Raw genomic sequence first — 144,179 nt, 5'->3', positions numbered from 1 at the left:
AGGCAGGCTTTAGCATATGCAGTTAGGCCCTGTAGGATGATTTTAGCTAAAAAGTGCCCCAAACACTCAAACGGGCTTGTATCTGGGAAGGGAAAATATGGGAAACATGAATTAGACACCAAATGATACGCTGTATGCCATGTTTCCAAATTTTTATGCACAGTGGTTACAGCATGAAGCGAATGCATGTGAATATACAAAGGTGCATTGCATTAAACAAGTCCACTGAGCGTCCCAAAATGGCCGGCCTGCCTGCTTTCATCCATCAATTGTTCTAAATTTTTCATTACCCAATGAGCTGAGGTGGAGTCTTAGCCAGTGGTATCCTCAGGGAGGTGTGTAAAGCACTTTAGGCTAGACAGCCAATCAGCTGCCAGCTTCCATCTGTCAATCAAATACAGCAGCCAATCAGAAAGCTGCCCATTGATCAGCAGGCCCTTTATGACATCACAGACAGACCCTCAGAACTATCTGTGCATGTCTAATGGCTGGCTGTCAGTTGGGCGGGTGGGTGGCAGAGGGAGGGGATGTCTGTCTCGTTTCTCCTGAAAATTGCGGTTTTTCTGCGTTTACGGGAAAAGTTGAGATCCGACGCGCAAAAGTGGGGTATCGTAGAAATCACCTTTTAAAGACGCACATTTCTGGCTCCCCAAAAATGGGCATTTCAAATGAGAAATTAGTCCAATGAACAAAATAGGGTGAATAAGTATGTATTTCAGGGGTGAGTTAGCAGGTTATTGGGGAAGTAAGTCCTGATATTTTTGGAGGTTGCAGTGGCCACTACACCATTCAAAATAGGCAGGCTTTAGCATATGCAGTTAGGCCCTGTAGGATGATTTTAGCTAAAAAGTGTCCCAAACACTCAAACGGGCTTGTATCTGGGAAGGGAAAATATGGGAAACATGACTTAGACACCAAATGATACACTGTATGCCATGTTTCCAAATTTGTATGCACAGTGGTTACAGCATGAAGCGAATGCATGTGAAAATACAAAGGTGCATTAAACAAGTCCAATGAGCGTCCCAAAATGGCCGGCCTGCCTGCTTTCATCCATCAATTGTTCTAAATTTTTCATTACCCAATGAGCTGAGGTGGAGTCTTAGCCAGTGGTACCATCAGGGAGGTGTGTAAAGCACTTTAGGCTAGACAGCCAATCAGCTGCCAGCTTCCATCTGTCAATCAAATACAGCAGCCAATCAGAAAGCTGCCCATTGATCAGCAGGCCCTTTATGACATCACAGACAGACCCTCAGAACTATCTGTGCATGTCTAATGGCTGGCTGTCAGTTGGGCGGGTGGGTGGCAGAGGGAGGGGATGTCTGTCTCGTTTCTCCTGAAAATTGCGGTTTTTTTGCGTTTACGGGAAAAGTTGAGGTCTGACGCGCAAAAGTGGGGTATCGTAGAAAACACCTTTTAAAGACGCACATTTCTGGCTCCCCAAAAATGGGCATTTCAAATGAGAAATTAGTCCAATGAACAAAATAGGGTGAATAAGTATGTATTTCAGGGGTGAGTTAGCAGGTTATTGGGGAAGTAAGTCCTGATATTTTTGGAGGTTGCAGGGGCCACTACACCATTCAAAATAGGCAGGCTTTAGCATATGCAGTTAGGCCCTGTAGGATGATTTTAGCTAAAAAGTGCCCCAAACACTCAAACGGGCTTGTATCTGGGAAGGGAAAATATGGGAAACATGAATTAGACACCAAATGATACGCTGTATGCCATGTTTCCAAATTTTTATGCACAGTGGTTACAGCATGAAGCGAATGCATGTGAATATACAAAGGTGCATTGCATTAAACAAGTCCACTGAGCATCCCAAAATGGCCGGCCTGCCTGCTTTCATCCATCAATTGTTCTAAATTTTTCATTACCCAATGAGCTGAGGTGGAGTCTTAGCCAGTGGTATCCTCAGGGAGGTGTGTAAAGCACTTTAGGCTAGACAGCCAATCAGCTGCCAGCTTCCATCTGTCAATCAAATACAACAGCCAATCAGAAAGCTGCCCATTGATCAGCAGGCCCTTTATGACATCACAGACAGACCCTCAGAACTATCTGTGCATGTCTAATGGCTGGCTGTCAGTTGGGCGGGTGGGTGGCAGAGGGAGGGGATGTCTGTCTCGTTTCTCCTGAAAATTGCGGTTTTTCTGCGTTTACGGGAAAAGTTGAGATCCGACGCGCAAAAGTGGGGTATCGTAGAAATCACCTTTTAAAGACGCACATTTCTGGCTCCCCAAAAATGGGCATTTCAAATGAGAAATTAGTCCAATGAACAAAATAGGGTGAATAAGTATGTATTTCAGGGGTGAGTTAGCAGGTTATTGGGGAAGTAAGTCCTGATATTTTTGGAGGTTGCAGTGGCCACTACACCATTCAAAATAGGCAGGCTTTAGCATATGCAGTTAGGCCCTGTAGGATGATTTTAGCTAAAAAGTGTCCCAAACACTCAAACGGGCTTGTATCTGGGAAGGGAAAATATGGGAAACATGACTTAGACACCAAATGATACACTGTATGCCATGTTTCCAAATTTTTATGCACAGTGGTTACAGCATGAAGCGAATGCATGTGAAAATACAAAGGTGCATTAAACAAGTCCAATGAGCGTCCCAAAATGGCCGGCCTGCCTGCTTTCATCCATCAATTGTTCTAAATTTTTCATTACCCAATGAGCTGAGGTGGAGTCTTAGCCAGTGGTACCATCAGGGAGGTGTGTAAAGCACTTTAGGCTAGACAGCCAATCAGCTGCCAGCTTCCATCTGTCAATCAAATACAGCAGCCAATCAGAAAGCTGCCCATTGATCAGCAGGCCCTTTATGACATCACAGACAGACCCTCAGAACTATCTGTGCATGTCTAATGGCTGGCTGTCAGTTGGGCGGGTGGGTGGCAGAGGGAGGGGATGTCTGTCTCGTTTCTCCTGAAAATTGCGGTTTTTTTGCGTTTACGGGAAAAGTTGAGGTCTGACGCGCAAAAGTGGGGTATCGTAGAAAACACCTTTTAAAGACGCACATTTCTGGCCCCCCAAAAATGGGCATTTCAAATGAGAAATTAGTCCAATGAACAAAATAGGGTGAATAAGTATGTATTTCAGGGGTGAGTTAGCAGGTTATTGGGGAAGTAAGTCCTGATATTTTTGGAGGTTGCAGTGGCCACTACACCATTCAAAATAGGCAGGCTTTAGCATATGCAGTTAGGCCCTGTAGGATGATTTTAGCTAAAAAGTGTCCCAAACACTCAAACGGGCTTGTATCTGGGAAGGGAAAATATGGGAAACATGACTTAGACACCAAATGATACACTGTATGCCATGTTTCCAAATTTTTATGCACAGTGGTTACAGCATGAAGCGAATGCATGTGAAAATACAAAGGTGCATTAAACAAGTCCAATGAGCGTCCCAAAATGGCCGGCCTGCCTGCTTTCATCCATCAATTGTTCTAAATTTTTCATTACCCAATGAGCTGAGGTGGAGTCTTAGCCAGTGGTACCATCAGGGAGGTGTGTAAAGCACTTTAGGCTAGACAGCCAATCAGCTGCCAGCTTCCATCTGTCAATCAAATACAGCAGCCAATCAGAAAGCTGCCCATTGATCAGCAGGCCCTTTATGACATCACAGACAGACCCTCAGAACTATCTGTGCATGTCTAATGGCTGGCTGTCAGTTGGGCGGGTGGGTGGCAGAGGGAGGGGATGTCTGTCTCGTTTCTCCTGAAAATTGCGGTTTTTTTGCGTTTACGGGAAAAGTTGAGGTCTGACGCGCAAAAGTGGGGTATCGTAGAAAACACCTTTTAAAGACGCACATTTCTGGCCCCCCAAAAATGGGCATTTCAAATGAGAAATGAGTCCAATGAACAGATAGGGTGAATAAGTATGTATTTCAGGGGTGAGTTAGCAGGTTATTGGGGAAGTAAGTCCTGATATTTTTGGAGGTTGCAGGGGCCACTACACCATTCAAAATAGGCAGGCTTTAGCATATGCAGTTAGGCCCTGTAGGATGATTTTAGCTAAAAAGTGTCCCAAACACTCAAACGGGCTTGTATCTGGGAAGGGAAAATATGGGAAACATGACTTAGACACCAAATGATACACTGTATGCCATGTTTCCAAATTTTTATGCACAGTGGTTACAGCATGAAGCGAATGCATGTGAATATACAAAGGTGCATTGCATTAAACAAGTCCACTGAGCGTCCCAAAATGGCCGGCCTGCCTGCTTTCATCCATCAATTGTTCTAAATTTTTCATTACCCAATGAGCTGAGGTGGAGTCTTAGCCAGTGGTACCATCAGGGAGGTGTGTAAAGCACTTTAGGCTAGACAGCCAATCAGCTGCCAGCTTCCATCTGTCAATCAAATACAGCAGCCAATCAGAAAGCTGCCCATTGATCAGAGGGCCCTTTATGACATCACAGACAGACCCTCAGAACTATCTGTGCATGTCTAATGGCTGGCTGTCAGTTGGGCGGGTGGGTGGCAGAGGGAGGGGATGTCTGTCTAGTTTCTCCTGAAAATTGCGTTTTTTCTGCGTTTACGGGAAAAGTTGAGGTCCGACGCGCAAAAGTGGGGTATCGTAGAAATCACCTTTTAAAGACGCACATTTCTGGCCCCCCAAAAATGGGCATTTCAAATGAGAAATGAGTCCAATGAACAAAATAGGGTGATTAAGTATGTATTTTAGGGGTGAGTTAGCAGGTTATTGGGGAAATAAGTCCTGATATTTTTGGAGGTTGCAGGGGCAACTAAACCATTCAAAAAAAGGAAGGCTTTAGCATATGCAGTTAGGCCCCGTAGGATGATTTTAGCTAAAAAGAGCCCCTAACACTCAAACGGGCTTGTATCTGGGAAGGGAAAATATGGGAAACATGACTTAGACACCAAATGATACACTGTATGCCATGTTTCCAAATTTGTATGCACAGTGGTTACAGCATGAAGCGAATGCATGTGAATATACAAAGGTGCATTGCATTAAACAAGTCCACTGAGCGTCCCAAAATGGCCGGCCTGCCTGCTTTCATCCATCAATTGTTCTAAATTTTTCATTACCCAATGAGCTGAGGTGGAGTCTTAGCCAGTGGTACCATCAGGGAGGTGTGTAAAGCAGTTTAGGCTAGACAGCCAATCAGCTGCCAGCTTCCATCTGTCAATCAAATACAGCAGCCAATCAGAAACCTGCCCATTGATCAGAGGGCCCTTTATGACATCACAGACAGACCCTCAGAACTATCTGTGCATGTCTAATGGCTGGCTATCAGTTGGGCGGGTGGGTGGCAGAGGGAGGGGATGTCTGTCTCGTTTCTCATGAAAATTGCGGTTTTTCTGCGTTTACGGGAAAAGTTGAGGTCCGACGCGCAAAAGTTGGGTATCGTAGAAATCACCTTTTAAAGACGCACATTTATGGCCCCCCAAAAATGGGCATTTCAAATGAGAAATAAGTCCAATGAACAAAATAGCGTGAATAAGTATGTATTTTAGGGGTGAGTTAGCAGGTTATTGGGGAAGTAAGTCCTGATATTTTTGGAGGTTGCAGGGGCAACTACACCATTCAAAAAAAGGAAGGCTTTAGCATATGCAGTTAGGCCCCGTAGGATGATTTTAGCTAAAAAGTGCCCCAAACACTCAAACGGGCTTGTATCTGGGAAGGGAAAATATGGGAAACATGACTTAGACACCAAATGATACACTGTATGCCATGTTTCCAAATTTTTATGCACAGTGGTTACAGCATGAAGCGAATGCATGTGAAAATACAAAGGTGCATTGCATTAAACAAGTCCAATGAGCGTCCCAAAATGGCCGGCCTGCCTGCTTTCATCCATCAATTGTTCTATATTTTTCATTACCCAATGAGCTGAGGTGGAATCTTAGCCAGTGGTACCATCAGGGAGGTGTGTAAAGCACTTTAGGCTAGACAGCCAATCAGCTGCCAGCTTCCATCTGTCAATCAAATATACAGCAGCCAATCAGAAAGCTGCCCATTGATCAGCAGGCCCTTTATGACATCACAGACAGACCCTCAGAACTATCTGTGCATGTCTAATGGCTGGCTTTCAGTTGGGCGGGTGGGTGGCAGAGGGAGGGGATGTCTGTCTCGTTTCTCCTGAAAATTGCGGTTTTTCTGCGTTTACGGGAAAAGTTGAGGTCCGACGCGCAAAAGTTGGGTATCGTAGAAATCACCTTTTAAAGACGCACATTTATGGCCCCCCAAAAATGGGCATTTCAAATGAGAAATAAGTCCAATGAACAAAATAGCGTGAATAAGTATGTATTTTAGGGGTGAGTTAGCAGGTTATTGGGGAAGTAAGTCCTGATATTTTTGGAGGTTGCAGGGGCAACTACACCATTCAAAAAAAGGAAGGCTTTAGCATATGCAGTTAGGCCCCGTAGGATGATTTTAGCTAAAAAGTGCCCCAAACACTCAAACGGGCTTGTATCTGGGAATGGAAAATATGGGAAACATGACTTAGACACCAAATGATACACTGTATGCCATGTTTCCAAATTTTTATGCACAGTGGTTACAGCATGAAGCGAATGCATGTGAAAATACAAAGGTGCATTGCATTAAACAAGTCCAATGAGCGTCCCAAAATGGCCGGCCTGCCTGCTTTCATCCATCAATTGTTCTATATTTTTCATTACCCAATGAGCTGAGGTGGAATCTTAGCCAGTGGTACCATCAGGGAGGTGTGTAAAGCACTTTAGGCTAGACAGCCAATCAGCTGCCAGCTTCCATCTGTCAATCAAATATACAGCAGCCAATCAGAAAGCTGCCCATTGATCAGCAGGCCCTTTATGACATCACAGACAGACCCTCAGAACTATCTGTGCATGTCTAATGGCTGGCTTTCCGTTGGGCGGGTGGGTGGCAGAGGGAGGGGATGTCTGTCTCGTTTCTCCTGAAAATTGCGGTTTTTCTGCGTTTACGGGAAAAGTTGAGGTCCGACGCGCAAAAGTGGGGTATCGTAGAAATCACCTTTTAAAGACGCACATTTCTGGCCCCCAAAAAATGGGCAATTCAAATGAGAAATGAGTCCAATTAACAAAATAGGGTGAATAAGTATGTATTTCAGGGGTGAGTTAGCAGGTTATTGGGGAAGTAAGTCCTGATATTTTTGGAGGTTGCAGGGGCCACTAGACCATTCAAAATAGGCAGGCTTTAGCATATGCAGTTAGGCCCCGTAGGATGATTTTAGCTAAAAAGTGCCCCAAACACTGAAACGGGCTAGTATCTGGGAAGGAAAAACATGGGAAACTTGACTTAGACACCAAATGATACACTGTATGCCATGTTTCCAAATTTTTATGCACAGTGGTTACAGCATGAAGCGAATGCATGTGAAAATACAAAGGTGCATTGCTTTAAACAAGTCCAATGAGCGTCCCAAAATGGCCGGCCTGCCTGCTTTCATCCATCAATTGTTCTAAATTTTTCATTACCTAATGAGCTGAGGTGGAGTCTTAGCCAGTGGTACCATCAGGGAGGTGTGTAAAGCAGTTTAGGCTAGACAGCCAATCAGCTGCCAGCTTCCATCTGTCAATCAAATACAGCAGCCAATCAGAAAGCTGCCCATTGATCAGCAGGCCCTTTATGACATCACAGACAGACCCTCAGAACTATCTGTGCATGTCTAATGGCTGGCTGTCAGTTGAGTATGTATTTCAGGGGTGAGTTAGCAGGTTATTGGGGAAGTAAGTCCTGATATTTTTGGAGGTTGCAGTGGCCACTACACCATTCAAAATAGGCAGGCTTTAGCATATGCAGTTAGGCCCCGTAGGATGATTTTAGCTAAAAAGTGCCCCAAACACTCAAACGGGCTTGTATCTGGGAAGGGAAAATATGGGAAACATGACTTAGACACCAAATGATTCACTGTATGCCATGTTTCCAAATTTTTATGCACAGTGGTTACAGCATGAAGCGAATGCATGTGAAAATACAAAGGTGCATTGCATTAAACAAGTCCAATGAGCGTCCCAAAATGGCCGGCCTGCCTGCTTTCATCCATCAATTGTTCTATATTTTTCATTACCCAATGAGCTGAGGTGGAATCTTAGCCAGTGGTACCATCAGGGAGGTGTGTAAAGCACTTTAGGCTAGACAGCCAATCAGCTGCCAGCTTCCATCTGTCAATCACATACAGCAGCCAATCAGAAAGCTGCCCATTGATCAGCAGGCCCTTTATGACATCACAGACAGACCCTCAGAACTATCTGTGCATGTCTAATGGCTGGCTTTCAGTTGTGCGGGTGGGTGGCAGCGGGAGGGGATGTCTGTCTCGTTTCTCCTGAAAATTGAGGTTTTTCTGCGTTTACGGGAAAAGTTGAGGTCCGACGCGCAAAAGTGGGGTATCGTAGAAATCACCTTTTAAAGACGCACATTTATGGCCCCCCAAAAATGGGCATTTCAAATGAGAAATAAGTCCAATGAACAAAATAGCGTGAATAAGTATGTATTTTAGGGGTGAGTTAGCAGGTTATTGGGGAAGTAAGTCCTGATATTTTTGGAGGTTGCAGGGGCAACTACACCATTCAAAAAAAGGAAGGCTTTAGCATATGCAGTTAGGCCCCGTAGGATGATTTTAGCTAAAAAGTGCCCCAAACACTCAAACGGGCTTGTATCTGGGAAGGGAAAATATGGGAAATATGACTTAGACACCAAATAATACACTGTATGCCATGTTTCCAAATTTTTATGCACAGTGGTTACAGCATGAAGCGAATGCATGTGAAAATACAAAGGTGCATTGCATTAAACAAGTCCAATGAGCGTCCCAAAATGGCCGGCCTGCCTGCTTTCATCCATCAATTGTTCTAAATTTTTCATTACCCAATGAGCTGAGGTGGAGTCTTAGCCAGTGGTACCATCAGGGAGGTGTGTAAAGCAGTTTAGGCTAGACAGCCAATCAGCTGCCAGCTTCCATCTGTCAATCAAATACAGCAGCCAATCAGAAAGCTGCCCATTGATCAGAGGGCCCTTTATGACATCACAGACAGACCCTCAGAACTATCTGTGCATGTCTAATGGCTGGCTATCAGTTGGGCGGGTGGGTGGCAGAGGGAGGGGATGTCTGTCTCGTTTCTCCTGAAAATTGCGGTTTTTCTGCGTTTACGGGAAAAGTTGAGGTCCGACGCGCAAAAGTGGGGTATCGTAGAAATCACCTTTTAAAGACACACATTTATGGCCCCCCAAAAATGGGCATTTCAAATGAGAAATAAGTCCAATGAACAAAATAGCGTGAATAAGTATGTATTTTAGGGGTGAGTTAGCAGGTTATTGGGGAAGTAAGTCCTGATATTTTTGGAGGTTGCAGAGGCCACTACACCATTCAAAAAAAGGAAGGCTTTAGCATATGCAGTTAGGCCCCGTAGGATGATTTTAGCTAAAAAGTGCCCCAAACACTCAAACGGGCTTGTATCTGGGAAGGGAAAATATGGGAAACATGACTTAGACACCAAATGATTCACTGTATGCCATGTTTCCAAATTTTTATGCACAGTGGTTACAGCATGAAGCGAATGCATGTGAAAATACAAAGGTGCATTGCATTAAACAAGTCCAATGAGCGTCCCAAAATGGCCGGCCTGCCTGCTTTCATCCATCAATTGTTCTATATTTTTCATTACCCAATGAGCTGAGGTGGAATCTTAGCCAGTGGTACCATCAGGGAGGTGTGTAAAGCACTTTAGGCTAGACAGCCAATCAGCTGCCAGCTTCCATCTGTCAATCAAATACAGCAGCCAATCAGAAAGCTGCCCATTGATCAGCAGGCCCTTTATGACATCACAGACAGACCCTCAGAACTATCTGTGCATGTCTAACGGCTGGCTGTCAGTTGGGCGGGTGGGTGGCAGAGGGAGGGGATGTCTGTCTCGTTTCTCCTGAAAATTGCGGTTTTTCTGCGTTTACGGGAAAAGTTGAGGTCCGACGCGCAAAAGTGGGGTATCGTAGAAATCACCTTTTAAAGACGCACATTTCTGGCCCCCCAAAAATGGGCATTTCAAATGAGAAATGAGTCCAATGAACAAAATAGGGTGAATAAGTATGTATTTCAGGGGTGAGTTAGCAGGTTATTGGGGAAGTAAGTCCTGATATTTTTGGAGGTTGCAGGGGCCACTACACCATTCAAAATAGGCAGGCTTTAGCATATGCAGTTAGGCCCCGTAGGATGATTTTAGCTAAAAAGTGCCCCAAACACTCAAACGGGCTTGTATCTGGGAAGGGAAAATATGGGAAACATGACTTAGACACCAAATGATACACTGTATGCCATGTTTCCAAATTTTTATGCACAGTGGTTACAGCATGAAGCGAATGCATGTGAATATACAAAGGTGCATTGCATTAAACAAGTCCACTGAGCGTCCCAAAATGGCCGGCCTGCCTGCTTTCATCCATCAATTGTTCTAAATTTTTCATTACCCAATGAGCTGAGGTGGAGTCTTAGCCAGTGGTACCATCAGGGAGGTGTGTAAAGCACTTTAGGCTAGACAGCCAATCAGCTGCCAGCTTCCATCTGTCAATCAAATACAGCAGCCAATCAGAAAGCTGCCCATTGATCAGCAGGCCCTTTATGACATCACAGACAGACCCTCAGAACTATCTGTGCATGTCTAATGGCTGGCTGTCAGTTGGGCGGGTGGGTAGCAGAGGGAGGGGATGTCTGTCTCGTTTCTCCTGAAAATTGCGGTTTTTCTGCGTTTACTGGAAAAGTTGAGGTCCGACGCGCAAAAGTGGGGTATCGTAGAAATCACCTTTTAAAGACGCACATTTCTGGCCCCCAAAAAATGGGCAATTCAAATGAGAAATGAGTCCAATTAACAAAATAGTGTGAATAAGTATGTATTTCAGGGGTGAGTTAGCAGGTTATTGGGGAAGTAAATACTGATATTTTTGGAGGTTGCAGGGGCAACTACACCATTCAAAATAGGCAGGCTTTAGCATATGCAGTTAGGCCCTGTAGGATGATTTTAGCTAAAAAGTGCCCCAAACTCTCAAACGGGCTTGTATCTGGGAAGGGAAAATATGGGAAATATGACTTAGACACCAAATAATACACTGTATGCCATGTTTCTAAATTTTTATGCACAGTGGTTACAGCATGAAGCGAATGCATGTGAAAATACAAAGGTGCATTGCATTAAACAAGTCCAATGAGCGTCCCAAAATGGCCGGCCTGCCTGCTTTCATCCATCAATTGTTCTAAATTTTTCATTACCCAATGAGCTGAGGTGGAGTCTTAGCCAATGGTACCATCAGGGAGGTGTGTAAAGCACTTTAGGCTAAACAGCCAATCAGCTGCCAGCTTCCATCTGTCAATCAAATACAGCAGCCAATCAGAAAGCTGCCCATTGATCAGCAGGCCCTTTATGACATCACAGACAGACCCTCAGAACTATCTGTGGATGTCTAATGGCTGGCTTTCAGTTGGGCGGGTGGGTGGCAGAGGGAGGGGATGTCTGTCTCGTTTCTCCTGAAAATTGCGGTTTTTCTGCGTTTACGGGAAAAGTTGAGGTCCGACGCGCAAAAGTGGGGTATCGTAGAAATCACCTTTTATAGACGCACATTTCTGGCCCCCAAAAAATGGGCAATTCAAATGAGAAATGAGTCCAATTAACAAAATAGGGTGAATAAGTATGTATTTCAGGGGTGAGTTAGCAGGTTATTGGGGAAGTAAGTCCTGATATTTTTGGAGGTTGCAGGGGCCACTAGACCATTCAAAATAGGCAGGCTTTAGCATATGCAGTTAGGCCCCGTAGGATGATTTTAGCTAAAAAGTGCCCCAAACACTGAAACGGGCTAGTATCTGGGAAGGAAAAACATGGGAAACATGACTTAGACACCAAATGATACACTGTATGCCATGTTTCCAAATTTTTATGCACAGTGGTTACAGCATGAAGCGAATGCATGTGAAAATACAAAGGTGCATTGCTTTAAACAAGTCCAATGAGCGTCCCAAAATGGCCGGCCTGCCTGCTTACATCCATCAATTGTTCTAAATTTTTCATTACCTAATGAGCTGAGGTGGAGTCTTAGCCAGTGGTACCATCAGGGAGGTGTGTAAAGCAGTTTAGGCTAGACAGCCAATCAGCTGCCAGCTTCCATCTGTCAATCAAATACAGCAGCCAATCAGAAAGCTGCCCATTGATCAGCAGGCCCTTTATGACATCACAGACAGACCCTCAGAACTATCTGTGCATGTCTAATGGCTGGCTTTCAGTTGGGCGGGTGGGTGGCAGAGGGAGGGGATGTCTGTCTCGTTTCTCCTGAAAATTGCGGTTTTTCTGCGTTTACGGGAAAAGTTGAGGTCCGACGCGCAAAAGTGGGGTATCGTAGAAATCACCTTTTAAAGACGCACATTTATTGCCCCCCAAAAATGGGCATTTCAAATGAGAAATAAGTCCAATGAACAAAATAGAGTGAATAAGTATGTATTTTAGGGGTAAGTTAGCAGGTTATTGGGGAAGTAAGTCCTGATATTTTTGGAGGTTGCAGGGGCAACTACACCATTCAAAAAAAGGAAGGCTTTAGCATATGCAGTTAGGCCCCGTAGGATGATTTTAGCTAAAAAGTGCCCCAAACACTCAAACGGGCTTGTATCTGGGAAGGGAAAATATGGGAAACATGACTTAGACACCAAATGATTCACTGTATGCCATGTTTCCAAATTTTTATGCACAGTGGTTACAGCATGAAGCGAATGCATGTGAAAATACAAAGGTGCATTGCATTAAACAAGTCCAATGAGCGTCCCAAAATGGCCGGCCTGCCTGCTTTCATCCATCAATTGTTCTATATTTTTCATTACCCAATGAGCTGAGGTGGAATCTTAGCCAGTGGTACCATCAGGGAGGTGTGTAAAGCACTTTAGGCTAGACAGCCAATCAGCTGCCAGCTTCCATCTGTCAATCAAATACAGCAGCCAATCAGAAAGCTGCCCATTGATCAGCAGGCCCTTTATGACATCACAGACAGACCCTCAGAACTATCTGTGCATGTCTAACGGCTGGCTGTCAGTTGGGCGGGTGGGTGGCAGAGGGAGGGGATGTCTGTCTCGTTTCTCCTGAAAATTGCGGTTTTTCTGCGTTTACGGGAAAAGTTGAGGTCCGACGCGCAAAAGTGGGGCATCGTAGAAATCACCTTTTAAAGACGCACATTTCTGGCCCCCCAAAAATGGGCATTTCAAATGAGAAATGAGTCCAATGAACAAAATAGGGTGAATAAGTATGTATTTCAGGGGTGAGTTAGCAGGTTATTGGGGAAGTAAGTCCTGATATTTTTGGAGGTTGCAGGGGCCACTACACCATTCAAAATAGGCAGGCTTTAGCATATGCAGTTAGGCCCCGTAGGATGATTTTAGCTAAAAAGTGCCCCAAACACTCAAACGGGCTTGTATCTGGGAAGGGAAAATATGGGAAACATGACTTAGACACCAAATGATACACTGTATGCCATGTTTCCAAATTTTTATGCACAGTGGTTACAGCATGAAGCGAATGCATGTGAATATACAAAGGTGCATTGCATTAAACAAGTCCACTGAGCGTCCCAAAATGGCCGGCCTGCCTGCTTTCATCCATCAATTGTTCTAAATTTTTCATTACCCAATGAGCTGAGGTGGAGTCTTAGCCAGTGGTACCATCAGGGAGGTGTGTAAAGCACTTTAGGCTAGACAGCCAATCAGCTGCCAGCTTCCATCTGTCAATCAAATACAGCAGCCAATCAGAAAGCTGCCCATTGATCAGCAGGCCCTTTATGACATCACAGACAGACCCTCAGAACTATCTGTGCATGTCTAATGGCTGGCTGTCAGTTGGGCGGGTGGGTAGCAGAGGGAGGGGATGTCTGTCTCGTTTCTCCTGAAAATTGCGTTTTTTCTGCGTTTACTGGAAAAGTTGAGGTCCGACGCGCAAAAGTGGGGTATCGTAGAAATCACCTTTTAAAGACGCACATTTCTGGCCCCCAAAAAATGGGCAATTCAAATGAGAAATGAGTCCAATTAACAAAATAGTGTGAATAAGTATGTATTTCAGGGGTGAGTTAGCAGGTTATTGGGGAAGTAAATACTGATATTTTTGGAGGTTGCAGGGGCAACTACACCATTCAAAATAGGCAGGCTTTAGCATATGCAGTTAGGCCCTGTAGGATGATTTTAGCTAAAAAGTGCCCCAAACACTCAAACGGGCTTGTATCTGGGAAGGGAAAATATGGGAAATATGACTTAGACACCAAATAATACACTGTATGCCATGTTTCTAAATTTTTATGCACAGTGGTTACAGCATGAAGCGAATGCATGTGAAAATACAAAGGTGCATTGCATTAAACAAGTCCAATGAGCGTCCCAAAATGGCCGGCCTGCCTGCTTTCATCCATCAATTGTTCTAAATTTTTCATTACCCAATGAGCTGAGGTGGAGTCTTAGCCAATGGTACCATCAGGGAGGTGTGTAAAGCACTTTAGGCTAAACAGCCAATCAGCTGCCAGCTTCCATCTGTCAATCAAATACAGCAGCCAATCAGAAAGCTGCCCATTGATCAGCAGGCCCTTTATGACATCACAGACAGACCCTCAGAACTATCTGTGGATGTCTAATGGCTGGCTTTCAGTTGGGCGGGTGGGTGGCAGAGGGAGGGGATGTCTGTCTCGTTTCTCCTGAAAATTGCGGTTTTTCTGCGTTTACGGGAAAAGTTGAGGTCCGACGCGCAAAAGTGGGGTATCGTAGAAATCACCTTTTATAGACGCACATTTCTGGCCCCCAAAAAATGGGCAATTCAAATGAGAAATGAGTCCAATTAACAAAATAGGGTGAATAAGTATGTATTTCAGGGGTGAGTTAGCAGGTTATTGGGGAAGTAAGTCCTGATATTTTTGGAGGTTGCAGGGGCCACTAGACCATTCAAAATAGGCAGGCTTTAGCATATGCAGTTAGGCCCCGTAGGATGATTTTAGCTAAAAAGTGCCCCAAACACTGAAACGGGCTAGTATCTGGGAAGGAAAAACATGGGAAACATGACTTAGACACCAAATGATACACTGTATGCCATGTTTCCAAATTTTTATGCACAGTGGTTACAGCATGAAGCGAATGCATGTGAAAATACAAAGGTGCATTGCTTTAAACAAGTCCAATGAGCGTCCCAAAATGGCCGGCCTGCCTGCTTACATCCATCAATTGTTCTAAATTTTTCATTACCTAATGAGCTGAGGTGGAGTCTTAGCCAGTGGTACCATCAGGGAGGTGTGTAAAGCAGTTTAGGCTAGACAGCCAATCAGCTGCCAGCTTCCATCTGTCAATCAAATACAGCAGCCAATCAGAAAGCTGCCCATTGATCAGCAGGCCCTTTATGACATCACAGACAGACCCTCAGAACTATCTGTGCATGTCTAATGGCTGGCTGTCAGTTGGGCGGGTGGGTGGCAGAGGGAGGGGATGTCTGTCTCGTTTCTCCTGAAAATTGCGGTTTTTCTGCGTTTACGGGAAAAGTTGAGGTCCGACGCGCAAAAGTGGGGTATCGTAGAAATCACCTTTTAAAGACGCACATTTCTGGCTCCCCAAAAATGGGCATTTCAAATGAGAAATGAGTCCAATGAACAAAATAGGGTGAATACGTGTGTATTTCAGGGGTGAGTTAGCAGGTTATTGGGGAAGTAAGTCCTGATATTTTTGGAGGTTGCAGGGGCCACTACACCATTCAAAATAGGCAGGCTTTAGCATATGCAGTTAGGCCCTGTAGGATGATTTTAGCTAAAAAGTGTCCCAAACACTCAAACGGGCTTGTATCTGGGAAGGGAAAATATGGGAAACATGACTTAGACACCAAATGATACAGTGTATGCCATGTTTCCAAATTTTTATGCACAGTGGTTACAGCATGAAGCGAATGCATGTGAATATACAAAGGTGCATTGCATTAAACAAGTCCAATGAGCGTCCCAAAATGGCCGGCCTGCCTGCTTTCATCCATCAATTGTTCTAAATTTTTCATTACCCAATGAGCTGAGGTGGAGTCTTAGCCAGTGGTACCATCAGGGAGGTGTGTAAAGCACTTTAGGCTAGACAGCCAATCAGCTGCCAGCTTCCATCTGTCAAGCAAATACAGCAGCCAATCAGAAAGCTGCCCATTGATCAGCAGGCCCTTTATGACATCACAGACAGACCCTCAGAACTATCTGTGCATGTCTAATGGCTGGCAGTCAGTTGGGCGGGTGGGTGGCAGAGGGAGGGGATGTCTGTCTCGTTTCTCCTGAAAATTCAGGTTTTTCTGCGTTTACGGGAAAAGTTGAGATCCGACGCGCAAAAGTGGGGTATCGTAGAAATCACCTTTTAAAGACGCACATTTCTGGCTCCCCAAAAATGGGCATTGCAAATGAGAAATTAGTCCAATGAACAAAATAGGGTGAATAAGTATGTATTTCAGGGGTGAGTTAGCAGGTTATTGGGGAAGTAAGTCCTGATATTTTTGGAGGTTGCAGTGGCCACTACACCATTCAAAATAGGCAGGCTTTAGCATATGCAGTTAGGCCCTGTAGGATGATTTTAGCTAAAAAGTGTCCCAAACACTCAAACGGGCTTGTATCTGGGAAGGGAAAATATGGGAAACATGACTTAGACACCAAATGATACAGTGTATGCCATGTTTCCAAATTTTTATGCACAGTGGTTACAGCATGAAGCGAATGCATGTGAATATACAAAGGTGCATTGCATTAAACAAGTCCAATGAGCGTCCCAAAATGGCCGGCCTGCCTGCTTTCATCCATCAATTGTTCTAAATTTTTCATTACCCAATGAGCTGAGGTGGAGTCTTAGCCAGTGGTACCATCAGGGAGGTGTGTAAAGCACTTTAGGCTAGACAGCCAATCAGCTGCCAGCTTCCATCTGTCAAGCAAATACAGCAGCCAATCAGAAAGCTGCCCATTGATCAGCAGGCCCTTTATGACATCACAGACAGACCCTCAGAACTATCTGTGCATGTCTAATGGCTGGCAGTCAGTTGGGCGGGTGGGTGGCAGAGGGAGGGGATGTCTGTCTCGTTTCTCCTGAAAATTGCGGTTTTTCTGCGTTTACGGGAAAAGTTGAGATCCGACGCGCAAAAGTGGGGTATCGTAGAAATCACCTTTTAAAGACGCACATTTCTGGCTCCCCAAAAATGGGCATTGCAAATGAGAAATTAGTCCAATGAACAAAATAGGGTGAATAAGTATGTATTTCAGGGGTGAGTTAGCAGGTTATTGGGGAAGTAAGTCCTGATATTTTTGGAGGTTGCAGTGGCCACTACACCATTCAAAATAGGCAGGCTTTAGCATATGCAGTTAGGCCCTGTAGGATGATTTTAGCTAAAAAGTGTCCCAAACACTCAAACGGGCTTGTATCTGGGAAGGGAAAATATGGGAAACATGACTTAGACACCAAATGATACAGTGTATGCCATGTTTCCAAATTTTTATGCACAGTGGTTACAGCATGAAGCGAATGCATGTGAATATACAAAGGTGCATTGCATTAAACAAGTCCAATGAGCGTCCCAAAATGGCCGGCCTGCCTGCTTTCATCCATCAATTGTTCTAAATTTTTCATTACCCAATGAGCTGAGGTGGAGTCTTAGCCAGTGGTACCATCAGGGAGGTGTGTAAAGCACTTTAGGCTAGACAGCCAATCAGCTGCCAGCTTCCATCTGTCAAGCAAATACAGCAGCCAATCAGAAAGCTGCCCATTGATCAGCAGGCCCTTTATGACATCACAGACAGACCCTCAGAACTATCTGTGCATGTCTAATGGCTGGCTGTCAGTTGGGCGGGTGGGTGGCAGAGGGAGGGGATGTCTGTCTCGTTTCTCCTGAAAATTCTGGTTTTTCTGCGTTTACGGGAAAAGTTGAGATCCGACGCGCAAAAGTGGGGTATCGTAGAAATCACCTTTTAAAGACGCACATTTCTGGCTCCCCAAAAATGGGCATTGCAAATGAGAAATTAGTCCAATGAACAAAATAGGGTGAATAAGTATGTATTTCAGGGGTGAGTTAGCAGGTTATTGGGGAAGTAAGTCCTGATATTTTTGGAGGTTGCAGTGGCCACTACACCATTCAAAATAGGCAGGCTTTAGCATATGCAGTTAGGCCCTGTAGGATGATTTTAGCTAAAAAGTGTCCCAAACACTCAAACGGGCTTGTATCTGGGAAGGGAAAATATGGGAAACATGACTTAGACACCAAATGATACAGTGTATGCCATGTTTCCAAATTTTTATGCACAGTGGTTACAGCATGAAGCGAATGCATGTGAATATACAAAGGTGCATTGCATTAAACAAGTCCAATGAGCGTCCCAAAATGGCCGGCCTGCCTGCTTTCATCCATCAATTGTTCTAAATTTTTCATTACCCAATGAGCTGAGGTGGAGTCTTAGCCAGTGGTACCATCAGGGAGGTGTGTAAAGCACTTTAGGCTAGACAGCCAATCAGCTGCCAGCTTCCATCTGTCAAGCAAATACAGCAGCCAATCAGAAAGCTGCCCATTGATCAGCAGGCCCTTTATGACATCACAGACAGACCCTCAGAACTATCTGTGCATGTCTAATGGCTGGCTGTCAGTTGGGCGGGTGGGTGGCAGAGGGAGGGGATGTCTGTCTCGTTTCTCCTGAAAATTGCGGTTTTTCTGCGTTTACGGGAAAAGTTGAGGTCCGACGCGCAAAAGTGGGGTATCGTAGAAATCACCTTTTAAAGACGCACATTTCTGGCTCCCCAAAAATGGGCATTTCAAATGAGAAATGAGTCCAATGAACAAAATAGGGTGAATACGTATGTATTTCAGGGGTGAGTTATCAGGTTATTGGGGAAGTAAGTCCTGATATTTTTGGAGGTTGCAGGGGCCACTACACCATTCAAAATAGGCAGGCTTTAGCATATGCAGTTAGGCCCTGTAGGATGATTTTAGCTAAAAAGTGCCCCAAACACTCAAACGGGCTTGTATCTGGGAAGGGAAAATATGGGAAACATGACTTAGACACCAAATGATACACTGTATGCCATGTTTCCAAATTTTTATGCACAGTGGTTACAGCATGAAGCGAATGCATGTGAATATACAAAGGTGCATTGCATTAAACAAGTCCAATGAGTGTCCCAAAATGGCCGGCCTGCCTGCTTTCATCCATCAATTGTTCTAAATTTTTCATTACCCAATGAGCTGAGGTGGAGTCTTAGCCAGTGGTACCATCAGGGAGGTGTGTAAAGCACTTTAGGCTAGACAGCCAATCAGCTGCCAGCTTCCATCTGTCAATCAAATACAGCAGCCAATCAGAAAGCTGCCCATTGATCAGCAGGCCCTTTATAACATCACAGACAGACCCTCAGAACTATCTGTGCATGTCTAATGGCTGGCTGTCAGTTGGGCGGGTGGGTGGCAGAGGGAGGGGATGTCTGTCTCGTTTCTCCTGAAAATTCAGGTTTTTCTGCGTTTACGGGAAAAGTTGAGATCCGACGCGCAAAAGTGGGGTATCGTAGAAATCACCTTTTAAAGACGCACATTTCTGGCTCCCCAAAAATGGGCATTGCAAATGAGAAATTAGTCCAATGAACAAAATAGGGTGAATAAGTATGTATTTCAGGGGTGAGTTAGCAGGTTATTGGGGAAGTAAGTCCTGATATTTTTGGAGGTTGCAGTGGCCACTACACCATTCAAAATAGGCAGGCTTTAGCATATGCAGTTAGGCCCTGTAGGATGATTTTAGCTAAAAAGTGTCCCAAACACTCAAACGGGCTTGTATCTGGGAAGGGAAAATATGGGAAACATGACTTAGACACCAAATGATACACTGTATGCCATGTTTCCAAATTTTTATGCACAGTGGTTCCAGCATGAAGCGAATGCATGTGAAAATACAAAGGTGCATTGCATTAAACAAGTCCAATGAGCGTCCCAAAATGTCCGGCCTGCCTGCTTTCATCCATCAATTGTTCTAAATTTTTCATTACCCAATGAGCTGAGGTGGAGTCTTAGCCAGTGGTACCATCAGGGAGGTGTGTAAAGCACTTTAGGCTAGACAGCCAATCAGCTGCCAGCTTCCATCTGTCAATCAAATACAGCAGCCAATCAGAAAGCTGCCCATTGATCAGCAGGCCCTTTATGACATCACAGAGAGACCCTCAGAACTATCTGTGCATGTCTAATGGCTGACTGTCAGTTGGGCGGGTGGGTGGCAGAGGGAGGGGATGTCTGTCTAGTTTCTCCTGAAAATTGCGTTTTTTTTGCGTTTACGGGAAAAGTTGAGGTCTGACGTGCAAAAGTGGGGTATCGTAGAAATCACCTTTTAAAGACGCACATTTCTGGCCCCCCAAAAATGGGCATTTCAAATGAGAAATGAGTCCAATGAACAAAATAGGGTGAATACGTATGTATTTCAGGGGTGAGTTAGCAGGTTATTGGGGAAGTAAGTCCTGATATTTTTGGAGGTTGCAGGGGCCACTACACCATTCAAAATAGGCAGGCTTTAGCATATGCAGTTAGGCCCTGTAGGATGATTTTAGCTAAAAAGTGCCCCAAACACTCAAATGGCTAGTATCTGGGAAGGGAAAATATGGGAAACATGACTTAGACACCAAATGATACACTGTATGCCATGTTTCCAAATTTTTATGCACAGTGGTTACAGCATGAAGCGAATGCATGTGAATATACAAAGGTGCATTGCATTAAACAAGTCCAATGAGTGTCCCAAAATGGCCGGCCTGCCTGCTTTCATCCATCAATTGTTCTAAATTTTTCATTACCCAATGAGCTGAGGTGGAGTCTTAGCCAGTGGTACCATCAGGGAGGTGTGTAAAGCACTTTAGGCTAGACAGCCAATCAGCTGCCAGCTTCCATCTGTCAATCAAATACAGCAGCCAATCAGAAAGCTGCCCATTGATCAGCAGGCCCTTTATGACATCACAGACAGACCCTCAGAACTATCTGTGCATGTCTAATGGCTGGCTGTCAGTTGGGCGGGTGGGTGGCAGAGGGAGGGGATGTCTGTCTCGTTTCTCCTGAAAATTGCGGTTTTTCTGCGTTTACGGGAAAAGTTGAGGTCCGTCGCGCAAAAGTGGGGTATCGTAGAAACCACCTTTTAAAGACGCACATTTATGGCCCCCCAAAAATGGGCATTTCAAATGAGAAATGAGTCCAATGAACAAAATAGGGTGAATAAGTATGTATTTGAGGGGTGAGTTAGCAGGTTATTGGGGAAGTAAGTCCTGATATTTTTGGAGGTTGCAGGGGCCACTAGACCATTCAAAATAGGCAGGCTTTAGCATATGCAGTTAGGCCCCGTAGGATGATTTTAGCTAAAAAGTGCCCCAAACACTCAAATGGCTAGTATCTGGGAAGGAAAAACATGGGAAACATGACTTAGACACCAAATGATACACTGTATGCCATGTTTCCAAATTTTTATGCACAGTGGTTACAGCATGAAGCGAATGCATGTGAAAATACAAAGGTGCATTGCATTAAACAAGTCCAATGAGCGTCCCAAAATGTCCGGCCTGCCTGCTTTCATCCATCAATTGTTCTAAATTTTTCATTACCCAATGAGCTGAGGTGGAGTCTTAGCCAGTGGTACCATCAGGGAGGTGTGTAAAGCACTTTAGGCTAGACAGCCAATCAGCTGCCAGCTTCCATCTGTCAATCAAATACAGCAGCCAATCAGAAAGCTGCCCATTGATCAGCAGGCCCTTTATGACATCACAGAGAGACCCTCAGAACTATCTGTGCATGTCTAATGGCTGACTGTCAGTTGGGCGGGTGGGTGGCAGAGGGAGGGGATGTCTGTCTCGTTTCTCCTGAAAATTGCGTTTTTTTTGCGTTTACGGGAAAAGTTGAGGTCTGACGTGCAAAAGTGGGGTATCGTAGAAATCACCTTTTAAAGACGCACATTTCTGGCCCCCCAAAAATGGGCATTTCAAATGAGAAATGAGTCCAATGAACAGATATGGTGAATAAGTATGTATTTCAGGGGTGAGTTAGCAGGTTATTGGGGAAGTAAGTCCTGATATTTTTGGAGGTTGCAGGGGCCACTACACCATTCAAAATAGGCAGGCTTTAGCATATGCAGTTAGGCCCTGTAGGATGATTTTAGCTAAAAAGTGCCCCAAACACTCAAACGGGCTTGTATCTGGGAAGGGAAAATATGGGAAACATGAATTAGACACCAAATGATACGCTGTATGCCATGTTTCCAAATTTTTATGCACAGTGGTTACAGCATGAAGCGAATGCATGTGAATATACAAAGGTGCATTGCATTAAACAAGTCCACTGAGCGTCCCAAAATGGCCGGCCTGCCTGCTTTCATCCATCAATTGTTCTAAATTTTTCATTACCCAATGAGCTGAGGTGGAGTCTTAGCCAGTGGTATCCTCAGGGAGGTGTGTAAAGCACTTTAGGCTAGACAGCCAATCAGCTGCCAGCTTCCATCTGTCAATCAAATACAGCAGCCAATCAGAAAGCTGCCCATTGATCAGCAGGCCCTTTATGACATCACAGACAGACCCTCAGAACTATCTGTGCATGTCTAATGGCTGGCTGTCAGTTGGGCGGGTGGGTGGCAGAGGGAGGGGATGTCTGTCTCGTTTCTCCTGAAAATTGCGGTTTTTCTGCGTTTACGGGAAAAGTTGAGGTCCGACGCGCAAAAGTGGGGTATCGTAGAAATCACCTTTTAAAGACGCACATTTCTGGCCCCCCAAAAATGGGCATTTCAAATGAGAAATGAGTCCAATTAACAAAATAGGGTGAATACGTATGTATTTCAGGGGTGAGTTAGCAGGTTATTGGGGAAGTAAGTCCTGATATTTTTGGAGGTTGCAGTGGCCACTACACCATTCAAAATAGGCAGGCTTTAGCATATGCAGTTAGGCCCCGTAGGATGATTTTAGCTAAAAAGTGCCCCAAACACTCAAACGGGCTTGTATCTGGAAAGGGAAAATATGGGAAACATGACTTAGACACCAAATGATACACTGTATGCCATGTTTCCAAATTTTTATGCACAGTGGTTACAGCATTAAGCGAATGCATGTGAATATACAAAGGTGCATTGCATTAAACAAGTCCAATGAGCGTCCCAAAATGGCCGGCCTGCCTGCTTTCATCCATCAATTGTTCTAAATTTTTCATTACCCAATGAGCTGAGGTGGAGTCTTAGCCAGTGGTACCATCAGGGAGGTGTGTAAAGCACTTTAGGCTAGACAGCCAATCAGCTGCCAGCTTCCATCTGTCAATCAAATACAGCAGCCAATTTGAAAGCTGCCCATTGATCAGCAGGCCCTTTATGACATCACAGACAGACCCTCAGAACTATCTGTGCATGTCTAATGGCTGGCTGTCAGTTGGGCGGGTGGGTGGCAGAGGGAGGGGATGTCTGTCTCGTTTCTCCTGAAAATTTAGGTTTTTCTGTGTTTACGGGAAAAGTTGAGATCCGACGCGCAAAAGTGGGGTATCGTAGAAAGCACCTTTTAAAGACGCACATTTATGGCTCCCCAAAAATGGGCATTGCAAATGAGAAATTAGTCCAATGAACAAAATAGGGTGAATAAGTATGTATTTCAGGGTTGAGTTAGCAGGTTATTGGGGAAGTAAGTCCTGATATTTTTGGAGGTTGCAGTGGCCACTACACCATTCAAAATAGGCAGGCTTTAGCATATGCAGTTAGGCCCTGTAGGATGATTTTAGCTAAAAAGTGTCCCAAACACTCAAACGGGCTTGTATCTGGGAAGGGAAAATATGGGAAACATGACTTAGACACCAAATGATACAGTGTATGCCATGTTTCCAAATTTTTATGCACAGTGGTTACAGCATGAAGCGAATGCATGTGAATATACAAAGGTGCATTGCATTAAACAAGTCCAATGAGCGTCCCAAAATGGCCGGCCTGCCTGCTTTCATCCATCAATTGTTCTAAATTTTTCATTACCCAATGAGCTGAGGTGGAGTCTTAAGCTGGGTACACATATGTACAATCGTCGGGCCGTTCTTCCGATCTGCGGACGAACGGCCGTTCGATTGTATATATGTGTACGCTGTCCCGATCCCTTCGTTGCGATCGATAAACGGCCAAAAACGCTCTTGGCCGTCCACGGTCGGTCGGTCGCAGGTTCTTTGCTGCTTAATATTCTTCCGACAGGACGGCTCCATATCGAAAGAAAAGTGACATGTGTACGCACGTTCGATCGATATGCAGCCCGTTCCTGCGATCATTCCTCCCAAAAGCAGCACGCCCATGTGGGTGTTGACTAGCTGCGTCATCCCTCCATCAGCGCAGCATGTAAACAACAGGAAGTCTTCTCCCCCGTACTTTCCGCGCCATGCTGTTAAAGAATATTCGTTGTGTGTGCATTCCTTTTGAAATAAATAATCGTTGTGTGTGCATTCCTGACAGATATAGTTATAGAAGATAGATAGATAGATAGATAGATAGATAGATAGATAGATAGATAGATAGATAGATAGATATGTGATGTTCATTGTTCTGCATAAACACTTAACATTTATTAAGAAATACTGACAAAAAATACTGTGAACACTTTGTTTATTTGGGTGGTCGGACCTGAACAGAGTATCACATACAGGTGCTTGCGTGAAGGTGTAGCAGGAACGCCCACCCACCCAAAAAACATAAAAACACATTTGAACATGGTGGTGTATGTAGTGGAAAGCGGTCCCACGGCAGCAACGCATCACATGGGAACATCCCGGCCTGCTCACATGTGATGCATTGCTGCCGTGGGACTGCTTGCCATGACATAAGTGCCACGTGTGAAGGTTTAGCAGGAACGCCCACCCACCCAAAAAACATAAAAACACATTTGAACACGGTGGTGTATGTAGTGGAAAGCGGTCCCACGGCAGCAACGCATCACATGGGAACATCCCGGCCTGCTCACATGTGATGCATTGCTGCCGTGGGACCGCTTGCCATGACATAAGTGCCACGTGTGAAGGTTTAGCAGGAACGCCCACCCACCCAAAAAACATAAAAACACATTTGAACATGGTGGTGTATGTAGTGGAAAGCGGTCCCACGGCAGCAACGCATCACATGGGAACATCCCGGCCTGCTCACATGTGATGCATTGCTGCCGTGGGACCGCTTGCCATGACATAAGTGCCACGTGTGAAGGTTTAGCAGGAACGCCCACCCACCCAAAAAACATAAAAACACATTTGAACATGGTGGTGTATGTAGTGGAAAGCGGTCCCACGGCAGCAACGCATCACATGGGAACATCCCGGCCTGCTCACATGTGATGCATTGCTGCCGTGGGACCGCTTGCCATGACATAAGTGCCACGTGTGAAGGTTTAGCAGGAACGCCCACCCACCCAAAAAACATGAAAACACATTTGAACACGGTGGTGTATGTAGTGGAAAGCGGTCCCAAGGCAGCAACGCATCACATGGGAACATCCCGGCCTGCTCACATGTGATGCATTGCTGCCGTGGGACCGCTTGCCATGACATAAGTGCCACGTGTGAAGGTTTAGCAGGAACGCCCACCCACCCAAAAAACATAAAAACACATTTGAACATGGTGGTGTATGTAGTGGAAAGCGGTCCCACGGCAGCAACGCATCACATGGGAACATCCCGGCCTGCTCACATGTGATGCATTGCTGCCGTGGGACTGCTTGCCATGACATGCACCATTTTAAGGTGCATGCTGCTGGCCTCCAAATAAACAAGAAGGAGAAAAAAGTAAAATAAAGTACACAAACTATTTTTTGACTTTATAATGCAAACCGTTATAAATTTTTTCATATAAAGAGTGTACTACTGCTACGCCTTTTTGGATTTTCGTAATTTTTTGGGCTACGGTATGGACTTTACCGCTTAGTTCTTGTAGACATTTATGGACTTGTGTCATGTTTTCTTGCATTGTGCTTTCGTCGCTGGACGTGTCAGGTGATGGTGTGTTCTTCTCCCCCTCTGCACTGACATTTGAAATCTCGATGATATCTATAATAAGTACAGATAAAGAAATGTTTACCTTTCCACAAATGATACGTCACTATCCCATAAAGATGATTTGCAGTATACACTCACCATCTACACTGCTGGTGATCGCAATCACTTGGTGGCCCTCTGTGGTCCCTTCCATCGGCTGCGCAGCCTGGATATCATCTATAGTGACAAGGTAAAGTGACATATTACTACCCCTTGTTGTGTGTATAAAACATGTGTTGTTCTGTTGGTGTGCTGGTACAAAACCTTACCTGTTGTACTCTCCTTCTTTATTTTTAGGTTGGAGGCCCTGTCTCTGCCTTCCTCATGTCTTCTCCTGGATTGGATTTCCTCTGAGTAAAAACAAGCAACATGTCAGCAAAACACACAAAATGTAATGGATCAAGACAGTATATTAATAAAGCCACCTAGGGCATTGGACTCACTTCTTTTAATAATTCCACGAATTTTCTTGAGCTTGGCCTGCTCCTTGTGCTTCAGGTCCGACCACCGTTTTTGGAGCTGGTATTTGGACCTTCTTTTCCCAAACTTCTCCTTTATCTCCTTGCATACACGCTGCATAATAATTTCTTTTCTATAATTTGTCTTGGGGTATGTTTTTCTCGAACAATCGTAGTCCCTTCTATCCAGCATTTTGACCATCAGTTCCACCTCTGCAGATGACATGGCGGATGCGCGCGTCACTTTTTTCTCCTTGTTGTCAGCGATTTCTTTATCTGTTGTTATCAGTGCTGAATTGGAAAACAAAGGTGCTGTATTGTCCCCCCCCATATGCGGTGGCGCTAGACCCTCCGACATGGCTCCTCGATGTCCCGTGTCTGTGTGACGCGAAGCACGTGAGTGGGGCGGAGATTCCTGTGCTCATGCAATCACTGTGTTTCAAGCCACGTTCAGCACGAAAGAATATTCCGTCGTTGCTGTTGGATTGATCGGAGCAGCGCAGCGAATTTTCCGGACTGTATCGACATTTATTTCGGTGAGTATTAAAACAAAATGTGTAGTTTTCTATGACAGGGACTTCAATCTGTGGGCCATGGGTATGCTGGGGCTTGTAGTGACCGTGTATCCTATGTCCCACAGAGTTTCAACTCCTGTACTATAGCTACAGTATATCTAGTGGCCCACAGACTGAACACATGTACATTAAATGGTTTATGGTGTGCTTTGTGTATCAAGAAAATAATATGCCTTTTTATTTTATTTTTTGGAACAGAAATTCAACCATGGCAGAAAAAAATGTCGAGTTCATGAAGGACTTCATTGAGGCCTACAGGGATCAAAATTGTCTCTGGAACACAAAATCCAGAGACCATTCCAATCGGCAGAAGAGGCTATCTGCTCTGGAGGAGCTGGTGAGGGTGAGCCAAACATACTACCCCACAGCAAATGTAGAGTGGGTCCGGACTCGGATTGCCAATATGAGGACCGTCTTTAAAAAAGAACTGAATAAGGTTGAGTCCTCAAAGCGGTCTGGGGCAGGGGCAGACCAAGTCTATGTGCCCAGGCTGTGGTACTACGACCTGCTGGCCTTCACGGTGGACCAGGAGCTGCCCAGGGATTCGGTCAGCAACACTTCAAGGAACCAGCCTGCCCCCTCCACCTCCGCGTGCAACCAAGAGGTTTCTGATGACACCATTTGCGGCACAGTAAGTAGACGGATTTTATTTTAAAAATTTTTTTCAAACCAGATAAATATAACAGCAAGTACAGTATAAAAATTGTGAACATGTAAAATTAAAAGGGGGGGTATCGCCCCCTGCAACTGACCTCTCTGTTGGGCACAACAGAGAGGTCAGTTGCAGGGGGCGATACCCCCCCCTTTTGGTTATACATCGTCAAATTGACCTTCTCTGTGGCCCTAATTCTGGTTCTTCTCAGTGGTGGAGCTATACTCTTATCCGCCTGAGAACACAGTGATCAATATTCAGACATCGCAAGTGCATTTACCACATTTTTTGTATTTGGAACTTTTGGTTGGCATTGGTAATCCCTGGTATCTACACTGTTGTAGTCTTTCTGGCGCGGATTATTGTAATATTTTTTGTTGTCTAAAATGAACGAAATAATATCATTCTGCCAATCCACAGCGCCAACACCAATAAAATACTGCATGTATTCATCCCTGTTAATTTAGCACGCATAGATGCATTTCTGGTGTTTAAATTAGTATTTGGTATGTCTGGTATCTAAATAATTAGTTTCCAGAGATGCCAGTCATAACGCCTCTTCAACTAGCTCACTTTCATCCATGGCAGCAACATGGTGGTGTGTGGGCTGCGTTCTTCTGCGTAGATATAAAAATATATGGAAGTCTTAAAAATCGATAGTGATACATCATCTTGTTTTGTTACAGCCATCGCTATTTGCCGAGGAGGAATCTTCGGCATCGCTGGAGGTGGCATCACAGCTGCCTTCACCGGCCCTCTGCTCCACCCCCACACCAACCGCCACGACCAGCGCTGAACCTCAATCAAGCGCTCAAAGTACAGCAGAAGCACCATCAAGAAGAGGGCGCAAAAGGCCGAGGCAGACTCCAGATGCTGCGGACGTGGCAACCACCAAGATCCTGGAGTCTGCCAACAGATTGATGAGCATGGATGAGGATGATGCGGACCGGGTGGGGAGTGTATTAGCTGACAATTTGCGAAAGTTGGACCCGGCTACAAGGGTGGAGGTAGAGCGCATATTTTATGAGACGCTGTACCGGGCCCGTGTGGGGACTCTGTCCCGGCACACACGTCTCACCGATGAGACCCCTCTGCCTAGGGTTGAATTTCAACCCATCAGCCCAGCTCCTATACCCCAACAAGCGGTATTTCACCCGGTGCAATATCCCCAGTATCAACATTTACAGCCACCAACTGGGCAAAGGCAGCACCAACCGGCAACGTTGGCTAATACGCTCCCACCAGGTCCACCTGGTGGCCCCTTCCAGAGTTTATTGGAAAGTCCATCTCCCTCCCAACCACCGATGGATACAGGGGATTATGGGGTGGGACAAGTTTACCACCATATGTAAATATTTTATATAGTTTATTTAAGTGCATTATTGTTTTAAATATTTTTATGTTTAAGTATTTCTTTATTATTTATTTACTTGTTATTTATGTTATATTTTTTATAAGTTTATAAGTTAATAATTTATATAAAAATTAAAAATTCTGTAATCTAGTTGGTGTCCGTGTGAAAATATTATTTACCATGCAGGGTGACTATAGGGCACAGATATACATATGGGGTACATGCATGTTGTTTCAATATTTACCTTCATGTATTGCTCCTGGAGACTGTACAAAAGTACCAGGAGAAATTGGCATAGAAATAGGTGTGGTGGAGCAACTACTTGCTAGTACATAAACACCAGTACTGGGTACAGTCTGCACTCCAGGTGCCGTGGCATTGTGCCCTCCAGGAATGCCTGGCACCTGAGTACTACCACTCACTTGCCGTGATTCGGCCTCCACCTCCCCCTCCTTGCTGCAAGAAGACGCAGAGGACAACTTGTGCGGAACTGTGAGTATACAAATTTTATTGGCAAAATATTGATTATTACACACCAAAAAACAATATATTTACAATGACAAAAAGGTACATTTTTAAGCAATCATGTCATTCTGCCACTCCACAGCCCCAACACCATTGAAATAATTCAAGTACTCGTCTCTTGACAACTTTGCTTGCGTTGATGCATTTCTGGTGTTTAAATTAGTTGCCAAAGCTGTCAGACCAATAGGCTCGTCAACAACTTGGCTCTCGTCCACTGTAGCCCCCAGTTGTTGTGTGTGCACCGCTTTTCTGCGCATGTAGTTGTGCAGCACACAACAGGCCAGCACCACTTTGTCAATCTTATCTAGGCGCAGATTGATGGGACTGTGAAAAATTCTGAATTTATTACTTAGAATCCCAAACGCATTTTCAACCACTCGCCTGGCACGTGACAGGCGATAGTTAAAAATGCGTCGTTCCCTGTTCAGTGCCCTTTGTGGGTAGGGTTTAAGGACATTAGGGTGCAATGCAAAGGCCTCATCCGCCACAAAAACAAAGTTCAAACCGTGCTCATTTTCAGTCCGCTCTGGCAGATTCAGTTCATTTTTTTTCAGTTGGTCGTGGAAAAAGGTATTCTCCAGTGCTCCTCCATCTGAAACTCTACCATTTTTCCCAATGTCCACAAATACAAACTCGTATCGGGCATTAGCGATGGCCATTAGAACAATGCTAAAGAACCCCTTATAATTATAATAAAAAGATCCACTCTTTGCAGGGGGCATGATCCTGACGTGTTTGCCATCGATAGCTCCACCACAATTAGGGAAATTCCAAAGATCACGGAAATCACGTGCAATATTTTGCCACTCCTCCTTGGTCGATGGAAACTGCAATATAAAAGTATATGCGTATTAATAATCTGTTGGGTTGATTTTAGACCCATCAGCCCTCCCCCATTGCAGCCTCAAAGCTATTACCCGCCTTATCAAAATGACCCCCCACCCACTGGTGTAAAAGATTAAATCAACAGGCATTGTAAAGATATACATATAGGGTACAGGTATGTGCACAGCTATACATATGGGGGACATGTACGTAATTTCCATATTTACCTTCATGTATTTGTCCTGTAGAACTTGGACGATGGCATCACAGGTGTCTGGTATTATCAACCCCAGCGCTTGAGATGATATTGCGGTGGTGAATCTCAGGTCGGCAAGGGTCCTGCCTGTTGCCAGGTAACGCAGCGTTGCCACCAGTCTCTGCTCTGCAGAAATAGGCCTCCTGAAATAGGTGTCCTCTCTCTCTATTAAAGGGGTAACCAGTGTCAGCAGCTCCATGAAGGTAGCGTCATCCATACGGAGATAATTCCTGAAATCATCAGGATTGTTCTCCCGTATCTCCTGTAGCAATGGCATGTGGGAGAAGGTGTCTCTCCTCAGAAGCCAGTCTCTGGTCCAGCAGCTCCGATTCTTGGTCCTTTTTCTTTTTTTAATAGCCCGCAATCTAATGGCCGCAGCAGCCAAAATGCACGCACGAGCCTTCCTTCTCCTCAAGCTCATAATTAAAAAGGCCCAAATGCACCGATAGACGAACGAACGTACGTACGTATATCCAGTACAGCTAGCAATGATCTGAATAGTCACGGCTCTATTCACTGTACTACACGAACGATTCTTTGTTCCGTGATCACGCCTCGTTTTGGTATGCTCTTTTAATCCAGCCCATTATGATAATGTTGTGTACATTTTTATCGTGTGAATAGCCAGAACGGGAGAGTGTGTACGGTGGTACAATCTTTTTCTTGCGATTGTTTGGACGGGAGTACATCGGACGTCGCAAGTAAAATTGTACATATGTGTACGCGCAGATCGGTCGTATGTTTCGGACGGCCGAACTTGAATTCGGTCGATCGAACGGTCGCAAGAAAAATGAAATTGTACATATGTGTACCCAGCTTTAGCCAGTGGTACCATCAGGGAGGTGTGTAAAGCACTTTAGGCTAGACAGCCAATCAGCTGCCAGCTTCCATCTGTCAAGCAAATACAGCAGCCAATCAGAAAGCTGCCCATTGATCAGCAGGCCCTTTATGACATCACAGACAGACCCTCAGAACTATCTGTGCATGTCTAATGGCTGGCTGTCAGTTGGGCGGGTGGGTGGCAGAGGGAGGGGATGTCTGTCTCGTTTCTCCTGAAAATTGCGGTTTTTCTGCGTTTATGGGAAAAGTTGAGGTCCGACGCGCAAAAGTGGGGTATCGTAGAAATCACCTTTTAAAGACGCACATTTCTGGCTCCCCAAAAATGGGCATTTCAAATGAGAAATGAGTCCAATGAACAAAATAGGGTGAATACGTATGTATTTCAGGGGTGAGTTAGCAGGTTATTGGGGAAGTAAGTCCTGATATTTTTGGAGGTTGCAGGGGCCACTACACCATTCAAAATAGGCAGGCTTTAGCATATGCAGTTAGGCCCTGTAGGATGATTTTAGCTAAAAAGTGCCCCAAACACTCAAACGGGCTAGTATCTGGGAAGGAAAAACATGGAAAACATGACTTAGACACCAAATGATACACTGTATGCCATGTTTCCAAATTTTTATGCACAGTGGTTACAGCATTAAGCGAATGCATGTGAATATACAAAGGTGCATTGCATTAAACAAGTCCAATGAGCGTCCCAAAATGGCCGGCCTGCCTGCTTTCATCCATCAATTGTTCTAAATTTTTCATTACCCAATGAGCTGAGGTGGAGTCTTAGCCAGTGGTACCATCAGGGAGGTGTGTAAAGCACTTTAGGCTAGACAGCCAATCAGCTGCCAGCTTCCATCTGTCAATCAAATACAGCAGCCAATCAGAAAGCTGCCCATTGATCAGCAGGCCCTTTATGACATCACAGACAGACCCTCAGAACTATCTGTGCATGTCTAATGGCTGGCTGTCAGTTGGGCGGGTGGGTGGCAGAGGGAGGGGATGTCTGTCTCGTTTCTCCTGAAAATTGCGGTTTTTCTGCGTTTACGGGAAAAGTTGAGGTCCGACGCGCAAAAGTGGGGTATCGTAGAAATCACCTTTTAAAGACGCACATTTCTGGCCCCCCAAAAATGGGCATTTCAAATGAGAAATTAGTCCAATTAACAAAATAGGGTGAATAAGTATGTATTTCAGGGGTGAGTTAGCAGGTTATTGGGGAAGTAAGTCCTGATATTTTTGGAGGTTGCAGGGGCCACTACACCATTCAAAATAGGCAGGCTTTAGCATATGCAGTTAGGCCCCGTAGGATGATTTTAGCTAAAAAGTGCCCCAAACACTCAAACGGGCTTGTATCTGGAAAGGGAAAATATGGGAAACATGACTTAGACACCAAATGATACACTGTATGCCATGTTTCCAAATTTTTATGCACAGTGGTTACAGCATTAAGCGAATGCATGTGAATATACAAAGGTGCATTGCATTAAACAAGTCCAATGAGCGTCCCAAAATGGCCGGCCTGCCTGCTTTCATCCACCAATTGTTCTAAATTTTTCATTACCCAATGAGCTGAGGTGGAGTCTTAGCCAGTGGTACCATCAGGGAGGTGTGTAAAGCACTTTAGGTTAGACAGCCAATCAGCTGCCAGCTTCCATCTGTCAATCAAATACAGCAGCCAATTTGAAAGCTGCCCATTGATCAGCAGGCCCTTTATGACATCACAGACAGACCCTCAGAACTATCTGTGCATGTCTAATGGCTGGCTGTCAGTTGGGCGGGTGGGTGGCAGAGGGAGGGGATGTCTGTCTCGTTTCTCCTGAAAATTTAGGTTTTTCTGCGTTTACGGGAAAAGTTGAGATCCGACGCGCAAAAGTGGGGTATCGTAGAAATCACCTTTTAAAGACGCACATTTCTGGCTCCCCAAAAATGGGCATTGCAAATGAGAAATTAGTCCAATGAACAAAATAGGGTGAATAAGTATGTATTTCAGGGGTGAGTTAGCAGGTTATTGGGGAAGTAAGTCCTGATATTTTTGGAGGTTGCAGTGGCCACTACACCATTCAAAATAGGCAGGCTTTAGCATATGCAGTTAGGCCCTGTAGGATGATTTTAGCTAAAAAGTGTCCCAAACACTCAAACGGGCTTGTATCTGGGAAGGGAAAATATGGGAAACATGACTTAGACACCAAATGATACAGTGTATGCCATGTTTCCAAATTTTTATGCACAGTGGTTACAGCATGAAGCGAATGCATGTGAATATACAAAGGTGCATTGCATTAAACAAGTCCAATGAGCGTCCCAAAATGGCCGGCCTGCCTGCTTTCATCCATCAATTGTTCTAAATTTTTCATTACCCAATGAGCTGAGGTGGAGTCTTAGCCAGTGGTACCATCAGGGAGGTGTGTAAAGCACTTTAGGCTAGACAGCCAATCAGCTGCCAGCTTCCATCTGTCAAGCAAATACAGCAGCCAATCAGAAAGCTGCCCATTGATCAGCAGGCCCTTTATGACATCACAGACAGACCCTCAGAACTATCTGTGCATGTCTAATGGCTGGCTGTCAGTTGGGCGGGTGGGTGGCAGAGGGAGGGGATGTCTGTCTCGTTTCTCCTGAAAATTGCGGTTTTTCTGCGTTTACGGGAAAAGTTAAGGTCCGACGCGCAAAAGTGGGGTATCGTAGAAATCACCTTTTAAAGACGCACATTTCTGGCCCCCCAAAAACTGGCATTTTAAATGAGAAATGAGTCCAATTAACAAAATAGGGTGAATAAGTATGTATTTCAGGGGTGAGTTAGCAGGTTATTGGGGAAGTAAGTCCTGATATTTTTGGAGGTTGCAGGTGCCACTAGACCATTCAAAATAGGCAGGCTTTAGCATATGCAGTTAGGCCCCGTAGGATGATTTTAGCTAAAAAGTGCCCCAAACACTCAAATGGCTAGTATCTGGGAAGGAAAAACATGGGAAACATGACTTAGACACCAAATGATACACTGTATGCCATGTTTCCAAATTTTTATGCACAGTGGTTACAGCATGAAGCGAATGCATGTGAAAATACAAAGGTGCATTGCATTAAACAAGTCCAATGAGCGTCCCAAAATGGCCGGCCTGCCTGCTTTCATCCATCAATTGTTCTAAATTTTTCATTACCCAATGAGCTGAGGTGGAGTCTTAGCCAGTGGTACCATCAGGGAGGTGTGTAAAGCACTTTAGGCTAGACAGCCAATCAGCTGCCAGCTTCCATCTGTCAATCAAATACAGCAGCCAATCAGAAAGCTGCCCATTGATCAGCAGGCCCTTTATGACATCACAGAGAGACCCTCAGAACTATCTGTGCATGTCTAATGGCTGACTGTCAGTTGGGCGGGTGGGTGGCAGAGGGAGGGGATATCTGTCTCGTTTCTCCTGAAAATTGCGGTTTTTTTTGCGTTTACGGGAAAAGTTGAGGTCTGACGCGCAAAAGTGGGGTATCGTAGAAATCACCTTTTAAAGACGCACATTTCTGGCCCCCCAAAAATGGGCATTTCAAATGAGAAATGAGTCCAATGAACAGATATGGTGAATAAGTATGTATTTCAGGGGTGAGTTAGCAGGTTATTGGGGAAGTAAGTCCTGATATTTTTGGAGGTTGCAGGGGCCACTACACCATTCAAAATAGGCAGGCTTTAGCATATGCAGTTAGGCCCTGTAGGATGATTTTAGCTAAAAAGTGCCCCAAACACTCAAACGGGCTTGTATCTGGGAAGAGAAAATATGGGAAACATGAATTAGACACCAAATGATACGCTGTATGCCATGTTTCCAAATTTTTATGCACAGTGGTTACAGCATGAAGCGAATGCATGTGAATATACAAAGGTGCATTGCATTAAACAAGTCCACTGAGCGTCCCAAAATGGCCGGCCTGCCTGCTTTCATCCATCAATTGTTCTAAATTTTTCATTACCCAATGAGCTGAGGTGGAGTCTTAGCCAGTGGTATCCTCAGGGAGGTGTGTAAAGCACTTTAGGCTAGACAGCCAATCAGCTGCCAGCTTCCATCTGTCAATCAAATACAGCAGCCAATCAGAAAGCTGCCCATTGATCAGCAGGCCCTTTATGACATCACAGACAGACCCTCAGAACTATCTGTGCATGTCTAATGGCTGGCTGTCAGTTGGGCGGGTGGGTGGCAGAGGGAGGGGATGTCTGTCTCGTTTCTCCTGAAAATTGCGGTTTTTCTGCGTTTACGGGAAAAGTTGAGATCCGACGCGCAAAAGTGGGGTATCGTAGAAATCACCTTTTAAAGACGCACATTTCTGGCTCCCCAAAAATGGGCATTTCAAATGAGAAATTAGTCCAATGAACAAAATAGGGTGAATAAGTATGTATTTCAGGGGTGAGTTAGCAGGTTATTGGGGAAGTAAGTCCTGATATTTTTGGAGGTTGCAGTGGCCACTACACCATTCAAAATAGGCAGGCTTTAGCATATGCAGTTAGGCCCTGTAGGATGATTTTAGCTAAAAAGTGTCCCAAACACTCAAACGGGCTTGTATCTGGGAAGGGAAAATATGGGAAACATGACTTAGACACCAAATGATACACTGTATGCCATGTTTCCAAATTTGTATGCACAGTGGTTACAGCATGAAGCGAATGCATGTGAAAATACAAAGGTGCATTAAACAAGTCCAATGAGCGTCCCAAAATGGCCGGCCTGCCTGCTTTCATCCATCAATTGTTCTAAATTTTTCATTACCCAATGAGCTGAGGTGGAGTCTTAGCCAGTGGTACCATCAGGGAGGTGTGTAAAGCACTTTAGGCTAGACAGCCAATCAGCTGCCAGCTTCCATCTGTCAATCAAATACAGCAGCCAATCAGAAAGCTGCCCATTGATCAGCAGGCCCTTTATGACATCACAGACAGACCCTCAGAACTATCTGTGCATGTCTAATGGCTGGCTGTCAGTTGGGCGGGTGGGTGGCAGAGGGAGGGGATGTCTGTCTCGTTTCTCCTGAAAATTGCGGTTTTTTTGCGTTTACGGGAAAAGTTGAGGTCTGACGCGCAAAAGTGGGGTATCGTAGAAAACACCTTTTAAAGACGCACATTTCTGGCTCCCCAAAAATGGGCATTTCAAATGAGAAATTAGTCCAATGAACAAAATAGGGTGAATAAGTATGTATTTCAGGGGTGAGTTAGCAGGTTATTGGGGAAGTAAGTCCTGATATTTTTGGAGGTTGCAGGGGCCACTACACCATTCAAAATAGGCAGGCTTTAGCATATGCAGTTAGGCCCTGTAGGATGATTTTAGCTAAAAAGTGTCCCAAACACTCAAACGGGCTTGTATCTGGGAAGGGAAAATATGGGAAACATGACTTAGACACCAAATGATACACTGTATGCCATGTTTCCAAATTTGTATGCACAGTGGTTACAGCATGAAGCGAATGCATGTGAAAATACAAAGGTGCATTAAACAAGTCCAATGAGCGTCCCAAAATGGCCGGCCTGCCTGCTTTCATCCATCAATTGTTCTAAATTTTTCATTACCCAATGAGCTGAGGTGGAGTCTTAGCCAGTGGTACCATCAGGGAGGTGTGTAAAGCACTTTAGGCTAGACAGCCAATCAGCTGCCAGCTTCCATCTGTCAATCAAATACAGCAGCCAATCAGAAAGCTGCCCATTGATCAGCAGGCCCTTTATGACATCACAGACAGACCCTCAGAACTATCTGTGCATGTCTAATGGCTGGCTGTCAGTTGGGCGGGTGGGTGGCAGAGGGAGGGGATGTCTGTCTCGTTTCTCCTGAAAATTGCGGTTTTTTTGCGTTTACGGGAAAAGTTGAGGTCTGACGCGCAAAAGTGGGGTATCGTAGAAAACACCTTTTAAAGACGCACATTTCTGGCTCCCCAAAAATGGGCATTTCAAATGAGAAATTAGTCCAATGAACAAAATAGGGTGAATAAGTATGTATTTCAGGGGTGAGTTAGCAGGTTATTGGGGAAGTAAATCCTGATATTTTTGGAGGTTGCAGGGGCCACTACACCATTCAAAATAGGCAGGCTTTAGCATATGCAGTTAGGCCCTGTAGGATGATTTTAGCTAAAAAGTGCCCCAAACACTCAAACGGGCTTGTATCTGGGAAGGGAAAATATGGGAAACATGAATTAGACACCAAATGATACGCTGTATGCCATGTTTCCAAATTTTTATGCACAGTGGTTACAGCATGAAGCGAATGCATGTGAATATACAAAGGTGCATTGCATTAAACAAGTCCACTGAGCGTCCCAAAATGGCCGGCCTGCCTGCTTTCATCCATCAATTGTTCTAAATTTTTCATTACCCAATGAGCTGAGGTGGAGTCTTAGCCAGTGGTATCCTCAGGGAGGTGTGTAAAGCACTTTAGGCTAGACAGCCAATCAGCTGCCAGCTTCCATCTGTCAATCAAATACAGCAGCCAATCAGAAAGCTGCCCATTGATCAGCAGGCCCTTTATGACATCACAGACAGACCCTCAGAACTATCTGTGCATGTCTAATGGTTGGCTGTCAGTTGGGCGGGTGGGTGGCAGAGGGAGGGGATGTCTGTCTCGTTTCTCCTGAAAATTGCGGTTTTTCTGCGTTTACGGGAAAAGTTGAGATCCGACGCGCAAAAGTGGGGTATCGTAGAAATCACCTTTTAAAGACGCACATTTCTGGCTCCCCAAAAATGGGCATTTCAAATGAGAAATTAGTCCAATGAACAAAATAGGGTGAATAAGTATGTATTTCAGGGGTGAGTTAGCAGGTTATTGGGGAAGTAAGTCCTGATATTTTTGGAGGTTGCAGTGGCCACTACACCATTCAAAATAGGCAGGCTTTAGCATATGCAGTTAGGCCCTGTAGGATGATTTTAGCTAAAAAGTGTCCCAAACACTCAAACGGGCTTGTATCTGGGAAGGGAAAATATGGGAAACATGACTTAGACACCAAATGATACACTGTATGCCATGTTTCCAAATTTGTATGCACAGTGGTTACAGCATGAAGCGAATGCATGTGAAAATACAAAGGTGCATTAAACAAGTCCAATGAGCGTCCCAAAATGGCCGGCCTGCCTGCTTTCATCCATCAATTGTTCTAAATTTTTCATTACCCAATGAGCTGAGGTGGAGTCTTAGCCAGTGGTACCATCAGGGAGGTGTGTAAAGCACTTTAGGCTAGACAGCCAATCAGCTGCCAGCTTCCATCTGTCAATCAAATACAGCAGCCAATCAGAAAGCTGCCCATTGATCAGCAGGCCCTTTATGACATCACAGACAGACCCTCAGAACTATCTGTGCATGTCTAATGGCTGGCTGTCAGTTGGGCGGGTGGGTGGCAGAGGGAGGGGATGTCTGTCTCGTTTCTCCTGAAAATTGCGGTTTTTTTGCGTTTACGGGAAAAGTTGAGGTCTGACGCGCAAAAGTGGGGTATCGTAGAAAACACCTTTTAAAGACGCACATTTCTGGCTCCCCAAAAATGGGCATTTCAAATGAGAAATTAGTCCAATGAACAAAATAGGGTGAATAAGTATGTATTTCAGGGGTGAGTTAGCAGGTTATTGGGGAAGTAAGTCCTGATATTTTTGGAGGTTGCAGGGGCCACTACACCATTCAAAATAGGCAGGCTTTAGCATATGCAGTTAGGCCCTGTAGGATGATTTTAGCTAAAAAGTGCCCCAAACACTCAAACGGGCTTGTATCTGGGAAGGGAAAATATGGGAAACATGAATTAGACACCAAATGATACGCTGTATGCCATGTTTCCAAATTTTTATGCACAGTGGTTACAGCATGAAGCGAATGCATGTGAATATACAAAGGTGCATTGCATTAAACAAGTCCACTGAGCGTCCCAAAATGGCCGGCCTGCCTGCTTTCATCCATCAATTGTTCTAAATTTTTCATTACCCAATGAGCTGAGGTGGAGTCTTAGCCAGTGGTATCCTCAGGGAGGTGTGTAAAGCACTTTAGGCTAGACAGCCAATCAGCTGCCAGCTTCCATCTGTCAATCAAATACAGCAGCCAATCAGAAAGCTGCCCATTGATCAGCAGGCCCTTTATGACATCACAGACAGACCCTCAGAACTATCTGTGCATGTCTAATGGCTGGCTGTCAGTTGGGCGGGTGGGTGGCAGAGGGAGGGGATGTCTGTCTCGTTTCTCCTGAAAATTGCGGTTTTTCTGCGTTTACGGGAAAAGTTGAGATCCGACGCGCAAAAGTGGGGTATCGTAGAAATCACCTTTTAAAGACGCACATTTCTGGCTCCCCAAAAATGGGCATTTCAAATGAGAAATTAGTCCAATGAACAAAATAGGGTGAATAAGTATGTATTTCAGGGGTGAGTTAGCAGGTTATTGGGGAAGTAAGTCCTGATATTTTTGGAGGTTGCAGTGGCCACTACACCATTCAAAATAGGCAGGCTTTAGCATATGCAGTTAGGCCCTGTAGGATGATTTTAGCTAAAAAGTGTCCCAAACACTCAAACGGGCTTGTATCTGGGAAGGGAAAATATGGGAAACATGACTTAGACACCAAATGATACACTGTATGCCATGTTTCCAAATTTTTATGCACAGTGGTTACAGCATGAAGCGAATGCATGTGAAAATACAAAGGTGCATTAAACAAGTCCAATGAGCGTCCCAAAATGGCCGGCCTGCCTGCTTTCATCCATCAATTGTTCTAAATTTTTCATTACCCAATGAGCTGAGGTGGAGTCTTAGCCAGTGGTACCATCAGGGAGGTGTGTAAAGCACTTTAGGCTAGACAGCCAATCAGCTGCCAGCTTCCATCTGTCAATCAAATACAGCAGCCAATCAGAAAGCTGCCCATTGATCAGCAGGCCCTTTATGACATCACAGACAGACCCTCAGAACTATCTGTGCATGTCTAATGGCTGGCTGTCAGTTGGGCGGGTGGGTGGCAGAGGGAGGGGATGTCTGTCTCGTTTCTCCTGAAAATTGCGGTTTTTTTGCGTTTACGGGAAAAGTTGAGGTCTGACGCGCAAAAGTGGGGTATCGTAGAAAACACCTTTTAAAGACGCACATTTCTGGCCCCCCAAAAATGGGCATTTCAAATGAGAAATTAGTCCAATGAACAAAATAGGGTGAATAAGTATGTATTTCAGGGGTGAGTTAGCAGGTTATTGGGGAAGTAAGTCCTGATATTTTTGGAGGTTGCAGTGGCCACTACACCATTCAAAATAGGCAGGCTTTAGCATATGCAGTTAGGCCCTGTAGGATGATTTTAGCTAAAAAGTGTCCCAAACACTCAAACGGGCTTGTATCTGGGAAGGGAAAATATGGGAAACATGACTTAGACACCAAATGATACACTGTATGCCATGTTTCCAAATTTTTATGCACAGTGGTTACAGCATGAAGCGAATGCATGTGAAAATACAAAGGTGCATTAAACAAGTCCAATGAGCGTCCCAAAATGGCCGGCCTGCCTGCTTTCATCCATCAATTGTTCTAAATTTTTCATTACCCAATGAGCTGAGGTGGAGTCTTAGCCAGTGGTACCATCAGGGAGGTGTGTAAAGCACTTTAGGCTAGACAGCCAATCAGCTGCCAGCTTCCATCTGTCAATCAAATACAGCAGCCAATCAGAAAGCTGCCCATTGATCAGCAGGCCCTTTATGACATCACAGACAGACCCTCAGAACTATCTGTGCATGTCTAATGGCTGGCTGTCAGTTGGGCGGGTGGGTGGCAGAGGGAGGGGATGTCTGTCTCGTTTCTCCTGAAAATTGCGGTTTTTTTGCGTTTACGGGAAAAGTTGAGGTCTGACGCGCAAAAGTGGGGTATCGTAGAAAACACCTTTTAAAGACGCACATTTCTGGCCCCCCAAAAATGGGCATTTCAAATGAGAAATGAGTCCAATGAACAGATAGGGTGAATAAGTATGTATTTCAGGGGTGAGTTAGCAGGTTATTGGGGAAGTAAGTCCTGATATTTTTGGAGGTTGCAGGGGCCACTACACCATTCAAAATAGGCAGGCTTTAGCATATGCAGTTAGGCCCTGTAGGATGATTTTAGCTAAAAAGTGTCCCAAACACTCAAACGGGCTTGTATCTGGGAAGGGAAAATATGGGAAACATGACTTAGACACCAAATGATACACTGTATGCCATGTTTCCAAATTTTTATGCACAGTGGTTACAGCATGAAGCGAATGCATGTGAATATACAAAGGTGCATTGCATTAAACAAGTCCACTGAGCGTCCCAAAATGGCCGGCCTGCCTGCTTTCATCCATCAATTGTTCTAAATTTTTCATTACCCAATGAGCTGAGGTGGAGTCTTAGCCAGTGGTACCATCAGGGAGGTGTGTAAAGCACTTTAGGCTAGACAGCCAATCAGCTGCCAGCTTCCATCTGTCAATCAAATACAGCAGCCAATCAGAAAGCTGCCCATTGATCAGAGGGCCCTTTATGACATCACAGACAGACCCTCAGAACTATCTGTGCATGTCTAATGGCTGGCTGTCAGTTGGGCGGGTGGGTGGCAGAGGGAGGGGATGTCTGTCTAGTTTCTCCTGAAAATTGCGTTTTTTCTGCGTTTACGGGAAAAGTTGAGGTCCGACGCGCAAAAGTGGGGTATCGTAGAAATCACCTTTTAAAGACGCACATTTCTGGCCCCCCAAAAATGGGCATTTCAAATGAGAAATGAGTCCAATGAACAAAATAGGGTGATTAAGTATGTATTTTAGGGGTGAGTTAGCAGGTTATTGGGGAAATAAGTCCTGATATTTTTGGAGGTTGCAGGGGCAACTACACCATTCAAAAAAAGGAAGGCTTTAGCATATGCAGTTAGGCCCCGTAGGATGATTTTAGCTAAAAAGAGCCCCTAACACTCAAACGGGCTTGTATCTGGGAAGGGAAAATATGGGAAACATGACTTAGACACCAAATGATACACTGTATGCCATGTTTCCAAATTTGTATGCACAGTGGTTACAGCATGAAGCGAATGCATGTGAATATACAAAGGTGCATTGCATTAAACAAGTCCACTGAGCGTCCCAAAATGGCCGGCCTGCCTGCTTTCATCCATCAATTGTTCTAAATTTTTCATTACCCAATGAGCTGAGGTGGAGTCTTAGCCAGTGGTACCATCAGGGAGGTGTGTAAAGCAGTTTAGGCTAGACAGCCAATCAGCTGCCAGCTTCCATCTGTCAATCAAATACAGCAGCCAATCAGAAACCTGCCCATTGATCAGAGGGCCCTTTATGACATCACAGACAGACCCTCAGAACTATCTGTGCATGTCTAATGGCTGGCTATCAGTTGGGCGGGTGGGTGGCAGAGGGAGGGGATGTCTGTCTCGTTTCTCATGAAAATTGCGGTTTTTCTGCGTTTACGGGAAAAGTTGAGGTCCGACGCGCAAAAGTTGGGTATCGTAGAAATCACCTTTTAAAGACGCACATTTATGGCCCCCCAAAAATGGGCATTTCAAATGAGAAATAAGTCCAATGAACAAAATAGCGTGAATAAGTATGTATTTTAGGGGTGAGTTAGCAGGTTATTGGGGAAGTAAGTCCTGATATTTTTGGAGGTTGCAGGGGCAACTACACCATTCAAAAAAAGGAAGGCTTTAGCATATGCAGTTAGGCCCCGTAGGATGATTTTAGCTAAAAAGTGCCCCAAACACTCAAACGGGCTTGTATCTGGGAAGGGAAAATATGGGAAACATGACTTAGACACCAAATGATACACTGTATGCCATGTTTCCAAATTTTTATGCACAGTGGTTACAGCATGAAGCGAATGCATGTGAAAATACAAAGGTGCATTGCATTAAACAAGTCCAATGAGCGTCCCAAAATGGCCGGCCTGCCTGCTTTCATCCATCAATTGTTCTATATTTTTCATTACCCAATGAGCTGAGGTGGAATCTTAGCCAGTGGTACCATCAGGGAGGTGTGTAAAGCACTTTAGGCTAGACAGCCAATCAGCTGCCAGCTTCCATCTGTCAATCAAATATACAGCAGCCAATCAGAAAGCTGCCCATTGATCAGCAGGCCCTTTATGACATCACAGACAGACCCTCAGAACTATCTGTGCATGTCTAATGGCTGGCTTTCAGTTGGGCGGGTGGGTGGCAGAGGGAGGGGATGTCTGTCTCGTTTCTCCTGAAAATTGCGGTTTTTCTGCGTTTACGGGAAAAGTTGAGGTCCGACGCGCAAAAGTTGGGTATCGTAGAAATCACCTTTTAAAGACGCACATTTATGGCCCCCCAAAAATGGGCATTTCAAATGAGAAATAAGTCCAATGAACAAAATAGCGTGAATAAGTATGTATTTTAGGGGAGAGTTAGCAGGTTATTGGGGAAGTAAGTCCTGATATTTTTGGAGGTTGCAGGGGCAACTACACCATTCAAAAAAAGGAAGGCTTTAGCATATGCAGTTAGGCCCCGTAGGATGATTTTAGCTAAAAAGTGCCCCAAACACTCAAACGGGCTTGTATCTGGGAATGGAAAATATGGGAAACATGACTTAGACACCAAATGATACACTGTATGCCATGTTTCCAAATTTTTATGCACAGTGGTTACAGCATGAAGCGAATGCATGTGAAAATACAAAGGTGCATTGCATTAAACAAGTCCAATGAGCGTCCCAAAATGGCCGGCCTGCCTGCTTTCATCCATCAATTGTTCTATATTTTTCATTACCCAATGAGCTGAGGTGGAATCTTAGCCAGTGGTACCATCAGGGAGGTGTGTAAAGCACTTTAGGCTAGACAGCCAATCAGCTGCCAGCTTCCATCTGTCAATCAAATATACAGCAGCCAATCAGAAAGCTGCCCATTGATCAGCAGGCCCTTTATGACATCACAGACAGACCCTCAGAACTATCTGTGCATGTCTAATGGCTGGCTTTCAGTTGGGCGGGTGGGTGGCAGAGGGAGGGGATGTCTGTCTCGTTTCTCCTGAAAATTGCGGTTTTTCTGCGTTTACGGGAAAAGTTGAGGTCCGACGCGCAAAAGTGGGGTATCGTAGAAATCACCTTTTAAAGACGCACATTTCTGGCCCCCAAAAAATGGGCAATTCAAATGAGAAATGAGTCCAATTAACAAAATAGGGTGAATAAGTATGTATTTCAGGGGTGAGTTAGCAGGTTATTGGGGAAGTAAGTCCTGATATTTTTGGAGGTTGCAGGGGCCACTAGACCATTCAAAATAGGCAGGCTTTAGCATATGCAGTTAGGCCCCGTAGGATGATTTTAGCTAAAAAGTGCCCCAAACACTGAAACGGGCTAGTATCTGGGAAGGAAAAACATGGGAAACTTGACTTAGACACCAAATGATACACTGTATGCCATGTTTCCAAATTTTTATGCACAGTGGTTACAGCATGAAGCGAATGCATGTGAAAATACAAAGGTGCATTGCTTTAAACAAGTCCAATGAGCGTCCCAAAATGGCCGGCCTGCCTGCTTTCATCCATCAATTGTTCTAAATTTTTCATTACCTAATGAGCTGAGGTGGAGTCTTAGCCAGTGGTACCATCAGGGAGGTGTGTAAAGCAGTTTAGGCTAGACAGCCAATCAGCTGCCAGCTTCCATCTGTCAATCAAATACAGCAGCCAATCAGAAAGCTGCCCATTGATCAGCAGGCCCTTTATGACATCACAGACAGACCCTCAGAACTATCTGTGCATGTCTAATGGCTGGCTGTCAGTTGAGTATGTATTTCAGGGGTGAGTTAGCAGGTTATTGGGGAAGTAAGTCCTGATATTTTTGGAGGTTGCAGTGGCCACTACACCATTCAAAATAGGCAGGCTTTAGCATATGCAGTTAGGCCCCGTAGGGTGATTTTAGCTAAAAAGTGCCCCAAACACTCAAACGGGCTTGTATCTGGGAAGGGAAAATATGGGAAACATGACTTAGACACCAAATGATTCACTGTATGCCATGTTTCCAAATTTTTATGCACAGTGGTTACAGCATGAAGCGAATGCATGTGAAAATACAAAGGTGCATTGCATTAAACAAGTCCAATGAGCGTCCCAAAATGGCCGGCCTGCCTGCTTTCATCCATCAATTGTTCTATATTTTTCATTACCCAATGAGCTGAGGTGGAATCTTAGCCAGTGGTACCATCAGGGAGGTGTGTAAAGCACTTTAGGCTAGACAGCCAATCAGCTGCCAGCTTCCATCTGTCAATCACATACAGCAGCCAATCAGAAAGCTGCCCATTGATCAGCAGGCCCTTTATGACATCACAGACAGACCCTCAGAACTATCTGTGCATGTCTAATGGCTGGCTTTCAGTTGGGCGGGTGGGTGGCAGCGGGAGGGGATGTCTGTCTCGTTTCTCCTGAAAATTGAGGTTTTTCTGCGTTTACGGGAAAAGTTGAGGTCCGACGCGCAAAAGTGGGGTATCGTAGAAATCACCTTTTAAAGACGCACATTTATGGCCCCCCAAAAATGGGCATTTCAAATGAGAAATAAGTCCAATGAACAAAATAGCGTGAATAAGTATGTATTTTAGGGGTGAGTTAGCAGGTTATTGGGGAAGTAAGTCCTGATATTTTTGGAGGTTGCAGGGGCAACTACACCATTCAAAAAAAGGAAGGCTTTAGCATATGCAGTTAGGCCCCGTAGGATGATTTTAGCTAAAAAGTGCCCCAAACACTCAAACGGGCTTGTATCTGGGAAGGGAAAATATGGGAAATATGACTTAGACACCAAATAATACACTGTATGCCATGTTTCCAAATTTTTATGCACAGTGGTTACAGCATGAAGCGAATGCATGTGAAAATACAAAGGTGCATTGCATTAAACAAGTCCAATGAGCGTCCCAAAATGGCCGGCCTGCCTGCTTTCATCCATCAATTGTTCTAAATTTTTCATTACCCAATGAGCTGAGGTGGAGTCTTAGCCAGTGGTACCATCAGGGAGGTGTGTAAAGCAGTTTAGGCTAGACAGCCAATCAGCTGCCAGCTTCCATCTGTCAATCAAATACAGCAGCCAATCAGAAAGCTGCCCATTGATCAGAGGGCCCTTTATGACATCACAGACAGACCCTCAGAACTATCTGTGCATGTCTAATGGCTGGCTATCAGTTGGGCGGGTGGGTGGCAGAGGGAGGGGATGTCTGTCTCGTTTCTCCTGAAAATTGCGGTTTTTCTGCGTTTACGGGAAAAGTTGAGGTCCGACGCGCAAAAGTGGGGTATCGTAGAAATCACCTTTTAAAGACACACATTTATGGCCCCCCAAAAATGGGCATTTCAAATGAGAAATAAGTCCAATGAACAAAATAGCGTGAATAAGTATGTATTTTAGGGGTGAGTTAGCAGGTTATTGGGGAAGTAAGTCCTGATATTTTTGGAGGTTGCAGAGGCCACTACACCATTCAAAAAAAGGAAGGCTTTAGCATATGCAGTTAGGCCCCGTAGGATGATTTTAGCTAAAAAGTGCCCCAAACACTCAAACGGGCTTGTATCTGGGAAGGGAAAATATGGGAAACATGACTTAGACACCAAATGATTCACTGTATGCCATGTTTCCAAATTTTTATGCACAGTGGTTACAGCATGAAGCGAATGCATGTGAAAATACAAAGGTGCATTGCATTAAACAAGTCCAATGAGCGTCCCAAAATGGCCGGCCTGCCTGCTTTCATCCATCAATTGTTCTATATTTTTCATTACCCAATGAGCTGAGGTGGAATCTTAGCCAGTGGTACCATCAGGGAGGTGTGTAAAGCACTTTAGGCTAGACAGCCAATCAGCTGCCAGCTTCCATCTGTCAATCAAATACAGCAGCCAATCAGAAAGCTGCCCATTGATCAGCAGGCCCTTTATGACATCACAGACAGACCCTCAGAACTATCTGTGCATGTCTAACGGCTGGCTGTCAGTTGGGCGGGTGGGTGGCAGAGGGAGGGGATGTCTGTCTCGTTTCTCCTGAAAATTGCGGTTTTTCTGCGTTTACGGGAAAAGTTGAGGTCCGACGCGCAAAAGTGGGGTATCGTAGAAATCACCTTTTAAAGACGCACATTTCTGGCCCCCCAAAAATGGGCATTTCAAATGAGAAATGAGTCCAATGAACAAAATAGGGTGAATAAGTATGTATTTCAGGGGTGAGTTAGCAGGTTATTGGGGAAGTAAGTCCTGATATTTTTGGAGGTTGCAGGGGCCACTACACCATTCAAAATAGGCAGGCTTTAGCATATGCAGTTAGGCCCCGTAGGATGATTTTAGCTAAAAAGTGCCCCAAACACTCAAACGGGCTTGTATCTGGGAAGGGAAAATATGGGAAACATGACTTAGACACCAAATGATACACTGTATGCCATGTTTCCAAATTTTTATGCACAGTGGTTACAGCATGAAGCGAATGCATGTGAATATACAAAGGTGCATTGCATTAAACAAGTCCACTGAGCGTCCCAAAATGGCCGGCCTGCCTGCTTTCATCCATCAATTGTTCTAAATTTTTCATTACCCAATGAGCTGAGGTGGAGTCTTAGCCAGTGGTACCATCAGGGAGGTGTGTAAAGCACTTTAGGCTAGACAGCCAATCAGCTGCCAGCTTCCATCTGTCAATCAAATACAGCAGCCAATCAGAAAGCTGCCCATTGATCAGCAGGCCCTTTATGACATCACAGACAGACCCTCAGAACTATCTGTGCATGTCTAATGGCTGGCTGTCAGTTGGGCGGGTGGGTAGCAGAGGGAGGGGATGTCTGTCTCGTTTCTCCTGAAAATTGCGGTTTTTCTGCGTTTACTGGAAAAGTTGAGGTCCGACGCGCAAAAGTGGGGTATCGTAGAAATCACCTTTTAAAGACGCACATTTCTGGCCCCCAAAAAATGGGCAATTCAAATGAGAAATGAGTCCAATTAACAAAATAGTGTGAATAAGTATGTATTTCAGGGGTGAGTTAGCAGGTTATTGGGGAAGTAAATACTGATATTTTTGGAGGTTGCAGGGGCAACTACACCATTCAAAATAGGCAGGCTTTAGCATATGCAGTTAGGCCCTGTAGGATGATTTTAGCTAAAAAGTGCCCCAAACACTCAAACGGGCTTGTATCTGGGAAGGGAAAATATGGGAAATATGACTTAGACACCAAATAATACACTGTATGCCATGTTTCTAAATTTTTATGCACAGTGGTTACAGCATGAAGCGAATGCATGTGAAAATACAAAGGTGCATTGCATTAAACAAGTCCAATGAGCGTCCCAAAATGGCCGGCCTGCCTGCTTTCATCCATCAATTGTTCTAAATTTTTCATTACCCAATGAGCTGAGGTGGAGTCTTAGCCAATGGTACCATCAGGGAGGTGTGTAAAGCACTTTAGGCTAAACAGCCAATCAGCTGCCAGCTTCCATCTGTCAATCAAATACAGCAGCCAATCAGAAAGCTGCCCATTGATCAGCAGGCCCTTTATGACATCACAGACAGACCCTCAGAACTATCTGTGGATGTCTAATGGCTGGCTTTCAGTTGGGCGGGTGGGTGGCAGAGGGAGGGGATGTCTGTCTCGTTTCTCCTGAAAATTGCGGTTTTTCTGCGTTTACGGGAAAAGTTGAGGTCCGACGCGCAAAAGTGGGGTATCGTAGAAATCACCTTTTATAGACGCACATTTCTGGCCCCCAAAAAATGGGCAATTCAAATGAGAAATGAGTCCAATTAACAAAATAGGGTGAATAAGTATGTATTTCAGGGGTGAGTTAGCAGGTTATTGGGGAAGTAAGTCCTGATATTTTTGGAGGTTGCAGGGGCCACTAGACCATTCAAAATAGGCAGGCTTTAGCATATGCAGTTAGGCCCCGTAGGATGATTTTAGCTAAAAAGTGCCCCAAACACTGAAACGGGCTAGTATCTGGGAAGGAAAAACATGGGAAACATGACTTAGACACCAAATGATACACTGTATGCCATGTTTCCAAATTTTTATGCACAGTGGTTACAGCATGAAGCGAATGCATGTGAAAATACAAAGGTGCATTGCTTTAAACAAGTCCAATGAGCGTCCCAAAATGGCCGGCCTGCCTGCTTACATCCATCAATTGTTCTAAATTTTTCATTACCTAATGAGCTGAGGTGGAGTCTTAGCCAGTGGTACCATCAGGGAGGTGTGTAAAGCAGTTTAGGCTAGACAGCCAATCAGCTGCCAGCTTCCATCTGTCAATCAAATACAGCAGCCAATCAGAAAGCTGCCCATTGATCAGCAGGCCCTTTATGACATCACAGACAGACCCTCAGAACTATCTGTGCATGTCTAATGGCTGGCTTTCAGTTGGGCGGGTGGGTGGCAGAGGGAGGGGATGTCTGTCTCGTTTCTCCTGAAAATTGCGGTTTTTCTGCGTTTACGGGAAAAGTTGAGGTCCGACGCGCAAAAGTGGGGTATCGTAGAAATCACCTTTTAAAGACGCACATTTATTGCCCCCCAAAAATGGGCATTTCAAATGAGAAATAAGTCCAATGAACAAAATAGAGTGAATAAGTATGTATTTTAGGGGTAAGTTAGCAGGTTATTGGGGAAGTAAGTCCTGATATTTTTGGAGGTTGCAGGGGCAACTACACCATTCAAAAAAAGGAAGGCTTTAGCATATGCAGTTAGGCCCCGTAGGATGATTTTAGCTAAAAAGTGCCCCAAACACTCAAACGGGCTTGTATCTGGGAAGGGAAAATATGGGAAACATGACTTAGACACCAAATGATTCACTGTATGCCATGTTTCCAAATTTTTATGCACAGTGGTTACAGCATGAAGCGAATGCATGTGAAAATACAAAGGTGCATTGCATTAAACAAGTCCAATGAGCGTCCCAAAATGGCCGGCCTGCCTGCTTTCATCCATCAATTGTTCTATATTTTTCATTACCCAATGAGCTGAGGTGGAATCTTAGCCAGTGGTACCATCAGGGAGGTGTGTAAAGCACTTTAGGCTAGACAGCCAATCAGCTGCCAGCTTCCATCTGTCAATCAAATACAGCAGCCAATCAGAAAGCTGCCCATTGATCAGCAGGCCCTTTATGACATCACAGACAGACCCTCAGAACTATCTGTGCATGTCTAACGGCTGGCTGTCAGTTGGGCGGGTGGGTGGCAGAGGGAGGGGATGTCTGTCTCGTTTCTCCTGAAAATTGCGGTTTTTCTGCGTTTACGGGAAAAGTTGAGGTCCGACGCGCAAAAGTGGGGTATCGTAGAAATCACCTTTTAAAGACGCACATTTCTGGCCCCCCAAAAATGGGCATTTCAAATGAGAAATGAGTCCAATGAACAAAATAGGGTGAATAAGTATGTATTTCAGGGGTGAGTTAGCAGGTTATTGGGGAAGTAAGTCCTGATATTTTTGGAGGTTGCAGGGGCCACTACACCATTCAAAATAGGCAGGCTTTAGCATATGCAGTTAGGCCCCGTAGGATGATTTTAGCTAAAAAGTGCCCCAAACACTCAAACGGGCTTGTATCTGGGAAGGGAAAATATGGGAAACATGACTTAGACACCAAATGATACACTGTATGCCATGTTTCCAAATTTTTATGCACAGTGGTTACAGCATGAAGCGAATGCATGTGAATATACAAAGGTGCATTGCATTAAACAAGTCCACTGAGCGTCCCAAAATGGCCGGCCTGCCTGCTTTCATCCATCAATTGTTCTAAATTTTTCATTACCCAATGAGCTGAGGTGGAGTCTTAGCCAGTGGTACCATCAGGGAGGTGTGTAAAGCACTTTAGGCTAGACAGCCAATCAGCTGCCAGCTTCCATCTGTCAATCAAATACAGCAGCCAATCAGAAAGCTGCCCATTGATCAGCAGGCCCTTTATGACATCACAGACAGACCCTCAGAACTATCTGTGCATGTCTAATGGCTGGCTGTCAGTTGGGCGGGTGGGTAGCAGAGGGAGGGGATGTCTGTCTCGTTTCTCCTGAAAATTGCGGTTTTTCTGCGTTTACTGGAAAAGTTGAGGTCCGACGCGCAAAAGTGGGGTATCGTAGAAATCACCTTTTAAAGACGCACATTTCTGGCCCCCAAAAAATGGGCAATTCAAATGAGAAATGAGTCCAATTAACAAAATAGTGTGAATAAGTATGTATTTCAGGGGTGAGTTAGCAGGTTATTGGGGAAGTAAATACTGATATTTTTGGAGGTTGCAGGGGCAACTACACCATTCAAAATAGGCAGGCTTTAGCATATGCAGTTAGGCCCTGTAGGATGATTTTAGCTAAAAAGTGCCCCAAACACTCAAACGGGCTTGTATCTGGGAAGGGAAAATATGGGAAATATGACTTAGACACCAAATAATACACTGTATGCCATGTTTCTAAATTTTTATGCACAGTGGTTACAGCATGAAGCGAATGCATGTGAAAATACAAAGGTGCATTGCATTAAACAAGTCCAATGAGCGTCCCAAAATGGCCGGCCTGCCTGCTTTCATCCATCAATTGTTCTAAATTTTTCATTACCCAATGAGCTGAGGTGGAGTCTTAGCCAATGGTACCATCAGGGAGGTGTGTAAAGCACTTTAGGCTAAACAGCCAATCAGCTGCCAGCTTCCATCTGTCAATCAAATACAGCAGCCAATCAGAAAGCTGCCCATTGATCAGCAGGCCCTTTATGACATCACAGACAGACCCTCAGAACTATCTGTGGATGTCTAATGGCTGGCTTTCAGTTGGGCGGGTGGGTGGCAGAGGGAGGGGATGTCTGTCTCGTTTCTCCTGAAAATTGCGGTTTTTCTGCGTTTACGGGAAAAGTTGAGGTCCGACGCGCAAAAGTGGGGTATCGTAGAAATCACCTTTTATAGACGCACATTTCTGGCCCCCAAAAAATGGGCAATTCAAATGAGAAATGAGTCCAATTAACAAAATAGGGTGAATAAGTATGTATTTCAGGGGTGAGTTAGCAGGTTATTGGGGAAGTAAGTCCTGATATTTTTGGAGGTTGCAGGGGCCACTAGACCATTCAAAATAGGCAGGCTTTAGCATATGCAGTTAGGCCCCGTAGGATGATTTTAGCTAAAAAGTGCCCCAAACACTGAAACGGGCTAGTATCTGGGAAGGAAAAACATGGGAAACATGACTTAGACACCAAATGATACACTGTATGCCATGTTTCCAAATTTTTATGCACAGTGGTTACAGCATGAAGCGAATGCATGTGAAAATACAAAGGTGCATTGCTTTAAACAAGTCCAATGAGCGTCCCAAAATGGCCGGCCTGCCTGCTTACATCCATCAATTGTTCTAAATTTTTCATTACCTAATGAGCTGAGGTGGAGTCTTAGCCAGTGGTACCATCAGGGAGGTGTGTAAAGCAGTTTAGGCTAGACAGCCAATCAGCTGCCAGCTTCCATCTGTCAATCAAATACAGCAGCCAATCAGAAAGCTGCCCATTGATCAGCAGGCCCTTTATGACATCACAGACAGACCCTCAGAACTATCTGTGCATGTCTAATGGCTGGCTTTCAGTTGGGCGGGTGGGTGGCAGAGGGAGGGGATGTCTGTCTCGTTTCTCCTGAAAATTGCGGTTTTTCTGCGTTTACGGGAAAAGTTGAGGTCCGACGCGCAAAAGTGGGGTATCGTAGAAATCACCTTTTAAAGACGCACATTTATTGCCCCCCAAAAATGGGCATTTCAAATGAGAAATAAGTCCAATGAACAAAATAGAGTGAATAAGTATGTATTTTAGGGGTAAGTTAGCAGGTTATTGGGGAAGTAAGTCCTGATATTTTTGGAGGTTGCAGGGGCAACTACACCATTCAAAAAAAGGAAGGCTTTAGCATATGCAGTTAGGCCCCGTAGGATGATTTTAGCTAAAAAGTGCCCCAAACACTCAAACGGGCTTGTATCTGGGAAGGGAAAATATGGGAAACATGACTTAGACACCAAATGATTCACTGTATGCCATGTTTCCAAATTTTTATGCACAGTGGTTACAGCATGAAGCGAATGCATGTGAAAATACAAAGGTGCATTGCATTAAACAAGTCCAATGAGCGTCCCAAAATGGCCGGCCTGCCTGCTTTCATCCATCAATTGTTCTATATTTTTCATTACCCAATGAGCTGAGGTGGAATCTTAGCCAGTGGTACCATCAGGGAGGTGTGTAAAGCACTTTAGGCTAGACAGCCAATCAGCTGCCAGCTTCCATCTGTCAATCAAATACAGCAGCCAATCAGAAAGCTGCCCATTGATCAGCAGGCCCTTTATGACATCACAGACAGACCCTCAGAACTATCTGTGCATGTCTAACGGCTGGCTGTCAGTTGGGCGGGTGGGTGGCAGAGGGAGGGGATGTCTGTCTCGTTTCTCCTGAAAATTGCGGTTTTTCTGCGTTTACGGGAAAAGTTGAGGTCCGACGCGCAAAAGTGGGGTATCGTAGAAATCACCTTTTAAAGACGCACATTTCTGGCGCCCCAAAAATGGGCATTTCAAATGAGAAATGAGTCCAATGAACAAAATAGGGTGAATAAGTATGTATTTCAGGGGTGAGTTAGCAGGTTATTGGGGAAGTAAGTCCTGATATTTTTGGAGGTTGCAGGGGCCACTACACCATTCAAAATAGGCAGGCTTTAGCATATGCAGTTAGGCCCCGTAGGATGATTTTAGCTAAAAAGTGCCCCAAACACTCAAACGGGCTTGTATCTGGGAAGGGAAAATATGGGAAACATGACTTAGACACCAAATGATACACTGTATGCCATGTTTCCAAATTTTTATGCACAGTGGTTACAGCATGAAGCGAATGCATGTGAATATACAAAGGTGCATTGCATTAAACAAGTCCACTGAGCGTCCCAAAATGGCCGGCCTGCCTGCTTTCATCCATCAATTGTTCTAAATTTTTCATTACCCAATGAGCTGAGGTGGAGTCTTAGCCAGTGGTACCATCAGGGAGGTGTGTAAAGCAGTTTAGGCTAGACAGCCAATCAGCTGCCAGCTTCCATCTGTCAATCAAATACAGCAGCCAATCAGAAAGCTGCCCATTGATCAGCAGGCCCTTTATGACATCACAGACAGACCCTCAGAACTATCTGTGCATGTCTAATGGCTGGCTGTCAGTTGGGCGGGTGGGTGGCAGAGGGAGGGGATGTCTGTCTCGTTTCTCCTGAAAATTGCGGTTTTTCTGCGTTTACGGGAAAAGTTGAGGTCCGACGCGCAAAAGTGGGGTATCGTAGAAATCACCTTTTAAAGACGCACATTTATGGCCCCCCAAAAATGGGCATTTCAAATGAAAAATAAGTCCAATGAACAAAATAGCGTGAATAAGTATGTATTTTAGGGGTGAGTTAGCAGGTTATTGGGGAAGTAAGTCCTGATATTTTTGGAGGTTGCAGGGGCAACTACACCATTCAAAAAAAGGAAGGCTTTAGCATATGCAGTTAGGCCCCTTAGGATGATTTTAGCTAAAAAGTGCCCCAAACACTCAAACGGGCTTGTATCTGGGAAGGGAAAATATGGGAAACATGACTTAGACACCAAATGATACACTGTATGCCATGTTTCCAAATTTTTATGCACAGTGGTTACAGCATGAAGCGAATGCATGTGAAAATACAAAGGTGCATTGCATTAAACAAGTCCAATGAGCGTCCCAAAATGGCCGGCCTGCCTGCTTTCATCCATCAATTGTTCTATATTTTTCATTACCCAATGAGCTGAGGTGGAATCTTAGCCAGTGGTACCATCAGGGAGGTGTGTAAAGCACTTTAGGCTAGACAGCCAATCAGCTGCCAGCTTCCATCTGTCAATCAAATACAGCAGCCAATCAGAAAGCTGCCCATTGATCAGCAGGCCCTTTATGACATCACAGACAGACACTCAGAACTATCTGTGCATGTCTAATGGCTGGCTTTCAGTTGGGCGGGTGGGTGGCAGAGGGATGGGATGTCTGTCTCGTTTCTCCTGAAAATTGCGGTTTTTCTGCGTTTACGGGAAAAGTTGAGGTCCGACGCGCAAAAGTGGGGTATCGTAGAAATCACCTTTTAAAGACGCACATTTCTGGCCCCCAAAAAATGGGCAATTCAAATGAGAAATGAGTCCAATTAACAAAATAGTGTGAATAAGTATGTATTTCAGGGGTGAGTTAGCAGGTTATTGGGGAAGTAAATACTGATATTTTTGGAGGTTGCAGGGGCAACTACACCATTCAAAATAGGCAGGCTTTAGCATATGCAGTTAGGCCCTGTAGGATGATTTTAGCTAAAAAGTGCCCCAAACACTCAAACGGGCTTGTATCTGGGAAGGGAAAATATGGGAAATATGACTTAGACACCAAATAATACACTGTATGCCATGTTTCTAAATTTTTATGCACAGTGGTTACAGCATGAAGCGAATGCATGTGAAAATACAAAGGTGCATTGCATTAAACAAGTCCAATGAGCGTCCCAAAATGGCCGGCCTGCCTGCTTTCATCCATCAATTGTTCTAAATTTTTCATTACCCAATGAGCTGAGGTGGAGTCTTAGCCAATGGTACCATCAGGGAGGTGTGTAAAGCACTTTAGGCTAAACAGCCAATCAGCTGCCAGCTTCCATCTGTCAATCAAATACAGTAGCCAATCAGAAAGCTGCCCATTGATCAGCAGGCCCTTTATGACATCACAGACAGACCCTCAGAACTATCTGTGCATGTCTAATGGCTGGCTTTCAGTTGGGCGGGTGGGTGGCAGAGGGAGGGGATGTCTGTCTCGTTTCTCCTGAAAATTGCGGTTTTTCTGCAATTACGGGAAAAGTTGAGGTCCGACGCGCAAAACTGGGGTATCGTAGAAATCAACTTTTAAAGACGCACATTTCTGGCCCCCCAAAAATGGGCATTTATAATGAGAAATGAGTCCAATGAACAAAATTGGGTGAATAAGTATGTATTTCAGGGGTGAGTTAGCAGGTTATTGGGGAAGTAAGTCCTGATATTTTTGGAGGTTGCAGGGGCCACTACACCATTCAAAATAGTCAGGCTTTAGCGTTTGCAGTTAGGCCCTGTAGGATGATTTTAGCTAAAAAGTGCCCCAAACACTCAAACGGGCTTGTATCTGGGAAGGGAAAATATGGGAAATATGACTTAGACACCAAATAATACACTGTATGCCATGTTTCCAAGTTTTTATGCACAGTGGTTACAGCATGAAGCGAATGCATGTGAAAATGCAAAGGTGCATTGCATTAAACAAGTCCAATGAGCGTCCCAAAATGGCCGGCCTGCCTGCTTTCATCCATCAATTGTTCTAAATTTTTCATTACCCAATGAGCTGAGGTGGAGTCTTAGCCAGTGGTACCATCAGGGAGGTGTGTAACGCACTTTAGGCTAAACAGCCAATCAGCTGCCAGCTTCCATCTGTCAATCAAATACAGTAGCCAATCAGAAAGCTGCCCATTGATCAGCAGGCCCTTTATGACATCACAGACAGACCCTCAGAACTATCTGTGCATGTCTAATGGCTGGCTTTCAGTTGGGCGGGTGGGTGGCAGAGGGAGGGGATGTCTGTCTCGTTTCTCCTGAAAATTGCGGTTTTTCTGCAATTACGGGAAAAGTTGAGGTCCGACGCGCAAAACTGGGGTATCGTAGAAATCAACTTTTAAAGACGCACATTTCTGGCCCCCCAAAAATGGGCAATTCAAATGAGAAATGAGTCCAATTAACAAAATAGGGTGAATAAGTATGTATTTCAGGGGTGAGTTAGCAGGTTATTGGGGAAGTAAATACTGATATTTTTGGAGGTTGCAGGGGCAACTACACCATTCAAAATAGGCAGGCTTTAGCATATGCAGTTAGGCCCTGTAGGATGATTTTAGATAAAAAGTGCCCCAAACACTCAAACGGGCTAGTATCTGGGAAGAGAAAATATGGGAAACATGACTTAGACACCAAATGATACACTGTATGCCATGTTTCCAAATTTTTATGCACAGTGGTTACAGCATGAAGCGAATACATGTGAAAATACAAAGGTGCATTGCATTAAACAAGTCCAATGAGCGTCCCAAAATGGCCGGCCTGCCTGCTTTCATCCATCAATTGTTCTAAATTTTTCATTACCCAATGAGCTGAGGTGGAGTCTTAGCCAGTGGTACCATCAGGGAGGTGTGTAAAGCAGTTTAGGCTAGACAGCCAATCAGCTGCCAGCTTCCATCTGTCAATCAAATACAGCAGCCAATCAGAAAGCTGCCCATTGATCAGCAGGCCCTTTATGACATCACAGACAGACCCTCAGAACTATCTGTGCATGTCTAATGGCTGGCTTTCAGTTGGGCGGGTGGGTGGCAGAGGGAGGGGATGTCTGTCTCGTTTCTCCTGAAAATTGCGGTTTTTCTGCGTTTACGGGAAAAGTTGAGGTCCGACGCGCAAAAGTGGGGTATCGTAGAAATCACCTTTTAAAGACGTACATTTATGGACCCCCAAAAATGGGCATTTCAAATGAGAAATAAGTCCAATGAACAAAATAGAGTGAATAAGTATGTATTTTAGGGGTGAGTTAGCAGGTTATTGGGGAAGTAAGTCCTGATATTTTTGGAGGTTGCAGGGGCAACTACACCATTCAAAAAAAGGAAGGCTTTAGCATATGCAGTTAGGCCCCGTAGGATGATTTTAGCTAAAAAGTGCCCCAAACACTCAAACGGGCTTGTATCTGGGAAGGGAAAATATGGGAAACATGACTTAGACACCAAATGATTCACTGTATGCCATGTTTCCAAATTTTTATGCACAGTGGTTACAGCATGAAGCGAATGCATGTGAAAATACAAAGGTGCATTGCATTAAACAAGTCCAATGAGCGTCCCAAAATGGCCGGCCTGCCTGCTTTCATCCATCAATTGTTCTATATTTTTCATTACCCAATGAGCTGAGGTGGAATCTTAGCCAGTGGTACCATCAGGGAGGTGTGTAAAGCACTTTAGGCTAGACAGCCAATCAGCTGCCAGCTTCCATCTGTCAATCAAATACAGCAGCCAATCAGAAAGCTGCCCATTGATCAGCAGGCCCTTTATGACATCACAGACAGACCCTCAGAACTATCTGTGCATGTCTAACGGCTGGCTGTCAGTTGGGCGGGTGGGTGGCAGAGGGAGGGGATGTCTGTCTCGTTTCTCCTGAAAATTGCGTTTTTTCTGCGTTTACGGGAAAAGTTGAGGTCCGACGCGCAAAAGTGGGGTATCGTAGAAATCACCTTTTAAAGACGCACATTTCTGGCCCCCCAAAAATGGGCATTTCAAATGAGAAATGAGTCCAATGAACAAAATAGGGTGAATAAGTATGTATTTCAGGGGTGAGTTAGCAGGTTATTGGGGAAGTAAGTCCTGATATTTTTGGAGGTTGCAGGGTCCACTACACCATTCAAAATAGGCAGGCTTTAGCATATGCAGTTAGGCCCCGTAGGATGATTTTAGCTAAAAAGTGCCCCAAACACTCAAACGGGCTTGTATCTGGGAAGGGAAAATATGGGAAACATGACTTAGACACCAAATGATACACTGTATGCCATGTTTCCAAATTTTTATGCACAGTGGTTACAGCATGAAGCGAATGCATGTGAATATACAAAGGTGCATTGCATTAAACAAGTCCAATGAGCGTCCCAAAATGGCCGGCCTGCCTGCTTTCATCCATCAATTGTTCTAAATTTTTCATTACCCAATGAGCTGAGGTGGAGTCTTAGCCAGTGGTACCATCAGGGAGGTGTGTAAAGCACTTTAGGCTAGACAGCCAATCAGCTGCCAGCTTCCATCTGTCAATCAAATACAGCAGCCAATCAGAAAGCTGCCCATTGATCAGCAGGCCCTTTATGACATCACAGACAGACCCTCAGAACTATCTGTGCATGTCTAATGGCTGGCTGTCAGTTGGGCGGGTGGGTGGCAGAGGGAGGGGATGTCTGTCTCGTTTCTCCTGAAAATTGCGGTTTTTCTGCGTTTACGGGAAAAGTTGAGGTCCGACGCGCAAAAGTGGGGTATCGTAGAAATCACCTTTTAAAGACGCACATTTATGGCCCCCCAAAAATGGGCATTTCAAATGAGAAATAAGTCCAATGAACAAAATAGCGTGAATAAGTATGTATTTTAGGGGTGAGTTAGCAGGTTATTGGGGAAGTAAGTCCTGATATTTTTGGAGGTTGCAGGGGCAACTACACCATTCAAAAAAAGGAAGGCTTTAGCATATGCAGTTAGGCCCTTTAGGATGATTTTAGCTAAAAAGTGCCCCAAACACTCAAACGGGCTTGTATCTGGGAAGGGAAAATATGGGAAACATGACTTAGACACCAAATGATACACTGTATGCCATGTTTCCAAATTTTTATGCACAGTGGTTACAGCATGAAGCGAATGCATGTGAAAATACAAAGGTGCATTGCATTAAACAAGTCCAATGAGCGTCCCAAAATGGCCGGCCTGCCTGCTTTCATCCATCAATTGTTCTATATTTTTCATTACCCAATGAGCTGAGGTGGAATCTTAGCCAGTGGTACCATCAGGGAGGTGTGTAAAGCACTTTAGGCTAGACAGCCAATCAGCTGCCAGCTTCCATCTGTCAATCAAATACAGCAGCCAATCAGAAAGCTGCCCATTGATCAGCAGGCCCTTTATGACATCACAGACAGACCCTCAGAACTATCTGTGCATGTCTAATGGCTGGCTTTCAGTTGGGCGGGTGGGTGGCAGAGGGAGGGGATGTCTGTCTCGTTTCTCCTGAAAATTGCGGTTTTTCTGCGTTTACGGGAAAAGTTGAGGTCCGACGCGCAAAAGTGGGGTATCGTAGAAATCACCTTTTAAAGACGCACATTTCTGGCCCCCAAAAAATGGGCAATTCAAATGAGAAATGAGTCCAATTAACAAAATAGTGTGAATAAGTATGTATTTCAGGGGTGAGTTAGCAGGTTATTGGGGAAGTAAATACTGATATTTTTGGAGGTTGCAGGGGCAACTACACCATTCAAAATAGGCAGGCTTTAGCATATGCAGTTAGGCCCTGTAGGATGATTTTAGCTAAAAAGTGCCCCAAACACTCAAACGGGCTTGTATCTGTGAAGGGAAAATATGGGAAATATGACTTAGACACCAAATAATACACTGTATGCCATGTTTCTAAATTTTTATGCACAGTGGTTACAGCATGAAGCGAATGCATGTGAAAATACAAAGGTGCATTGCATTAAACAAGTCCAATGAGCGTCCCAAAATGGCCGGCCTGCCTGCTTTCATCCATCAATTGTTCTAAATTTTTCATTACCCAATGAGCTGAGGTGGAGTCTTAGCCAATGGTACCATCAGGGAGGTGTGTAAAGCACTTTAGGCTAAACAGCCAATCAGCTGCCAGCTTCCATCTGTCAATCAAATACAGCAGCCAATCAGAAAGCTGCCCATTGATCAGCAGGCCCTTTATGACATCACAGACAGACCCTCAGAACTATCTGTGCATGTCTAATGGCTGGCTTTCAGTTGGGCGGGTGGGTGGCAGAGGGAGGGGATGTCTGTCTCGTTTCTCCTGAAAATTGCGGTTTTTCTGCGTTTACGGGAAAAGTTGAGGTCCGACGCGCAAAAGTGGGGTATCGTAGAAATCACCTTTTAAAGACGAACATTCCTTTCCCCCCAAAAATGGGCATTTCAAATGAGAAATGAGTCCAATTAACAAAATAGGGTGAATAAGTATGTATTTCAGGGGTGAGTTAGCAGGTTATTGGGGAAGTAAATCCTGATATTTTTGGAGGTTGCAGGGGCAACTACACCATTCAAAATAGGCAGGCTTTAGCATATGCAGTTAGGCCCTGTAGGATGATTTTAGATAAAAAGTGCCCCAAACACTCAAACGGGCTAGTATCTGGGAAGGGAAAATATGGGAAACATGACTTAGACACCAAATGATACACTGTATGCCATGTTTCCAAATTTTTATGCACAGTGGTTACAGCATGAAGCGAATACATGTGAAAATACAAAGGTGCATTGCATTAAACAAGTCCAATGAGCGTCCCAAAATGGCCGGCCTGCCTGCTTTCATCCATCAATTGTTCTAAATTTTTCATTACCCAATGAGCTGAGGTGGAGTCTTAGCCAGTGGTACCATCAGGGAGGTGTGTAAAGCACTTTAGGCTAAACAGCCAATCAGCTGCCAGCTTCCATCTGTCAATCAAACACAGTAGCCAATCAGAAAGCTGCCCATTGATCAGCAGGCCCTTTATGACATCACAGACAGACCCTCAGAACTATCTGTGCATGTCTAATGGCTGGCTTTCAGTTGGGCGGGTGGGTGGCAGAGGGAGGGGATGTCTGTCTCGTTTCTCCTGAAAATTGCGGTTTTTCTGCAATTACGGGAAAAGTTGAGGTCCGACGCGCAAAACTGGGGTATCGTAGAAATCAACTTTTAAAGACGCACATTTCTGGCCCCCCAAAAATGGGCAATTCAAATGAGAAATGAGTCCAATTAACAAAATAGGGTGAATAAGTATGTATTTCCGGGGTGAGTAGGCAGGTTATTGGGGAAGTAAATACTGATATTTTTGGAGGTTGCAGGGGCAACTACACCATTCAAAATAGGCAGGCTTTAGCATATGCAGTTAGGCCCTGTAGGATGATTTTAGATAAAAAGTGCCCCAAACACTCAAACGGGCTAGTATCTGGGAAGGGAAAATATGGGAAACATGACTTAGACACCAAATGATACACTGTATGCCATGTTTCCAAATTTTTATGCACAGTGGTTACAGCATGAAGCGAATACATGTGAAAATACAAAGGTGCATTGCATTAAACAAGTCCAATGAGCGTCCCAAAATGGCCGGCCTGCCTGCTTTCATCCATCAATTGTTCTAAATTTTTCATTACCCAATGAGCTGAGGTGGAGTCTTAGCCAGTGGTACCATCAGGGAGGTGTGTAAAGCACTTTAGGCTAGACAGCCAATCAGCTGCCAGCTTCCATCTGTCAATCAAATACAGCAGCCAATCAGAAAGCTGCCCATTGATCAGCAGGCCCCTTATGACATCACAGACAGACCCTCAGAACTATCTGTGCATGTCTAATGGCTGGCTGTCAGTTGGGCGGGTGGGTGGCAGAGGGAGGGGATGTCTGTCTCGTTTCTCCTGAAAATTGCGGTTTTTCTGCGTTTACGGGAAAAGTTGAGGTCCGACGCGCAAAAGTGGGGTATCGTAGAAATCACCTTTTAAAGACGCACATTTCTTTCCCCCAAAAAATGGGCATTTCAAATGAGAAATGAGTCCAATTAACAAAAGAGGGTGAATAAGTATGTATTTCAGGGGTGAGTTAGCAGGTTATTGGGGAAGTAAATACTGATATTTTTGGAGGTTGCAGGGGCAACTACACCCTTCAAAATAGGCAGGCTTTAGCATATGCAGTTAGGCCCTGTAGGATGATTTTAGCTAAAAAGTGCCCCAAACACTCAAACGGGCTTGTATCTGGGAAGGGAAAATAAGGGAAACATTACTTAGACACCAAATGATACACTGTATGCCATGTTTCCAAATTTTTATGCACAGTGGTTACAGCATGAAGCGAATGCATGTGAATATACAAAGGTGCATTGCATTAAACAAGTCCACTGAGCGTCCCAAAATGGCCAGCCTGCCTGCTTTCATCCATCAATTGTTCAAAATTTTTCATTACCCAATGAGCTGAGGTGGAGTCTTAGCCAGTGGTACCTTCAGGGAGGTGTGTAAAGCACTTTAGGCTAAACAGCCAATCAGCTGCCAGCTTCCATCTGTCAATCAAATACAGTAGCCAATCAGAAAGCTGCCCATTGATCAGCAGGCCCTTTATGACATCACAGACAGACCCTCAGAACTATCTGTGCATGTCTAATGGCTGGCTTTCAGTTGGGCGGGTGGGTGGCAGAGGGAGGGGTTGTCTGTCTCGTTTCTCCTGAAAATTGCGGTTTTTCTGCAATTACGGGAAAAGTTGAGGTCCGACGCGCAAAAGTGGGGTATCGTAGAAATCACCTTTTAAAGACGCACATTTCTGGCCCCCCTAAAATGGGCATTTCAAATGAGAAATCAGTCCAATTAACAAAATAGGGTGAATAAGTATGTATTTCAGGGGTGAGTTAGCAGGTTATTGGGGAAGTAAATCCTGATATTTTTGGAGGTTGCAGGGGCAACTACACCATTCAAAATAGGCAGGCTTTAGCATATGCAGTTAGGCCCTGTAGGATTATTTTAGCTAAAAAGTGCCCCAAACACTCAAACGGGCTTGTATCTGGGAAGGGAAAATATGGGAAATATGACTTAGACACCAAATAATACACTGTATCCCATGTTTCCAAATTTTTATGCACAGTGGTTACAGCATGAAGCGAATGCATGTGAAAATGCAAAGGTGCATTGCATTAAACAAGTCCAATGAGGGTCCCAAAATGGCCGGCCTGCCTGCTTTTATCCATCAATTGTTCTAAATTTTTCATTACCCAATGAGCTGAGATGAAGTCTTAGCCAGTGGTACCATCAGGGAGGTGTGTAACGCACTTTAGGCTAAACAGCCAATCAGCTGCCAGCTTCCATCTGTCAATCAAATACAGTAGCCAATCAGAAAGCTGCCCATTGATCAGCAGGCCCTTTATGACATCACAGACAGACCCTCAGAACTATCTGTGCATGTCTAATGGCTGGCTTTCAGTTGGGCGGGTGGGTGGCAGAGGGAGGGGACGTCTGTCTCGTTTCTCCTGAAAATTGCGGTTTTTCTGCAATTACGGGAAAAGTTGAGGTCCGACGCGCAAAACTGGGGTATCGTAGAAATCAACTTTTAAAGACGCACATTTCTGGCCCCCCAAAAATGGGCAATTCAAATGAGAAATGAGTCCAATTAACAAAATAGGGTGAATAAGTATGTATTTCCGGGGTGAGTTAGCAGGTTATTGGGGAAGTAAATACTGATATTTTTGGAGGTTGCAGGGGCAACTACACCATTCAAAATAGGCAGGCTTTAGCATATGCAGTTAGGCCCTGTAGGATGATTTTAGATAAAAAGTCCCCCAAACACTCAAACGGGCTAGTATCTGGGAAGGGAAAATATGGGAAACATGACTTAGACACCAAATGATACACTGTATGCCATGTTTCCAAATTTTTATGCACAGTGGTTACAGCATGAAGCGAATACATGTGAAAATACAAAGGTGCATTGCATTAAACAAGTCCAATGAGCGTCCCAAAATGGCCGGCCTGCCTGCTTTCATCCATCAATTGTTCTAAATTTTTCATTACCCAATGAGCTGAGGTGGAGTCTTAGCCAGTGGTACCATCAGGGAGGTGTGTAAAGCACTTTAGGCTAAACAGCCAATCAGCTGCCAGCTTCCATCTGTCAATCAAAAACAGTAGCCAATCAGAAAGCTGCCCATTGATCAGCAGGCCCTTTATGACATCACAGACAGACCCTCAGAACTATCTGTGCATGTCTAATGGCTGGCTTTCAGTTGGGCGGGTGGGTGGCAGAGGGAGGGGATGTCTGTCTCGTTTCTCCTGAAAATTGCGGTTTTTCTGCAATTACGGGAAAAGTTGAGGTCCGACGCGCAAAACTGGGGTATCGTAGAAATCAACTTTTAAAGACGCACATTTCTGGCCCCCCAAAAATGGGCAATTCAAATGAGAAATGAGTCCAATTAACAAAAAAGGGTGAATAAGTATGTATTTCCGGGGTGAGTAGGCAGGTTATTGGGGAAGTAAATACTGATATTTTTGGAGGTTGCAGGGGCAACTACACCATTCAAAATAGGCAGGCTTTAGCATATGCAGTTAGGCCCTGTAGGATGATTTTAGATAAAAAGTGCCCCAAACACTCAAACGGGCTAGTATCTGGGAAGGGAAAATATGGGAAACATGACTTAGACACCAAATGATACACTGTATGCCATGTTTCCAAATTTTTATGCACAGTGGTTACAGCATGAAGCGAATACATGTGAAAATACAAAGGTGCATTGCATTAAACAAGTCCAATGAGCGTCCCAAAATGGCCGGCCTGCCTGCTTTCATCCATCAATTGTTCTAAATTTTTCATTACCCAATGAGCTGAGGTGGAGTCTTAGCCAGTGGTACCATCAGGGAGGTGTGTAAAGCACTTTAGGCTAGACAGCCAATCAGCTGCCAGCTTCCATCTGTCAATCAAATACAGCAGCCAATCAGAAAGCTGCCCATTGATCAGCAGGCCCCTTATGACATCACAGACAGACCCTCAGAACTATCTGTGCATGTCTAATGGCTGGCTGTCAGTTGGGCGGGTGGGTGGCAGAGGGAGGGGATGTCTGTCTCGTTTCTCCTGAAAATTGCGGTTTTTCTGCGTTTACGGGAAAAGTTGAGGTCCGACGCGCAAAAGTGGGGTATCGTAGAAATCACCTTTTAAAGACGCACATTTCTTTCCCCCCAAAAATGGGCATTTCAAATGAGAAATGAGTCCAATTAACAAAAGAGGGTGAATAAGTATGTATTTCAGGGGTGAGTTAGCAGGTTATTGGGGAAGTAAATACTGATATTTTTGGAGGTTGCAGGGGCAACTACACCCTTCAAAATAGGCAGGCTTTAGCATATGCAGTTAGGCCCTGTAGGATGATTTTAGCTAAAAAGTGCCCCAAACACTCAAACGGGCTTGTATCTGGGAAGGGAAAATAAGGGAAACATTACTTAGACACCAAATGATACACTGTATGCCATGTTTCCAAATTTTTATGCACAGTGGTTACAGCATGAAGCGAATGCATGTGAATATACAAAGGTGCATTGCATTAAACAAGTCCACTGAGCGTCCCAAAATGGCCAGCCTGCCTGCTTTCATCCATCAATTGTTCAAAATTTTTCATTACCCAATGAGCTGAGGTGGAGTCTTAGCCAGTGGTACCTTCAGGGAGGTGTGTAAAGCACTTTAGGCTAAACAGCCAATCAGCTGCCAGCTTCCATCTGTCAATCAAATACAGTAGCCAATCAGAAAGCTGCCCATTGATCAGCAGGCCCTTTATGACATCACAGACAGACCCTCAGAACTATCTGTGCATGTCTAATGGCTGGCTTTCAGTTGGGCGGGTGGGTGGCAGAGGGAGGGGTTGTCTGTCTCGTTTCTCCTGAAAATTGCGGTTTTTCTGCAATTACGGGAAAAGTTGAGGTCCGACGCGCAAAAGTGGGGTATCGTAGAAATCACCTTTTAAAGACGCACATTTCTGGCCCCCCTAAAATGGGCATTTCAAATGAGAAATCAGTCCAATTAACAAAATAGGGTGAATAAGTATGTATTTCAGGGGTGAGTTAGCAGGTTATTGGGGAAGTAAATCCTGATATTTTTGGAGGTTGCAGGGGCAACTACACCATTCAAAATAGGCAGGCTTTAGCATATGCAGTTAGGCCCTGTAGGATTATTTTAGCTAAAAAGTGCCCCAAACACTCAAACGGGCTTGTATCTGGGAAGGGAAAATATGGGAAATATGACTTAGACACCAAATAATACACTGTATCCCATGTTTCCAAATTTTTATGCACAGTGGTTACAGCATGAAGCGAATGCATGTGAAAATGCAAAGGTGCATTGCATTAAACAAGTCCAATGAGGGTCCCAAAATGGCCGGCCTGCCTGCTTTTATCCATCAATTGTTCTAAATTTTTCATTACCCAATGAGCTGAGATGAAGTCTTAGCCAGTGGTACTATCAGGGAGGTGTGTAACGCACTTTAGGCTAAACAGCCAATCAGCTGCCAGCTTCCATCTGTCAATCAAATACAGTAGCCAATCAGAAAGCTGCCCATTGATCAGCAGGCCCTTTATGACATCACAGACAGACCCTCAGAACTATCTGTGCATGTCTAATGGCTGGCTTTCAGTTGGGCGGGTGGGTGGCAGAGGGAGGGGATGTCTGTCTCGTTTCTCCTGAAAATTGCGGTTTTTCTGCAATTACGGGAAAAGTTGAGGTCCGACGCGCAAAACTGGGGTATCGTAGAAATCAACTTTTAAAGACGCACATTTCTGGCCCCCCAAAAATGGGCAATTCAAATGAGAAATGAGTCCAATTAACAAAATAGGGTGAATAAGTATGTATTTCCGGGGTGAGTTAGCAGGTTATTGGGGAAGTAAATACTGATATTTTTGGAGGTTGCAGGGGCAACTACACCATTCAAAATAGGCAGGCTTTAGCATATGCAGTTAGGCCCTGTAGGATGATTTTAGATAAAAAGTCCCCCAAACACTCAAACGGGCTAGTATCTGGGAAGGGAAAATATGGGAAACATGACTTAGACACCAAATGATACACTGTATGCCATGTTTCCAAATTTTTATGCACAGTGCTTACAGCATGAAGCGAATGCATGTGAATATACAAAGGTGCATTGCATTAAACAAGTCCACTGAGCGTCCCAAAATGGCCAGCCTGCCTGCTTTCATCCATCAATTGTTCAAAATTTTTCATTACCCAATGAGCTGAGGTGGAGTCTTAGCCAGTGGTACCTTCAGGGAGGTGTGTAAAGCACTTTAGGCTAAACAGCCAATCAGCTGCCAGCTTCCATCTGTCAATCAAATACAGTAGCCAATCAGAAAGCTGCCCATTGATCAGCAGGCCCTTTATGACATCACAGACAGACCCTCAGAACTATCTGTGCATGTCTAATGGCTGGCTTTCAGTTGGGCGGGTGGGTGGCAGAGGGAGGGGTTGTCTGTCTCGTTTCTCCTGAAAATTGCGGTTTTTCTGCAATTACGGGAAAAGTTGAGGTCCGACGCGCAAAAGTGGGGTATCGTAGAAATCACCTTTTAAAGACGCACATTTCTGGCCCCCCTAAAATGGGCATTTCAAATGAGAAATCAGTCCAATTAACAAAATAGGGTGAATAAGTATGTATTTCAGGGGTGAGTTAGCAGGTTATTGGGGAAGTAAATCCTGATATTTTTGGAGGTTGCAGGGGCAACTACACCATTCAAAATAGGCAGGCTTTAGCATATGCAGTTAGGCCCTGTAGGATTATTTTAGCTAAAAAGTGCCCCAAACACTCAAACGGGCTTGTATCTGGGAAGGGAAAATATGGGAAATATGACTTAGACACCAAATAATACACTGTATCCCATGTTTCCAAATTTTTATGCACAGTGGTTACAGCATGAAGCGAATGCATGTGAAAATGCAAAGGTGCATTGCATTAAACAAGTCCAATGAGGGTCCCAAAATGGCCGGCCTGCCTGCTTTTATCCATCAATTGTTCTAAATTTTTCATTACCCAATGAGCTGAGATGAAGTCTTAGCCAGTGGTACCATCAGGGAGGTGTGTAACGCACTTTAGGCTAAACAGCCAATCAGCTGCCAGCTTCCATCTGTCAATCAAATACAGTAGCCAATCAGAAAGCTGCCCATTGATCAGCAGGCCCTTTATGACATCACAGACAGACCCTCAGAACTATCTGTGCATGTCTAATGGCTGGCTTTCAGTTGGGCGGGTGGGTGGCAGAGGGAGGGGATGTCTGTCTCGTTTCTCCTGAAAATTGCGGTTTTTCTGCAATTACGGGAAAAGTTGAGGTCCGACGCGCAAAACTGGGGTATCGTAGAAATCAACTTTTAAAGACGCACATTTCTGGCCCCCCAAAAATGGGCAATTCAAATGAGAAATGAGTCCAATTAACAAAATAGGGTGAATAAGTATGTATTTCCGGGGTGAGTTAGCAGGTTATTGGGGAAGTAAATACTGATATTTTTGGAGGTTGCAGGGGCAACTACACCATTCAAAATAGGCAGGCTTTAGCATATGCAGTTAGGCCCTGTAGGATGATTTTAGATAAAAAGTCCCCCAACACTCAAACGGGCTAGTATCTGGGAAGGGAAAATATGGGAAACATGACTTAGACACCAAATGATACACTGTATGCCATGTTTCCAAATTTTTATGCACAGTGGTTACAGCATGAAGCGAATACATGTGAAAATACAAAGGTGCATTGCATTAAACAAGTCCAATGAGCGTCCCAAAATGGCCGGCCTGCCTGCTTTCATCCATCAATTGTTCTAAATTTTTCATTACCCAATGAGCTGAGGTGGAGTCTTAGCCAGTGGTACCATCAGGGAGGTGTGTAAAGCACTTTAGGCTAAACAGCCAATCAGCTGCCAGCTTCCATCTGTCAATCAAACACAGTAGCCAATCAGAAAGCTGCCCATTGATCAGCAGGCCCTTTATGACATCACAGACAGACCCTCAGAACTATCTGTGCATGTCTAATGGCTGGCTTTCAGTTGGGCGGGTGGGTGGCAGAGGGAGGGGATGTCTGTCTCGTTTCTCCTGAAAATTGCGGTTTTTCTGCAATTACGGGAAAAGTTGAGGTCCGACGCGCAAAACTGGGGTATCGTAGAAATCAACTTTTAAAGACGCACATTTCTGGCCCCCCAAAAATGGGCAATTCAAATGAGAAATGAGTCCAATTAACAAAATAGGGTGAATAAGTATGTATTTCCGGGGTGAGTAGGCAGGTTATTGGGGAAGTAAATACTGATATTTTTGGAGGTTGCAGGGGCAACTACACCATTCAAAATAGGCAGGCTTTAGCATATGCAGTTAGGCCCTGTAGGATGATTTTAGATAAAAAGTGCCCCAAACACTCAAACGGGCTAGTATCTGGGAAGGGAAAATATGGGAAACATGACTTAGACACCAAATGATACACTGTATGCCATGTTTCCAAATTTTTATGCACAGTGGTTACAGCATGAAGCGAATACATGTGAAAATACAAAGGTGCATTGCATTAAACAAGTCCAATGAGCGTCCCAAAATGGCCGGCCTGCCTGCTTTCATCCATCAATTGTTCTAAATTTTTCATTACCCAATGAGCTGAGGTGGAGTCTTAGCCAGTGGTACCATCAGGGAGGTGTGTAAAGCACTTTAGGCTAGACAGCCAATCAGCTGCCAGCTTCCATCTGTCAATCAAATACAGCAGCCAATCAGAAAGCTGCCCATTGATCAGCAGGCCCCTTATGACATCACAGACAGACCCTCAGAACTATCTGTGCATGTCTAATGGCTGGCTGTCAGTTGGGTGGGTGGGTGGCAGAGGGAGGGGATGTCTGTCTCGTTTCTCCTGAAAATTGCGGTTTTTCTGCGTTTACGGGAAAAGTTGAGGTCCGACGCGCAAAAGTGGGGTATCGTAGAAATCACCTTTTAAAGACGCACATTTCTTTCCCCCAAAAAATTGGCATTTCAAATGAGAAATGAGTCCAATTAACAAAAGAGGGTGAATAAGTATGTATTTCAGGGGTGAGTTAGCAGGTTATTGGGGAAGTAAATACTGATATTTTTGGAGGTTGCAGGGGCAACTACACCCTTCAAAATAGGCAGGCTTTAGCATATGCAGTTAGGCCCTGTAGGATGATTTTAGCTAAAAAGTGCCCCAAACACTCAAACGGGCTTGTATCTGGGAAGGGAAAATAAGGGAAACATTACTTAGACACCAAATGATACACTGTATGCCATGTTTCCAAATTTTTATGCACAGTGGTTACAGCATGAAGCGAATGCATGTGAATATACAAAGGTGCATTGCATTAAACAAGTCCACTGAGGGTCCCAAAATGGCCGGCCTGCCTGCTTTTATCCATCAATTGTTCTAAATTTTTCATTACCCAATGAGCTGAGATGAAGTCTTAGCCAGTGGTACCATCAGGGAGGTGTGTAACGCACTTTAGGCTAAACAGCCAATCAGCTGCCAGCTTCCATCTGTCAATCAAATACAGTAGCCAATCAGAAAGCTGCCCATTGATCAGCAGGCCCTTTATGACATCACAGACAGACCCTCAGAACTATCTGTGCATGTCTAATGGCTGGCTTTCAGTTGGGCGGGTGGGTGGCAGAGGGAGGGGATGTCTGTCTCGTTTCTCCTGAAAATTGCGGTTTTTCTGCAATTACGGGAAAAGTTGAGGTCCGACGCGCAAAACTGGGGTATCGTAGAAATCAACTTTTAAAGACGCACATTTCTGGCCCCCCAAAAATGGGCAATTCAAATGAGAAATGAGTCCAATTAACAAAATAGGGTGAATAAGTATGTATTTCCGGGGTGAGTTAGCAGGTTATTGGGGAAGTAAATACTGATATTTTTGGAGGTTGCAGGGGCAACTACACCATTCAAAATAGGCAGGCTTTAGCATATGCAGTTAGGCCCTGTAGGATGATTTTAGATAAAAAGTCCCCCAAACACTCAAACGGGCTAGTATCTGGGAAGGGAAAATATGAGAAACATGACTTAGACACCAAATGATACACTGTATGCCATGTTTCCAAATTTTTATGCACAGTGGTTACAGCATGAAGCGAATACATGTGAAAATACAAAGGTGCATTGCATTAAACAAGTCCAATGAGCGTCCCAAAATGGCCGGCCTGCCTGCTTTCATCCATCAATTGTTCTAAATTTTTCATTACCCAATGAGCTGAGGTGGAGTCTTAGCCAGTGGTACCATCAGGGAGGTGTGTAAAGCACTTTAGGCTAAACAGCCAATCAGCTGCCAGCTTCCATCTGTCAATCAAACACAGTAGCCAATCAGAAAGCTGCCCATTGATCAGCAGGCCCTTTATGACATCACAGACAGACCCTCAGAACTATCTGTGCATGTCTAATGGCTGGCTTTCAGTTGGGCGGGTGGGTGGCAGAGGGAGGGGATGTCTGTCTCGTTTCTCCTGAAAATTGCGGTTTTTCTGCAATTACGGGAAAAGTTGAGGTCCGACGCGCAAAACTGGGGTATCGTAGAAATCAACTTTTAAAGACGCACATTTCTGGCCCCCCAAAAATGGGCAATTCAAATGAGAAATGAGTCCAATTAACAAAATAGGGTGAATAAGTATGTATTTCCGGGGTGAGTAGGCAGGTTATTGGGGAAGTAAATACTGATATTTTTGGAGGTTGCAGGGGCAACTACACCATTCAAAATAGGCAGGCTTTAGCATATGCAGTTAGGCCCTGTAGGATGATTTCAGATAAAAAGTGCCCCAAACACTCAAACGGGCTAGTATCTGGGAAGGGAAAATATGGGAAACATGACTTAGACACCAAATGATACACTGTATGCCATGTTTCCAAATTTTTATGCACAGTGGTTACAGCATGAAGCGAATACATGTGAAAATACAAAGGTGCATTGCATTAAACAAGTCCAATGTACGTCCCAAAATGGCCGGCCTGCCTGCTTTCATCCATCAATTGTTCTAAATTTTTCATTACCCAATGAGCTGAGGTGGAGTCTTAGCCAGTGGTACCATCAGGGAGGTGTGTAAAGCACTTTAGGCTAGACAGCCAATCAGCTGCCAGCTTCCATCTGTCAATCAAATACAGCAGCCAATCAGAAAGCTGCCCATTGATCAGCAGGCCCCTTATGACATCACAGACAGACCCTCAGAACTATCTGTGCATGTCTAATGGCTGGCTGTCAGTTGGGCGGGTGGGTGGCAGAGGGAGGGGATGTCTGTCTCGTTTCTCCTGAAAATTGCGGTTTTTCTGCGTTTACGGGAAAAGTTGAGGTCCGACGCGCAAAAGTGGGGTATCGTAGAAATCACCTTTTAAAGACGCACATTTCTTTCCCCCAAAAAATGGGCATTTCAAATGAGAAATGAGTCCAATTAACAAAAGAGGGTGAATAAGTATGTATTTCAGGGGTGAGTTAGCAGGTTATTGGGGAAGTAAATACTGATATTTTTGGAGGTTGCAGGGGCAACTACACCCTTCAAAATAGGCAGGCTTTAGCATATGCAGTTAGGCCCTGTAGGATGATTTTAGCTAAAAAGTGCCCCAAACACTCAAACGGGCTTGTATCTGGGAAGGGAAAATAAGGGAAACATTACTTAGACACCAAATGATACACTGTATGCCATGTTTCCAAATTTTTATGCACAGTGGTTACAGCATGAAGCGAATGCATGTGAATATACAAAGGTGCATTGCATTAAACAAGTCCACTGAGCGTCCCAAAATGGCCAGCCTGCCTGCTTTCATCCATCAATTGTTCAAAATTTTTCATTACCCAATGAGCTGAGGTGGAGTCTTAGCCAGTGGTACCTTCAGGGAGGTGTGTAAAGCACTTTAGGCTAAACAGCCAATCAGCTGCCAGCTTCCATCTGTCAATCAAATACAGTAGCCAATCAGAAAGCTGCCCATTGATCAGCAGGCCCTTTATGACATCACAGACAGACCCTCAGAACTATCTGTGCATGTCTAATGGCTGGCTTTCAGTTGGGCGGGTGGGTGGCAGAGGGAGGGGTTGTCTGTCTCGTTTCTCCTGAAAATTGCGGTTTTTCTGCAATTACGGGAAAAGTTGAGGTCCGACGCGCAAAAGTGGGGTATCGTAGAAATCACCTTTTAAAGACGCACATTTCTGGCCCCCCTAAAATGGGCATTTCAAATGAGAAATCAGTCCAATTAACAAAACAGGGTGAATAAGTATGTATTTCAGGGGTGAGTTAGCAGGTTATTGGGGAAGTAAATCCTGATATTTTTGGAGGTTGCAGGGGCAACTACACCATTCAAAATAGGCAGGCTTTAGCATATGCAGTTAGGCCCTGTAGGATTATTTTAGCTAAAAAGTGCCCCAAACACTCAAACGGGCTTGTATCTGGGAAGGGAAAATATGGGAAATATGACTTAGACACCAAATAATACACTGTATCCCATGTTTCCAAATTTTTATGCACAGTGGTTACAGCATGAAGCGAATGCATGTGAAAATGCAAAGGTGCATTGCATTAAACAAGTCCAATGAGGGTCCCAAAATGGCCGGCCTGCCTGCTTTTATCCATCAATTGTTCTAAATTTTTCATTACCCAATGAGCTGAGATGAAGTCTTAGCCAGTGGTACCATCAGGGAGGTGTGTAACGCACTTTAGGCTAAACAGCCAATCAGCTGCCAGCTTCCATCTGTCAATCAAATACAGTAGCCAATCAGAAAGCTGCCCATTGATCAGCAGGCCCTTTATGACATCACAGACAGACCCTCAGAACTATCTGTGCATGTCTAATGGCTGGCTTTCAGTTGGGCGGGTGGGTGGCAGAGGGAGGGGATGTCTGTCTCGTTTCTCCTGAAAATTGCGGTTTTTCTGCAATTACGGGAAAAGTTGAGGTCCGACGCGCAAAACTGGGGTATCGTAGAAATCAACTTTTAAAGACGCACATTTCTGGCCCCCCAAAAATGGGCAATTCAAATGAGAAATGAGTCCAATTAACAAAATAGGGTGAATAAGTATGTATTTCCGGGGTGAGTAGGCAGGTTATTGGGGAAGGAAATACTGATATTTTTGGAGGTTGCAGGGGCAACTACACCATTCAAAATAGGCAGGCTTTAGCATATGCAGTTAGGCCCTGTAGGATGATTTTAGATAAAAAGTGCCCCAAACACTCAAACGGGCTAGTATCTGGGAAGGGAAAATATGGGAAACATGACTTAGACACCAAATGATACACTGTATGCCATGTTTCCAAATTTTTATGCACAGTGGTTACAGCATGAAGCGAATACATGTGAAAATACAAAGGTGCATTGCATTAAACAAGTCCAATGAGCGTCCCAAAATGGCCGGCCTGCCTGCTTTCATCCATCAATTGTTCTAAATTTTTCATTACCCAATGAGCTGAGGTGGAGTCTTAGCCAGTGGTACCATCAGGGAGGTGTGTAAAGCACTTTAGGCTAGACAGCCAATCAGCTGCCAGCTTCCATCTGTCAATCAAATACAGCAGCCAATCAGAAAGCTGCCCATTGATCAGCAGGCCCCTTATGACATCACAGACAGACCCTCAGAACTATCTGTGCATGTCTAATGGCTGGCTGTCAGTTGGGCGGGTGGGTGGCAGAGGGAGGGGATGTCTGTCTCGTTTCTCCTGAAAATTGCGGTTTTTCTGCGTTTACGGGAAAAGTTGAGGTCCGACACGCAAAAGTGGGGTATCGTAGAAATCACATTTTAAAGACGCACATTTCTGGCCCCCCAAAAATGGGCATTTCAAATGAGAAATGAGTCCAATTAACAAAAGAGGGTGAATAAGTATGTATTTCAGGGGTGAGTTAGCAGGTTATTGGGGAAGTAAATACTGATATTTTTGGAGGTTTCAGGGGCAACTACACCCTTCAAAATAGGCAGGCTTTAGTATATGCAGTTAGGCCCTGTAGGATGATTTTAGCTAAAAAGTGCCCCAAACACTCAAACGGGCTTGTATCTGGGAAGGGAAAATAAGGGAAACATTACTTAGACACCAAATGATACACTGTATGCCATGTTTCCAAATTTTTATGCACAGTGGTTACAGCATGAAGCGAATGCATGTGAATATACAAAGGTGCATTGCATTAAACAAGTCCACTGAGCGTCCCAAAATGGCCAGCCTGCCTGCTTTCATCCATCAATTGTTCAAAATTTTTCATTACCCAATGAGCTGAGGTGGAGTCTTAGCCAGTGGTACCTTCAGGGAGGTGTGTAAAGCACTTTAGGCTAAACAGCCAATCAGCTGCCAGCTTCCATCTGTCAATCAAATACAGTAGCCAATCAGAAAGCTGCCCATTGATCAGCAGGCCCTTTATGACATCACAGACAGACCCTCAGAACTATCTGTGCATGTCTAATGACTGGCTTTCAGTTGGGCGGGTGGGTGGCAGAGGGAGGGGTTGTCTGTCTCGTTTCTCCTGAAAATTGCGGTTTTTCTGCAATTACGGGAAAAGTTGAGGTCCGACGCGCAAAAGTGGGGTATCGTAGAAATCACCTTTTAAAGACGCACATTTCTGGCCCCCCTAAAATGGGCATTTCAAATGAGAAATCAGTCCAATTAACAAAATAGGGTGAATAAGTATGTATTTCAGGGGTGAGTTAGCAGGTTATTGGGGAAGTAAATCCTGATATTTTTGGAGGTTGCAGGGGCAACTACACCATTCAAAATAGGCAGGCTTTAGCATATGCAGTTAGGCCCTGTAGGATTATTTTAGCTAAAAAGTGCCCCAAACACTCAAACGGGCTTGTATCTGGGAAGGGAAAATATGGGAAATATGACTTAGACACCAAATAATACACTGTATCCCATGTTTCCAAATTTTTATGCACAGTGGTTACAGCATGAAGCGAATGCATGTGAAAATGCAAAGGTGCATTGCATTAAACAAGTCCAATGAGGGTCCCAAAATGGCCGGCCTGCCTGCTTTTATCCATCAATTGTTCTAAATTTTTCATTACCCAATGAGCTGAGATGAAGTCTTAGCCAGTGGTACCATCAGGGAGGTGTGTAACGCACTTTAGGCTAAACAGCCAATCAGCTGCCAGCTTCCATCTGTCAATCAAATACAGTAGCCAATCAGAAAGCTGCCCATTGATCAGCAGGCCCTTTATGACATCACAGACAGACCCTCAGAACTATCTGTGCATGTCTAATGGCTGGCTTTCAGTTGGGCGGGTGGGTGGCAGAGGGAGGGGATGTCTGTCTCGTTTCTCCTGAAAATTGCGGTTTTTCTGCAATTACGGGAAAAGTTGAGGTCCGACGCGCAAAACTGGGGTATCGTAGAAATCAACTTTTAAAGACGCACATTTCTGGCCCCCCAAAAATGGGCAATTCAAATGAGAAATGAGTCCAATTAACAAAATAGGGTGAATAAGTATGTATTTCCGGGGTGAGTTAGCAGGTTATTGGGGAAGTAAATACTGATATTTTTGGAGGTTGCAGGGGCAACTACACCATTCAAAATAGGCAGGCTTTAGCATATGCAGTTAGGCCCTGTAGGATGATTTTAGATAAAAAGTCCCCCAAACACTCAAACGGGCTAGTATCTGGGAAGGGAAAATATGGGAAACATGACTTAGACACCAAATGATACACTGTATGCCATGTTTCCAAATTTTTATGCACAGTGGTTACAGCATGAAGCGAATACATGTGAAAATACAAAGGTGCATTGCATTAAACAAGTCCAATGAGCGTCCCAAAATGGCCGGCCTGCCTGCTTTCATCCATCAATTGTTCTAAATTTTTCATTACCCAATGAGCTGAGGTGGAGTCTTAGCCAGTGGTACCATCAGGGAGGTGTGTAAAGCACTTTAGGCTAGACAGCCAATCAGCTGCCAGCTTCCATCTGTCAATCAAATACAGCAGCCAATCAGAAAGCTGCCCATTGATCAGCAGGCCCCTTATGACATCACAGACAGACCCTCAGAACTATCTGTGCATGTCTAATGGCTGGCTGTCAGTTGGGCGGGTGGGTGGCAGAGGGAGGGGATGTCTGTCTCGTTTCTCCTGAAAATTGCGGTTTTTCTGCGTTTACGGGAAAAGTTGAGGTCCGACGCGCAAAAGTGGGGTATCGTAGAAATCACCTTTTAAAGACGCACATTTCTTTCCCCCAAAAAATGGGCATTTCAAATGAGAAATGAGTCCAATTAACAAAAGAGGGTGAATAAGTATGTATTTCAGGGGTGAGTTAGCAGGTTATTGGGGAAGTAAATACTGATATTTTTGGAGGTTGCAGGGGCAACTACACCCTTCAAAATAGGCAGGCTTTAGCATATGCAGTTAGGCCCTGTAGGATGATTTTAGCTAAAAAGTGCCCCAAACACTCAAACGGGCTTGTATCTGGGAAGGGAAAATAAGGGAAATTACTTAGACACCAAATGATACACTGTATGCCATGTTTCCAAATTTTTATGCACAGTGGTTACAGCATGAAGCGAATGCATGTGAATATACAAAGGTGCATTGCATTAAACAAGTCCACTGAGCGTCCCAAAATGGCCAGCCTGCCTGCTTTCATCCATCAATTGTTCAAAATTTTTCATTACCCAATGAGCTGAGATGGAGTCTTAGCCAGTGGTACCTTCAGGGAGGTGTGTAAAGCACTTTAGGCTAAACAGCCAATCAGCTGCCAGCTTCCATCTGTCAATCAAATACAGTAGCCAATCAGAAAGCTGCCCATTGATCAGCAGGCCCTTTATGACATCACAGACAGACCCTCAGAACTATCTGTGCATGTCTAATGGCTGGCTTTCAGTTGGGCGGGTGGGTGGCAGAGGGAGGGGTTGTCTGTCTCGTTTCTCCTGAAAATTGCGGTTTTTCTGCAATTACGGGAAAAGTTGAGGTCCGACGCGCAAAAGTGGGGTATCGTAGAAATCACCTTTTAAAGACGCACATTTCTGGCCCCCCTAAAATGGGCATTTCAAATGAGAAATCAGTCCAATTAACAAAATAGGGTGAATAAGTATGTATTTCAGGGGTGAGTTAGCAGGTTATTGGGGAAGTAAATCCTGATATTTTTGGAGGTTGCAGGGGCAACTACACCATTCAAAATAGGCAGGCTTTAGCATATGCAGTTAGGCCCTGTAGGATTATTTTAGCTAAAAAGTGCCCCAAACACTCAAACGGGCTTGTATCTGGGAAGGGAAAATATGGGAAATATGACTTAGACACCAAATAATACACTGTATCCCATGTTTCCAAATTTTTATGCACAGTGGTTACAGCATGAAGCGAATGCATGTGAAAATGCAAAGGTGCATTGCATTAAACAAGTCCAATGAGGGTCCCAAAATGGCCGGCCTGCCTGCTTTTATCCATCAATTGCTCTAAATTTTTCATTACCCAATGAGCTGAGATGAAGTCTTAGCCAGTGGTACCATCAGGGAGGTGTGTAACGCACTTTAGGCTAAACAGCCAATCAGCTGCCAGCTTCCATCTGTCAATCAAATACAGTAGCCAATCAGAAAGCTGCCCATTGATCAGCAGGCCCTTTATGACATCACAGACAGACCCTCAGAACTATCTGTGCATGTCTAATGGCTGGCTTTCAGTTGGGCGGGTGGGTGGCAGAGGGAGGGGATGTCTGTCTCGTTTCTCCTGAAAATTGCGGTTTTTCTGCAATTACGGGAAAAGTTGAGGTCCGACGCGCAAAACTGGGGTATCGTAGAAATCAACTTTTAAAGACGCACATTTCTGGCCCCCCAAAAATGGGCAATTCAAATGAGAAATGAGTCCAATTAACAAAATAGGGTGAATAAGTATGTATTTCCGGGGTGAGTAGGCAGGTTATTGGGGAAGTAAATACTGATATTTTTGGAGGTTGCAGGGGCAACTACACCATTCAAAATAGGCAGGCTTTAGCATATGCAGTTAGGCCCTGTAGGATGATTTTAGATAAAAAGTGCCCCAAACACTCAAACGGGCTAGTATCTGGGAAGGGAAAATATGGGAAACATGACTTATGTAGGGTACACACCAGGACGACCACCGTCGTTCACGACCGATAGACGACCATGGAACGATTTCCCTTGGACTTCCCGGGAGCTCCCAGGCAGTCCCCAGCAAACGATTAGCAAAAATTGTGGTTTTTTGGCGGAACGATCTAGATCCGATCCCGATGCGCCCGCGATGGTCGTTAAGACGGTCGGATCGCTGGTTTTTGTTTTTTTGCAAGAACACCTGCGACCGTCGTCCGATTGGCCTTTGAAATTTAAATGAAGGGGCTGGACTAGCAGAGGGGATAGGAATAGCAGCAGCCATTTTAAACCAGTGTATTTCTGCTTTGTTACTAGTGAGGCTTGGTTTATACCTGCTGAACGCTGGACATAGCTATTTACACATTACTTTGTTTTGCCTGCCATTACAAAGTGTCTTTTAACCCTGCACTATGGAGAATGCAGTGATGGGTAGTCACCAGCAACAGTACCTGCTCTATTATGCAGTGTTGAAGCTCAGACGTCAGAGAGCCCAGCGCAGGAGAGAAAGATCATGCTGGACAAAGCAGTGGCTACTTCAGCGTCAGACTCGTTCGCACATGCCACTGCTCAGGGACATCAGGGAGAATAACCCAGACGATTTTCGTAACTTCTTGAGGATGGATGATGCCACATTCCAGGAATTGCTGCGTCTGGTGACTCCCCACATCGAGAAGCAGGATACCAAGTATCGCATGGCTATCCCTGCTGAGGAACGGCTGGTGGTGACCCTGAGGTTTCTGGCGACAGGACGGTCTCTTGCTGACCTAAAGTTTGGATCCCTCATCTCCCCGCAAGCTTTGGGCCTCATCATCCCGGAGACCTGCAAAGCCATTGTGAAGGTGCTGCAGTACCATTATTGCAAGGTAAGGATGAAATATACACTGTACACTTTATTGTGCAAACAAAATATTTTTATTTATAATTTAGGCCTAGGACAGAAACAGGTTTTTTAGGCCTTTCATGGTTAAAACATGTAAAATAGTAAATAGATTGTGTCAACACAAATATATTATAATACCATATATAAAAGATATTGTACAAAAACACACACTATATATAAAGATTTAAGTATGTATGACCCAGTTTAAACTTTCCCAATAAGTACGGGCTACTGTGTGGCAGAGGATGTCTGCCGCAGATAAGTAAAGGCTGCGGCCCACATGGCGCATGGCGCAGATGCAATGGTCCCGGCCCCATTGATGTGCGCCATACGCCATGTGAGCAGTGGCCATCACATACCTGCAGCTGAGACCATGTCTGCCGCACAGTACCCCATACTATTGGCAAAGAAAAAAGGGCAATAAATGGAGTTTGCTATCCAGATTGAGGAGAATCCTGTTCTCCCTCTGGTAATGCAGGTACAGGTAGCAGCATATAAATAAACAAAAAAAACACACTCTGGTAACTTCTGGAACATGCCCTTACAACAGTAGGGATAAGGTACTGTGCGGCAGAGGATGTCTGCTGCAGATATGTAAAGGCTGCGGCCCACATGGCGCATGGCGCAGATGCAATGGTCCCGGCCCCATTGATGTGCGCCATACGCCATGTGAGCAGTGGCCATCACATACCTGCAGCTGAGACCATGTCTGCCGCACAGTACCCCATACTATTGGCAAAGAAAAAAGGGCAATAAATGGAGTTTGCTATCCAGATTGAGGAGAATCCTGTTCTCCCTCTGGTAATGCAGGTACAGGTAGCAGCATATAAATAAACAAAAATACACACTGTGGCCCTTGTGTGGCAGAGGATGTCTGCTGCAGATATGTAAAGGCTGCGGCCCACATGGCGCATGGCGCAGATGCAATGGTCCCGGCCCCATTGATGTGCGCCATACGCCATGTGAGCAGTGGCCATCACATACCTGCAGCTGAGACCATGTCGATGGTAAATGATAAAGTAGCCTATTTTTTAAGACAGATCCTCAAAAACAGGACACTCTGGATCTTCTATCAGTAAAGAACTGTAGAATTGACGGTACTGGGGGGGTTGAGAAGGCTGTGTAGGTGTTGACTGGGTATGTGTTGGAATTGTGCTCGACTGGCCTGCTACGGTGGCAGGCGGAGTAGGCACTGGTGATTCTAATGACAGTGGTGTGTCTGGTGCACTACCAATGCCAACTATTTTAGTGCCACTGTTGAGATACCCTAAACTGCCATTATACACCAACTCCATGCATAACTTTTCAAAAGTAAGTTGCTGGTCAGGAGCCATGTTGCGAACACACTCTGCCACATAAGTGAAGTAGTTGTCATGTTTGTCGGGGTTTCTTTGCAGGACTTGATGTGCCCGCATCATAAATTCTTCATGTGCCGCTGCTTCTCCTTTTTTTCCTTTGCCACGCATTTTTTTGGCACGGGGGAGTGGTGGAGTGGGTTCCAGGGTGGGTGGCGGAGTGCGTGCCGGAGTAGGAACTTCGTTCGATGTGCATGCATTCTCAGATAGGACAGATAGGTCTGGGGTTGCAGGTGGGTAGTCACCAAGCTGTAAAAAAATTGAACATGTTTACTAATCAATTCTATTTACTTCTAATTTCAGTTCCCTACCAGCGTGAATGAATGGAAAGTCATCGCAGAGGAGTTTGAACAGCGATGGAACTTCCCAAATTGCGGTGGAGCCATTGATGGCAAACATGTCCGCATAGCCCAGCCTATCAATAGTGGTTCCTACTATTTTAATTACAAGGGCTATTTTAGCATTGTACTAATGGCTGTTGTTAATGCGAACTATGAGTTTATCTTCCTGGATGTAGGAAGGAATGGCCGTGCATCGGATGGTGGCACTTTCAAGGACACAAAGTTCTACGAAAGGCTCATAGCGAACACCCTTCACTTGCCGTCTGTCCAGGAAACTAAACAGGGGCTTAACTTTGTTTTTGTGGCTGACGAGGCTTTTGGCCTGCACGAGCATGTCATGAAGCCATATGCGCAAAGGGGGTTGAACCATGACAAAAGGATCTTTAACTACAGGCTATCCAGGGCACGGCGTGTTGTGGAAAATGCTTTTGGCATCCTGGCAAGCCGGTTTCGCATTTTCCACACTGCCATTAACCTGAGGGTGGACAAAATTGACTGGGTTGTCACGGCGTGCTGTGTCCTGCACAATTTGCTCCGCAGAAAAGCCACACAGCAAAGGGCTACAGGCACAGCACTCCAAGAAGACCAAGAACTGCCAGAGGAGGTAGTGCAGATATCCTCCTTGCAAACCCCAACACAACACTACACAGGGAGTGCACGAGCCAAACAGGTGAGGGAAGAGTACATGGCCTACTTTAATGGGGAGGGCGCTGTGGATTGGCAGGAGGAATCAATTAGATAGCCAAAAAAATAGACTCACCGATGCAGACTGCGAATTCTCCTCCTCCTCCTGCGCCGTGACTTCTTGGTTTTCATGTTCTACCATAAGGACTACTCCTGTCCTCATCGACTCCTGGCTGAGGGTGAATGTCAACCGGTCATAGTACCAGAGCGATGTTTGATACATCTCGTCGACTCCAGCACCAGACTTCTTTGCAGCCTCCATCTTCTTGTGTTCCTTTAAGAACACCGTGCGCATATTCTGGATGCGTTTCCTCACCCATTCAACATTGGCCTCTGGGTGAAATGGAAGACTGTAGCGTGCCAACTCCTCCAAGGCTTGGTTTCTTTTCATTTTGTTTGAATACTCCTTGGATTTAGTTCGCCACAGGCATTCGTGTGCACGATATTTTTCAATAAACCCTTCAAGAAACTCTTGTTCCTTTGCGTTGGACATTGGGACTGTAAAAAGATAAAACCATTTTAGTTGTTATAGTTATACCCATGTTTTGTTTCATATTTAAATTTTTATAGTTATAGTTACCAGTTTACCTAGTTCTTATGTTTTAAGTATTTAAAATGTTAATAAACTTTTATGAAAACCACTATACATTTTATTGTGCAGATTGCTATTCACACACACAGGTGAATGGGGCCTAGCAGAGAGGAGTGCATGGAATACTGCAATGGTGGACAATGGTTTATGTATATATATCTATATATACACAAACACACACACACACAGGTGAATGGGGCCTAGCAGAGAGGAGTGCATGGAATACTGCAATGGTGGACAATGGTTTATGTATATATATCTATATATACACAAACACACGCACACAGGTGAATGGGGCCTAGCAGAGAGGAGTGCATGGAATACTGCAATGGTGGACAATGGTTTATGTATATATATCTATATATACACAAACACACGCACACAGGTGAATGGGGCCTAGCAGAGAGGAGTGCATGGAATACTGCAATGGTGGACAATGGTTTATGTATATATATCTATATATACACAAACACACGCACACAGGTGAATGGGGCCTAGCAGAGAGGAGTGCATGGAATACTGCAATGGTGGACAATGGTTTATGTATGTATATCTATATATACACAAACACACACACACACAGGTGAATGGGGCCTAGCAGAGAGGAGTGCATGGAATACTGCAATGGTGGACAATGGTTTATGTATATATATCTATATATACACAAACACACACACACACACACACACACACACACACACACAGGTGAATGGGGCCTAGCAGAGAGGAGTGCTTGGAATACTGCAATGGTGGACATTGGTTATATGTATACACACACAGATGGGGCCCACCCAAAAAAACAAAAGTGACATGGTCGGGTGCACGGTTGCCAAACCAGTGCTTTATACACACTATATACATTGGTGGCAACAGTGGGCATGCATAGAAGAGCATTGGGAGTGCAAACATACCAGGTTGTTGTTCTGGGAGATGAGACAAGAAGGAGAGTCCAACTGCTGCGCCAGCGCTGTTTGCTATGTGGAAAAACATGGCGCCGGGGGAGTGTTTAGGAAATGCCACTCAAATAGGCTGGATCAAACGACGGACGCACCGACGGACGGACGACGGAGGCGGCAAAAAACACTCACGATCTGCATACGATTGACGGTCGGTCGGCCTGGGATTGACGGATCCTACCTGCAGCACGTAGGACCAAAGATGCGACCAAACGAGCGGCGTGAACGCGCATTGGATCGGAATCGGATCAAATAAATGGCAAAAACACACGATAATACACACAATCTGCATACAACCGGTCGGAATTGGATCTAAATTGACAGAATCGTGCCCTAGTCGTCCTGGTGTGTACCCAGCATTAGACACCAAATGATACACTGTATGCCATGTTTCCAAATTTTTATGCACAGTGGTTACAGCATGAAGCGAATACATGTGAAAATACAAAGGTGCATTGCATTAAACAAGTCCAATGAGCGTCCCAAAATGGCCGGCCTGCCTGCTTTCATCCATCAATTGTTCTAAATTTTTCATTACCCAATGAGCTGAGGTGGAGTCTTAGCCAGTGGTACCATCAGGGAGGTGTGTAAAGCACTTTAGGCTAGACAGCCAATCAGCTGCCAGCTTCCATCTGTCAATCAAATACAGCAGCCAATCAGAAAGCTGCCCATTGATCAGCAGGCCCCTTATGACATCACAGACAGACCCTCAGAACTATCTGTGCATGTCTAATGGCTGGCTGTCAGTTGGGCGGGTGGGTGGCAGAGGGAGGGGATGTCTGTCTCGTTTCTCCTGAAAATTGCGGTTTTTCTGCGTTTACGGGAAAAGTTGAGGTCCGACGCGCAAAAGTGGGGTATCGTAGAAATCACCTTTTAAAGACGCACATTTCTTTCCCCCAAAAAATGGGCATTTCAAATGAGAAATGAGTCCAATTAACAAAAGAGGGTGAATAAGTATGTATTTCAGGGGTGAGTTAGCAGGTTATTGGGGAAGTAAATACTGATATTTTTGGAGGTTGCAGGGGCAACTACACCCTTCAAAATAGGCAGGCTTTAGCATATGCAGTTAGGCCCTGTAGGATGATTTTAGCTAAAAAGTGCCCCAAACACTCAAACGGGCTTGTATCTGGGAAGGGAAAATAAGGGAAACATTACTTAGACACCAAATGATACACTGTATGCCATGTTTCCAAATTTTTATGCACAGTGGTTACAGCATGAAGCGAATGCATGTGAATATACAAAGGTGCATTGCATTAAACAAGTCCACTGAGCGTCCCAAAATGGCCAGCCTGCCTGCTTTCATCCATCAATTGTTCAAAATTTTTCATTACCCAATGAGCTGAGGTGGAGTCTTAGCCAGTGGTACCTTCAGGGAGGTGTGTAAAGCACTTTAGGCTAAACAGCCAATCAGCTGCCAGCTTCCATCTGTCAATCAAATACAGTAGCCAATCAGAAAGCTGCCCATTGATCAGCAGGCCCTTTATGACATCACAGACAGACCCTCAGAACTATCTGTGCATGTCTAATGGCTGGCTTTCAGTTGGGCGGGTGGGTGGCAGAGGGAGGGGTTGTCTGTCTCGTTTCTCCTGAAAATTGCGGTTTTTCTGCAATTACGGGAAAAGTTGAGGTCCGACGCGCAAAAGTGGGGTATCGTAGAAATCACCTTTTAAAGACGCACATTTCTGGCCCCCCTAAAATGGGCATTTCAAATGAGAAATCAGTCCAATTAACAAAATAGGGTGAATAAGTATGTATTTCAGGGGTGAGTTAGCAGGTTATTGGGGAAGTAAATCCTGATATTTTTGGAGGTTGCAGGGGCAACTACACCATTCAAAATAGGCAGGCTTTAGCATATGCAGTTAGGCCCTGTAGGATTATTTTAGCTAAAAAGTGCCCCAAACACTCAAACGGGCTTGTATCTGGGAAGGGAAAATATGGGAAATATGACTTAGACACCAAATAATACACTGTATCCCATGTTTCCAAATTTTTATGCACAGTGGTTACAGCATGAAGCGAATGCATGTGAAAATGCAAAGGTGCATTGCATTAAACAAGTCCAATGAGGGTCCCAAAATGGCCGGCCTGCCTGCTTTTATCCATCAATTGTTCTAAATTTTTCATTACCCAATGAGCTGAGATGAAGTCTTAGCCAGTGGTACCATCAGGGAGGTGTGTAACGCACTTTAGGCTAAACAGCCAATCAGCTGCCAGCTTCCATCTGTCAATCAAATACAGTAGCCAATCAGAAAGCTGCCCATTGATCAGCAGGCCCTTTATGACATCACAGACAGACCCTCAGAACTATCTGTGCATGTCTAATGGCTGGCTTTCAGTTGGGCGGGTGGGTGGCAGAGGGAGGGGATGTCTGTCTCGTTTCTCCTGAAAATTGCGGTTTTTCTGCAATTACGGGAAAAGTTGAGGTCCGACGCGCAAAACTGGGGTATCGTAGAAATCAACTTTTAAAGACGCACATTTCTGGCCCCCCAAAAATGGGCAATTCAAATGAGAAATGAGTCCAATTAACAAAATAGGGTGAATAAGTATGTATTTCCGGGGTGAGTTAGCAGGTTATTGGGGAAGTAAATACTGATATTTTTGGAGGTTGCAGGGGCAACTACACCATTCAAAATAGGCAGGCTTTAGCATATGCAGTTAGGCCCTGTAGGATGATTTTAGATAAAAAGTCCCCCAAACACTCAAACGGGCTAGTATCTGGGAAGGGAAAATATGGGAAACATGACTTAGACACCAAATGATACACTGTATGCCATGTTTCCAAATTTTTATGCACAGTGGTTACAGCATGAAGCGAATACATGTGAAAATACAAAGGTGCATTGCATTAAACAAGTCCAATGAGCGTCCCAAAATGGCCGGCCTGCCTGCTTTCATCCATCAATTGTTCTAAATTTTTCATTACCCAATGAGCTGAGGTGGAGTCTTAGCCAGTGGTACCATCAGGGAGGTGTGTAAAGCACTTTAGGCTAAACAGCCAATCAGCTGCCAGCTTCCATCTGTCAATCAAACACAGTAGCCAATCAGAAAGCTGCCCATTGATCAGCAGGCCCTTTATGACATCACAGACAGACCCTCAGAACTATCTGTGCATGTCTAATGGCTGGCTTTCAGTTGGGCGGGTGGGTGGCAGAGGGAGGGGATGTCTGTCTCGTTTCTCCTGAAAATTGCGGTTTTTCTGCAATTACGGGAAAAGTTGAGGTCCGACGCGCAAAAGTGGGGTATCGTAGAAATCAACTTTTAAAGACGCACATTTCTGGCCCCCCAAAAATGGGCAATTCAAATGAGAAATGAGTCCAATTAACAAAATAGGGTGAATAAGTATGTATTTCCGGGTGAGTAGGCAGGTTATTGGGGAAGTAAATACTGATATTTTTGGAGGTTGCAGGGGCAACTACACCATTCAAAATAGGCAGGCTTTAGCATATGCAGTTAGGCCCTGTAGGATGATTTTAGATAAAAAGTGCCCCAAACACTCAAACGGGCTAGTATCTGGGAAGGGAAAATATGGGAAACATGACTTAGACACCAAATGATACACTGTATGCCATGTTTCCAAATTTTTATGCACAGTGGTTACAGCATGAAGCGAATACATGTGAAAATACAAAGGTGCATTGCATTAAACAAGTCCAATGAGCGTCCCAAAATGGCCGGCCTGCCTGCTTTCATCCATCAATTGTTCTAAATTTTTCATTACCCAATGAGCTGAGGTGGAGTCTTAGCCAGTGGTACCATCAGGGAGGTGTGTAAAGCACTTTAGGCTAGACAGCCAATCAGCTGCCAGCTTCCATCTGTCAATCAAATACAGCAGCCAATCAGAAAGCTGCCCATTGATCAGCAGGCCCCTTATGACATCACAGACAGACCCTCAGAACTATCTGTGCATGTCTAATGGCTGGCTGTCAGTTGGGCGGGTGGGTGGCAGAGGGAGGGGATGTCTGTCTCGTTTCTCCTGAAAATTGCGGTTTTTCTGCGTTTACGGGAAAAGTTGAGGTCCGACGCGCAAAAGTGGGGTATCGTAGAAATCACCTTTTAAAGACGCACATTTCTTTCCCCCAAAAAATGGGCATTTCAAATGAGAAATGAGTCCAATTAACAAAAGAGGGTGAATAAGTATGTATTTCAGGGGTGAGTTAGCAGATTATTGGGGAAGTAAATACTGATATTTTTGGAGGTTGCAGGGGCAACTACACCCTTCAAAATAGGCAGGCTTTAGCATATGCAGTTAGGCCCTGTAGGATGATTTTAGCTAAAAAGTGCCCCAAACACTCAAACGGGCTTGTATCTGGGAAGGGAAAATAAGGGAAACATTACTTAGACACCAAATGATACACTGTATGCCATGTTTCCAAATTTTTATGCACAGTGGTTACAGCATGAAGCGAATGCATGTGAATATACAAAGGTGCATTGCATTAAACAAGTCCACTGAGCGTCCCAAAATGGCCAGCCTGCCTGCTTTCATCCATCAATTGTTCAAAATTTTTCATTACCCAATGAGCTGAGGTGGAGTCTTAGCCAGTGGTACCTTCAGGGAGGTGTGTAAAGCACTTTAGGCTAAACAGCCAATCAGCTGCCAGCTTCCATCTGTCAATCAAATACAGTAGCCAATCAGAAAGCTGCCCATTGATCAGCAGGCCCTTTATGACATCACAGACAGACCCTCAGAACTATCTGTGCATGTCTAATGGCTGGCTTTCAGTTGGGCGGGTGGGTGGCAGAGGGAGGGGTTGTCTGTCTCGTTTCTCCTGAAAATTGCGTTTTTTCTGCAATTACGGGAAAAGTTGAGGTCCGACGCGCAAAAGTGGGGTATCGTAGAAATCACCTTTTAAAGACGCACATTTCTGGCCCCCCTAAAATGGGCATTTCAAATGAGAAATCAGTCCAATTAACAAAATAGGGTGAATAAGTATGTATTTCAGGGGTGAGTTAGCAGGTTATTGGGGAAGTAAATCCTGATATTTTTGGAGGTTGCAGGGGCAACTACACCATTCAAAATAGGCAGGCTTTAGCATATGCAGTTAGGCCCTGTAGGATTATTTTAGCTAAAAAGTGCCCCAAACACTCAAACGGGCTTGTATCTGGGAAGGGAAAATATGGGAAATATGACTTAGACACCAAATAATACACTGTATCCCATGTTTCCAAATTTTTATGCACAGTGGTTACAGCATGAAGCGAATGCATGTGAAAATGCAAAGGTGCATTGCATTAAACAAGTCCAATGAGGGTCCCAAAATGGCCGGCCTGCCTGCTTTTATCCATCAATTGTTCTAAATTTTTCATTACCCAATGAGCTGAGATGAAGTCTTAGCCAGTGGTACCATCAGGGAGGTGTGTAACGCACTTTAGGCTAAACAGCCAATCAGCTGCCAGCTTCCATCTGTCAATCAAATACAGTAGCCAATCAGAAAGCTGCCCATTGATCAGCAGGCCCTTTATGACATCACAGACAGACCCTCAGAACTATCTGTGCATGTCTAATGGCTGGCTTTCAGTTGGGCGGGTGGGTGGCAGAGGGAGGGGATGTCTGTCTCGTTTCTCCTGAAAATTGCGGTTTTTCTGCAATTACGGGAAAAGTTGAGGTCCGACGCGCAAAACTGGGGTATCGTAGAAATCAACTTTTAAAGACGCACATTTCTGGCCCCCCAAAAATGGGCAATTCAAATGAGAAATGAGTCCAATTAACAAAATAGGGTGAATAAGTATGTATTTCCGGGGTGAGTTAGCAGGTTATTGGGGAAGTAAATACTGATATTTTTGGAGGTTGCAGGGGCAACTACACCATTCAAAATAGGCAGGCTTTAGCATATGCAGTTAGGCCCTGTAGGATGATTTTAGATAAAAAGTCCCCCAAACACTCAAACGGGCTAGTATCTGGGAAGGGAAAATATGGGAAACATGACTTAGACACCAAATGATACACTGTATGCCATGTTTCCAAATTTTTATGCACAGTGGTTACAGCATGAAGCGAATACATGTGAAAATACAAAGGTGCATTGCATTAAACAAGTCCAATGAGCGTCCCAAAATGGCCGGCCTGCCTGCTTTCATCCATCAATTGTTCTAAATTTTTCATTACCCAATGAGCTGAGGTGGAGTCTTAGCCAGTGGTACCATCAGGGAGGTGTGTAAAGCACTTTAGGCTAAACAGCCAATCAGCTGCCAGCTTCCATCTGTCAATCAAACACAGTAGCCAATCAGAAAGCTGCCCATTGATCAGCAGGCCCTTTATGACATCACAGACAGACCCTCAGAACTATCTGTGCATGTCTAATGGCTGGCTTTCAGTTGGGCGGGTGGGTGGCAGAGGGAGGGGATGTCTGTCTCGTTTCTCCTGAAAATTGCGGTTTTTCTGCAATTACGGGAAAAGTTGAGGTCCGACGCGCAAAAGTGGGGTATCGTAGAAATCAACTTTTAAAGACGCACATTTCTGGCCCCCCAAAAATGGGCAATTCAAATGAGAAATGAGTCCAATTAACAAAATAGGGTGAATAAGTATGTATTTCCGGGGTGAGTAGGCAGGTTATTGGGGAAGTAAATACTGATATTTTTGGAGGTTGCAGGGGCAACTACACCATTCAAAATAGGCAGGCTTTAGCATATGCAGTTAGGCCCTGTAGGATGATTTTAGATAAAAAGTGCCCCAAACACTCAAACGGGCTAGTATCTGGGAAGGGAAAATATGGGAAACATGACTTAGACACCAAATGATACACTGTATGCCATGTTTCCAAATTTTTATGCACAGTGGTTACAGCATGAAGCGAATACATGTGAAAATACAAAGGTGCATTGCATTAAACAAGTCCAATGAGCGTCCCAAAATGGCCGGCCTGCCTGCTTTCATCCATCAATTGTTCTAAATTTTTCATTACCCAATGAGCTGAGGTGGAGTCTTAGCCAGTGGTACCATCAGGGAGGTGTGTAAAGCACTTTAGGCTAGACAGCCAATCAGCTGCCAGCTTCCATCTGTCAATCAAATACAGCAGCCAATCAGAAAGCTGCCCATTGATCAGCAGGCCCCTTATGACATCACAGACAGACCCTCAGAACTATCTGTGCATGTCTAATGGCTGGCTGTCAGTTGGGCGGGTGGGTGGCAGAGGGAGGGGATGTCTGTCTCGTTTCTCCTGAAAATTGCGGTTTTTCTGCGTTTACGGGAAAAGTTGAGGTCCGACGCGCAAAAGTGGGGTATCGTAGAAATCACCTTTTAAAGACGCACATTTCTTTCCCCCAAAAAATGGGCATTTCAAATGAGAAATGAGTCCAATTAACAAAAGAGGGTGAATAAGTATGTATTTCAGGGGTGAGTTAGCAGATTATTGGGGAAGTAAATACTGATATTTTTGGAGGTTGCAGGGGCAACTACACCCTTCAAAATAGGCAGGCTTTAGCATATGCAGTTAGGCCCTGTAGGATGATTTTAGCTAAAAAGTGCCCCAAACACTCAAACGGGCTTGTATCTGGGAAGGGAAAATAAGGGAAACATTACTTAGACACCAAATGATACACTGTATGCCATGTTTCCAAATTTTTATGCACAGTGGTTACAGCATGAAGCGAATGCATGTGAATATACAAAGGTGCATTGCATTAAACAAGTCCACTGAGCGTCCCAAAATGGCCAGCCTGCCTGCTTTCATCCATCAATTGTTCAAAATTTTTCATTACCCAATGAGCTGAGGTGGAGTCTTAGCCAGTGGTACCTTCAGGGAGGTGTGTAAAGCACTTTAGGCTAAACAGCCAATCAGCTGCCAGCTTCCATCTGTCAATCAAATACAGTAGCCAATCAGAAAGCTGCCCATTGATCAGCAGGCCCTTTATGACATCACAGACAGACCCTCAGAACTATCTGTGCATGTCTAATGGCTGGCTTTCAGTTGGGCGGGTGGGTGGCAGAGGGAGGGGTTGTCTGTCTCGTTTCTCCTGAAAATTGCGGTTTTTCTGCAATTACGGGAAAAGTTGAGGTCCGACGCGCAAAAGTGGGGTATCGTAGAAATCACCTTTTAAAGACGCACATTTCTGGCCCCCCTAAAATGGGCATTTCAAATGAGAAATCAGTCCAATTAACAAAATAGGGTGAATAAGTATGTATTTCAGGGGTGAGTTAGCAGGTTATTGGGGAAGTAAATCCTGATATTTTTGGAGGTTGCAGGGGCAACTACACCATTCAAAATAGGCAGGCTTTAGCATATGCAGTTAGGCCCTGTAGGATTATTTTAGCTAAAAAGTGCCCCAAACACTCAAACGGGCTTGTATCTGGGAAGGGAAAATATGGGAAATATGACTTAGACACCAAATAATACACTGTATCCCATGTTTCCAAATTTTTATGCACAGTGGTTACAGCATGAAGCGAATGCATGTGAAAATGCAAAGGTGCATTGCATTAAACAAGTCCAATGAGGGTCCCAAAATGGCCGGCCTGCCTGCTTTTATCCATCAATTGTTCTAAATTTTTCATTACCCAATGAGCTGAGATGAAGTCTTAGCCAGTGGTACCATCAGGGAGGTGTGTAACGCACTTTAGGCTAAACAGCCAATCAGCTGCCAGCTTTCATCTGTCAATCAAATACAGTAGCCAATCAGAAAGCTGCCCATTGATCAGCAGGCCCTTTATGACATCACAGACAGACCCTCAGAACTATCTGTGCATGTCTAATGGCTGGCTTTCAGTTGGGCGGGTGGGTGGCAGAGGGAGGGGATGTCTGTCTCGTTTCTCCTGAAAATTGCGGTTTTTCTGCAATTACGGGAAAAGTTGAGGTCCGACGCGCAAAACTGGGGTATCGTAGAAATCAACTTTTAAAGACGCACATTTCTGGCCCCCCAAAAATGGGCAATTCAAATGAGAAATGAGTCCAATTAACAAAATAGGGTGAATAAGTATGTATTTCCGGGGTGAGTTAGCAGGTTATTGGGGAAGTAAATACTGATATTTTTGGAGGTTGCAGGGGCAACTACACCATTCAAAATAGGCAGGCTTTAGCATATGCAGTTAGGCCCTGTAGGATGATTTTAGATAAAAAGTGCCCCAAACACTCAAACGGGCTAGTATCTGGGAAGGGAAAATATGGGAAACATGACTTAGACACCAAATGATACACTGTATGCCATGTTTCCAAATTTTTATGCACAGTGGTTACAGCATGAAGCGAATACATGTGAAAATACAAAGGTGCATTGCATTAAACAAGTCCAATGAGCGTCCCAAAATGGCCGGCCTGCCTGCTTTCATCCATCAATTGTTCTAAATTTTTCATTACCCAATGAGCTTAGGTGGAGTCTTAGCCAGTGGTACCATCAGGGAGGTGTGTAAAGCACTTTAGGCTAGACAGCCAATCAGCTGCCAGCTTCCATCTGTCAATCAAATACAGCAGCCAATCAGAAAGCTGCCCATTGATCAGCAGGCCCTTTATGACATCACAGACAGACCCTCAGAACTATCTGTGCATGTCTAATGGCTGACTGTCAGTTGGGCGGGTGGGTGGCAGAGGGAGGGGATGTCTGTCTCGTTTCTCCTGAAAACTGCGGTTTTTCTGCGTTTACGGGAAAAGTTGAGGTCCGACGCGCAAAAGTGGGGTATCGTAGAAATCACCTTTTAAAGACGCACATTTCTTTCCCCCCAAAAATGGGCATTTCAAATGAGAAATGAGTCCAATTAACAAAATAGGGTGAATAAGTATGTATTTCAGGGGTGAGTTAGCAGGTTATTGGGGAAGTAAATCCTGATATTTTTGGAGGTTGCAGGGGCAACTACACCCTTCAAAATAGGCAGGCTTTAGCATATGCAGTTAGGCCCTGTAGGATGATTTTAGCTAAAAAGTGCCCCAAACACTCAAACGGGCTTGTATCTGGGAAGGGAAAATAAGGGAAACATGACTTAGACACCAAATGATACACTGTATGCCATGTTTCCAAATATTTATGCGCAGTGGTTACAGCATGAAGCGAATGCATGTGAATATACAAAGGTGCATTGCATTAAACAAGTCCACTGAGCGTCCCAAAATGGCCGGCCTGCCTGCTTTCATCCATCAATTGTTCAAAATTTTTCATTACCCAATGAGCTGAGGTGGAGTCTTAGCCAGTGGTACCTTCAGGGAGGTGTGTAAAGCACTTTAGGCTAAACAGCCAATCAGCTGCCAGCTTCCATCTGTCAATCAAATACAGTAGCCAATCAGAAAGCTGCCCATTGATCAGCAGGCCCTTTATGACATCACAGACAGACCCTCAGAACTATCTGTGCATGTCTAATGGCTGGCTTTCAGTTGGGCGGGTGGGTGGCAGAGGGAGGGGATGTCTGTCTCGTTTCTCCTGAAAATTGCGGTTTTTCTGCAATTACGGGAAAAGTTGAGGTCCGACGCGCAAAAGTGGGGTATCGTAGAAATCACCTTTTAAAGACGCACATTTCTGGCCCCCCAAAAATGGGCATTTCAAATGAGAAATCAGTCCAATTAACAAAATAGGGTGAATAAGTATGTATTTCAGGGGTGAGTTAGCAGGTTATTGGGGAAGTAAATCCTGATATTTTTGGAGGTTGCAGGGGCAACTACACCATTCAAAATAGGCAGGCTTTAGCATATGCAGTTAGGCCCTGTAGGATGATTTTAGCTAAAAAGTGCCCCAAACACTCAAACGGGCTTGTATCTGGGAAGTGAAAATATGGGAAATATGACTTAGACACCAAATAATACACTGTATGCCATGTTTCCAAATTTTTATGCACAGTGGTTACAGCATGAAGCGAATGCATGTGAAAATGCAAAGGTGCATTGCATTAAACAAGTCCAATGAGCGTCCCAAAATGGCCGGCCTGCCTGCTTTCATCCATCAATTGTTCTAAATTTTTCATTACCCAATGAGCTGAGGTGGAGTCTTAGCCAGTGGTACCATCAGGGAGGTGTGTAAAGCACTTTAGGCTAGACAGCCAATCAGCTGCCAGCTTCCATCTGTCAATCAAATACAGCAGCCAATCAGAAAGCTGCCCATTAATCAGCAGGCCCTTTATGACATCACAGACAGACCCTCAGAACTATCTGTGCATGTCTAATGGCTGGCTTTCAGTTGGGCGGGTGGGTGGCAGAGGGAGGGGATGTCTGTCTCGTTTCTCCTGAAAATTGCGGTTTTTCTGCAATTACGGGAAAAGTTGAGGTCCGACGCGCAAAACTGGGGTATCGTAGAAATCAACTTTTAAAGACGCACATTTCTGGCCCCCCAAAAATGGGCAATTCAAATAAGAAATGAGTCCAATTAACAAAATAGGGTGAATAAGTCTGTATTTCAGGGGTGAGTTAGCAGGTTATTGGGGAAGTAAATACTGATATATTTGGAGGTTGCAGGGGCAACTACACCATTCAAAATAGGCAGGCTTTAGCATATGCAGTTAGGCCCTGTAGGATGATTTTAGATAAAAAGTGCCCCAAACACTCAAACGGGCTAGTATCTGGGAAGGGAAAATATGGGAAACATGACTTAGACACCAAATGATACACTGTATGCCATGTTTCCAAATTTTTATGCACAGTGGTTACAGCATGAAGCGAATACATGTGAAAATACAAAGGTGCATTGCATTAAACAAGTCCAATGAGCGTCCCAAAATGGCCGGCCTGCCTGCTTTCATCCATCAATTGTTCTAAATTTTTCATTACCCAATGAGCTGAGGTGGAGTCTTAGCCAGTGGTACCATCAGGGAGGTGTGTAAAGCACTTTAGGCTAGACAGCCAATCAGCTGCCAGCTTCCATCTGTCAATCAAATACAGCAGCCAATCAGAAAGCTGCCCATTGATCAGCAGGCCCTTTATGACATCACAGACAGACCCTCAGAACTATCTGTGCATGTCTAATGGCTGGCTGTCAGTTGGGCGGGTGGGTGGCAGAGGGAGGGGATGTCTGTCTCGTTTCTCCTGAAAATTGCGGTTTTTCTGCGTTTACGGGAAAAGTTGAGGTCCGACGCGCAAAAGTGGGGTATCGTAGAAATCACCTTTTAAAGACGCACATTTCCTTCCCCTCAAAAATGGGCATTTCAAATGAGAAATGAGTCCAATGAACAAAATAGGGTGAATAAGTATGTATTTCAGGGGTGAGTTAGCAGGTTATTGGGGAAATAAATCCTGATATTTTTGGAGGTTGCAGGGGCAACTACACCATTCAAAATAGGCAGGCTTTAGCATATGCAGTTAGGCCCTGTAGGATGATTTTAGCTAAAAAGTGCCCCAAACACTCAAACGGGCTTGTATCTGGGAAGGGAAAATATGGGAAACATGACTTAGACACCAAATGATACACTGTATGCCATGTTTCCAAATTTTTATGCACAGTGGTTACAGCATGAAGCGAATGCATGTGAATATACAAAGGTGCATTGCATTAAACAAGTCCAATGAGCGTCCCAAAATGGCCGGCCTGCCTGCTTTCATCCATCAATTGTTCTAAATTTTTCATTACCCAATGAGCTGAGGTGGAGTCTTTGCCAGTGGTACCATCAGGGAGGTGTGTAAAGCACTTTAGGCTAAACAGCCAATCAGCTGCCAGCTTCCATCTGTCAATCAAATACAGTAGCCAATCAGAAAGCTGCCCATTGATCAGCAGGCCCTTTATGACATCACAGACAGACCCTCAGAACTATCTGTGCATGTCTAATGGCTGGCTTTCAGTTGGGCGGGTGGGTGGCAGAGGGAGGGGATGTCTGTCTCGTTTCTCCTGAAAATTGCGGTTTTTCTGCAATTATGGGAAAAGTTGAGGTCCGACGCGCAAAAGTGGGGTATCGTAGAAATCACCTTTTAAAGACGCACATTTCTTTCCCCCCAAAAATGGGCATTTCAAATGAGAAATGAGTCCAATTAACAAAATAGGGTGAATAAGTATGTATTTCAGGGGTGAGTTAGCAGGTTATTGGGGAAGTAAATCCTGATATTTTTGGAGGTTGCAGGGGCAACTACACCCTTCAAAATAGGCAGGCTTTAGCATATGCAGTTAGGCCCTGTAGGATGATTTTAGCTAAAAAGTGCCCCAAACACTCAAACGGGCTTGTATCTGGGAAGGGAAAATAAGGGAAACATGACTTAGACACCAAATGATACACTGTATGCCATGTTTCCAAATTTTTATGCACAGTGGTTACAGCATGAAGTGAATGCATGTGAATATACAAAGGTGCATTGCATTAAACAAGTCCACTGAGCGTCCCAAAATGGCCGGCCTGCCTGCTTTCATCCATCAATTGTTCTAAATTTTTCATTACCCAATGAGCTGAGGTGGAGTCTTAGCCAGTGGTACCATCAGGGAGGTGTGTAACGCACTTTAGGCTAGACAGCCAATCAACTGCCAGCTTCCATCTGTCAATCAAATACAGCAGCCAATCAGAAAGCTGCCCATTGATCAGCAGGCCCTTTATGACATCACAGACAGACCCTCAGAACTATCTGTGCATGTCTAATGGCTGGCTGTCAGTTGGGCGGGTGGGTGGCAGAGGGAGGGGATGTCTGTCTCGTTTCTCCTGAAAATTGCGGTTTTTCTGCGTTTACGGGAAAAGTTGAGGTCCGACGCGCAAAAGTGGGGTATCGTAGAAATCACCTTTTAAAGACGCACATTTCTGGCCCCCAAAAAATGGGCAATTCAAATGAGAAATGAGTCCAATTAACAAAATATGGTGAATAAGTATGTATTTCAGGGGTGAGTTAGCAGGTTATTGGGGAATTAAATACTGATATTTTTGGAGGTTGCAGGGGCAACTACACCATTCAAAATAGGCAGGCTTTAGCATATGCAGTTAGGCCCTGTAGGATGATTTTAGCTAAAAAGTGCCCCAAACACTCAAACGGGCTTGTATCTGGGAAGGGAAAATATGGGAAATATGACTTAGACACCAAATAATACACTGTATGCCATGTTTCCAAATTGTTATGCACAGTGGTTACAGCATGAAGCGAATGCATGTGAAAATGCAAAGGTGCATTGCATTAAACAAGTCCAATGAGCGTCCCAAAATGGCCGGCCTGCCTGCTTTCATCCATCAATTGTTCTAAATTTTTCATTACCCAATGAGCTGAGGTGGAGTCTTAGCCAGTGGTACCATCAGGGAGGTGTGTAAAGCACTTTAGGCTAAACAGCCAATCAGCTGCCAGCTTCCATCTGTCAATCAAATACAGTAGCCAATCAGAAAGCTGCCCATTGATCAGCAGGCCCTTTATGACATCACAGACAGACCCTCAGAACTATCTGTGCATGTCTAATGGCTGGCTTTCAGTTGGGCGGGTGGGTGGCAGAGGGAGGGGATGTCTGTCTCCTTTCTCCTGAAAATTGCGGTTTTTCTGCAATTACGGGAAAAGTTGAGGTCCGACGTGCAAAACTGGGGTATCGTAGAAATCAACTTTTAAAGACGCACATTTCTGGCCCCCCAAAAATGGGCATTTAAAATGAGAAATGAGTCCAATGAACAAAATTGGGTGAATAAGTATGTATTTCAGGAGTCAGTTAGCAGGTTATTGGGGAAGTAAGTCCTGATATTTTTGGAGGTTGCAGGGGCCACTACACCATTCAAAATAGGCAGGCTTTAGCATTTGCAGTTAGGCCCTGTAGGATGATTTTAGCTAAAAAGTGCCCCAAACACTCAAACGGGCTTGTATCTGGGAAGGGAAAATATGGGAAACATGACTTAGACACCAAATGATACACTGTATGCCATGTTTCCAAATTTTTATGAACAGTGGTTACAGCATGAAGCGAACGCATGTGAATATACAAAGGTGCATTGCATTAAACAAGTCCACTGAGCGTCCCAAAATGGCCGGCCTGCCTGCTTTCATCCATCAATTGTTCTAAATTTTTCATTACCCAATGAGCTGAGGTGGAGTCTTAGCCAGTGGTATCATCAGGGAGGTGTGTAAAGCACTTTAGGCTAGACAGCCAATCAGCTGCCAGCTTCCATCTGTCAATCAAATACAGCAGCCAATTTGAAAGCTGCCCATTGATCAGCAGGCCCTTTATGACATCACAGACAGACCCTCAGAACTACCTGCGCATGTCTAATGGCTGGCTGTCAGTTGGGCGGGTGGGTGGCAGAGGGAGGGGATGTCTGTCTCGTTTCTCCTGAAAATTGCGGTTTTTCTGCGTTTACGGGAAAAGTTGAGGTCCGACGCGCAAAAGTGGGGTATCGTAGAAATCACCTTTTAAAGACGCACATTTCCTTCCCCTCAAAAATGGGCATTTCAAATGAGAAATGAGTCCAATGAACAAAATAGGGTGAATAAGTATGTATTTCAGGGGTGAGTTAGCAGGTTATTGGGGAAATAAATCCTGATATTTTTGGAGGTTGCAGGGGCAACTACACCATTCAAAATAGGCAGGCTTTAGCATATGCAGTTAGGCCCTGTAGGATGATTTTAGCTAAAAAGTGCCCCAAACACTCAAACGGGCTTGTATCTGGGAAGGGAAAATATGGGAAACATGACTTAGACACCAAATGATACACTGTATGCCATGTTTCCAAATTTTTATGCACAGTGGTTACAGCATGAAGCAAATGCATGTGAATATACAAAGGTGCATTGCATTAAACAAGTCCAATGAGCGTCCCAAAATGGCCGGCCTGCCTGCTTTCATCCATCAATTGTTCTAAATTTTTCATTACCCAATGAGCTGAGGTGGAGTCTTTGCCAGTGGTACCATCAGGGAGGTGTGTAAAGCACTTTAGGCTAAACAGCCAATCAGCTGCCAGCTTCCATCTGTCAATCAAATACAGTAGCCAATCAGAAAGCTGCCCATTGATCAGCAGGCCCTTTATGACATCACAGACAGACCCTCAGAACTATCTGTGCATGTCTAATGGCTGGCTTTCAGTTGGGCGGGTGGGTGGCAGAGGGAGGGGATGTCTGTCTCGTTTCTCCTGAAAATTGCGGTTTTTCTGCAATTATGGGAAAAGTTGAGGTCCGACGCGCAAAAGTGGGGTATCGTAGAAATCACCTTTTAAAGACGCACATTTCTTTCCCCCCAAAAATGGGCATTTCAAATGAGAAATGAGTCCAATTAACAAAATAGGGTGAATAAGTATGTATTTCAGGGGTGAGTTAGCAGGTTATTGGGGAAGTAAATCCTGATATTTTTGGAGGTTGCAGGGGCAACTACACCCTTCAAAATAGGCAGGCTTTAGCATATGCAGTTAGGCCCTGTAGGATGATTTTAGCTAAAAAGTGCCCCAAACACTCAAACGGGCTTGTATCTGGGAAGGGAAAATAAGGGAAACATGACTTAGACACCAAATGATACACTGTATGCCATGTTTCCAAATTTTTATGCACAGTGGTTACAGCATGAAGTGAATGCATGTGAATATACAAAGGTGCATTGCATTAAACAAGTCCACTGAGCGTCCCAAAATGGCCGGCCTGCCTGCTTTCATCCATCAATTGTTCTAAATTTTTCATTACCCAATGAGCTGAGGTGGAGTCTTAGCCAGTGGTACCATCAGGGAGGTGTGTAACGCACTTTAGGCTAGACAGCCAATCAACTGCCAGCTTCCATCTGTCAATCAAATACAGCAGCCAATCAGAAAGCTGCCCATTGATCAGCAGGCCCTTTATGACATCACAGACAGACCCTCAGAACTATCTGTGCATGTCTAATGGCTGGCTGTCAGTTGGGCGGGTGGGTGGCAGAGGGAGGGGATGTCTGTCTCGTTTCTCCTGAAAATTGCGGTTTTTCTGCGTTTACGGGAAAAGTTGAGGTCCGACGCGCAAAAGTGGGGTATCGTAGAAATCAACTTTTAAAGACGCACATTTCTGGCTCACCAAAAATGGGCATTTCAAATGAGAAATGAGTCCAATGAACAAAATAGGGTGAATAAGTATGTATTTCAGGGGTGAGTTAGCAGGTTATTGGGGAAGTAAGTCCTGATATTTTTGGAGGTTGCAGGGGCCACTACACCATTCAAAATAGGCAGGTTTTAGCATATGCAGTTAGGCCCTGTAGGATTATTTTAGCTAAAAAGTGCCCAAAACACTCAAACGGGCTTGTATCTGGGAAGGGAAAATATGGGAAACATGCCTTAGACACCAAATGATACACTGTATGCCATGTTTCCAAATTTTTATGCACAGTGGTTACAGCATGAAGCAAATGCATGTGAATATACAAAGGTGCATTGCATTAAACAAGTCCAATGAGCGTCCCAAAATGGCCGGCCTGCCTGCTTTCATCCATCAATTGTTCTAAATTTTTCATTACCCAATGAGCTGAGGTGGAGTCTTAGCCAGTGGTACCATCAGGGAGGTGTGTAAAGCACTTTAGGCTAGACAGCCAATCAGCTGCCAGCTTCCATCTGTCAATCAAATACAGCAGCCAATTTGAAAGCTGCCCATTGATCAGCAGGCCCTTTATGACATCACAGACAGACCCTCAGAACTATCTGTGCATGTCTAATGGCTGGCTGTCAGTTGGGCGGGTGGGTGGCAGAGGGAGGGGATGTCTGTCTCGTTTCTCCTGAAAATTGCGGTTTTTCTGCGTTTACGGGAAAAGTTGAGGTCCGACGCGCAAAAGTGGGGTATCGTAGAAATCACCTTTTAAAGACGCACATTTCTGGCCCCCCAAAAATGGGCATTTCAAATGAGAAATGAGTCCAATTAACAAAATAGGGTGAATAAGTATGTATTTCAGCGGTGAGTTAGCAGGTTATTGGGGAAGTAAGTCCTGATATTTTTGGAGGTTGCAGGGGCCACTAGACCATTCAAAATAGGCAGGCTTTAGCATATGCAGTTAGGCCCCGTAGGATGATTTTAGCTAAAAAGTGCCCCAAACACTCAAACGGGCTTGTATCTGGAAAGGGAAAATATGGGAAACATGACTTAGACACCAAATGATACACTGTATGCCATGTTTCCAAATTTTTATGCACAGTGGTTACAGCATTAAGCGAATGCATGTGAATATACAAAGGTGCATTGCATTAAACAAGTCCAATGAGCGTCCCAAAATGGCCGGCCTGCCTGCTTTCATCCATCAATTGTTCTAAATTTTTCATTACCCAATGAGCTGAGGTGGAGTCTTAGCCAGTGGTACCATCAGGGAGGTGTGTAAAGCACTTTAGGCTAGACAGCCAATCAGCTGCCAGCTTCCATCTGTCAATCAAATACAGCAGCCAATTTGAAAGCTGCCCATTGATCAGCAGGCCCTTTATGACATCACAGACAGACTCTCAGAACTATCTGTGCATGTCTAATGGCTGGCTGTCAGTTGGGCGGGTGGGTGGCAGAGGGTGGGGATGTCTGTCTCGTTTCTCCTGAAAATTGCGTTTTTTCTGCGTTTACGGGAAAAGTTGAGATCCGACGCGCAAAAGTGGGGTATCGTAGAAATCACCTTTTAAAGACGCACATTTCTGGCTCCCCAAAAATGGGCATTGCAAATGAGAAATTAGTCCAATGAACAAAATAGGGTGAATAAGTATGTATTTCAGGGGTGAGTTAGCAGGTTATTGGGGAAGTAAGTCCTGATATTTTTGGAGGTTGCAGTGGCCACTACACCATTCAAAATAGGCAGGCTTTAGCATATGCAGTTAGGCCCTGTAGGATGATTTTAGCTAAAAAGTGTCCCAAACACTCAAACGGGCTTGTATCTGGGAAGGGAAAATATGGGAAACATGACTTAGACACCAAATGATACAGTGTATGCCATGTTTCCAAATTTTTATGCACAGTGGTTACAGCATGAAGCGAATGCATGTGAATAAACAAAGGTGCATTGCATTAAACAAGTCCAATGAGTGTCCCAAAATGGCCGGCCTGCCTGCTTTCATCCATCAATTGTTCTAAATTTTTCATTACCCAATGAGCTGAGGTGGAGTCTTAGCCAGTGGTACCATCAGGGAGGTGTGTAAAGCACTTTAGGCTAGACAGCCAATCAGCTGCCAGCTTCCATCTGTCAATCAAATACAGCAGCCAATCAGAAAGCTGCCCATTGATCAGCAGGCCCTTTATGACATCACAGACAGACCCTCAGAACTATCTGTGCATGTCTAATGGCTGGCTGTCAGTTGGGCGGGTGGGTGGCAGAGGGAGGGGATGTCTGTCTCGTTTCTCCTGAAAATTGCGGTTTTTCTGCGTTTACGGGAAAAGTTGAGGTCCGACGCGCAAAAGTGGGGTATCGTAGAAATCACCTTTTAAAGACGCACATTTCTGGCCCCCCAAAAATGGGCATTTCAAATGAGAAATGAGTCCAATTAACAAAATAGGGTGAATAAGTATGTATTTCAGGGGTGAGTTAGCAGGTTATTGGGGAAGTAATTCCTGATATTTTTGGAGGTTGCAGGGGCCACTAGACCATTCAAAATAGGCAGGCTTTAGCATATGCAGTTAGGCCCCGTAGGATGATTTTAGCTAAAAAGTGCCCCAAACACTCAAACGGGCTTGTATCTGGAAAGGGAAAATATGGGAAACATGACTTAGACACCAAATGATACACTGTATGCCATGTTTCCAAATTTTTATGCACAGTGGTTACAGCATTAAGCGAATGCATGTGAATATACAAAGGTGCATTGCATTAAACAAGTCCAATGAGCGTCCCAAAATGTCCGGCCTGCCTGCTTTCATCCATCAATTGTTCTAAATTTTTCATTACCCAATGAGCTGAGGTGGAGTCTTAGCCAGTGGTACCATCAGGGAGGTGTGTAAAGCACTTTAGGCTAGACAGCCAATCAGCTGCCAGCTTCCATCTGTCAATCAAATACAGCAGCCAATTTGAAAGCTGCCCATTGATCAGCAGGCCCTTTATGACATCACAGACAGACCCTCAGAACTATCTGTGCATGTCTAATGGCTGGCTGTCAGTTGGGCGGGTGGGTGGAAGAGGGAGGGGATGTCTGTCTCGTTTCTCCTGAAAATTCAGGTTTTTCTGCGTTTACGGGAAAAGTTGAGATCCGACGCGCAAAAGTGGGGTATCGTAGAAATCACCTTTTAAAGACGCACATTTCTGGCTCCCCAAAAATGGGCATTGCAAATGAGAAATTAGTCCAATGAACAAAATAGGGTGAATAAGTATGTATTTCAGGGGTGAGTTAGCAGGTTATTGGGGAAGTAAGTCCTGATATTTTTGGAGGTTGCAGTGGCCACTACACCATTCAAAATAGGCAGGCTTTAGCATATGCAGTTAGGCCCTGTAGGATGATTTTAGCTAAAAAGTGTCCCAAACACTCAAACGGGCTTGTATCTGGGAAGGGAAAATATGGGAAACATGACTTAGACACCAAATGATACAGTGTATGCCATGTTTCCAAATTTTTATGCACAGTGGTTACAGCATGAAGCGAATGCATGTGAATATACAAAGGTGCATTGCATTAAACAAGTCCAATGAGCGTCCCAAAATGGCCGGCCTGCCTGCTTTCATCCATCAATTGTTCTAAATTTTTCATTACCCAATGAGCTGAGGTGGAGTCTTAGCCAGTGGTACCATCAGGGAGGTGTGTAAAGCACTTTAGGCTAGACAGCCAATCAGCTGCCAGCTTCCATCTGTCAAGCAAATACAGCAGCCAATCAGAAAGCTGCCCATTGATCAGCAGGCCCTTTATGACATCACAGACAGACCCTCAGAACTATCTGTGCATGTCTAATGGCTGGCTGTCAGTTGGGCGGGTGGGTGGCAGAGGGAGGGGATGTCTGTCTCGTTTCTCCTGAAAATTGCGGTTTTTCTGCGTTTACGGGAAAAGTTGAGGTCCGACGCGCAAAAGTGGGGTATCGTAGAAATCACCTTTTAAAGACGCACATTTCTGGCTCCCCAAAAATGGGCATTTCAAATGAGAAATGAGTCCAATGAACAAAATAGGGTGAATACGTGTGTATTTCAGGGGTGAGTTAGCAGGTTATAGGGGAAGTAAGTCCTGATATTTTTGGAGGTTGCAGGGGCCACTACACCATTCAAAATAGGCAGGCTTTAGCATATGTAGTTAGGCCCTGTAGGATGATTTTAGCTAAAAAGTGCCCCAAACACTCAAACGGGCTTGTATCTGGGAAGGGAAAATATGGGAAACATGACTTAGACACCAAATGATACACTGTATGCCATGTTTCCAAATTTTTATGCACAGTGGTTACAGCATGAAGCGAATGCATGTGAATATACAAAGGTGCATTGCATTAAACAAGTCCAATGAGTGTCCCAAAATGGCCGGCCTGCCTGCTTTCATCCATCAATTGTTCTAAATTTTTCATTACCCAATGAGCTGAGGTGGAGTCTTAGCCAGTGGTACCATCAGGGAGGTGTGTAAAGCACTTTAGGCTAGACAGCCAATCAGCTGCCAGCTTCCATCTGTCAATCAAATACAGCAGCCAATCAGAAAGCTGCCCATTGATCAGCAGGCCCTTTATGACATCACAGACAGACCCTCAGAACTATCTGTGCATGTCTAATGGCTGGCTGTCAGTTGGGCGGGTGGGTGGCAGAGGGAGGGGATGTCTGTCTCGTTTCTCCTGAAAATTGCGGTTTTTCTGCGTTTACGGGAAAAGTTGAGGTCCGACGCGCAAAAGTGGGGTATCGTAGAAATCACCTTTTAAAGACGCACATTTCTGGCCCCCTAAAAATGGGCATTTCAAATGAGAAATGAGTCCAATTAACAAAATAGGGTGAATAAGTATGTATTTCAGGGGTGAGTTAGCAGGTTATTGGGGAAGTAAGTCCTGATATTTTTGGAGGTTGCAGTGGCCACTACACCATTCAAAATAGGCAGGCTTTAGCATATGCAGTTAGGCCCTGTAGGATGATTTTAGCTAAAAAGTGTCCCAAACACTCAAACGGGCTTGTATCTGGGAAGGGAAAATATGGGAAACATGACTTAGACACCAAATGATACAGTGTATGCCATGTTTCCAAATTTTTATGCACAGTGGTTACAGCATGAAGCGAATGCATGTGAATATACAAAGGTGCATTGCATTAAACAAGTCCAATGAGCGTCCCAAAATGGCCGGCCTGCCTGCTTTCATCCATCAATTGTTCTAAATTTTTCATTACCCAATGAGCTGAGGTGGAGTCTTAGCCAGTGGTACCATCAGGGAGGTGTGTAAAGCACTTTAGGCTAGACAGCCAATCAGCTGCCAGCTTCCATCTGTCAAGCAAATACAGCAGCCAATCAGAAAGCTGCCCATTGATCAGCAGGCCCTTTATGACATCACAGACAGACCCTCAGAACTATCTGTGCATGTCTAATGGCTGGCTGTCAGTTGGGCGGGTGGGTGGCAGAGGGAGGGGATGTCTGTCTCGTTTCTCCTGAAAATTGCGGTTTTTCTGCGTTTACGGGAAAAGTTGAGGTCCGACGCGCAAAAGTGGGGTATCGTAGAAATCACCTTTTAAAGACGCACATTTCTGGCTCCCCAAAAATGGGCATTTCAAATGAGAAATGAGTCCAATGAACAAAATAGGGTGAATAAGTATGTATTTGAGGGGTGAGTTAGCAGGTTATTGGGGAAGTAAGTCCTGATATTTTTGGAGGTTGCAGGGGCCACTAGACCATTCAAAATAGGCAGGCTTTACCATATGCAGTTAGGCCCCGTAGGATGATTTTAGCTAAAAAGTACCCCAAACACTCAAACGGGCTAGTATCTGGGAAGGAAAAACATGGAAAACATGACTTAGACACCAAATGATACACTGTATGCCATGTTTCCAAATTTGTATGCACAGTGGTTACAGCATTAAGCGAATGCATGTGAATATACAAAGGTGCATTGCATTAAACAAGTCCAATGAGCGTCCCAAAATGGCCGGCCTGCCTGCTTTCATCCATCAATTGTTCTAAATTTTTCATTACCCAATGAGCTGAGGTGGAGTCTTAGCCAGTGGTACCATCAGGGAGGTGTGTAAAGCACTTTAGGCTAGACAGCCAATCAGCTGCCAGCTTCCATCTGTCAATCAAATACAGCAGCCAATCAGAAAGCTGCCCATTGATCAGCAGGCCCTTTATGACATCACAGACAGACTCTCAGAACTATCTGTGCATGTCTAATGGCTGGCTGTCAGTTGGGCGGGTGGGTGGCAGAGGGAGGGGATGTCTGTCTCGTTTCTCCTGAAAATTGCGGTTTTTCTGCGTTTACGGGAAAAGTTGAGGTCCGACGCGCAAAAGTGGGGTATCGTAGAAATCACCTTTTAAAGACGCACATTTCTGGCCCCCCAAAAACTGGCATTTTAAATGAGAAATTAGTCCAATTAACAAAATAGGGTGAATAAGTATGTATTTCAGGGGTGAGTTAGCAGGTTATTGGGGAAGTAAGTCCTGATATTTTTGGAGGTTGCAGGGGCCACTAGACCATTCAAAATAGGCAGGCTTTAGCATATGCAGTTAGGCCCCGTAGGATGATTTTAGCTAAAAAGTGCCCCAAACACTCAAATGGCTAGTATCTGGGAAGGAAAAACATGGGAAACATGACTTAGACACCAAATGATACACTGTATGCCATGTTTCCAAATTTTTATGCACAGTGGTTACAGCATGAAGCGAATGCATGTGAAAATACAAAGGTGCATTGCATTAAACAAGTCCAATGAGCGTCCCAAAATGGCCGGCCTGCCTGCTTTCATCCATCAATTGTTCTAAATTTTTCATTACCCAATGAGCTGAGGTGGAGTCTTAGCCAGTGGTACCATCAGGGAGGTGTGTAAAGCACTTTAGGCTAGACAGCCAATCAGCTGCCAGCTTCCATCTGTCAATCAAATACAGCAGCCAATCAGAAAGCTGCCCATTGATCAGCAGGCCCTTTATGACATCACAGAGAGACCCTCAGAACTATCTGTGCATGTCTAATGGCTGACTGTCAGTTGGGCGGGTGGGTGGCAGAGGGAGGGGATGTCTGTCTCGTTTCTCCTGAAAATTGCGTTTTTTTTGCGTTTACGGGAAAAGTTGAGGTCTGACGTGCAAAAGTGGGGTATCGTAGAAATCACCTTTTAAAGACGCACATTTCTGGCCCCCCAAAAATGGGCATTTCAAATGAGAAATGAGTCCAATGAACAGATATGGTGAATAAGTATGTATTTCAGGGGTGAGTTAGCAGGTTATTGGGGAAGTAAGTCCTGATATTTTTGGAGGTTGCAGGGGCCACTACACCATTCAAAATAGGCAGGCTTTAGCATATGCAGTTAGGCCCTGTAGGATGATTTTAGCTAAAAAGTGCCCCAAACACTCAAACGGGCTTGTATCTGGGAAGGGAAAATATGGGAAACATGAATTAGACACCAAATGATACGCTGTATGCCATGTTTCCAAATTTTTATGCACAGTGGTTACAGCATGAAGCGAATGCATGTGAATATACAAAGGTGCATTGCATTAAACAAGTCCACTGAGCGTCCCAAAATGGCCGGCCTGCCTGCTTTCATCCATCAATTGTTCTAAATTTTTCATTACCCAATGAGCTGAGGTGGAGTCTTAGCCAGTGGTATCCTCAGGGAGGTGTGTAAAGCACTTTAGGCTAGACAGCCAATCAGCTGCCAGCTTCCATCTGTCAATCAAATACAGCAGCCAATCAGAAAGCTGCCCATTGATCAGCAGGCCCTTTATGACATCACAGACAGACCCTCAGAACTATCTGTGCATGTCTAATGGCTGGCTGTCAGTTGGGCGGGTGGGTGGCAGAGGGAGGGGATGTCTGTCTCGTTTCTCCTGAAAATTGCGGTTTTTCTGCGTTTACGGGAAAAGTTGAGGTCCGACGCGCAAAAGTGGGGTATCGTAGAAATCACCTTTTAAAGACGCACATTTCTGGCCCCCCAAAAATGGGCATTTCAAATGAGAAATGAGTCCAATTAACAAAATAGGGTGAATACGTATGTATTTCAGGGGTGAGTTAGCAGGTTATTGGGGAAGTAAGTCCTGATATTTTTGGAGGTTGCAGGGGCCACTACACCATTCAAAATAGGCAGGCTTTAGCATATGCAGTTAGGCCCCGTAGGATGATTTTAGCTAAAAAGTGCCCCAAACACTCAAACGGGCTTGTATCTGGAAAGGGAAAATATGGGAAACATGACTTAGACACCAAATGATACACTGTATGCCATGTTTCCAAATTTTTATGCACAGTGGTTACAGCATTAAGCGAATGCATGTGAATATACAAAGGTGCATTGCATTAAACAAGTCCAATGAGTGTCCCAAAATGGCCGGCCTGCCTGCTTTCATCCATCAATTGTTCTAAATTTTTCATTACCCAATGAGCTGAGGTGGAGTCTTAGCCAGTGGTACCATCAGGGAGGTGTGTAAAGCACTTTAGGCTAGACAGCCAATCAGCTGCCAGCTTCCATCTGTCAAGCAAATACAGCAGCCAATCAGAAAGCTGCCCATTGATCAGCAGGCCCTTTATGACATCACAGACAGACCCTCAGAACTATCTGTGCATGTCTAATGGCTGGCTGTCAGTTGGGCGGGTGGGTGGCAGAGGGAGGGGATGTCTGTCTCGTTTCTCCTGAAAATTGCGGTTTTTCTGCGTTTACGGGAAAAGTTGAGGTCCGACGCGCAAAAGTGGGGTATCGTAGAAATCACCTTTTAAAGACGCACATTTCTGGCTCCCCAAAAATGGGCATTTCAAATGAGAAATGAGTCCAATGAACAAAATAGGGTGAATACGTATGTATTTCAGGGGTGAGTTAGCAGGTTATTGGGGAAGTAAGTCCTGATATTTTTGGAGGTTGCAGGGGCCACTACACCATTCAAAATAGGCAGGCTTTAGCATATGCAGTTAGGCCCTGTAGGATGATTTTAGCTAAAAAGTGCCCCAAACACTCAAACGCGCTTGTATCTGGGAAGGGAAAATATGGGAAACATGACTTAGACACCAAATGATACACTGTATGCCATGTTTCCAAATTTTTATGCACAGTGGTTACAGCATGAAGCGAATGCATGTGAACATACAAAGGTGCATTGCATTAAACAAGTCCAATGAGTGTCCCAAAATGGCCGGCCTGCCTGCTTTCATCCATCAATTGTTCTAAATTTTCCATTACCCAATGAGCTGAGGTGGAGTCTTAGCCAGTGGTACCATCAGGGAGGTGTGTAAAGCACTTTAGGCTAGACAGCCAATCAGCTGCCAGCTTCCATCTGTCAATCAAATACAGCAGCCAATCAGAAAGCTGCCCATTGATCAGCAGGCCCTTTATGACATCACAGACAGACCCTCAGAACTATCTGTGCATGTCTAATGGCTGGCTGTCAGTTGGGCGGGTGGGTGGCAGAGGGAGGGGATGTCTGTCTCGTTTCTCCTGAAAATTGCGGTTTTTCTGCGTTTACGGGAAAAGTTGAGGTCCGTCGCGCAAAAGTGGGGTATCGTAGAAACCACCTTTTAAAGACGCACATTTATGGCCCCCCAAAAATGGGCATTTCAAATGAGAAATGAGTCCAATGAACAAAATAGGGTGAATAAGTATGTATTTGAGGGGTGAGTTAGCAGGTTATTGGGGAAGTAAGTCCTGATATTTTTGGAGGTTGCAGGGGCCACTAGACCATTCAAAATAGGCAGGCTTTACCATATGCAGTTAGGCCCCGTAGGATGATTTTAGCTAAAAAGTACCCCAAACACTCAAACGGGCTAGTATCTGGGAAGGAAAAACATGGAAAACATGACTTAGACACCAAATGATACACTGTATGCCATGTTTCCAAATTTGTATGCACAGTGGTTACAGCATTAAGCGAATGCATGTGAATATACAAAGGTGCATTGCATTAAACAAGTCCAATGAGCGTCCCAAAATGGCCGGCCTGCCTGCTTTCATCCATCAATTGTTCTAAATTTTTCATTACCCAATGAGCTGAGGTGGAGTCTTAGCCAGTGGTACCATCAGGGAGGTGTGTAAAGCACTTTAGGCTAGACAGCCAATCAGCTGCCAGCTTCCATCTGTCAATCAAATACAGCAGCCAATCAGAAAGCTGCCCATTGATCAGCAGGCCCTTTATGACATCACAGAGAGACCTTCAGAACTATCTGTGCATGTCTAATGGCTGACTGTCAGTTGGGCGGGTGGGTGGCAGAGGGAGGGGATGTCTGTCTCGTTTCTCCTGAAAATTGCGTTTTTTTTGCGTTTACGGGAAAAGTTGAGGTCTGACGTGCAAAAGTGGGGTATCGTAGAAATCACCTTTTAAAGACGCACATTTCTGGCCCCCCAAAAATGGGCATTTCAAATGAGAAATGAGTCCAATGAACAGATATGGTGAATAAGTATGTATTTCAGGGGTGAGTTAGCAGGTTATTGGGGAAGTAAGTCCTGATATTTTTGGAGGTTGCAGGGGCCACTACACCATTCAAAATAGGCAGGCTTTAGCATATGCAGTTAGGCCCTGTAGGATGATTTTAGCTAAAAAGTGCCCCAAACACTCAAATGGGCTTGTATCTGGGAAGGGAAAATATGGGAAACATGAATTAGACACCAAATGATACGTTGTATGCCATGTTTCCAAATTTTTATGCACAGTGGTTACAGCATGAAGCGAATGCATGTGAATATACAAAGGTGCATTGCATTAAACAAGTCCACTGAGCGTCCCAAAATGGCCGGCCTGCCTGCTTTCATCCATCAATTGTTCTAAATTTTTCATTACCCAATGAGCTGAGGTGGAGTCTTAGCCAGTGGTATCCTCAGGGAGGTGTGTAAAGCACTTTAGGCTAGACAGCCAATCAGCTGCCAGCTTCCATCTGTCAATCAAATACAGCAGCCAATCAGAAAGCTGCCCATTGATCAGCAGGCCCTTTATGACATCACAGACAGACCCTCAGAACTATCTGTGCATGTCTAATGGCTGGCTGTCAGTTGGGCGGGTGGGTGGCAGAGGGAGGGGATGTCTGTCTCGTTTCTCCTGAAAATTGCGGTTTTTCTGCGTTTACGGGAAAAGTTGAGGTCCGACGCGCAAAAGTGGGGTATCGTAGAAATCACCTTTTAAAGACGCACATTTCTGGCCCCCCAAAAATGGGCATTTCAAATGAGAAATGAGTCCAATTAACAAAATAGGGTGAATACGTATGTATTTCAGGGGTGAGTTAGCAGGTTATTGGGGAAGTAAGTCCTGATATTTTTGGAGGTTGCAGGGGCCACTACACCATTCAAAATAGGCAGGCTTTAGCATATGCAGTTAGGCCCCGTAGGATGATTTTAGCTAAAAAGTGCCCCAAACACTCAAACGGGCTTGTATCTGGAAAGGGAAAATATGGGAAACATGACTTAGACACCAAATGATACACTGTATGCCATGTTTCCAAATTTTTATGCACAGTGGTTACAGCATTAAGCGAATGCATGTGAATATACAAAGGTGCATTGCATTAAACAAGTCCAATGAGCGTCCCAAAATGGCCGGCCTGCCTGCTTTCATCCATCAATTGTTCTAAATTTTTCATTACCCAATGAGCTGAGGTGGAGTCTTAGCCAGTGGTACCATCAGGGAGGTGTGTAAAGCACTTTAGGCTAGACAGCCAATCAGCTGCCAGCTTCCATCTGTCAATCAAATACAGCAGCCAATTTGAAAGCTGCCCATTGATCAGCAGGCCCTTTATGACATCACAGACAGACCCTCAGAACTATCTGTGCATGTCTAATGGCTGGCTGTCAGTTGGGCGGGTGGGTGGCAGAGGGAGGGGATGTCTGTCTCGTTTCTCCTGAAAATTTAGGTTTTTCTGCGTTTACGGGAAAAGTTGAGATCCGACGCGCAAAAGTGGGGTATCGTAGAAATCACCTTTTAAAGACGCACATTTCTGGCTCCCCAAAAATGGGCATTGCAAATGAGAAATTAGTCCAATGAACAAAATAGGGTGAATAAGTATGTATTTCAGGGGTGAGTTAGCAGGTTATTGGGGAAGTAAGTCCTGATATTTTTGGAGGTTGCAGTGGCCACTACACCATTCAAAATAGGCAGGCTTTAGCATATGCAGTTAGGCCCTGTAGGATGATTTTAGCTAAAAAGTGTCCCAAACACTCAAACGGGCTTGTATCTGGGAAGGGAAAATATGGGAAACATGACTTAGACACCAAATGATACACTGTATGCCATGTTTCCAAATTTTTATGCACAGTGGTTACAGCATGAAGCGAATGCATGTGAATATACAAAGGTGCATTGCATTAAACAAGTCCAATGAGCGTCCCAAAATGGCCGGCCTGCCTGCTTTCATCCATCAATTGTTCTAAATTTTTCATTACCCAATGAGCTGAGGTGGAGTCTTAAGCTGGGTACACATACCATATATACTCGAGTATAAGCCTACTTTTTCAGAACATTTTTTATGCTGAAAAAGCCCCACTCGGCTTATATTCGAGTGAGTGTCCCACTTGAGTCAATACGTTTTCCCAGTTTTTTGTTGTGAAACTAGGTGCCTCGGCTTATATTCGGGTCGACTTATACTCGAGTATATACGGTATGTACAATCGTCGGGCCGTTCTTCCGATCTGCGGACGAACGGCCGTTCGATTGTATATATGTGTACGCTGTCCCGATCCCTTCGTTGCGATCGATAAACGGCCAAAAACGCTCTTGGCCGTCCACGGTCGGTCGGTCGCAGGTTCTTTGCTGCTTAATATTCTTCCGACAGGACGGCTCCATATCGAACGAAAAGTGACATGTGTACGCACGTTCGATCGATATGCAGCCCGTTCCTGCGATCATTCCTCCCAAAAGCAGCACGCCCATGTGGGTGTTGACTAGCTGCGTCATCCCTCCATCAGCGCAGCATGTAAACAACAGGAAGTCTTCTCCCCCGTACTTTCCGCGCCATGCTGTTAAAGAATATTCGTTGTGTGTGCATTCCTTTTGAAATAAATAATCGTTGTGTGTGCATTCCTGACAGATATAGTTATAGAAGATAGATAGATAGATAGATAGATAGATAGATAGATAGATAGATAGATAGATAGATAGATAGATAGATAGATAGATAGATATGTGATGTTCATTGTTCTGCATAAACACTTAACATTTATTAAGAAATACTGACAAAAAATACTGTGAACACTTTGTTTATTTGGGTGGTCGGACCTGAACAGAGTATCACATACAGGTGCTTGCGTGAAGGTGTAGCAGGAACGCCCACCCACCCAAAAAACATAAAAACACATTTGAACATGGTGGTGTATGTAGTGGAAAGCGGTCCCACGGCAGCAACGCATCACATGGGAACATCCCGGCCTGCTCACATGTGATGCATTGCTGCCGTGGGACTGCTTGCCATGACATAAGTGCCACGTGTGAAGGTTTAGCAGGAACGCCCACCCACCCAAAAAACATAAAAACACATTTGAACACGGTGGTGTATGTAGTGGAAAGCGGTCCCACGGCAGCAACGCATCACATGGGAACATCCCGGCCTGCTCACATGTGATGCATTGCTGCCGTGGGACCGCTTGCCATGACATAAGTGCCACGTGTGAAGGTTTAGCAGGAACGCCCACCCACCCAAAAAACATAAAAACACATTTGAACATGGTGGTGTATGTAGTGGAAAGCGGTCCCACGGCAGCAACGCATCACATGGGAACATCCCGGCCTGCTCACATGTGATGCATTGCTGCCGTGGGACCGCTTGCCATGACATAAGTGCCACGTGTGAAGGTTTAGCAGGAACGCCCACCCACCCAAAAAACATTAAAACACATTTGAACATGGTGGTGTATGTAGTGGAAAGCGGTCCCACGGCAGCAACGCATCACATGGGAACATCCCGGCCTGCTCACATGTGATGCATTGCTGCCGTGGGACCGCTTGCCATGACATAAGTGCCACGTGTGAAGGTTTAGCAGGAACGCCCACCCACCCCAAAAACATGAAAACACATTTGAACACGGTGGTGTATGTAGTGGAAAGCGGTCCCAAGGCAGCAACGCATCACATGGGAACATCCCGGCCTGCTCACATGTGATGCATTGCTGCCGTGGGACCGCTTGCCATGACATAAGTGCCACGTGTGAAGGTTTAGCAGGAACGCCCACCCACCCAAAAAACATAAAAACACATTTGAACATGGTGGTGTATGTAGTGGAAAGCGGTCCCACGGCAGCAACGCATCACATGGGAACATCCCGGCCTGCTCACATGTGATGCATTGCTGCCGTGGGACTGCTTGCCATGACATGCACCATTTTAAGGTGCATGCTGCTGGCCTCCAAATAAACAAGAAGGAGAAAAAAGTAAAATAAAGTACACAAACTATTTTTTGACTTTATAATGCAAACCGTTATAAATTTTTTCGGTACTTGTTTCCTAGAACGGCCACAATCGTGAGTGATCGTGGCTCTTAATTAAGGGACACGATCCTCACGATGTGGCCGATTTTTTACAATTTTTTCCATTTGATTGACAGAAATCGGGTCAATCGGTCGGTCGCGACCAATTAAAATCGGCCGCGATGCGACCGACCGATTGACCCGATTTTTCCATAGACTTCAATGTTAAAAAATCTTTTAACATTGAAATCGGTCGGTCTTGTGCCATTATAATGGCACAAGGGCCCTTATTCTGATTGATGCGGACTTTACCGCGTTCTTACGGATCGCGTCTTTACGGCGTCTGCGCATGCGTGGAGAACGCTACGCGCATGTGCCACGCCTTGACTCGGTACCAGTTCGGACAAAGCCCGTCCAAAACTGGTCACCGCAATCAGTCGGGAAATAGGGGCGTATTATGGGCGTCATGCGGAATGACACATGGGCGTAGTTTCAAAGTGGGCAAAACGGGGCGGAAACATGGGCGGACACGGGGGAGTACACTTATGTTGGGGGGCGTACATTCGGAAACCACTCCGAATGCACGCGAGCAAAAAGGGCAGAAATGTGCGGTGTCCACAAGTGTACTATTGCTTTGCGGACACCACTCGTTCATGCGGTAGGCGAACGTACGCCTAATGACTACAACCATTAACACCTGAACCCAATAACAATCTACTCCTTTACTCATTACTCACTAATAGGACGCTTGTCAGTGCTTTAATTGAAACCATTGCACTTCAATTGCTGTAAGGGTTAATGTGTGCTATGCATGTGTTAGGCATGCTTGTAAGGATATATTGGAATCTAATTGATTCCAATTCCAAATAAGCAGTTTTTTATGAGGATAGGTAATTGAATAAGTGGGTCATGTGATGTCTTGCAGAAGATACTTCATAGTGGGTTGTTTGGCGTAAATCCTCCGCTTACGTGCGGTAGCACCGCTTGGCTCCCGTTCGGATGCGGTATTCCCGAGCATACTCTGTAATACTCTGTAATACCGTGCCGAATCGGAGTGTTTCTCCCGCACACGCATGGTTTGTATGTCGTCCGTAAACACGCCCTGTTCTTAAAGAGTGAGTCCGTCCGAATGCGGAGGACACGTGGGCGTTTCTACGGACGATGGCCGCATGCGGCAAAACACCGTGGCGTGCGGACCGCTCCGTAAGAATGCGGGAATATCCGCACAGATCAGAATAAGGGCCAAGATGAGATGGACTTGATTAAGTCCATCTCACATAGGGAAAAATGATAAAAAAGGTGAAATGGGCCAATATGACCCATTTCACATTTTTTATGTGCCCGCCATGACCCCACGATAGACGTGAACCCGAAGCGTGGCGAGCGCAGCGAGCCCGCGAGGGGCGGCGGTGCGCGTCCTCCGACCTTTTCATTTCCCTACTATCCACTAGGGCGTGGAGTGAGAATATAATAGTGTGGCGAGCGCAGCGAGCCACCGAGCCCGAAGCGTGGCGAGCGCAGCGAGCCCCGCGAGGGGACGCGTATACCTGTGAAGTTAGACGCGTCCCCTCGCGGGGCTCGCTGCGCTCGCCACGCTTCGGGCTCGGTGGCTCGCTGCGCTCGCCACACTATTATATTCTCACTCCACGCCCTAGTGGATAGTAGGGGAATGAAAAGGTCGGAGGACGCGCACCGCCGCCCCTCGCGGGCTCGCTGCGCTCGCCACGCTTCGGGTTCACGTCTATCGTGGGGTCTAGCACACTTATTAACATTTGGGGGGGCAATTTAAACAAATCTGGTGTAAAAAAAAAAAAAATCGGGTGAAAAATCGGCAGATCGGATCGGTCGCATCGTATGCGACCAAATCGCATGCGATGCGACCGATCCGATTTTTTATCTTACGACCACAACGATCTAAATCGTTGTGGCCGTTCTAGGAAACAAGTACCATTTTTTCATATAAAGAGTGTACTACTGCTACGCCTTTTTGGATTTTCGTAATTTTTTGGGCTACGGTATGGACTTTCCCGCTTAGTTCTTGTAGACATTTATGGACTTGTGTCATGTTTTCTTGCATTGTGCTTTCGTCGCTGGACGTGTCAGGTGATGGTGTGTTCTTCTCCCCCTCTGCACTGACATTTGAAATCTCGATGATATCTATAATAAGTACAGATAAAGAAATGTTTACCTTTCCACAAATGATACGTCACTATCCCATAAAGATGATTTGCAGTATACACTCACCATCTACACTGCTGGTGATCGCAATCACTTGGTGGCCCTCTGTGGTCCCTTCCATCGGCTGCTCAGCCTGGATATCATCTATAGTGACAAGGTAAAGTGACATATTACTACCCCTTGTTGTGTGTATAAAACATGTGTTGTTCTGTTGGTGTGCTGGTACAAAACCTTACCTGTTGTACTCTCCTTCTTTATTTTTAGGTTGGAGGCCCTGTCTCTGCCTTACTCATGTCTTCTCCTGGATTGGATTTCCTCTGAGTAAAAACAAGCAACATGTCAGCAAAACACACAAAATGTAATGGATCAAGACAGTATATTAATAAAGCCACCTAGGGCATTGGACTCACTTCTTTTAATAATTCCACGAATTTTCTTGAGCTTGGCCTGCTCCTTGTGCTTCAGGTCCGACCACCGTTTTTGGAGCTGGTATTTGGACCTTCTTTTCCCAAACTTCTCCTTTATCTCCTTGCATACACGCTGCATAATAATTTCTTTTCTATAATTTGTCTTGGGGTATGTTTTTCTCGAACAATCGTAGTCCCTTCTATCCAGCATTTTGACCATCAGTTCCACCTCTGCAGATGACATGGCGGATGCGCGCATCACTTTTTTCTCCTTGTTGTCAGCGATTTCTTTATCTGTTGTTATCAGTGCTGAATTGGAAAACAAAGGTGCTGTACTGGCCTCCCCCATATGCGGTGGCGCCAGACCCTCCGACATGGCTCCTCGATGTCCCGTGTCTGTGTGACGCGAAGCACGTGAGTGGGGCGGAGATTCCTGTGCTCATCCAATCACTGTGTTTCAAGCCACGTTCAGCACGAAAGAATATTCCGTCGTTGCTGTTGGATTGATCGGAGCAGCGCAGCGAATTTTCCGGACTGTATCGACATTTATTTCGGTGAGTATTAAAACAAAATGTGTAGTTTTCTATGACAGGGACTTCAATCTGTGGGCCATGGGTATGCTGGGGCTTGTAGTGACCGTGTATCCTATGTCCCACAGAGTTTCAACTCCTGTACTATAGCTACAGTATATCTAGTGGCCCACAGACTGAACACATGTACATTAAATGGTTTATGGTGTGCTTTGTGTATCAAGAAAATAATATGCCTTTTTATTTTATTTTTTGGAACAGAAATTCAACCATGGCAGAAAAAAATGTCGAGTTCATGAAGGACTTCATTGAGGCCTACAGGGATCAAAATTGTCTCTGGAACACAAAATCCAGAGACCATTCCAATCGGCAGAAGAGGCTATCTGCTCTGGAGGAGCTGGTGAGGGTGAGCCAAACATACTACCCCACAGCAAATGTAGAGTGGGTCCGGACTCGGATTGCCAATATGAGGACCGTCTTTAAAAAAGAACTGAATAAGGTTGAGTCCTCAAAGCGGTCTGGGGCAGGGGCAGACCAAGTCTATGTGCCCAGGCTGTGGTACTACGACCTGCTGGCCTTCACGGTGGACCAGGAGCTGCCCAGGGATTCGGTCAGCAACACTTCAAGGAACCAGCCTGCCCCCTCCACCTCCGCGTGCAACCAAGAGGTTTCTGATGACACCATTTGCGGCACAGTAAGTAGACGGATTTTATTTTAAATTTTTTTTTCAAACCAGATAAATATAACAGCAAGTACAGTATAAAAATTGTGAACATGTAAAATTAAAAGGGGGGGTATCGCCCCCTGCAACTGACCTCTCTGTTGGGCACAACAGAGAGGTCAGTTGCAGGGGGCGATACCCCCCCTTTTGGTTATACATCGTCAATTTGACCTTCTCTGTGGCCCTAATTCTGGTTCTTCTCAGTGGTGGAGCTATACTCTTATCCAAGAAGCAAAATAGAATATTTTTCTAGAGAGCGCAAGAAACACTATGGAATTTAATCATATAAAAATATACAAATTTATTTACTCATAAAAAAACATAACATCTCATAAAACACATAATTTAAACAATGATCCTTTAGAAAGGATAATGGTAATAATTTTAATTTCCTTTGGGAAAAAAACCTGTGTCCTTATGCCAATAGATCTCAGAACACTGGCCATTTTGTATTCAGATGGCAATTTTGTTAATCAAGATATTTGTATCCACTTGCTTTGTTTGTAACCAACTGTAGTATGATAGACGATTGAAATATAAACAGTCCAGCGCTTGCCAATAGTGTGAATATTTGTAGTTATTCCGTGGCTTGGACTTATTTGTATAGAGAGTCAGTGGTAAACATGCAAAGTTCACTTAGCCACCCGTAAACTACTCACTCGCTCTGTTAGCATGAGGTGCACATATAATGATGTTTTTACGTGATAACAGCTGCCTTCAGGTACTAGCCGCATGAAGGATTTTCCACGACCTGACCACAGCAACGAGACCTGCTCGCTGTGTCAGGGAGCCGACCGCCTACTGACGGACGCTGCGGGGGAACAGATGTAATCGCTGTTTGATAGCTACCTCAACTCCCGACGGGTCCTTTAACAGCTTGCGCTGTCCTCTGTTTGTAGCGAGGGTGTGTAGACCTCTATGTCGCTTGGAGACGGTGCTTTCAATGAGCGCAGTGAGGTGCGGGTGGACACAGGACACGGATCAATAAACGGACATCGAAGGCATCAGTGGCGGGGGGGAGTCTTGACGCGTTTCTCCGTCGTATAGGCTTGACGGTTTCCTCAGAAGATACTCCCACTATTATGCTGTGGTTATTTAAATGGTTATTCACCAATCAGGATAGCACAGCTAAAAAAGGATCACCTGAGTTGTATTTGTAATCAGGACGGTATCAATCCAATAAAATATTATAAACACATATATATGTAGTTCAATGGCAAGTTTCTCAGTCCAAGCAAAAAGGAGAATATTAGGAAGGCAACTAATTATAACAGTAGAAATATTATTACTAGTAGTTCTAAACAGCGGTATGAAACAGGCACTTAGTAAATTTCAGATAAATGGTAGAACCTATTACACACTAATTAGTAACCATTGTCCTCATATTGAGATGTCTGTCAGTAACAATAGACATAGTGTGGTGTCTGTGGCGCCGCTAGCAAGACAGAGCCGCAGGCAACCAAGAAACCAGGGTTCAAGTTCAACCAGGGACAACTAAGATCAGCCTCCCATAAATACACATAATTATAACAGCAATAGCCCATGTATTTTAGGTTCTACAGTGGGTACACATTATTTATTTCTTATCTATATAACCATTTATTTTTTATTTTTTATTTTAATTATTTATGTATTTATGTGTTATATCTTCTATCAATTATTCCACTCTCTCGTCACCAAAAGGACATAATATGGGTGTATATACATTCTCTATATATAGTTATAATTAAGAGACTCACACCAATGTAATAAAGGTGACGATAATAATAACATTTAATTAGAAATTAAACCAATCTTAAAGGATTGTTTAAATACATAATGTTTAGATCTATAATTATTTTTACACTTGGTTATTATCTATATAGAATTATAACCAAACATATAACATTGCATTTAGCTAAAGATAATTCTCTGTTTAGATATATACACCCATATGTACCCAAAGGGCAAAGAGAGGGATTTTTTTAAATAATAAAAGATATCAAGCAAAGAAGTATAGCGCACGGGAAATATTTAAACATACAGATACAGATCAAATTTATTATTAAATATTTAGTCTAAGAATCAGATTAATTTATTTACAACAACCAAAAAACATAGTGGGTATATAGAGTGTTATTATATAGCCAATTAATAACACCAATATCAATGTATATATATATATACCTCTAGATAATTTTATATAGATAATTCTATGGGAATGAATATATTCGTATTTTTAACCTTCTATTCTGATTATCCGTCCGAAAACCCTATAAATTCACATCATAATCTATATCAATACCCAGAAAAATTAGAAGAAGCAGTTGAAAGAGGAGAACCAGCCTATAATAGGTACTTGAAAATAAACTAGTAAAGATGACATGTAATTAGAGGGAGTTCCAAGAACAAATATAATTATCCAGAAGAGAATTCAATTCCCTATATTATTCAGTTCAATGGATTCGTTCAATCCGAGGGGGGTTAAGGAACCTAGGGAAAAAATCCAAAAAGCTTCACGTTTGCAAAGAGTGGAAAAACGATCCCCTCCTCTTTTTGAACTTGCAATCCCTTCTATTGCTTGGATTTTGAGAACCTCCACATTACCCTGATGTTTCTCTTTAACATGTCTGGAGATGCTATGGGTTTTTACTTGGTTAATCACATTTCTTCTATGTTCAAGGAACCTTATGTTTAGAGAACGGGTCGTTCGGCCTACATATTGTAACCCACAGTCGCAAGTGATCAAATAGATCACATACGACGAGTTACAGTTCAAAAAACTTTTAATTCTATGTGTTGACTGATTAGAGAAGGATGTGAATTGTTTACTCTTGTCTATCAAGAATTTACAAGTTATACATCTATTCCTGCCACACTTGTGGCAGCCTACGATTGGTGTTGTAATCTTAGACGGTTCTAATACTTTAAAATGACTCGGAGCCAATGCATTCTTAAGATTAAGATTTTTCTTAAACACTATTTTTGGTTTATCCTCTAAAACTGGAGCAAGATGTCTATCAGTTTTTAAGATTTTATAATTTTTATTGATAATCCTCTTCACTTCTAAAGAATGGGAATTAAATTTGGAGATAAACAATGGTTTAAAATTAAAGTCTTGGCTATTTTCAGAGGCATTGTTAACATTATTTAAAGTTTTAACAGTTGAATCTGTAAGCAAAGAGTCTCTATCGATTTTCTTGACCTCTTCCAGAGCTGAATTAAGGACTTCGAACGGATATCCCTGATCAAGAAAGGACAAAATTAGGTTATCTGCTTGTTTTTCAAAAGATAGGGGGTCGGAACAGTTTCTCTTAATACGCAACAGTTGGCTTTTTGGGATATTATTCACCCAGGGGCGATGATGACAGCTCTTATAATTTAAATATCGACTACAATCCACTTCTTTTATAAACGTGGATGTGACGATTTTATTGTCATCATCAATATGGAGAGCGATATCCAAAAAGGTAATTTGCTTCAAATTAATAGTGTGGGTGAATTTCAAACCAAATGTGTTGTGATTCAAATAATCAATAAATTTAAGTGCTTCTAAGTGTCCTCCTTGCCAAACAAAAAACATATCATCTATGTACCTACCATAGGATACCAAGCACGCCCCGAACGGCCCCCCCCAAATGTACTGCTCTTCGAACAGTCCCATATAGAGGTTAGCAAAACTCGGGGAGAACTTGGTGCCCATGGCGGTACCCAGAATCTGAAGAAAGAAAGAACCATTAAAAGTGAAGTAATTATGGGAAAGAATAAATGCAACAGAATCCAAAATAAATTTCCTTCTACTGTCACTCAGGTCCACATCAACCGACAAGAATTTTTCTAGAGCCCTAATCCCTTGGGAATGTGGGATGTTGGTATATAGGGACTCTACGTCACAGGTTAGGAACATATAGTTCTCCTGCCAGTTACAACTTTGGATGATGGACAAAAAATGAGTAGTGTCTTTGATGTAGGACCTGAGTGACCGTACATGTGGCTGTAAAAAAGTGTCAACAAAAGCAGAAAGTGAAGTTGTAAGGGACCCAACACCAGAAATAATTGGACGTCCAGGAGGTGAAGAAAGTGATTTGTGAATTTTTGGCAAATGATAATAAGTGGGGATAATAGGGTGTGCATTAAATAAAAAAGAATATTCCCTTTTGGTTATCGCACCTTCATCAGTCCCCTTGAGTAAAAATATCTTAAGTTGATCACAATATTCATTTGTGGGATCTTTTAATAGTTTTTCATAGAATTTGATGTTATCCAGTTGCCGATAGGCCTCCTTTACATAATCTGTTTTATTTAAGACCACTGTTCCTCCCCCCTTATCAGCCCCTTTAATAATAATCGACTGATCTTTTTGTAAACTTTTCAGGGCTTTTCTTTCATTGTTATGTAAGTTATCAGATCTCTTTTTTACTTTTGAGTTCCTATTTTTTGAACACATTGAAGAAAAATCATCTAGGGTAAGTGAATAAAAAGCTTCTATGCAACCGTTTTTATATTGGATGGGGTAAAACTCAGACTTTTTCCTTAGTAGGGTTTTATTCTTATTGATGTTTTCATTCTACAGATTGAAAATCGGAGTAACCCCATTCATAGGTGTACAACTCTCTCTTTCTAGGTCCTGTAAAATATTCACTGCAAGTAGATCGTGTTGATCCAATACAATAGGGATACCACTAATTTCATTCTGTTTTAAATGTTTACTCTGAAAATATTTTTGTCTGCACATATCTCTGGTATAGCGATTCAGCTCAATGAAGAGGTCAAATAAATCTTGGAGGTACACACCTGTGTTTTCTTTGTGTGCTATACTCTTATCCGCCTGAGAACACAGTGATCAATATTCAGACATCGCAAGTGCATTTACCACATTTTTTGTATTTGGAACTTTTGGTTGGCATTGGTAATCCCTGGTATCTACACTGTTGTAGTCTTTCTGGCGCGGATTATTGTAATATTTTTTGTTGTCTAAAATTAACGAAATAATATCATTCTGCCAATCCACAGCGCCAACACCAATAAAATACTGCATGTATTCATCCCTGTTAATTTAGCACGCATAGATGCATTTCTGGTGTTTAAATTAGTATTTGGTATGTCTGGTATCTAAATAATTAGTTTCCAGAGATGCCAGTCATAACGCCTCTTCAACTAGCTCACTTTCATCCATGGCAGCAACATGGTGGTGTGTGGGCTGCGTTCTTCTGCGTAGATATAAAAATATATGGAAGTTTTAAAAATCGATAGTGATACATCATCTTGTTTTGTTACAGCCATCGCTATTTGCCGAGGAGGAATCTTCGGCATCGCTGGAGGTGGCATCACAGCTGCCTTCACCGGCCCTCTGCTCCACCCCCACACCAACCGCCACGACCAGCGCTGAACCTCAATCAAGCGCTCAAAGTACAGCAGAAGCACCATCAAGAAGAGGGCGCAAAAGGCCGAGGCAGACTCCAGATGCTGCGGACGTGGCAACCACCAAGATCCTGGAGTCTGCCAACAGATTGATGAGCATGGATGAGGATGATGCGGACCGGGTGGGGAGTGTATTAGCTGACAATTTGCGAAAGTTGGACCCGGCTACAAGGGTGGAGGTAGAGCGCATATTTTATGAGACGCTGTACCGGGCCCGTGTGGGGACTCTGTCCCGGCACACACGTCTCACCGATGAGACCCCTCTGCCTAGGGTTGAATTTCAACCCATCAGCCCAGCTCCTATACCCCAACAAGCGGTATTTCACCTGGTGCAATATCCCCAGTATCAACATTTACAGCCACCAACTGGGCAAAGGCAGCACCAACCGGCAACGTTGGCTAATACGCTCCCACCAGGTCCACCTGGTGGCCCCTTCCAGAGTTTATTGGAAAGTCCATCTCCCTCCCAACCACCGATGGATACAGGGGATTATGGGGTGGGACAAGTTTACCACCATATGTAAATATTTTATATAGTTTATTTAAGTGCATTATTGTTTTAAATATTTTTATGTTTAAGTATTTCTTTATTATTTATTTACTTGTTATTTATGTTATATTTTTTATAAGTTTATAAGTTAATAATTTATATAAAAATTAAAAATTCTGTAATCTAGTTGGTGTCCGTGTGAAAATATCATTTACCATGCAGGGTGACTATAGGGCACAGATATACATATGGGGTACATGCATGTTGTTTCAATATTTACCTTCATGTATTGCTCCTGGAGACTGTACAAAAGTACCAGGAGAAATTGGCATAGAAATAGGTGTGGTGGAGCAACTACTTGCTAGTACATAAACACCAGTACTGGGTACAGTCTGCACTCCAGGTGCCGTGGCATTGTGCCCTCCAGGAATGCCTGGCACCTGAGTACTACCACTCACTTGCCGTGATTCGGCCTCCACCTCCCCCTCCTTGCTGCAAGAAGACGCAGAGGACAACTTGTGCGGAACTGTGAGTATACAAATTTTATTGGCAAAATATTGATTATTACACACCAAAAAACAATATATTTACAATGACAAAAAGGTACATTTTTAAGCAATCATGTCATTCTGCCACTCCACAGCCCCAACACCATTGAAATAATTCAAGTACTCGTCTCTTGACAACTTTGCTTGCGTTGATGCATTTCTGGTGTTTAAATTAGTTGCCAAAGCTGTCAGACCAATAGGCTCGTCAACAACTTGGCTCTCGTCCACTGTAGCCCCCAGTTGTTGTGTGTGCACCGCTTTTCTGCGCATGTAGTTGTGCAGCACACAACAGGCCAGCACCACTTTGTCAATCTTATCTAGGCGCAGATTGATGGGACTGTGAAAAATTCTGAATTTATTACTTAGAATCCCAAACGCATTTTCAACCACTCGCCTGGCACGTGACAGGCGATAGTTAAAAATGCGTCGTTCCCTGTTCAGTGCCCTTTGTGGGTAGGGTTTAAGGACATTAGGGTGCAATGCAAAGGCCTCATCCGCCACAAAAACAAAGTTCAAACCATGCTCATTTTAAGTCCGCTCTGGCAGATTCAGTTCATTTTTTTTCAGTTGGTCGTGGAAAAAGGTATTCTCCAGGGCTCCTCCATCTGAAACTCTACCATTTTTCCCAATGTCCACAAATACAAACTCGTATCGGGCATTAGCGATGGCCATTAGAACAATGCTGAAGAACCCCTTATAATTATAATAAAAAGATCCACTCTTTGCAGGGGGCATGATCCTGACATGTTTGCCATCGATAGCTCCACCACAATTAGGGAAATTCCAAAGATCACGGAAATCACGTGCAATATTTTGCCACTCCTCCTTGGTCGATGGAAACTGCAATATAAAAGTATATGCGTATTAATAATCTGTTGGGTTGATTTTAGACCCATCAGCCCTCCCCCATTGCAGCCTCAAAGCTATTACCCGCCTTATCAAAATGACCCCCCACCCACTGGTGTAAAAGATTAAATCAACAGGCATTGTAAAGATATACATATAGGGTACAGGTATGTGCACAGCTATACATATGGGGGACATGTACGTAATTTCCATATTTACCTTCATGTATTTGTCCTGTAGAACTTGGACGATGGCATCACAGGTGTCTGGTATTATCAACCCCAGCGCTTGAGATGATATTGCGGTGGTGAATCTCAGGTCGGCAAGGGTCCTGCCTGTTGCCAGGTAACGCAGCGTTGCCACCAGTCTCTGCTCTGCAGAAATAGGCCTCCTGAAATAGGTGTCCTCTCTCTCTATTAAAGGGGTAACCAGTGTCAGCAGCTCCATGAAGGTAGCGTCATCCATACGGAGATAATTCCTGAAATCATCAGGATTGTTCTCACGTATCTCCTGTAGCAATGGCATGTGGGAGAAGGTGTCTCTCCTCAGAAGCCAGTCTCTGGTCCAGCAGCTCCGATTCTTGGTCCTTTTTCTTTTTTTAATAGCCCGCAATCTAATGGCCATAGCAGCCAAAATGCACGCACGAGCCTTCCTTCTCCTCAAGCTCATAATTAAAAAGGCCCAAATGCACCGATAGACGAACGAACGTACGTACGTATATCCAGTACAGCTAGCAATGATCTGAATAGTCACGGCTCTATTCACTGTACTACACGAACGATTCTTTGTTCCGTGATCACGCCTCGTTTTGGTATGCTCTTTTAATCAAGCCCATTATGATAATGTTGTGTACATTTTTATCGTGTGAATAGCCAGAACGGGAGAGTGTGTACGGTGGTACAATCTTTTTCTTGCGATTGTTTGGACGGGAGTACATCGGACGTCGCAAGTAAAATTGTACATATGTGTACGCGCAGATCGGTCGTATGTTTCGGACGGCCGAACGTGAATTCGGTCGATCGAACGGTCGCAAGAAAAATGAAATTGTACATATGTGTACCCAGCTTTAGCCAGTGGTACCATCAGGGAGGTGTGTAAAGCACTTTAGGCTAGACAGCCAATCAGCTGCCAGCTTCCATCTGTCAAGCAAATACAGCAGCCAATCAGAAAGCTGCCCATTGATCAGCAGGCCCTTTATGACATCACAGACAGACCCTCAGAACTATCTGTGCATGTCTAATGGCTGGCTGTCAGTTGGGCGGGTGGGTGGCAGAGGGAGGGGATGTCTGTCTCGTTTCTCCTGAAAATTGCGGTTTTTCTGCGTTTATGGGAAAAGTTGAGGTCCGACGCGCAAAAGTGGGGTATCGTAGAAATCACCTTTTAAAGACGCACATTTCTGGCTCCCCAAAAATGGGCATTTCAAATGAGAAATGAGTCCAATGAACAAAATAGGGTGAATACGTATGTATTTCAGGGGTGAGTTAGCAGGTTATTGGGGAAGTAAGTCCTGATATTTTTGGAGGTTGCAGGGGCCACTACACCATTCAAAATAGGCAGGCTTTAGCATATGCAGTTAGGCCCTGTAGGATGATTTTAGCTAAAAAGTGCCCCAAACACTCAAACGGGCTAGTATCTGGGAAGGAAAAACATGGAAAACATGAGAACCAGCCTATAATAGGTACTTGAAAATAAACTAGTAAAGATGACATGTAATTAGAGGGAGTTCCAAGAACAAATATAATTATCCAGAAGAGAATTCAATTCCCTATATTATTCAGTTCAATGGATTCGTTCAATCCGAGGGGGGTTAAGGAACCTAGGGAAAAAATCCAAAAAGCTTCACGTTTGCAAAGAGTGGAAAAACGATCCCCTCCTCTTTTTGAACTTGCAATCCCTTCTATTGCTTGGATTTTGAGAACCTCCACATTACCCTGATGTTTCTCTTTAACATGTCTGGAGATGCTATGGGTTTTTACTTGGTTAATCACATTTCTTCTATGTTCAAGGAACCTTATGTTTAGAGAACGGGTCGTTCGGCCTACATATTGTAACCCACAGTCGCAAGTGATCAAATAGATCACATACGACGAGTTACAGTTCAAAAAACTTTTAATTCTATGTGTTGACTGATTAGAGAAGGATGTGAATTGTTTACTCTTGTCTATCAAGAATTTACAAGTTATACATCTATTCCTGCCACACTTGTGGCAGCCTACGATTGGTGTTGTAATCTTAGACGGTTCTAATACTTTAAAATGACTCGGAGCCAATGCATTCTTAAGATTAAGATTTTTCTTAAACACTATTTTTGGTTTATCCTCTAAAACTGGAGCAAGATGTCTATCAGTTTTTAAGATTTTATAATTTTTATTGATAATCCTCTTCACTTCTAAAGAATGGGAATTAAATTTGGAGATAAACAATGGTTTAAAATTAAAGTCTTGGCTATTTTCAGAGGCATTGTTAACATTATTTAAAGTTTTAACAGTTGAATCTGTAAGCAAAGAGTCTCTATCGATTTTCTTGACCTCTTCCAGAGCTGAATTAAGGACTTCGAACGGATATCCCTGATCAAGAAAGGACAAAATTAGGTTATCTGCTTGTTTTTCAAAAGATAGGGGGTCGGAACAGTTTCTCTTAATACGCAACAGTTGGCTTTTTGGGATATTATTCACCCAGGGGCGATAATGACAGCTCTTATAATTTAAATATCGACTACAATCCACTTCTTTTATAAACGTGGATGTGACGATTTTATTGTCATCATCAATATGGAGAGCGATATCCAAAAAGGTAATTTGCTTCAAATTAATAGTGTGGGTGAATTTCAAACCAAATGTGTTGTGATTCAAATAATCAATAAATTTAAGTGCTTCTAAGTGTCCTCCTTGCCAAACAAAAAACATATCATCTATGTACCTACCATAGGATACCAAGCACGCCCCGAACGGCCCCCCCCAAATGTACTGCTCTTCGAACAGTCCCATATAGAGGTTAGCAAAACTCGGGGAGAACTTGGTGCCCATGGCGGTACCCAGAATCTGAAGAAAGAAAGAACCATTAAAAGTGAAGTAATTATGGGAAAGAATAAATGCAACAGAATCCAAAATAAATTTCCTTCTACTGTCACTCAGGTCCACATCAACCGACAAGAATTTTTCTAGAGCCCTAATCCCTTGGGAATGTGGGATGTTGGTATATAGGGACTCTACGTCACAGGTTAGGAACATATAGTTCTCCTGCCAGTTACAACTTTGGATGATGGACAAAAAATGAGTAGTGTCTTTGATGTAGGACCTGAGTGACCGTACATGTGGCTGTAAAAAAGTGTCAACAAAAGCAGAAAGTGAAGTTGTAAGGGACCCAACACCAGAAATAATTGGACGTCCAGGAGGTGAAGAAAGTGATTTGTGAATTTTTGGCAAATGATAATAAGTGGGGATAATAGGGTGTGCATTAAATAAAAAAGAATATTCCCTTTTGGTTATCGCACCTTCATCAGTCCCCTTGAGTAAAAATATCTTAAGTTGATCACAATATTCATTTGTGGGATCTTTTAATAGTTTTTCATAGAATTTGATGTTATCCAGTTGCCGATAGGCCTCCTTTACATAATCTGTTTTATTTAAGACCACTGTTCCTCCCCCCTTATCAGCCCCTTTAATAATAATCGACTGATCTTTTTGTAAACTTTTCAGGGCTTTTCTTTCATTGTTATGTAAGTTATCAGATCTCTTTTTTACTTTTGAGTTCCTATTTTTTGAACACATTGAAGAAAAATCATCTAGGGTAAGTGAATAAAAAGCTTCTATGCAACCGTTTTTATATTGGATGGGGTAAAACTCAGACTTTTTCCTTAGTAGGGTTTTATTCTTATTGATGTTTTCATTCTCCAGATTGAAAATCGGAGTAACCCCATTCATAGGTGTACAACTCTCTCTTTCTAGGTCCTGTAAAATATTCACTGCAAGTAGATCGTGTTGATCCAATACAATAGGGATACCACTAATTTCATTCTGTTTTAAATGTTTACTCTGAAAATATTTTTGTCTGCACATATCTCTGGTATAGCGATTCAGCTCAATGAAGAGGTCAAATAAATCTTGGAGGTACACACCTGTGTTTTCTTTGTGTGCTATACTCTTATCCGCCTGAGAACACAGTGATCAATATTCAGACATCGCAAGTGCATTTACCACATTTTTTGTATTTGGAACTTTTGGTTGGCATTGGTAATCCCTGGTATCTACACTGTTGTAGTCTTTCTGGCGCGGATTATTGTAATATTTTTTGTTGTCTAAAATTAACGAAATAATATCATTCTGCCAATCCACAGCGCCAACACCAATAAAATACTGCATGTATTCATCCCTGTTAATTTAGCACGCATAGATGCATTTCTGGTGTTTAAATTAGTATTTGGTATGTCTGGTATCTAAATAATTAGTTTCCAGAGATGCCAGTCATAACGCCTCTTCAACTAGCTCACTTTCATCCATGGCAGCAACATGGTGGTGTGTGGGCTGCGTTCTTCTGCGTAGATATAAAAATATATGGAAGTTTTAAAAATCGATAGTGATACATCATCTTGTTTTGTTACAGCCATCGCTATTTGCCGAGGAGGAATCTTCGGCATCGCTGGAGGTGGCATCACAGCTGCCTTCACCGGCCCTCTGCTCCACCCCCACACCAACCGCCACGACCAGCGCTGAACCTCAATCAAGCGCTCAAAGTACAGCAGAAGCACCATCAAGAAGAGGGCGCAAAAGGCCGAGGCAGACTCCAGATGCTGCGGACGTGGCAACCACCAAGATCCTGGAGTCTGCCAACAGATTGATGAGCATGGATGAGGATGATGCGGACCGGGTGGGGAGTGTATTAGCTGACAATTTGCGAAAGTTGGACCCGGCTACAAGGGTGGAGGTAGAGCGCATATTTTATGAGACGCTGTACCGGGCCCGTGTGGGGACTCTGTCCCGGCACACACGTCTCACCGATGAGACCCCTCTGCCTAGGGTTGAATTTCAACCCATCAGCCCAGCTCCTATACCCCAACAAGCGGTATTTCACCTGGTGCAATATCCCCAGTATCAACATTTACAGCCACCAACTGGGCAAAGGCAGCACCAACCGGCAACGTTGGCTAATACGCTCCCACCAGGTCCACCTGGTGGCCCCTTCCAGAGTTTATTGGAAAGTCCATCTCCCTCCCAACCACCGATGGATACAGGGGATTATGGGGTGGGACAAGTTTACCACCATATGTAAATATTTTATATAGTTTATTTAAGTGCATTATTGTTTTAAATATTTTTATGTTTAAGTATTTCTTTATTATTTATTTACTTGTTATTTATGTTATATTTTTTATAAGTTTATAAGTTAATAATTTATATAAAAATTAAAAATTCTGTAATCTAGTTGGTGTCCGTGTGAAAATATCATTTACCATGCAGGGTGACTATAGGGCACAGATATACATATGGGGTACATGCATGTTGTTTCAATATTTACCTTCATGTATTGCTCCTGGAGACTGTACAAAAGTACCAGGAGAAATTGGCATAGAAATAGGTGTGGTGGAGCAACTACTTGCTAGTACATAAACACCAGTACTGGGTACAGTCTGCACTCCAGGTGCCGTGGCATTGTGCCCTCCAGGAATGCCTGGCACCTGAGTACTACCACTCACTTGCCGTGATTCGGCCTCCACCTCCCCCTCCTTGCTGCAAGAAGACGCAGAGGACAACTTGTGCGGAACTGTGAGTATACAAATTTTATTGGCAAAATATTGATTATTACACACCAAAAAACAATATATTTACAATGACAAAAAGGTACATTTTTAAGCAATCATGTCATTCTGCCACTCCACAGCCCCAACACCATTGAAATAATTCAAGTACTCGTCTCTTGACAACTTTGCTTGCGTTGATGCATTTCTGGTGTTTAAATTAGTTGCCAAAGCTGTCAGACCAATAGGCTCGTCAACAACTTGGCTCTCGTCCACTGTAGCCCCCAGTTGTTGTGTGTGCACCGCTTTTCTGCGCATGTAGTTGTGCAGCACACAACAGGCCAGCACCACTTTGTCAATCTTATCTAGGCGCAGATTGATGGGACTGTGAAAAATTCTGAATTTATTACTTAGAATCCCAAACGCATTTTCAACCACTCGCCTGGCACGTGACAGGCGATAGTTAAAAATGCGTCGTTCCCTGTTCAGTGCCCTTTGTGGGTAGGGTTTAAGGACATTAGGGTGCAATGCAAAGGCCTCATCCGCCACAAAAACAAAGTTCAAACCATGCTCATTTTAAGTCCGCTCTGGCAGATTCAGTTCATTTTTTTTCAGTTGGTCGTGGAAAAAGGTATTCTCCAGGGCTCCTCCATCTGAAACTCTACCATTTTTCCCAATGTCCACAAATACAAACTCGTATCGGGCATTAGCGATGGCCATTAGAACAATGCTGAAGAACCCCTTATAATTATAATAAAAAGATCCACTCTTTGCAGGGGGCATGATCCTGACATGTTTGCCATCGATAGCTCCACCACAATTAGGGAAATTCCAAAGATCACGGAAATCACGTGCAATATTTTGCCACTCCTCCTTGGTCGATGGAAACTGCAATATAAAAGTATATGCGTATTAATAATCTGTTGGGTTGATTTTAGACCCATCAGCCCTCCCCCATTGCAGCCTCAAAGCTATTACCCGCCTTATCAAAATGACCCCCCACCCACTGGTGTAAAAGATTAAATCAACAGGCATTGTAAAGATATACATATAGGGTACAGGTATGTGCACAGCTATACATATGGGGGACATGTACGTAATTTCCATATTTACCTTCATGTATTTGTCCTGTAGAACTTGGACGATGGCATCACAGGTGTCTGGTATTATCAACCCTAGCGCTTGAGATGATATTGCGGTGGTGAATCTCAGGTCGGCAAGGGTCCTGCCTGTTGCCAGGTAACGCAGCGTTGCCACCAGTCTCTGCTCTGCAGAAATAGGCCTCCTGAAATAGGTGTCCTCTCTCTCTATTAAAGGGGTAACCAGTGTCAGCAGCTCCATGAAGGTAGCGTCATCCATACGGAGATAATTCCTGAAATCATCAGGATTGTTCTCACGTATCTCCTGTAGCAATGGCATGTGGGAGAAGGTGTCTCTCCTCAGAAGCCAGTCTCTGGTCCAGCAGCTCCGATTCTTGGTCCTTTTTCTTTTTTTAATAGCCCGCAATCTAATGGCCATAGCAGCCAAAATGCACGCACGAGCCTTCCTTCTCCTCAAGCTCATAATTAAAAAGGCCCAAATGCACCGATAGACGAACGAACGTACGTACGTATATCCAGTACAGCTAGCAATGATCTGAATAGTCACGGCTCTATTCACTGTACTACACGAACGATTCTTTGTTCCGTGATCACGCCTCGTTTTGGTATGCTCTTTTAATCAAGCCCATTATGATAATGTTGTGTACATTTTTATCGTGTGAATAGCCAGAACGGGAGAGTGTGTACGGTGGTACAATCTTTTTCTTGCGATTGTTTGGACGGGAGTACATCGGACGTCGCAAGTAAAATTGTACATATGTGTACGCGCAGATCGGTCGTATGTTTCGGACGGCCGAACGTGAATTCGGTCGATCGAACGGTCGCAAGAAAAATGAAATTGTACATATGTGTACCCAGCTTTAGCCAGTGGTACCATCAGGGAGGTGTGTAAAGCACTTTAGGCTAGACAGCCAATCAGCTGCCAGCTTCCATCTGTCAAGCAAATACAGCAGCCAATCAGAAAGCTGCCCATTGATCAGCAGGCCCTTTATGACATCACAGACAGACCCTCAGAACTATCTGTGCATGTCTAATGGCTGGCTGTCAGTTGGGCGGGTGGGTGGCAGAGGGAGGGGATGTCTGTCTCGTTTCTCCTGAAAATTGCGGTTTTTCTGCGTTTATGGGAAAAGTTGAGGTCCGACGCGCAAAAGTGGGGTATCGTAGAAATCACCTTTTAAAGACGCACATTTCTGGCTCCCCAAAAATGGGCATTTCAAATGAGAAATGAGTCCAATGAACAAAATAGGGTGAATACGTATGTATTTCAGGGGTGAGTTAGCAGGTTATTGGGGAAGTAAGTCCTGATATTTTTGGAGGTTGCAGGGGCCACTACACCATTCAAAATAGGCAGGCTTTAGCATATGCAGTTAGGCCCTGTAGGATGATTTTAGCTAAAAAGTGCCCCAAACACTCAAACGGGCTAGTATCTGGGAAGGAAAAACATGGAAAACATGACTTAGACACCAAATGATACACTGTATGCCATGTTTCCAAATTTTTATGCACAGTGGTTACAGCATTAAGCGAATGCATGTGAATATACAAAGGTGCATTGCATTAAACAAGTCCAATGAGCGTCCCAAAATGGCCGGCCTGCCTGCTTTCATCCATCAATTGTTCTAAATTTTTCATTACCCAATGAGCTGAGGTGGAGTCTTAGCCAGTGGTACCATCAGGGAGGTGTGTAAAGCACTTTAGGCTAGACAGCCAATCAGCTGCCAGCTTCCATCTGTCAATCAAATACAGCAGCCAATCAGAAAGCTGCCCATTGATCAGCAGGCCCTTTATGACATCACAGACAGACCCTCAGAACTATCTGTGCATGTCTAATGGCTGGCTGTCAGTTGGGCGGGTGGGTGGCAGAGGGAGGGGATGTCTGTCTCGTTTCTCCTGAAAATTGCGGTTTTTCTGCGTTTACGTGAAAAGTTGAGGTCCGACGCGCAAAAGTGGGGTATCGTAGAAATCACCTTTTAAAGACGCACATTTCTGGCCCCCCAAAAATGGGCATTTCAAATGAGAAATGAGTCCAATTAACAAAATAGGGTGAATAAGTATGTATTTCAGGGGTGAGTTAGCAGGTTATTGGGGAAGTAAGTCCTGATATTTTTGGAGGTTGCAGGGGCCACTACACCATTCAAAATAGGCAGGCTTTAGCATATGCAGTTAGGCCCCGTAGGATGATTTTAGCTAAAAAGTGCCCCAAACACTCAAACGGGCTTGTATCTGGAAAGGGAAAATATGGGAAACATGACTTAGACACCAAAAGATACACTGTATGCCATGTTTCCAAATTTTTATGCACAGTGGTTACAGCATTAAGCGAATGCATGTGAATATACAAAGGTGCATTGCATTAAACAAGTCCAATGAGCGTCCCAAAATGGCCGGCCTGCCTGCTTTCATCCATCAATTGTTCTAAATTTTTCATTACCCAATGAGCTGAGGTGGAGTCTTAGCCAGTGGTACCATCAGGGAGGTGTGTAAAGCACTTTAGGCTAGACAGCCAATCAGCTGCCAGCTTCCATCTGTCAATCAAATACAGCAGCCAATTTGAAAGCTGCCCATTGATCAGCAGGCCCTTTATGACATCACAGACAGACCCTCAGAACTATCTGTGCATGTCTAATGGCTGGCTGTCAGTTGGGCGGGTGGGTGGCAGAGGGAGGGGATGTCTGTCTCGTTTCTCCTGAAAATTTAGGTTTTTCTGCGTTTACGGGAAAAGTTGAGATCCGACGCGCAAAAGTGGGGTATCGTAGAAATCACCTTTTAAAGACGCACATTTCTGGCTCCCCAAAAATGGGCATTGCAAATGAGAAATTAGTCCAATGAACAAAATAGGGTGAATAAGTATGTATTTCAGGGGTGAGTTAGCAGGTTATTGGGGAAGTAAGTCCTGATATTTTTGGAGGTTGCAGTGGCCACTACACCATTCAAAATAGGCAGGCTTTAGCATATGCAGTTAGGCCCTGTAGGATGATTTTAGCTAAAAAGTGTCCCAAACACTCAAACGGGCTTGTATCTGGGAAGGGAAAATATGGGAAACATGACTTAGACACCAAATGATACAGTGTATGCCATGTTTCCAAATTTTTATGCACAGTGGTTACAGCATGAAGCGAATGCATGTGAATATACAAAGGTGCATTGCATTAAACAAGTCCAATGAGCGTCCCAAAATGGCCGGCCTGCCTGCTTTCATCCATCAATTGTTCTAAATTTTTCATTACCCAATGAGCTGAGGTGGAGTCTTAGCCAGTGGTACCATCAGGGAGGTGTGTAAAGCACTTTAGGCTAGACAGCCAATCAGCTGCCAGCTTCCATCTGTCAAGCAAATACAGCAGCCAATCAGAAAGCTGCCCATTGATCAGCAGGCCCTTTATGACATCACAGACAGACCCTCAGAACTATCTGTGCATGTCTAATGGCTGGCTGTCAGTTGGGCGGGTGGGTGGCAGAGGGAGGGGATGTCTGTCTCGTTTCTCCTGAAAATTGCGGTTTTTCTGCGTTTACGGGAAAAGTTGAGGTCCGACGCGCAAAAGTGGGGTATCGTAGAAATCACCTTTTAAAGACGCACATTTCTGGCCCCCAAAAACTGGCATTTTAAATGAGAAATGAGTCCAATTAACAAAATAGGGTGAATAAGTATGTATTTCAGGGGTGAGTTAGCAGGTTATTGGGGAAGTAAGTCCTGATATTTTTGGAGGTTGCAGGGGCCACTAGACCATTCAAAATAGGCAGGCTTTAGCATATGCAGTTAGGCCCCGTAGGATGATTTTAGCTAAAAAGTGCCCCAAACACTCAAATGGCTAGTATCTGGGAAGGAAAAACATGGGAAACATGACTTAGACACCAAATGATACACTGTATGCCATGTTTCCAAATTTTTATGCACAGTGGTTACAGCATGAAGCGAATGCATGTGAAAATACAAAGGTGCATTGCATTAAACAAGTCCAATGAGCGTCCCAAAATGGCCGGCCTGCCTGCTTTCATCCATCAATTGTTCTAAATTTTTCATTACCCAATGAGCTGAGGTGGAGTCTTAGCCAGTGGTACCATCAGGGAGGTGTGTAAAGCACTTTAGGCTAGACAGCCAATCAGCTGCCAGCTTCCATCTGTCAATCAAATACAGCAGCCAATCAGAAAGCTGCCCATAGATCAGCAGGCCCTTTATGACATCACAGAGAGACCCTCAGAACTATCTGTGCATGTCTAATGGCTGACTGTCAGTTGGGCGGGTGGGTGGCAGAGGGAGGGGATATCTGTCTCGTTTCTCCTGAAAATTGCGGTTTTTTTGCGTTTACGGGAAAAGTTGAGGTCTGACGCGCAAAAGTGGGGTATCGTAGAAATCACCTTTTAAAGACGCACATTTCTGGCCCCCCAAAAATGGGCATTTCAAATGAGAAATGAGTCCAATGAACAGATATGGTGAATAAGTATGTATTTCAGGGGTGAGTTAGCAGGTTATTGGGGAAGTAAGTCCTGATATTTTTGGAGGTTGCAGGGGCCACTACACCATTCAAAATAGGCAGGCTTTAGCATATGCAGTTAGGCCCTGTAGGATGATTTTAGCTAAAAAGTGCCCCAAACACTCAAACGGGCTTGTATCTGGGAAGGGAAAATATGGGAAACATGAATTAGACACCAAATGATACGCTGTATGCCATGTTTCCAAATTTTTATGCACAGTGGTTACAGCATGAAGCGAATGCATGTGAATATACAAAGGTGCATTGCATTAAACAAGTCCACTGAGCGTCCCAAAATGGCCGGCCTGCCTGCTTTCATCCATCAATTGTTCTAAATTTTTTATTACCCAATGAGCTGAGGTGGAGTCTTAGCCAGTGGTATCCTCAGGGAGGTGTGTAAAGCACTTTAGGCTAGACAGCCAATCAGCTGCCAGCTTCCATCTGTCAATCAAATACAGCAGCCAATCAGAAAGCTGCCCATTGATCAGCAGGCCCTTTATGACATCACAGACAGACCCTCAGAACTATCTGTGCATGTCTAATGGCTGGCTGTCAGTTGGGCGGGTGGGTGGCAGAGGGAGGGGATGTCTGTCTCGTTTCTCCTGAAAATTGCGGTTTTTCTGCGTTTACGGGAAAAGTTGAGATCCGACGCGCAAAAGTGGGGTATCGTAGAAATCACCTTTTAAAGACGCACATTTCTGGCTCTCCAAAAATGGGCATTTCAAATGAGAAATTAGTCCAATGAACAAAATAGGGTGAATAAGTATGTATTTCAGGGGTGAGTTAGCAGGTTATTGGGGAAGTAAGTCCTGATATTTTTGGAGGTTGCAGTGGCCACTACACCATTCAAAATAGGCAGGCTTTAGCATATGCAGTTAGGCCCTGTAGGATGATTTTAGCTAAAAAGTGTCCCAAACACTCAAACGGGCTTGTATCTGGGAAGGGAAAATATGGGAAACATGACTTAGACACCAAATGATACACTGTATGCCATGTTTTCAAATTTTTATGCACAGTGGTTACAGCATGAAGCGAATGCATGTGAAAATACAAAGGTGCATTAAACAAGTCCAATGAGCGTCCCAAAATGGCCGGCCTGCCTGCTTTCATCCATCAATTGTTCTAAATTTTTCATTACCCAATGAGCTGAGGTGGAGTCTTAGCCAGTGGTACCATCAGGGAGGTGTGTAAAGCACTTTAGGCTAGACAGCCAATCAGCTGCCAGCTTCCATCTGTCAATCAAATACAGCAGCTAATCAGAAAGCTGCCCATTGATCAGCAGGCCCTTTATGACATCACAGACAGACCCTCAGAACTATCTGTGCATGTCTAATGGCTGGCTGTCAGTTGGGCGGGTGGGTGGCAGAGGGAGGGGATGTCTGTCTCGTTTCTCCTGAAAATTGCGGTTTTTTTGCGTTTACGGGAAAAGTTGAGGTCTGACGCGCAAAAGTGGGGTATCGTAGAAAACACCTTTTAAAGACGCACATTTCTGGCCCCCCAAAAATGGGCATTTCAAATGAGAAATGAGTCCAATGAACAGATAGGGTGAATAAGTATGTATTTCAGGGGTGAGTTAGCAGGTTATTGGGGAAGTAAGTCCTGATATTTTTGGAGGTTGCAGGGGCCACTACACCATTCAAAATAGGCAGGCTTTAGCATATGCAGTTAGGCCCTGTAGGATGATTTTAGCTAAAAAGTGTCCCAAACACTCAAACGGGCTTGTATCTGGGAAGGGAAAATATGGGAAACATGACTTAGACACCAAATGATACACTGTATGCCATGTTTCCAAATTTTTATGCACAGTGGTTACAGCATGAAGCGAATGCATGTGAATATACAAAGGTGCATTGCATTAAACAAGTCCACTGAGCGTCCCAAAATGGCCGGCCTGCCTGCTTTCATCCATCAATTGTTCTAAATTTTTCATTACCCAATGAGCTGAGGTGGAGTCTTAGCCAGTGGTACCATCAGGGAGGTCTGTAAAGCACTTTAGGCTAGACAGCCAATCAGCTGCCAGCTTCCATCTGTCAATCAAATACAGCAGCCAATCAGAAAGCTGCCCATTGATCAGCAGGCCCTTTATGACATCACAGACAGACCCTCAGAACTATCTGTGCATGTCTAATGGCTGGCTGTCAGTTGGGCGGGTGGGTGGCAGAGGGAGGGGATGTCTGTCTCGTTTCTCCTGAAAATTGCGGTTTTTCTGCGTTTACGGGAAAAGTTGAGATCCGACGCGCAAAAGTGGGGTATCGTAGAAATCACCTTTTAAAGACGCACATTTCTGGCTCCCCAAAAATGGGCATTTCAAATGAGAAATTAGTCCAATGAACAAAATAGGGTGAATAAGTATGTATTTCAGGGGTGAGTTAGCAGGTTATTGGGGAAGTAAGTCCTGATATTTTTGGAGGTTGCAATGGCCACTACACCATTCAAATTAGGCAGGCTTTAGCATATGCAGTTAGGCCCTGTAGGATGATTTTAGCTACAAAGTGTCCCAAACACTCAAACGGGCTTGTATCTGGGAAGGGAAAATATGGGAAACATGACTTAGACACCAAATGATACACTGTATGCCATGTTTCCAAATTTTTATGCACAGTGGTTACAGCATGAAGCGAATGCATGTGAATATACAAAGGTGCATTGCATTAAACAAGTCCACTGAGCGTCCCAAAATGGCCGGCCTGCCTGCTTTCATCCATCAATTGTTCTAAATTTTTCATTACCCAATGAGCTGAGGTGGAGTCTTAGCCAGTGGTACCATCAGGGAGGTGTGTAAAGCACTTTAGGCTAGACAGCCAATCAGCTGCCAGCTTCCATCTGTCAATCAAATACAGCAGCCAATCAGAAAGCTGCCCATTGATCAGCAGGCCCTTTATGACATCACAGACAGACCCTCAGAACTATCTGTGCATGTCTAATGGCTGGCTGTCAGTTGGGCGGGTGGGTGGCAGAGGGAGGGGATGTCTGTCTCGTTTCTCCTGAAAATTGCGTTTTTTCTGCGTTTACGGGAAAAGTTGAGATCCGACGCGCAAAAGTGGGGTATCGTAGAAATCACCTTTTCAAGACGCACATTTCTGGCTCCCCAAAAATGGGCATTTCAAATGAGAAATTAGTCCAATGAACAAAATAGGGTGAATAAGTATGTATTTCAGGGGTGAGTTAGCAGGTTATTGGGGAAGTAAGTCCTGATATTTTTGGAGGTTGCAATAACCACTACACCATTCAAATTAGGCAGGCTTTAGCATATGCAGTTAGGTCCTGTAGGATGATTTTAGCTAAAAAGTGTCCCAAACACTCAAACGGGCTTGTATCTGGGAAGGGAAAATATGGGAAACATGACTTAGACACCAAATGATTCACTGTATGCCATGTTTCAAAATTTTTATGCACAGTGGTTACAGCATGAAGCGAATGCATGTGAATATGCAACGGTGCATTGCATTAAACAAGTCCACTGAGCGTCCCAAAAAGGCCGGCCTGCCTGCTTTCATCCATCAATTGTTCTAAATTTTTCATTACCCAATGAGCTGAGGTGGAGTCTTAGCCAGTGGTACCATCAGGGAGGTGTGTAAAGCACTTTAGGCTAGACAGCCAATCAGCTGCCAGCTTCCATCTGTCAATCAAATACAGCAGCCATTTAGAAAGCTGCCCATTGATCAGCAGGCCCTTTATGACATCACAGACAGACCCTCAGAACTATCTGTGCATGTCTAATAGCTGGCTGTCAGTTGGGTGGGTGGGTGGCAGAGGGAGGGGATGTCTGTCTCGTTTCTCCTGAAAATTGCGGTTTTTCTGCGTTTACGGGAAAAGTTAAGATCCGACGCGCAAAAGTGGGGTATCGTAGAAATCACCTTTTAAAGACGCACATTTCTTGCTCCCCAAAAATGGGCATTTCAAATGAGAAATTAGTCCAATGAACAAAATAGGGTGAATAAGTATGTATTTCAGGGGTGAGTTAGCAGGTTATTGGGGAAGTAAGTCCTGATATTTTTGGAGGTTGCAGTGGCCACTACACCATTCAAAATAGGCAGGCTTTAGCATATGCAGTTAGGCCCTGTAGGATGATTTTAGCTAAAAAGTGTCCCAAACACTCAAACGGGCTTGTATCTGGGAAGGGAAAATATGGGAAACATGACTTAGACACCAAATGATACACTGTATGCCATGTTTCCAAATTTTTATGCACAGTGGTTACAGCATGAAGCGAATGCATGTGAAAATACAAAGGTGCATTGCATTAAACAAGTCCAATGAGCGTCCCAAAATGGCCGGCCTGCCTGCTTTCATCCATCAATTGTTCTATATTTTTCATTACCCAATGAGCTGAGGTAGAGTCTTAGCCAGTGGTATCATCAGGGAGGTGTGTAAAGCACTTTAGGCTAGACAGCCAATCAGCTGCCAGCTTCCATCTGTCAATCAAATACAGCAGCCAATTTGAAAGATGCCCATTGATCAGCAGGCCCTTTATGACATCACAGACAGACCCTCAGAACTATCTGTGCATGTCTAATGGCTGACTGTCAGTTGGGCGGGTGGGTGGCAGAGGGAGGGGATGTCTGTCTCGTTTCTCCTGAAAATTGCGGTTTTTCTGCGTTTACGGGAAAAGTTAAGGTCCGACGCGCAAAAGTGGGGTATCGTAGAAATCACCTTTTAAAGACGCACATTTCTGGCCCCCCAAATATGGGCATTTCAAATGAGAAATGAGTCCAATGAACCAAATAGGGTGAATAAGTATGTATTTCAGGGGTGAGTTAGCAGGTTATTGGGGAAGTAAGTCCTGATATTTTTGGAGGTTGCAGGGGCCACTACACCATTCAAAATAGGCAGGCTTTAGCATATGCAGTTAGGCCCCGTAGGATGATTTTAGCTAAAAAGTGCCCCAAACACTCAAACGGGCTAGTATCTGGGAAGGGAAAATATGGGAAACATGACTTAGACACCAAATGATACACTGTATGCCATGTTTCCAAATTTTTATGCACAGTGGTTACAGCATGAAGCGAATGCATGTGAATATACAAAGGTGCATTGCATTAAACAAGTCCAATGAGCGTCCCAAAATGGCCGGCCTGCCTGCTTTCATCCATCAATTGTTCTAAATTTTTCATTACCCAATGAGCTGAGGTGGAGTCTTAGCCAGTGGTACCATCAGGGAGGTGTGTAAAGCACTTTGGGCTAGACAGCCAATCAGCTGCCAGCTTCCATCTGTCAATCAAATACAGCAGCCAATCAGAAAGCTGCCCATTGATCAGCAGGCCCTTTATGACATCACAGACAGACCCTCAGAACTATCTGTGCATGTCTAATGGCTGGCTGTCAGTTGGGCGGGTGGGTGGCAGAGGGAGGGGATGTCTGTCTCGTTTCTCCTGAAAATTGCGGTTTTTCTGCGTTTACGGGAAAAGTTGAGGTCCGACGCGAAAAAGTGGGGTATCGTAGAAACCACCTTTTAAAGACGCACATTTCTGGCCCCCCAAATATGGGCATTTCAAATGAGAAATGAGTCCAATGAACAAAATAGGGTGAATAAGTATGTATTTCAGGGGTGAGTTAGCAGGTTATTGGGGAAGTAAGTCCTGATATTTTTGGAGGTTGCAGGGACCACTACAGCATTCAAAATAGGCAGGCTTTAGCATATGCAGTTAGGCCCTGTAGGATTATTTTAGCTAAAAAGTGCCCCAAACACTCAAACGGGCTTGTATCTGGGAAGGGAAAATATGGGAAACATAACTTAGACACCAAATGATACACTGTATGCCATGTTTCCAAATTTTTATGCACAGTGGTTACAGCATGAAGCGAATGCATGTGAATATACAAAGGTGCATTGCATTAAACAAGTCCACTGAGCGTCCCAAAATGGCCTGCCTGCCCGCTTTCATCCATCAATTGTTCTAAATTTTTCATTACCCAATGAGCTGAGGTGGAGTCTTAGCCAGTGGTATCATCAGGGAGCTGTGTAAAGCACTTTAGGCTAGACAGCCAATCAGCTGCCAGCTTCCATCTGTCAATCAAATAAAGCAGCCAATTTGAAAGCTGCCCATTGATCAGCAGGCCCTTTATGACATCACAGACAGACCCTCAGAACTATCTGTGCATGTCTAATGGCTGGCTGTCAGTTGGGCGGGTGGGT

This window comes from Crinia signifera, chromosome 6 (genome assembly GCF_055691185.1).
Source record: "Crinia signifera chromosome 6, ASM5569118v1, whole genome shotgun sequence".
NCBI classification, from domain to species: Eukaryota; Metazoa; Chordata; class Amphibia; order Anura; family Myobatrachidae; genus Crinia; species Crinia signifera.
Note: the sequence above shows the minus strand (reverse complement) of the source record.